This window comes from Pelodiscus sinensis, chromosome 18 (assembly GCF_049634645.1).
Source record: "Pelodiscus sinensis isolate JC-2024 chromosome 18, ASM4963464v1, whole genome shotgun sequence".
In the NCBI taxonomy this organism is placed as follows: domain Eukaryota; kingdom Metazoa; phylum Chordata; order Testudines; family Trionychidae; genus Pelodiscus; species Pelodiscus sinensis.
Window position 1 is genome coordinate 34,054,738 of NC_134728.1, and position 117,530 is coordinate 34,172,267.

Genomic DNA, 117,530 nt, shown 5'->3' on the forward strand with positions numbered 1-117,530 from the left:
GAACAGACTGTCCTGCCTCCTCTCCTCCGGGCATCCATCTGCCGCTGGCGTCGGAGCCAGCCCCAACTGAAAGCTGTCTGCTGTGACGAGCGCCTGCGGGTCCAACCCCAGCAAAGCAGAGTGCGGGTTCCCATGCTCCTCCGCCCCTCGTGCTCCCTGTTCGATCAGTCAGTCCCCCAGCGGGTGTTGTGGGAAGCCGGGAGGGCGGGGGGGGTCTAGTATGTTAGAAAGTGATTTTTACATTTTACCAGGGTTTCTCCCCCACAAAATTCCTCAGCGACTCTACAAGGCACCTCTCTCAGAAAGGCCAGCGACTCAGCGCGAAAATAGTGACTAGCCCGAGCCCTTTAGGAGACTGCGCCCCAAGCCACATTTGAAATGAATTCCAGATACGTTTTTTCCAGACGCTCTAACGTTCAAGTCCTTTCCTGGATTTTCTCCCAGAGAATTCTCCCGGGATGAGCTGTGCTCTGTGGAATCTCAAGCGCCCGCTTACCCTGTGGAAGTTAGTTTCTTTTCTCAAGAGAGGCCGTCACCCAGGGCTCTGCTCATCACTGGGTGGGTGTCTCCTTCTGGCAGTTTTGGGGCGTCGCTCCCCCCAGTTCACGCCCACTCTGCTCTTCCGAAGTGCAGCTCTCCTCCAGCTCACAGTCGCACTGCAGCTTCTTCACGCCAGCTCACCCTGGGATCTGCCCTTTCAAAGTCTCTGTACCAGCAGCACCAGGGAGTCCCCAAGTCACCCCTCCAGTGACTCAGGCCGTCTTCCTGTTCACCGCTCCAGCAATTCCGTTCTGCGGTGGCAGGCAGGGGGACCCAGACCCACCTCTGCTCTGCATTCCCCCGCGGGCCCTACAGCGAGCAGTTACGGCCTGGGCCTCCATTGATCGCACTGCTCTTGCCCCGGACTACTTCCTCAAGCTTTTCCTTCTCCAGCCTTCCCAGGCAGAGCCCGCAAGGCCAAACGGTTTCGGTGGGTGGGTTGGTTCATTCTTCCCCTCCCTCAGGGAGCAAGCCCACAGCCTTCCTCCAGGCAGCCTCTGACTGCTCTTTACCACGCTGATCAATGTTTGAGTTGTCTGGCGTCCTGTCTCTAAGGCCTTGTCTACGCTTCCCTGCACCATCGACCTACTCAGCTACGCAAACAGCAGCGGTGAAGGTCACAGCCTCACTGTGGTCTCTTGGACGCAGTAAGGTTGGTGGGGGCTGCTCTCCCGTCAACGCTGGCTACTCGTCTCACCTGGATGGAGCACAAGCATCAATGGGAATGCTCTCGGAGATCGATTTAGTGCGTCTACTGCAGACGCAAGAAATCAATGGCCGGTGTAGACAAGGGCTGACAGTAGCACGTACCGGATGCCTCAAAGGGTAGTTCAAAACCCCCTGTTACTATGGCATGTGAGATCCATGTAAGTGTCCTTCTACCTTCCCACTCTGCTGGTTGGTTTTCATGTGAGTTTATATCCTCTCTAAATGTTTGTCCTGTCTCCAGGGGCATCATTTCAGATTTTGATGGCAGAGGGCTGACCAGGGACATCCAGTATCCTAGGCAGGGGGAGGCGTTGCCCTTCCCAAACCGCCAGCCTGGCCCCGCCCACACTCCGCCCCCAGAAGGTCTACTCTAGGTGTTCTGGGGGCCGAGTGTTGCTGCCCCCCAGCGCCAGTCCGCCCTGTGTCTTGTGACTCACAGATTTGGACATCAGTTTTCCTGGGTAAAAACGACGTCGTTGGATGCACTGGAGTGGCAATTACAGAAGTTCTTCATGAAGTTGATGGATTTCCACTTCATGTTGGGAACCATGGGTGACCTTTCTCTTATTAGTGCTAGGTCACTATGTAGGAAAGACCTCAGGTTAGATTTTGACTGTGAGTCACATTTCTTCTTTGTTTTTGCAGACACAGACCAACATGGCTACCCCTCTGAATCTTGTCGCCATGCAAGGCACTGAAATCCATCAACTTCATGAAGAACCTCTGTAATTGCTACTCCATGCATCTGACAAAGTGGTTTTTACCCACGAAAGCTTATGCCCCAATAAATCTATTAGTCTTTAAGGTACCACAGGACTCCTTGTTGTGAACCATTAAGTTGTGCACATACCTACATAACTCTTGCTTCTCTCTTGTCCTGCTCTTACTCTGCTTACTACTCCCATGCACAGTGCCATGTCTAAAATGAGATAGGAAAGTCTTCAAGGCACAGACCATGTCCATACCTATACGTTGTGTAAAGCATTTAGTCCATTTCCAGGAGCTGTAATACATTTATAAGGGGGGCAACTCTCTTGAGGAGGGAGGAGGTGAAAAGATTAATACAGGCATACCAGAATGGTGAGGAGCAGATGATAATGCAACAACAAAAATGTAAATATTAAATTCTACGTAAAAAGGCCTCAGGGAAAACTTTATGGCAGTGTGAAAAAGAATAGGCAAGAAAATATCAGAAATATTGCCAACCATACGGATGCTGCTATCATAAAGGCTCAGACCTGATGGCCGGTGGAAATAACAAATCTTGGCAGCATAAATCTAATCCAAAGGCAGAACAAAGTAAGTGGGAAGAAAGAACATGAATCAATTGCATCCAAAGAGGCAGAATTGATGTTTACCAAAGATAATGGAAAATGAAAGAAAAATCACTTAAAAGAGAATGAGACTGCTAAGAAACAGCTCTCGACACGAAAGAAGAACTGGAGCGGGAATCTGAAAAGCTCCATTCTAGGCTCTTTGTGAAGATTCATACCACAGGTCAAGAGATCCATGAGATTCCAAAGGAAGCTAGAGCAAAAGCTGCTTGTCTTGAAGTAATCAGCTGCTACAGAGGTAAAGGAAAAGTGACTCAAGGTCAAAAGCTAGCCTGAGGCCTTTACTATGAGCACTAGTAATAGAAAGCTCATCTGTGTTTCCCAACATGCATATTTTACAGTATGTTCATATATGTGTTTAATGAGACAAAGTGGAGCAGAAAACGTTAAATATATCTAGGCTTGCAAGGATTTATCTTTTATTAGTAAATGTCAGTAAATATCAATTTCACTGCTTGCAAAAACCTCACAAAATAATAGTTCAATTGATTATAATCCAAATTTACATTATTAGAGTTAAAATCCAATTTTCGAATTAAACTTGTTACAAATGGTCTAGTGAATGCATTGTAAAAATGGGTCTGATTTGCTGATGCAAGGATATTTACTTTGTATATTTTGACAATTTGTGTTTTAACACTTTATAGAGCTTTAACTTTTGACTCTCAATGTCCGTTGTCATTAGATAATTGTCGCCGCCCCATAATTTCCTGTAACTGTGAAAATTGAAATAGATAAAAAATAAAAATGTTTAAAAGTAAACTTCAATATTACCTATCCAAATTAATAAAACAACCAACCAAATGCCAAAGATAAAATATATACTGTGGAGTGCTGGCCCATTATTAGGACCATTCTGACCATTTGTTATGGTAATACAAATAATGAATAAAACGGCCATGCAATGTTCCCTCTATTTTTTCCATCCACGTGTGGAATAAATTTTGTTATGTGCACAAAGGCATGTGTAGATGTATACCACAAGTAGAAAGAAGTTGAATTTCTCCTGGGTGGCTGCCCAAGCACTCATCTTACAGGAACACTGATGCCATGTGCCATTTTGCTTTAAAAAATGATAAACTAAAACATGATTTACACAACAGATCTACTCTGCGTAACCACAGTCCTCTCCTCCTGCATTTTGCTACTGTTAACACTGTGGAGTTAAAACAGGTACTGGAAAAAAGTGAACAAGACTCAATTCCCCCTTGTGTCATCTGAACAGAATTAACAACCACAATCCAATCACAATACCAATTTCAGTCCCTCAGCCTCCACTGAAATTGTACCTGGGCATAAGAGCAGAACAGGAGTAACTGAAGATAAATGGAAAGCAACAGGATTATGTAGCTATAACTGGGGGCAGAATTTCATTTCTGCATTGTAATGCATGAGAAATAAAGATGCATGTAACTGCTGGCAGTTCATTTGAAATTACTGATACAATAACCACAAATGGAACCATATCATGGCATTTTTATGGTCACTTTGCAAAGTAGAATTAAACTTTGTTACAAATGGAATCTTAACTACGCATTTTCCTTTTTACATTTTAACCACAGCTCCTTAATGTTGCACTGATTATTGCATCATCCAGTGAGTAGGGATTGGGGCTCCACTGTGTTTACACACTGTGGCTACGTCTAGACTGTCATGATTTTGTGGAAATACTTTTAACGGAAAACGTTTTCCGTTAAAAGTATTGCTGCAAAAGAGCGTCTAGATGGGCAAGGATGCTTTTGCGCAAAAAGTGCTTTAGCGCAAAAGCATCTGTGCCAATCTAGACATGCTTTTGCGCAAGAAAACTCCGATGGCCATTTCAGCCATCGGGCTTTCTTGTGCGAAAAATTAAGGTGCCTGTCTACACTGGCCCTATTGCACAAGTATTCTTGCGCAAGAGGGCTTATCCCTGAGTGGGAGAGTGAAAGTATTTGCTCAAGAAGCCCTGATTTTGTTCATTACAAAGTCAGTGCTCTTGTGCAAATTCAAGTGGCCAGTGTAGACAGCTGGCAAGTTTTTCTCCTAGACATCTTGCCAGTCTAGATGCACCCAACAATTCTAGGTAGTGAAGTAACAGAGAAATAGCCGTGTTAGTGATGTTACAGTCCTGCCCCAAAAGACCTTGGTATTTGATTTTAGATAGATTAACTCTATGCACAATTTAAAATTATTTCTAGAAGGTTATCTAGTTGTTATAGCTGGAGGCCCAGCAGAACTCAGAGTTAAGGTTCTCAAGTAAGGATGTAAAATCCTGTTTAATTGGTTAAACATTTTGTGGTTCCCAACTTTTTTGAGCATACCAATGCTTTTCCATTCCATTAAAATTTCATGGACCCACCCCTCTGGGGGAGAAAAAAAAAGAGAAAATAAAAGTAAAGAAAGAAAAGGAAAATAAGGATCGGGCCCCACCATGGTGGGCCCAATTCTTATTTTGAAACTTTCCGTGGGACCCCTGCAGTACCATCGTGGACCACTAGGGGCCTGCAGACCACAAACTGGGAACTCCTGGATTAACTAATTAAACGGGGTAGGACGGGGGAGAAGGGAGGAGGGGTGGAGAGTAGCCCCCTGCCTGCTATGGATGGGCTGGAGCATGCCTCCTCCCTTCCTGCCGTGATCAAGGGCTGCTGTGGACCACGGGTTGGAGCAGCCCCTGACTGTGGTGGAGGTGAGGGGGGCTGGGCCAGGCCAGCCACATATAGGAGCTGCTCTGGCCAGCTGGTCAGAGCAGCCTGTGGCTGTGATGCGCTGCCTGGGCCAGGCCTGCCACAGATAGGGGCTGCTCCAGCAGTCCGGTCGGACTAGCCCCTGACCGCAGTGGGCCCTGCAGTGCTGAAGCAGCTCCCTGCCCTTGGCCCTAATCCTGCCCCTGCCCGTGGCTCCGGCCTCACCGGAGCTGGTAAGGCTCACCCATTAAGAGCAAGGCTTACAGGTTAACAGGTTAACCGTTCACATCCCTGCTCCCAAGTCTTTGCAGCCTAAGTCCCCATTTTACACTATTCGTGGCTTTCGGATACATTCACCTCCCGAGATGAAACTCCCCAGGCCTGGCTTGTGTACGGGATGAACTTTTAAGGGGCGAGAGTTGGGGTGGGCCGTGTGAGGCCAGGGAAGTGCGTCGCGGAAGGGGCAGAAGGAACTTCTTTTCCATTAGCAAAAGAGCTTTTTTTTGGTTTGTTTTAAAACCACAACTGCAGCCCTGTGCCCTCGGGACGCTCGGGGCCCAGCAGCCCTGGGGACGGGGGAGCCAGGGACCCCAGTGCTGCAGAGAATCTGCTTTCCCTGGCCCCCCACAGGAAGGGGGCACATTGCAGGGGGCTACTGCTGCAGGGGCAGGGCCTGCACGAGCTGGACCCCAGCTACCCCCATGAGTCAAAGGCTGCCACTCAAATCCCAACCCCGCCCCAGCCCCGCCCCCACGCTTCTAGGCCGCGCCCTCCCCTCTGCTCACGCCACTCACAGCCGCCGGCTTCCTCCGTCGGCCAATCAGGGCTGGCGAAGGCGGGACAGTCGCCGGGTTGAGCCCGAGCGCGCTGACGTAAGCGCCCCGCGGGGGGCGGGGCCATCTCGGCGGGGCGGGGCCTGGCTGGCGCGGCGCTGGCAGTAGCCGCCCGTCTGCCGTCCCGTGCCGGTGTCTGGCGCGCGGCCCGCCCCGCCGGAACAAAGCGCGGCCCGGCCGGGCCATGGTGGGGATCCCGGGAGCCTTCCAGTGTAAGCGCCGCCCCCCCCCCCGCCTGTCACCGGCCGGGCCCCCCCCCGCCTGTCACCGGCCCCCCCGCCCCCCCCGCCTGTCACCGGCCGGGCCCCCCCGCCCCCCCGCCTGTCACCGGCCGGGCCCCCCCCCCGCCTGTCACCGGCCCCCCCGCCCCCCCGCCTGTCACCGGCCCCCCCGCCCCCCCGCCTGTCACCGGCCGGGCCCCCCCGCCCCCCCCGCCTGTCACCGGCCGGGCCCCCCCGCCCCCCCCGCCAGCCACCGGCCGGGCCCCGCCAGCCACCGGCCGGGCCCCCCCCGCCTGTCACCGGCCGGGCCCCCCCGCCCCCCCCGCCAGCCACCGGCCGGGCCCCCCCCGCCTGTCACCGCCCGGGCCCCCCCCCGCCTGTCACCGGCCGGGCCCCCCCGCCCCCCCCGCCAGCCACCGGCCGGGCCCCCCCCGCCTGTCACCGCCCGGGCCCCCCCCCGCCTGTCACCGGCCGGGCGCCCCCCGCCCCCCCCGCCTGTCACCGCCCGGGCCCCCCCCGCCTGTCACCGGCCCCTCCCCCGCCTGTCACCGGCCGGGCCCCCCCGCCCCCCCCGCCTGTCATCGCCCGGGCCCCCCCCCGCCTGTCACCGGCCCCCCCCGCCCCCCCCGCCTGTCACCGCCCGGGCCCCCCCCCGCCTGTCACCGGCCCCCCCACCCCCCCCCCCGCCTGTCACCGGCCGGGCGCCCCCTCGCCCCCCCGCCTGTCACCGGCCGGGCGCCCCCCCGCCTGTCACCGGCCGGGCCCCCCCCGCCTGTCACCGGCCGGGCCCCCCCCGCCTGTCACCGGCCGGGCCCCCCCCCCCGTCGTGCTGACTTACTGCCCCCCCCCCCGCGGTGCAGCGGAGCGGAGCCGGCCCCTGAGGGGGCTGATCGCGGCGTAACTCGGGGCGAACTCCGCGGTGCCGCGGTAGCTGCTGCGCCCGGACCCTCCCCCGGTGCCCGCTGAGCGCCTCCAGCGCTGGTTTGGCCGAGGGGCTTGGGGCACGGATGCCATCGCCCTGCTGGGCTAACGCTGCGGCGCGCCGGCCAGTCCCTTACCGCTCCCCCTGCAAAGAACAAAACGAGGACAGTGCTGCTGGGCTGAGACGGGCATGAGGCATAGTCCTCTGCAAAGCAGCGCTTTGAGAGCGAGCTGGGGTTGCAATGGGCCTCGTTGTGTTGTTGCATACCATGACTCTTTGGCTTGGCGAAAAGAAGTCTGTGTTTCAGAGATCTCCGGTTTTTAGGGCCAAATGTTGGACTCATTGAAGTCATTCAAGGTGTCTGTTTACTTCACTGAGAGCAGGACTGGGCCCATGTGGTAAAATTTGCTTCTGGGCAATGAGTAAGTGCAAGGGTTGAACTGTTATGTAGGCTGTGTGCTGGCATTCTGCTTTGGGGTATAGTTCACCTCTTGTGAGGCAGTGATGATCTCAAATGTTGTTAAGATAGCATGGTAGTAAGGCTGGGCTCTCTGTATGCACGTGTCTTCACTAAGAAGGAATAGATACTGTAGTAGGATCGGACCGTTGATGGGGAAAAAGCTTGACTCTCTCTAATTGTGAGCGGACCTTACAAACGCGTGTTCTTAATTTTGAGCAAAACTTTGAAGGTAAATGTTTTGTGGATACCTGAGGATTATACGCTTTTTTCCTCTGGGAAATTGTTTTCATAACAAATGTAAGTTTTTCTGCAACTCAGCTACATTACAAAGCTCAATTAGATTGATTTACTCCAAGAATTAGTTCAGTGTCATGTAACATTTAAGAATTAGGTCTACCAAGCCATTAATTATGATCTCTTCATAAAACAGTAGAATATAATTTATTTAAATTTTTGAATATTTCTACATTTTTATTGCACAAAATACGTGTACAATGCTTACTTTAAATTTTGATGACACAAATTTGCACTGTAGAAAACAAAAGAAATAGTGTTTTTTCAATTCACTAATACAAGTACTGTAGTGTAATCACTTTATCGTGAACACTGAATTTACAAATGTAGCATTATGTAAAAAACCCTGCATTCAATAATAAAACAGTGTAAAACTTTATAGCCTGTAGGTCCACTCAGTCCTACTTCTTTTTCAGCCAATTGCTCAAACAAATTTGGTTACAATTTGCCATAGATAATGCTGCCCACTTGTTTACAATGTCCTCTAAAAGTGAGAATTGGTGTTTGCATGGCACTGTTGTAGTGGCTGTTGCAAGATACTTAAGTGCCAGATATGCTAAAGAGTCATATGTTTCTTCATGCTTCAATCACCATTACAAAAGGACACACATCTATGCTGATGATGGGTTCTGCTCATTAATAATTCAAAGCAGAATGGACCATTTTTATCATCTGAGTCAGATGCCACCAGCAGAAGGTTACTTTTCTTTTTTGGTTGTTTGGGTTCTGTAGTTTCTGCATCATTGTTGCTCTTTTAAGACTGGATGGCACTTCAAATTCTTAAACTGAGATGAGTGGTATAGCTATTTTTAGAAAACTCACATTGGTACCTTCTTTGCGTTTTGTCAACACTGCTGTGAAAACGTTCGTAAAAAGAGTGTGTACTGGGTCATCATTCGAGATTGCTATCACACGAATATATGGCAGAATGCCGGTAAAACTGAAGAGGAAACATACAATTCCCCCCCCCCCCCCAAGAACTTTGGTTACAAATTTAATTATTTTTTTAATGAGCATCAGCATGGAAGCATGTCCTCTGGGATGATGGCTGAAGCATGAAGGGGCAAGCAAATGTTTAGCATATATATTGCATGCAGAGTGCCATGCAAACACCTGTTCTCACTTTCAGGTGACATTGTAAATAAGAAGCAGGCAGCACTATCTCCCATAAATATAAACAAACTTGATTAGCTAAACAAAGAAGTAGGAATGAGTAGACTTGTAGGCGCTAAGCTTTTACATGGTATTGTTTTTGAGCGCAGCTATGTAACCAAAAAAAATTTAAAATTTGTAAACTCAACTTCACTGATGAAGAGATTGCACTGCAGTCCTTGTATGAGGTGAATTGAAAAACTTTTATCACTTTTATAATGCAAATATTTATAATCAAAATTAAGTATAAAGTGAGCCCTGTACACTTTGTGGTGTTATTGAAATCAATATATTTGAAAATGTAGAAAAACATTCAAAATTTCAAAAAATCAATTTAACAGTGCTATTAATCTCAATTTTTTGCATCATCGTGTAAGTCAATGGTGGCTAATTGACAGCTTTATTAAAAATTAATATTACTCCTGTTTGCTTGTGAGTGTAAGCTGTCAAATGCTTAGGGCTGTCCACAGTAAAATAGCAGCTCTGCAATTGTATTGGTTGGGAGAGTGAATTTTTTTGACCATTGTACCAGTATAGTTAAGCTGATAGAGCTATGCTGGAAAGGCTCTCACCTTCAGATATGGTATATTAGTGTAGTAGCTTATTCTGCTTCAGCATGAAAATATGCTAACCTGATATAAACACTTATACAGGTATAACTGTTCACACTATTAGTGTTGTGCTGCTTTACATTGGTATGTATATATAGCGAAATAGCTTCCTGTTCATTCTTTTAATCTTTTCTTATATGTGCACCACTTGTTGATTTGTGGATAAACCTGTGTGTTCAGAATTAATGTCAAGAACCGGGACTGAGTAGTAAAGTGCTGGAAGACAATGTGATGTCTTTGTGTAACTATGGAATAGGATTGCTAGCCTCTAACCTCACTGCTAAACTGTATCCTGAGTGTGAGCGTGTTGACAAGTTAATTATGGTGAAGCAAGGCAACCAGAGAAAGTGCATCCCAAAGCTCATAGAAAATAAGGGCATTTTAAAACGAACTTAGCTGTTCTGAAAGCGAATCAGCCTAAAGACAGTTGCCAGCAATAATGCTGAAACAGCCAGAAAAGCTATACACCTGGTTACTTTGAATGAATTTCCAAATGAAAGAAGGTGCAGATGATGAATGAATCTTTGTTGGGTTGCACAACATATACTGGGATGTACTGGGAGTGAGAATATTGTGCCAGTCTACACCAGTAGAATATTTTTTGTATCAAACTGCACACTCAAAATATGGTATTGCCAAGATGGCTTCTGAGAGAAGTAAACTCCAGTAGAATATAACAGGTTAGATCATGTAATTACATGTCACATATCTGCAGGCTGTGGAAGAGGTCTCTTCAGCTTGGATGTGTCTTGCTCAAAGTCCCATTGTGACTATTGTGCAGAATGACTCTGTAGTCAGTGATGCAGATAAGACACCGTACATTTGGGGCCTTACCAAATTCACAGTCCATTTTGGCCAATTTCATGGTCCTGGGGTTTTAAAAATGGTATGTTTCATGATTTCAGATATTTACCTCTGAAGTTTCATTGTGGTATAATTGTAGGGGCTCTGACCCAAAAAGGACTTGTATGGGGGTCACAAGGTTATTGTTTTGGGGTTGTGGTTTTGCTACCCTTACTTCTGCGCTGCTGCTGGTGGCAGCTCTGCCTTCAGAGCTGAACAGCAGGAGAGTGATAGCTGCTGGCCAGGAATCCAGCGCTGAAGGCAGAGCTACCACCAGTAGCAGCGCAGAAGTAAGAATGGCCTGGCACAGTATTGCCACCACGTTTATTTCTATGCTGCTGCCTGCAGAGCTGGGCTTTTAGTCATCAGCCTCCATTCTCTGGCCACCCATTTCTGAAAACAGCAGTACAGAATCAGGGGGACATGGATATGGTATTATCACCCTTAATTCTGCAGTGCTGCTGGCAAGGTGCTGCCTTCAGAGCTGGGCACCTGGCCAACAGTATAACCATTACTCTCCTGCATTGCCTTCAGAGCTGGGCAACTGAAGTAAGGGGGCAATACCATGACCCCCCGCCCAAATAACCTGTGATCCTCTGCCCCTCCCCTTTGGGTCAGCACCTCCAATATGAGAAATGCAGGAGACCTCTGTGAACTCTGTAGTCTAGGGTAAAAGCACACAAAAAGCTAGCCTTTGCTAGAGAACACAAAATTTCATAGAACATGAGGTGTCTTGCATGGCTGTGAGTAGGTAGGTGGGGCACCAGGCCTCTGGTGTAAAGACAATCTTTTAACACCCTACTCAGAAAAGCCATTCAAGAGGAGAGGAATGAACCGGAACAGTTAGTCACCAAGTGATCCCTGTTGCCAGCCTCTGACAAACAGAGGGTAGGGGCACTATTCTTACTCATCCTGGTTAGTAAGCTTTGATGGACCTAATCTCTGTGAGTTTATCTAGTTCTTTTTTGAGCCCTGTTAAAGTCCTGGTCTTCTCAATATCCTCTGGCAAGGAGTTCCACAGGTTGATTCTGTGCTGCATGAAGAAATACTTCCTTTTTTTGTTTGTTTTTGTTTTAAACCTATTAATTTCATTTGGTGACCCCTAGTTCTTATTTACTTCTTCCCATTACATAACTTTTCCTTATTCACTTTCTCCATACTAGTCATGATTTTATAGACCTCTATCATTTACCCCCTTAGTCATCTCTTTTCCTCGCTGAGAATTCCCAATCTTTTTACTCTCTCTTCAAATGGCAGCCATTTGAAACCCCTAATAATTTTCATTTTCTGAACTTTTTCATATGCTAAGATACCTTTTTTGAGATGAGGCAGTACACTGTGTGCAGTATTTAAGATGTGGACGTACCATGGATTATACAGAAGCAATAAGATATTTCTTAGTAAGGGGAGGAGGGATAGCTCAGTGGTTTGAGTATTGGCCTGCTAAACCCAGGGTTGTGAGTTCAAACCTTGCAGAGGCCATTTGGGGCAAAAATTGTCAGAGATGGTACTTGGTCCTGCTGTGATGGCAGGGGACTGGACTTGATGACCTTCAAGGTCCCTTTCAGTTCTTTATTCTCTATCCGCTTTTTAATGATTCCTGACATTCTGTTTGCTTTTTTGACTGACGCTGCACACTGAGTGGATGTTTTCAGAGAACTGTCTACAATGACTCCAAGATCCTTCACTTGCATATCCCTTTCTTTATGATAGTGAGGACAGTGCTGATGCACAAACTGATCTTTTAGAGTACATCTACACAGCAGTGTGATTTCAGAATAACTGATATTATTCCAAAATAACAGTCCACGCCTCTACTACAAGCAATTATTTTGACATAATATCAAAATAATTTTGAGCAGGAAAACTTCTTCCAACTCCTTTAACCCTCATTTTACAAGGAGTAAGGGAAGTTAGAAGAAGAGTACTCTTCCTCGGACTTCCTGCTGTGTAGACAGCTCCAAATGCCGAAATAAGCTGTTTTGACTTAAGCCATGCGATTGGTGGTGTTGAAGTTGTGTATCTTATTTAGGCTTTAGCCCTGCTGTGTAGATATGCCCCTAGGGACTTGATTTTGCTTTTACACTGGGGTAATTTTATTAGCTTTAGTAGAGTTACTCTTCCTTTTCACAAGAATAGGTAAGATTAGAAGTGGGCCATTGAACCTTTAGAGCTGTCTGAATAGGAGAAGCATTTTCTTGTGTATGGTGTGCAACTCTTCTGAGGATTGGCTGGAAAACAGCAAGTATATGAGGTAGAACTCAGGAACTGATTTACTTCAGTGCAGTGTTAAAATGAAAAATCACCAAACTTGAGACTGTTACTAAGACTTCCATCATATTTTAACCAGGTCTCACAACTAGCTCAGTTTTCACAGAAGCCTTTGAAGTTTTAAAATTAGGGAAAAAAACCAACCAAACAAAAAAAACCCAGGCCTGCTCTGCTTTCACTTCCATTGATGTAAATGAGGAAAAGTCCGTCCATGGAGCTGGCATGGCATAAATCCCGTGTTAGTGAGAAGGGAATGAACAGTCTCAACCTAGATAAGTGATTTGACCAAAACTATTTCTGGAAGTTCTAAACTGTTTTCCGAGGCTTGTGTGGCAGAGAAGTGTCCCTAGATTTGTCTTGTCTTCTTTTCCCCACACCCAAAGCCTAATTCAACAGGGAAGGTACCATCTGATGTCTGTTCTGTTGTCAGAATAAACTTTGGTCTCCAGGGTTATCAAACCTGTGCCTTTTGTTAGTGCAAAAATCCCCCCTCTTTCACCTCCACAAAAGTCCCTCCTTCTGGAAAGCGAAACACTAATTGCTACAAGCAATGAATTATCCTGCAGCTGAGCTTGATTCTATACATCAGCTTTTACATTATAAGCAGACACACAAGATTAGTGGGCAGACAACCCATTGAGAGGGCAGAGTCTTCATGCAACGTTTCCCTACAGCATTCTGGAAAATGTGAGACATCATTTGAAAGTGGCCCTCACCCCTCTGGTTGTAAGGATGCTTTACATCATCTGTGGCTGGCCTGATGGATCTGGACAGTGACACAAGAATGCCTCATTCCACTGAAAAAGCCATTGAACTGGAGTGGAGTGCTGGGTTTCAGAACTTGCTGGTGATAGAAAATCTTAATATTAGACATTTTTTCTGTGGATCATCTCAGAAGGAACTGTTTAAAGCAAGTATCTAGAGGGGTGGGCTGTACGTGATGTTTTGGTAATTTGAAACAGTGCTGTAGATGAATACTGCTGCCACTTTTAAAGACCATATAAACTGGTCTTTGTTACAATAAATTAAAAAAAAAGGATAAAGGGTTGGTTCTACTGTCTCTAATGTCTCTACTTCTAGTGCCAACAAATATATGCATTCTAGATTTGGGGTTCCTGTCCCACTTACTCTTTTTGCTAAAATTCTGCAGAGATATCTGCATCTTAATTATATGCTGTTCTAAATCAGAGATGCTTAAAAGCCATGTGGGGCTGTTCTTTCCCCAAGGCCATACCCTTGAGAGCTAATGAAAGTTGCATGGCCCTTATGCCAATGGCTGTTTCGTGGAATCAAATCTTCAGTGGTCCCTGTGGTTACACTGCAAACTAGGAAAAACAAGGAGTCGTCCTGTGGCAACTTAGACTCCTCATTGTTTTTCAGATACAGACTATCAGGTCTACCGGTCTGAGACTGCAAACTAGAATATCTGACGCACTTATCTAAAACTTCTAAAGCAGCAGTGACTCCAGATACAGGGGGTTTCAGTAAAGGGCTGCCTGGGTAAGTCTGTGGGTGAAGAGCTGAGGAGCCAGGGTGTGGAGTGTTTTAACTGATTCACGGTGCCAAAACACCAGGGAGCCCATACGCGCCCAGGATTTTCACCACAGTCCTGGCTCTTCTGTTCAAGGAGCCCAGCCAGCAGGGTTTCAAGTCTGCAGCCAGGGTCTTCCTTTCCCCTTAGCCTTGTGAGGGACCAAGAGAGACCAATTATCACCTCTAATACTATTAACTCACAGACATTTCCCCTTCCCCACCTCTAATATCATTAACTCACTGGCATTCACCTTCCTTCCCCCCCCCCCACATCCCCCTTCTGTTCTGTAATGTGATTTGTCCTTTTCATATGTGTTCATTTTTTTAAAATTGTATCCTTTGGTATATATGGTTGTGACTGTTTTCTTCCATTATTTGATCTGAGGAAGTGGGTCTGGCCCACGAAAGCTCATCACCTAATAAACCATCTTGTTAGTCTTTAAAGTGCTACATTGTCCTGCATTTTGCGTCAGCTACCCCAGACTAACACGGCTACATCTCTATCACTATTCAAGAGACTGTTGGATATTCTGGACTCTGCTGTATAGGGGTTTTGCTAGGGAGGAGAAAAAGTCTTTAAGATGTTTGGCTCCCTGATGGGCCATACTCAGGCAGTGGCCTGGGTTTGTGTTGTGACATCACACTGATGCCTGACATTTCTAGCTCCCAAACCATAACTTGTGCTAAGCTTGACTTATCTGTGGACATGTTTTTTTAATTAAAGTTAAAGCTCTGTAAATATTTTTTAAATGATTGAATTGCCAAAATATGAAAACCACATGTTGGAAGTCAGACCCACAGAACACCATGTGCAATTTCCCATAGCCCTGCACTTGGGAAAGTTAGTGTGATGCAGATCCTAGAGCTGTGGATGACAGGTTTATCTGGGATGATTGGCAAAGATTTATAAACTAAGAGGGGATTTACTTCACACCCCTCTCTTTCCCTCTCTTTGGTTCCACCCCATCTCAGAAATAGGAAATGGGGATCACATTCAACTCCTAATTGGTTTGGCTCCAGGAAGAGTTTGGCCGCTGCCAAATAGTTAATTTATTGTGTGAGAGTTTGGCCATGTGTTGGGGAGGCAAATTTGCTTTAAGCAAAAGATCTTTTGTAAGTGGAGTCTATTCATTCGGCAGGCTCTGTTTACAAGGGAGCTCTGAGCAGGCCTCAGGAGGAACAGGGGCCTGTTTTACATAACAATCAGAACACACCAGGGCCCATGGATTTCAGTGCAGCACGGGAAGAGCAGAGAGAGGTGGCTTGGGTCTTTCTTAACTGAGCCTTGAGCTCTCTTTGTGAGGAGCTGTATCAATGGCTGGAGGGTTTGTCCTCTCGGCCCCCTTTAGAAAAGCTTTGGAAATACTTGGACAAAACATTTTAAAGGGTTTTCTAGACTGCCATTAATTCTAAATCTCCATAATATTTGTCTTAGCGAAAGCGGGGAAATTTTGAGAAGAAAATTTTGGAAAGACAAGCCCTTGCGCTGTCACCTCTAGCCCAACCAGGTGGGGAGACCCTACAGGGTAGTTAGTTTTCTTTTCCTGTAATGAGGAAGGGCAAATTGGAATGCACTTTTATCTGGCTGACTTCCTGTAGGCTTGGAGGACTCTGCTTTGTTCTTGCCAACACTGTAGTGAGCCTGGTGCTCTGTGAGATCGCGCTTGCTGGTGATAATTTTTCATGTCCGAGGTTTGTTACCTCTGGCTGTTTTCTCTTGGGTCTGGTGGATCTTGTAACGTTTGACTCCTGTGAAATCGCGTGGGAGGCAGTCTCAGACTCTCACAATGGCTTTTACAAAAAACAGAACTTTATTTAGACTGTCAGCTTTGTTTGGTGATACTGAAATGGAATTTGCATGTATTGATAAGGATATTGCAGACTGTGATGCAGTATCTTATTCCTGTCATGGTTTGGGACTTGTATGGTTTGAAGAAGCTGATAGGGACTAAATCATGGCTGCAATATTGTCTTTAATTGATCACTGACAGTTAAATGACTAGCTCTGTGTTAGGGAGCTGCTTCCAGCCATGGAGAAACAGTGGTATTACTGCAGTACCCAGTGGCACCCTTATCGTTAGTTGCATTTCCGTTACAGATTTGATATCCTAAGGGCCAATACTTTCAGCTGTGAAATGTACCAGGCATGCTAACTAAAAGGCAGGAGCTCCAAGGGGGATTTTAGGTACTTAGCTCTGAGAAGGAATTTGTTCTCGTGCCATCAGATATTTCAAAGTGCTGAGTGTTCAGGAGAAATTGGTGAGTGGTTGCACATACTCTCAGCAATACTTTTTCTTTGTAACTTTCATCTGCTCCTCAAGCTACTTCCTGAGCTGTGATTAAATCCATTAAGTCCTATTTATGATATACAGCCAAGTACAATGCATCTGTTGATTTGTTTGTATACATGTAACCTTTCTACTGATTATTGTAATAATTCTGAAGCCCTCTAATAACAGTATAAAATAAAGTCAGTAAAGGTGTATTTTGCATCTGTATCAAATATTCCAGTGGAAGCATTGCTGTTATCACAACTAAATGTTAACTAGTTTGTGGGGAGAGAGTTGCAGAGCCATCAGTTCAACAAACAAAATTAGATCAAGTAGAACCTCTTGGTATCAAAGCTGCTTCTGCCTGAGGCTGACACACATTATTCTGATGCACAGACTAACATTCAGCATGTGCCACCCTCTGTTTGCCAGTTTTTTAGGGTTGCGATGATAGCAGGTTCAGGCAGCATTAACAGATAAGCTGGGTGAGTAATGGAGCAAACAATAATGATTGTTTTATAGAACATCTTTGCATCCAAAAGGTTTCTGAAGTTAAAATTGTGTCCAAGAAACACCTCTTCTGCACCCAGAGCTCAATTGGAAATGTAACAGTTATGCGAAGAAATAGTTGAGTCAGGAGTAAAGAGGAATACTGTATGCAGTTGCAGAGCACAATAGAATGAATATCAGGATTTGCCTCAAATAGAACCAACCATCTTCGTTCCAGCTTTGCCCAAGTTGGAGGAAAGTCTTATCTCTATTATCTTGATTTCAGTGAGATATTCTTTAAATCCTTACATTGAGAAGAATTTTAAAACAAAGTAGCAATTTTAGCCAGAAACACTTGTGAGCTCCTACCACCTTTGTGTTTGCAGTTCAGATTACTTTACCTGTGAGAGCTGTTGACCTTCAAGCTTTGTCTACACTGTACACGGAGTTCTGTCAACCAAATGGAAAGGTCTGGCAGTGTAAACATTTTGCCAACTAAATACAGTAATTCCACCCCTACATGTGGCTCAAACCTTTTGCCCTTTGCAGAGGGGAGGGATTTTTTTAACCCCCTGTGAACAACAATCAGCAGTGTAGACAAAGCCTCAGACTCCAGTGGGTCAATCTTTGCTCATTAAGCAGGTTAACTCTGTAGTATGAGCACGTTGGGATACAAACCAACTCCATCTTCATAAAATTGTTCTATTCTCATTCTCAAAGCTGTGTGGACTTGGAGCCATTACAAAGAAGTTAAACCTAGTTTGGGGTCATGTGCATCAGTGTAAACACCTGCCTCCTGTTCGTAACCGGATACAGCTAAAGCAGCAGTGGCTGGATCTCTCTGTTGTAGGGTAACTTGGGTGAAAGTAAACAGTGCCTGGGTTGGTTAGGATCTGGAACCACCCTGTACACCTTTCCAACTGGTTATATTTACCAGGATTGTGCTATCGACAAGTAGGGGTGCATCAGTGCTTTTTTCACCTGTTTTATAAAACAGCAGCACAATATGCAGCATGTCCAAGTAATTTATACCCAGCAAATACCTCCTGGCATTGGGAATGTGAGTTTCCATCTCATTAAGCTGCTGGCAAAGCCTTGGTAATTCCAGTCAGTGGTACAGCCCAGGAATTATCCCACCAACGCTGCTGGTTATGTCAGTCTAGAAAATCACTGTTTATCTTTACCATTGTGAACTGTTGCTTCAGTGGGGTCTGTGTTAATGTTCTTGTTTTAAGAAAAAGGGTTTTTAAAAAAATACATGTAATTGAGGATTTATGTCCATGGAATTTAGTATTGAGGACTGCACATAGGTTACAATGATAACTTGTTCAAAATCCATGGTTTTACATGTAACAGATTGCTCTGATATTAAAGCATACAGAGGCTAGATTGCTTAGCAGTTTAGCCATGGTGTATGAAGCCTTCCACTTCCAGATCGACTGCAGCCCAGGTTGGCATTGACAAAGTTGTTATTATCAGACAGCTGTTTGTTGGCCTGTGTGAAATGAGTTGTTGGTTTCAGTCCATTTCCTAGCAGACAGGTGTCCATATCACAGTTGGTCCCTTTTTGGCAGCCTCAATAGAGATGCCAGGAATTAAAAAGACCTTGGAGGCAGGCTCTCAGATGCCTAGAAAGGAACCTGCCTGAGTAAGAGGTGAGGCACATTGATGGAAGAGCAATATGCGTGGTGGGGGGTTTTCTTGTGGTGGTGAATGCAAGGGAAGTTTGCAGTGTTTAGGATTTTACAGGTTTTGAAATATTTTGTATACAAAGAGGAGAAAAATGTACCTTTGCCTTGTGTTTCAATACATAACTCATAATACCTTATAGATTAACTGAAGTGTAGGAGCATAAGCTTTTGTGGGCAAAGACCCACTTCGTCAGATGCAAAAGCTTATGCTCCTACACTTCAGTTAGTCTATAAGGTGCCACAGGACTCCTTGTTGCTTTTGCAGATTCAGACTAACACGGCTACCCCTCTGATACATAACTCATAATAGTCTTCTTCAAAAGACCCTTTAGAGGTCTGTATTGCAACCTTAGTGAGAGAGGGCTGTAAAGGAGAGGTCTTACAGGTCTTTCACGAAAATCTCTGCATTTCATAGTGATAGAAATGTAGCCGTGTTAGTCTGGTGTAGCTGAAACAAAAAACAGGACTATGTAGCACTTTAAAGACTAACAAGATGGTTTATTAGATGATGAGCTTTCGTGGGCCAGACCCACTTCCTCCTGGCCCACGAAAGCTCATCATCTAATAAACCATCTTGTTAGTGGAGGAAGTGGGTCTAGCCCACGAAAGCTCATCATCTAATAAACCATCTTGTTAGTCTTTAAAGTGCTACATAGTCCTGTATTGTGTTTCTGCATTTCATGAAACACTTTGCTGTTTCTTCATTAAAACAGGATTATCCAGTTGAGATTATCCATTTCACATGGGTTGGGCAAGCAGTATGCTTCCATTTTTATGTTAAAACCCTCTTGGCTACAGAGCCATTGTAAATTTGCAGACTTTTCAGGATCCAGGAGGCTACGCACTGAAAAGTTTTGAAAATCTGACCAGAGTTGAGAGAAACTTTACCAGCATCAGTTCAGTTGTGTTTGACTTTTGGACACAGGGACAGACTTGTGGGTTGTCTTTGCAAACAGCATCTCTGGTGATTCTTATCATTCAAGAATCCTGTCTTAAAGATTCCTTCCAGCCTTCGCTAATTGCTTTTTAAAAATCCTAACCTTAGGAAAAGAATGCAGAGTTTTCTACGCTTAACACCAAACGAAATTGAGAGACTCCACAGTTTTCATTTGCCTAGAGGTGTTCTCTATGATGACCACTCACGCTTCTTTTGAAACAATTGTCAGATGATTATCATTTCCTTGTTACACCTAAACATAACATTGGCTACTGCAAAAACTTTACCTCATTTCTACGTTTATTGCATTTGATACAGTTTCATACAACTTTAGTAAAATTCATCTCACGTGGGAAATACTCATCTGATCTTTTCCATGTTTGGGTTGGGAAGGCTGAGAGAACTCACTCCCATAGAGATGAGTCCAGTGCTTCTTGTCACTGCCCGTTCTTCACTGCGTCTGCAGTCGCAATGCAGACATCTCATTTGCTTCCATGGAAGCTTGCAGAGAGTGGTTGTGGAGGTAAAGCTAAAAGTAGCAATGTGTGGAGTAATCAGATTTATTAGTAGCTTAGCTGAAATAAGGTTTGGATTCTTTAGGCTCTTTCTGAACTACTTTATCCATGTTGCAAGAGCAGGTTGTACAGAGGTGTAATTAAAAATGGCCAATGTATGAAACAAAGGCTGTACGCATTTGTTACTTGGACATTTTCCTTTGCCATTTTCTCTAGATTTATAAATAGAATGGAGCCTATCCAAGCCTCCAGGTATCCCTACCCTAAATGACAAAAACAAATAAAACACCTCATCAAAACTCCCCTCCTCCACATCTAACCCCAGTCAAGGGTAGGGATGTTAAGGACTAGTCGACTATCCAATAAGTAAATGTTATCAGATAGTCAGTCGACTAGTTGATTCCCTCCTTCCTCCTCCCCCCTTGCTGCCTCTGTCAGATAGAGGCAGCAAAGAGGAGGGGAAGAGGGGGTATTTCAAAGGGGCAGTGCTGCACAGCTGAGCCCAGGATCATCTGTGTGGCTGTCCCTTTGAAACATGAGGCTCGGGCCCTTGTACATTTCAAAGGAGGAATGTGGAAGTGCCTATCAGCTGGTTGAGTAGTGGATGGAAATTCCATTAACTACACGACTAGTAAATTAACCGTTACTTAATATCCTTAGGCAAGACCCACCCTGTTTCAGAGCTTGCTGAAGGCTAGCAGTCCTGGGCTATTTTAGACTTGTGCTGAGCTTATTCCAGAACTGAGGATCCTGTTGGAGAATGCTCCAATGCCAGGCCCATCTCCTACCTGGTGTGCCTCTGCTGATTGAAACCTGCCAATGGGAGCTGCAGGGTTGGTGCTTGCAGGTGCAGGCAGCACAGAGACCCGCTGTCCCCCTCCCCTCAAGGGGTGTGCAGAGACACTCTTGACTGCAGCATTTGGCAGTTTAGAACGGTATCATACAATACTAGGACTGGAAAGGACCTCGAGGGGTCATCGAGTCCAGTTCTCTGCCCTTATGACAGGACCAAATACTGTCTAGACCATGCCTGATAGACATTTATCTAACCTGCTCTTAAATATCTCCAGAGATGGAGATTCTGCAACCTCCCTGGGCAATTTATTCCAGTGTTTGACTACCCTGACAGTTAGGAACTTTTTCCTAATGTCCAACCTAAAACTCCCTTGCTGCAGTTTAAGCCCATTGCTTCTTGATCTATCCTCAGAGGCCAAAATGAACAAGTTTTCTCCCTCCTCCTTATGACACCCTTTTAGATACCTGAAAACTGCTATCATGTCTCCCCTCGGTCTTCTCTCTTCCAAACTAAACAAACCCGATTCTTTCAGCCTTCCTTCATATGTCATGTTCTCTAGACCTTTCATCATTCTTGTTGCTCTTTTTTGGACCCTCTCCAATTTCTCCACATGGGGCCACCATGGCATTCAGGCAGCTTGCCGGCCAGGAGCCACCTATGGTAGCACATCCCAGCTAGCACCAGATCCTGTGCTTGGCACCCCTTCTACAAACTAACCCTCTGCCCCAGGTCAAAACCACCACCTGCACTCACATTCCCTCCCAGATCCCCCACCACGTCCTATACCCCTGTCCCAGGTCAGAACCTCCTCTTGCATCCAAACCTCTCCCCCTCACCCTCTCTCCACTAATATAATAGAAAAGTGCAGCCAAAATTCTTGAAGTGGCTCCCTGCAAAAATTATTGCCCACCCAATAAGAAGGCCTGAAGCCATTTAGGGCTTTATTGCTCAAAATCAACACTTCATCTTCTATCTGAAAGCCAGGCAGCAGGCAGCGCAGCTCATGGAGCACAGGCGTCATGCATGCACCAGGAAGCGTGCTGCTGCTTACTGCACTAGTAAGCTTCTGGATCAATTGACTGTGTAACCCCAGGTCGCAAATCAGAGGTGGAAAAGGCAAAGGTAACTGGCCAAGTCCACATCCAAAAGAAGCATTTATAATCATCTAGCCAGGTAAAGGCTGTAAAACGCCTTCCTGGACAAAGCTGCTGTGTGATCATTTGTGTACCCCCAGATGACAGGCATGGGTCACAAATGAGTCACACTCTTGATCAAAGATAGTCACATTACACGTGCTGTGTCTTCCAGTTGCTTCCAGCATCAACATAGTCTCCTGGGACTAAGTTTCAGCCTGCTTGCTCTCATGCTTATTCTCCCTGGGACACTGGGCCTGACACTGAGTACCTGCCCAGGTGAAGAATATTTGTAAGTCTGACTTTCAAATGTAACATGTCAGCCATTTGAAACTATTTTCTTACGGGTAGTGGGTTTGTTGGTTTGTGTGAAATGTACCTTTAAAAAAAAAATCAAGGTGTCGGGTTGGCAAAAAATAGACCACATGAGACTCAGGGACTTCCATTGTTTATGCTAAACTGTCAATCAAAAGCTAAGCAAATGTTAATGGCCCTTGTCAATATAAGAATCTGTGTGACATTCAGAAATTTCAGATTGGGGTGTTTGAAATGGCCAGCATTTTAAGTGCCCAAGTAGGCTTTACAGTCAAAATGCTTGATACGGCCTTAACGAGGTCAGTACTGTGGGGAGCTGTTGTAACGCTAATCTACTTATAGGCCAGGTGTTTGCCTTTAACTGCAGCTGCACCATCTGTGGTAACAGGTGGAGATACACAGGGCAGTCAACAAAGCACAGCTGGTAAAAGTTAAGAAAAGACCTCTGTGCTATTTTACCTGGTTAAAATGGACCCCAAGGGGAATCACATGCAATTAAACACAGCCTCACCTTAACACAGGTGTCAGCTTGGCACAGGATTTAGAAATTGAACAAAAATGGATGTTTCAGCTGTGTTTGTTCTCTCTGGGAAGCAAAGATGTCAAATCAAACCAGCCATTTCAAAAGCTGTTTGGGGGTCACTGAATATTGGGGAGATTTGCCTGCTTCACAAGATTCTTAATGATGAGCCCTGCATGTTACTGAAATATTGTGTTTTTAGCATTGATTTCTTTTTTGTCATCTTCCTTGAGGTCCGTTCTGTTTTAATTAATGTTTATATTGAAAGGGTTGTATTTTTAAACTATTTGGTGAATTGGCCTGTTGGAATCTGCCATGAAACTATATTGTAGACAAACTGTGATTAATTTGAATCCATGCACAAACTAGGGATGTAAGAGTTTAACCAGTTAACTGATAAGCATAATCTAACCGGTTTCTGTTTTACTTCACCTCTTCTTCCCTGCAGGGTTACTATATCTCCTGGAAAGCCGGCTGCATTGCAGGCTCTGCAGTGCAGTATAAGCTAGAACTGCTAGGATTTTTAGTGGTTACATGGTTATTTTTTTAAAACCTTTTTTAAATTCCTAGTTTAAACTGGATGTGGACTGGTTGTGGCTCATAAACATGAAACCTCTATAAAGTTCTCTGATCTACAGTTGTGTGTGTAATTCAGCAAAACTGTTTAATGTAAATGAAAAGTTCTACTTTTTGAATGGTTTTCTTAAAGCTTGTCCTTGTATTATTGATTTGCACTGCAGGAATACCTGCAGGCTGTGGTCTATGATGACTGGGTGAGGCACTGGGCAAATGCATAGTAGTAAGTCAGTTCCTGTCACAAAGAGTTTATGGTCTGAATATTTGGAATGTAAAGGACTGTTTTCAGTGTGTGAAATTAAGCAAATGTATAATGATAATAAAAACAACCTAAGTTTAAATACAGTGCAACAAAAGAAAGTATATATACAGTACTGTACTACCTAGCACAAATTTAGCTTATAGACATGAAAAATGGCAAAGCACTGTACTGTGCAATTAGTGGTCTTCTGCTTGATTACCTACATATGATGCTAAAATCAAAATAGAAGTTTGAATAAATTAAGGATTTATTTTATGATCTGTTATACATGTACCACACTCTATAATGGTTTGTACATTCAAAAGCTTTAGTAGTAGACTTTGTTTACCCTCATTATGGCGAACACCCATCGTCTGGAAAATTCCATAATCTGGCTTAGCCTGTTTGCCAAGGTTGCCGCATTAAAGTGGTTCAAGTGTATTCTGTCATATTGGCTCACTTGAGTGACGAAAACAGTTTTTTTTCCTTTGCTTTTTCCTCCTGTTCACCATGCTGAGCCTGCTCGGCTAAGGGAGCCAGCTAGAGTTGGTATTTTATGTGTCCTTAACAGAATTGTTTGTTAAATTCTACAGACAAAGATGGGTGCAGTAATATCTTTTATTGACCAACTTCTGTTGGGGTCAGAGACAAGCTTGCCATCTGACCCAGAGCTCTTCTTCAGGTGAACTTTTGTTCAATCATAAGATAATTTGTTTGGGAATTTTGAAAGAGCTTTGCCTGTTTCTGCTCAGCATGGCAATCCAAATTCTCCCCTGGGAGAAGCACTTCTCACCGTGGAGTAGGAAAGCAAACGTTAACCCTGGAAACGTGTAATTATGGGCCCAGTTTGAAATTCTCCATGGTGCTGGAAGAAAGCTTCATTTGTGACAAAAGGTGGTCGAGATTTTCAGACCTGTTGGCCTAGAACTTAAGCTCCTAAATCCATATTTAGGGGTTTACAAATTTAAGTGGCCCAGTTTTCAGAAGTGCTGAGCAAGGGTTGCTGTTGATGCTTCGCACTTTTGAAAACCAGGCTGCCTTTTCTTTAGTTGCTGAAATACGGATTTTGGAGCCTACATTTAGATCCTGAGGTAAGTTCCATCTTGGTCAGTGTCATCCTCTCCATTTTACAAAAGGGGAAGGTGAGGAGCCAAAAGGGAAAGTGTCTTGCCCCAGTTCAGCCAGCAGATCTGTGCCGTAGTTGGAAGTAGAATCAAGGTCTAGCAAGTTTCAGTCCAGGGCTCTCTCCACCTGACCATGTTGTATCCTGTAAGAGGCCAGAGTGAGGAAACAAAGTCTTTAAGAATCTCAGATCTTTAATTCCTCGCAGTTCAGCATAAACTCTGCGTACGGTAATGCAATGCTAAACTGTTATTTTAATGGACACACGTAGCTTGTGCCCAAAACAGAATTTATGTGGAAAAGAAATCTTAATATTTAATAGAAGTATATGAACTTTGAAAGAGTCAAAGGAAGTATTTGCTGGGCTGGATTTAACTGTTCATTGCTCTGTTTGGAGCCCAAACATTGAAGCTCGTAGGTTGTGAGATCTAGACTATACATGCACTGGCAGCCCAGGTTCAAATAAGTGCTCTGAAGATCTCAGTAGGTGCTTATATTCATCTTTGGGTTCCTAAATACGTTTAAAATTGGCCTTTGGTACTTAAAGAGCTGCCTGTGGCTCATGGCCATGTTTACTTCAAGTCATAGTTCAGGGCCATTGCTGCATCACTGGTCCAAGCAGTAGAAGTCCAAAAGCTGTAGACTCTTCGTGGTCCAGCCCTACACCATCTGAGAAGGAGCATCTGGCTATGTCTACACTGCAGCGCTGCTATCCCGCATCTTAACATCAAGCCTGTTATTTTGAAATATAATGGGCTCACTATTCTGACTCCCTGTAAACCTCGTTCCACGAGGAGGAAGGGACATTTTGAAGTACAGGCAGTCCCCGACTTACGTCGGATCCGCACTTACGAACGGGGCTTTCTCGCCCCGAAGGTCGGGGCGAGAAAGCCCCGTTCGTAAGCTGCTCCGGTGCCCCTGGTCTGCTGGAGACCGTCTCCAGCAGACCAGGGGCACCGGGCGGGTTCCCGCGCTTCTGAGGCTTTGCCAGAGCAAAGCCTCAGAGGCGCGGGGAACCGCCGCTGCTGCCGCTTCAGTCTGGGTGCCTGTGGTCTGCTGGGGACGGTCCCCAGCAGACCACAGGCACCCGGACTGAAGCCGCAGCCGCGGGGGGGTCCCGCGCCTCTGAGGCTTTGCCAGAGCAAAGCCTCAGAGGCGCGGCACCCCGCTGCGGCTCTGCTCCCCGTGTCCCTGGTCTGCTGGGGGGGGGGGGCGCAGCTAGTGTGCTCCCCCCCCCCCCCCAGCAGACCAGGCTTTTGTTTTGGACTCTGGGGCAGAGCAGCTGGGGCGCTGCTGATTGGTCCTGCAGCGCCCGCTCTGGGCACTACTGGACCAACCCGGCAGCACCCCAGCTGCTGTGCCCCAGGTCCTGATTCAGCCGCTGCTGGTCAGTTTCAGCAGTGGCTGAATCAGGACGCCTGGGGCAGAGCAGATGGGGTGCTGCTGGGTTGGTCCAGTAGCACCGAGGAACGGAGCTACTGGAGCAACCCAGCAGCACCCCAGCTGCTCTGCCCCAGGCGTCCCCAAGTCAGCTTCTGCTGAAACTGACCAGCGCTGACTACAGGAAGCCCCAGGCAGAGTTGCTCTGCCCCGGGCTTCCTGGAATCAGCTGCTGATCAGTTTCAGCAGCAGCTGACTTGGGGACGCCTGGGGTTCTTAAGTTGATTCTGTATGTAAGTCAGAACTGGCGGTCAGTTTCAGCAGTGTCTGAATCTGGACGCCAGTTCCGACTTACATACAGATTCAACTTAAGAACAAACCTACAGTCCCTATCTTGTATGTAACCCGGGGACTGCCTGTAGCTGGTTATTTAGAAATTTACAAATAAGCTATTTCGAAATAACATCGAAATAAGATACGCAATTTGCATAGCTCAAATTGCGTATCTTATTCTGAGCTACGGTGCAGTGTAGATGTACCCTCTGAGGCCTGCAGTTATCTGTCAGTAGTGATGCCATTTGAACAAGCAAGCAGTCAGCTATACTTTCCTTTTCCGTCAGAGAGATCCTGGCAGGCTGGGCTGTCAGGCAGCAGAGAAACAGCCTCATGGGTCCCGTCCTCCCTCCTTTGGTGTATTGATTGAATGGTATGCTTTTGGATGGAGTGAGCATCTGAGACAGGAATGAAGGGTATGGGGAGGCAGCTGGACTTGATGTAAATGTGGGGGGGAGGGATGAAGGGAGTAGAAGGAGCTTATTTTAGGGCCTAGTGATGTCTGTGTGTCTAAGGAATAGAGGAGGAGTTGAGAGTAGAATTGAAAGAAAGGAAGAACTACACAAAGGACCAAAAGATGCTGAAAATATGCAGGAAACACCCCAAGAAGGAAGGGAAATTAGAAGTGAAGAGCAAATGAAAGGGAGGTACTTGAATTCATAATCTCAAAAGTTACTAGTTGGGGGAGAAGACAAACACTTCCCCCGAGTTGTGCTTTAACTGCTCCTTTGTATTTAGCAGCACCACAGAATGGCTGAGATCTGGCCATTCTTGTCTGATCTCCACTCTCCTCCCCTGAACATGGTGGGTTTGATAGGTTGCTTGGGCTAAGTGAAACCACAACCTTGCAAACTCCTCTAGGCCGAATGAAAGGCACATGGCATCCATGTGAGGAGCCTCTTGCAGTCTAGTGTGCTTGGGTGGGCGTGCTGGTTCTTTCATAAACTAATAGCTCCCAGCAGTGCTGCTAAATCAGACTTCATGGAGCCAAGAGCTGAGAGCTTGGAATGCCACTGCAGGCACAAAAGGTCTGTCTCTCTTCCAACTGCCACCATTTGTTATGAGGCTAATGATCCAGAGGTCCAGTTGACAACAAGAGCAGGCTGGCAAAAATTGCCTCTGGGAGGAAAAAGTTCCCATTTAGATAAAAACAAAACCGAAAGTTAAGTTGCTTTTTTTTGTTTTGTCTTTAATCAGGGAGGGGAGTGAGTATTTCGTTCAGCATTACATCTGCAAAGCTAACAAAAGTTTGGCAGCCATCAGCGTTCTAATTTATATTACTTCACTGGAAAGTGCTACTTCAAATCCATTAGTTGCTGGTTCACAGTACTGTGCTGGACACAACTTTATAGCTTCTGGGTGCACTCTTTTAAGAGAGGCTGTGGTTTGGGCTAGAATCTTTGGTTTGAAACCTCAAGTTATGGGGTTAGTGACCTCTATGAAAGTAAACCTGTGCTGGATGACCTTGTGAGGTCCCTTCTAGCTCTGCGTTTCTTTGATTTCCTTCTGTGCCTCTCCACAGAAGGTAAGGTACACCTGGAAGCAGCCACTTGATAGTAAATATTATTCAGTTAGAATGTGTTGCTTTTTTAGTGCAATTGAAAAGATAACCAACATGATTTTCATGTAGGACTTGTGAATTGCTGAGTGCTGCAGTTTTCTCCAGAGACAAGAAATAAACCCATGTTGAGGTATTTAAAAACCTCTATTAAAATAGAGATGTGATGAGAGAGCAATAAAACAAGCTATGGGCTCGGTTGGGAAAAGTCATCAGCCTTTAAAGAATGAAGTACTGATAGAGGAATGTACAGTACCAGGAAGTAAACTACCTGTTGGGCATTAAGTCCTACAGCATACTTGAGATGTTTGGAATCCATCACAGTAATTTTATTCATATTCTGGGTTGTGCATGTTATTCCTACAACAAGAGACAAATTCAGCAAATCTTAGTATTACAAGTTCTTGTTTCAGAGGTTTTTAACAGTATCGGTTGGCATTGATAGGGGCTAAGGCAGGGGTGGGCCAAAGGGCCTCCGTGGGCTGGATGCGGCCTGCCAAGTGGGTGGATCGGGCCCGTGGCGGCCCTGCTGCTGCCCCGTCCCCAGGCCTTAATTGGCTGGGGGCAGGGGAATGCGCGAAGCCTCCTCCCACCCTGCGAGCAGCACGCGGCGTGAGCAGCGCACAGTGCTTCAAAGCGGGGGGGAGGGAAGGAGAAGAGAGGAGGATGCTTTGCGTGCTTCCCTTCCCCCCAGGCCAATCAGAGTCTGGGGGCGGGGGAGCTATGTAAAGCTTCCTTTGCCCTGCCCTGGCCCTGCGAGTAGCCCGTGGCACTTCAGAGTGCCACGTGCTCCTCGCAAGGCGGGAGGAGGCTTCGTGTGCTCCCTCGCCCCCAGACCGTGCTTGGCCTGAGGGTGGGGAAGCATGCCACGCCTCTTCCAGGGCATGTGTGTCTAGTGGGAAGGGGGGGCAAAGGCGCTCCCCCACTCCTTCCTGTTTAGGCCCTGCCCCTTCCGGGGTGCCACAGTGCTACTTCAAAAAATTTTGCCCACCCCTGGGCTAAGGTTTGACTAATTGGTGGGGAGAGGGGTATCAAAGTGAATTGACAGATGCTGCCAATAAGTGCCTGGGAATCCCAGGGCTGTGTGGAAAACAGAGAGATGTGACTGAACTTGGAAATAGATTTTCAAAACTCTCTAAATACACAGTCCATTTTAACTCCTAAGAAAAAACTTGTGGGCAGAGAGGGATACAAAAGGTTGAAGCCCTTTAAATACCCCAAAATGTCAATGTGTTTAGTTAGAGAGTAATGCTGGGTGTTTTTTGAAGTGATTGAGTTAATTATGCCAGAAAAATACTTCAACCAGTTTGTTCCAAAGCTGGTAAATATCTTTGGTAACTCTGATTAGGAATAAGATGTGTGGATATTGGAGTTATGAGGTATGTGTATATCTTTTAATGAACATCTGAAGTTGAATGAATCCAGAATCTGGTGTCTTTTCTCTCTGCTTTTTGGAAAATGTTGAGTTATTGCACTATTGAACTGTTTAAATGCAATCTTCTACAGGCTGGGTTTTACTCTTTCCTAACAGGATTACTCATATTTTCCATTTTTCAGTATTTCGTTTAAATACCCAGGACAGTTACACGCACTTGGATTTCTGGTCAGGACAAGGAGGGTGTTAGATGTAGAAAAAGTTCCTTTTGTTGGAAAGGATACAGATTTCTCAGGTACTTTTCCTTCACTCCTTATGTTGAGTGGCAACAATGAATAGCTTATTTTTCCTCCTGTTTTTCTCATATGACAAACGTCTGTATCAATTCGGTAGACTGCATTGTACTGTCTGCTTATTCATTGCTCTTGAACTTGTATTCCCAGCCTCTTTCCTAGGCCGCCTTACTGTTAAATGAAATTCCGTGCACCTCTAGTTCAGACTTTGAAATGAGCTGACATCACTTCATTCTGTGTGTGTGTAATTTATTTTACTTTAAGGTGTGGAAATTTATGCATTTTAACTGCATCCGGCTTCAGTATGTAATAAAACCAACTGGTAAAACCTTGACTGCTTAGTCCATGTAAACAATCAGCATTAATTGCACTGGCACCAACAGGAGGCATTCTGGTAAGGCCAGCCTGTTACGATAAATGAGCCTGTTAGCAGAATTTGCCATGTGCTAGTTCAAAGAATGAACTTGTTGAAATGGGGATGTTTGTGAAATGTTCTGAAATTATTACCCACCTAGGGGAATATGGCACCACTGCACAATGCAGAATTTTGCAGAAATTGGCGCACGTGCAGAATTTCCTCGTTTCCCTCCACTGTTGGGGAGCGGTGGAGCCACTGGATCCAGCCTGCGGGCCACTCTGCCAGAACACTCAGGCACAGAGAAGCCCCACTCCACCTTTAAGCGGCTGACTGTTCCTTGTGGCTCTCTGCTCTGGGTGCTGGAAGGGAGTGGGAGGGGACATGGAAACCAGCCAGTGGGAGCTGAGAGATTTTCCTAGGCGTGGGGGGCAGCCCACAAAGCCTCCTTCTCCACCCTGTGCCCGGAGCAGAGAGCCACAGGGAGCAGCTAGTCATTTTGAGCAGCCTGGGGCTGTGGCTCAGGGTTCTGCAGGGGCTGCTGGTCGGGAGCCACCTAGGTAATAGGAATGAGAATGGTTAACCAGCTGATGCTTACCAGACAGTTAACCAGTGGGGGCTGGAGCACCTCCTCGCCAGCCATGGGCAGGGGGCTGCTCCATTCTCACTGGGCCCGCCATGTGCAGGAGGCATGCCAGCTCCAGCCCAGCCAGAGCAGCCCCTGCCCACAGTGAGAGGGCCCCTCCAGCCCAGCCAGGCTGGAGTGTCCCCCTCAGCCACCCCCGTTTTAATGGGGTAACTCATTAAACATTATATTTAACTGGTGTACTAAACAGGATTTTACATCCCTACTAGGTAAGCGCCTCCCAGCCCCAGCCTATCCCTGGCACCCCAGCCCCAACTCCCTGCCTCAGGCCACCATTCAAACCCTCTGCACCCCGCTCTCCCACCTCCACCAGGTCCCAGCTCCCAGTCCCTGAACCCCACGTCCCTGACCCAGGTCACAACCCTCTCCTTCCCCCAAACTCCCTCTCAGACCCCTCATTCTCTCCTGTACCCCAGGCCCCCTAACTTGAGCTCCCTTCTGCACCCAGCCTGCATCCCAGACCTTGCACCTCCTCCATAGAAAAGTGTGGTCCTTGATCTTGGCTTGGCCCCCCATAAAAAATTATTGCCCAGCCCTGGGCTAAGGATTCCTGATAGCTGCAGTTTCTAGCATGAAGGAAGGAGAGGGCTGCAAGCAAGAAACTCCCTGCGAGCCTGGGACTGAACATCAGGTTGTTTCTGCATGCCTGGTCTCTGGGTGGGAGGAGGCGGAGGGTATCTGGGCATGGGGGACCCTGCAACTGGGCTGTGGTGGGAGAGAGTGTGGGTTTCTGGGCTGGGGAATCCCACGATGGGCTTAGGGTTAGGGGGCTTGGATGTACTGTTGTGTGTAGGGCAGGCATGTCCAAAGTCCGGCCCGCGGGCCAATTGTGGCCCGTGTTCCGATTTAATATGGCCCCCGCTTCCTCCCCCTCTCCTGGCTCCCCGGTGCTCTTTTGAACTGGCGCGCCCAGCGCGCCGCTTCCGGCCGCGCCGCCGCCACCGCCGCCTATGGCCTCCGCGGTCCTAGAGCCTGCCCTGTAGGGCACGTCTGCAGCCCCGCTCCCCCGCTCGGCTGCGGGTTCGCCCTGCGCCCGGGCCACCGTGAGGCCGGCATGCCCTGCGCTCTCCGCCCGCCTCCGGCCTTGCGGGCCCTCCGCCTTGGGGCTGAGAGTGCAGGGACGGCCCTCACGCATGTTCATTTCTTCAGATCTGGCCCTCTTTGAAAAAAGTTTGGACACGCCTGGTGTAGGGGGTATGGGTGTCTGACCTCCTGGTTGGGCTGTGTGGAGGGAAAGGGGGCAGAGATATAGAAACTGGTCTGTCCTAGGGGATTCTTTCACTCTCTACTCCTGGGTGAATTTGTGTGTCTATGTGCTGTTACCAGTATACTTGCTGACTGGTATTTGGAAATAAATTACAAACATTATTGAAATGAGTGTGATTATGCAGCGTTGGTTTGGACAACATTTGCAGAATTTTGCAAAATTTTAAAATATTGTGCAGAGAATGTTTAATGTTGTGACCCAGAATGCCCCCAGGAGTAACACACAGAGCTAATCTGCAGATAGCGTACCTGAGAGACCGACTTCCATGCAGCATTCTGGGTAACTTGAATGAGCATTCGCCAGGCTTTCCCAGACAGCGAGACAGGTGAGCCTCGCCTGAACTTTCACATACACCTGAGGCTAGGTCTGCACTTAAACCATTAATGTGCTTCCGCAGCAGTGCTTTGAAATGAATGTATGGCCTTGGCTCCAGCACTATATGTAAACCACCTAACCAAGGAGCGTGGCTTCCAGCATGGGGGGGGGGCGTAATTTACATTGGCATTTTCATAGAATCATAGAATACTAGGACTGGAAGGGATCTCGAGAGATCGAGTCCAGTCCCCTGCCCTCATGGCAGGACCAAATACTGTCTAGACCATCCCTGATAGACATTTATCTAACCTACTCTTCAATATCTCCAGAGATGGGGATTCCACAACTTCCCTGGGCAATTTATTCCAGTGTTTGACCACCCTGACAGTTAGGAACTTTTTCCTAATGTCCAACCTAAACCTCTCTTGCTGCAGTTTAAGCCCATTGCTTCTTGTTCTATCCTCAGAGGCCAAGATGAACAAGTTTTCTCCCTCCTCCTTATGACACCCTTTTAGATACCTGAAAACTGCTCTCATGTCCCCCCTCAGTCTTCTCTTTTCTAAACTAAACAAACCCAATTCCTTCAGTCTTCCCTCATAGGTCATGTTCTCTAGAACTTTAATCATTCTCGTTGCTCTTCTCTGGACCCTCTCCAATTTCTCCACATCTTTCTTGAAATGCGGTACCCGGAACTGGACACAATACTCCAATTGAGGCCTAACCAGCGCAGAGTAGAGTGGAAGAATGACTTCTTGTGTCTTGCTCACAACATACCTGTTAATGCAGCCCAGAATCATGTTTGCTTTCTTTGCAACAGCATCACACTGCTGACTCATATTTAACTTGTGGTCCACTATAACTCCTAGATCCCTTTCTGCTGTACTCCTTCCCAGACCATCGCTTCCCATTTTTTGTGTGTGAAACTGATTGTTCCTTCTTAAGTGGCACACTTTGCATTTGTCTTTATTAAACTTCATCCTATTTACCTCAGACCATTTCTCCAATTTGTCCAGGTCATTTTGAATTGACCCCATTCTCCAGATTAGTCTCAACCCCTCCCAGCTTGGTATCATCTGCAAACTTAATAAGCGGACTTTCTATACCAATATCTAAATCGTTGATGAAGATATTGAACAGAGCCGGTCCCAAAACAGACCCCTGCAGAACCCCACTTGTTATGCCTTTCCATCAGGATTGTAAACCATTAATAACTACTTTCTGAGTACGGTTTTCCAGCCAGTTATGCACCCACCTTATAGTAGCCCCATCTAAGTTGTATTTACCTAGTTTATTGATAAGAATATCATGTGAGACTGTATCAGACGCCTTACTAAAGTCTAGGTATACCACATCCACCGCTTCTCCCTTATCCACAAGACTCGTTATCCTATTAAAGAAAGCTATCAGATTGGTTTGACATGATTTGTTCTTTACAAATCCATGCTGGCTGTTCCCTATCACCTTGCCACTTTCCAAGTGTTTACAGATTTACAAGTCCTTAATTACTTGCTCCATTATCTTCCCTGGCACAGAAGTTAAACTAACTGGTCTGTAGTTTCCTGGGTTGTTCTTATTTCCCTTTTTATAGATGGGCACTAGATTTGCCCTTTTCCAGTCCTTTGGAATCTCTCCTGTCTCCCATGATTTTTCAAAGATGATAGCTAGAGGCTCAGATACCTCCTCTATCAGCTCCTTGAGTATTCTAGGATGCATTTCATCAGGCCGTGGTGACTTGCAGGCATCTAACTTTTTTAGGTGATTTTTAACTTGTTCGTTTTTTTATTTTACCTTCTAAACTTATAAATTTTACAGTGCTGTGACTTGCTGCACTTGGGGGGGGGGGTGTTTTTTCACACCCTGATCCAGAAAGCTGCAGCACAGTGAAGTGGCAGAGTAGACATGGCCTAAGTCTGCTGGCCCCTCCTGCGGCTAGTGACTTTTATGTAAGGAATAAACAAGGCAACCTGATGTTTGACTTTCCTGCCCAGCTTGGAGACTAGAGGAAAAGGATTCCAACTGGTTTCCATTGGATTCTATTTAGCATGAATTTACAGTTTCCATTTACTCTGTTAAATGACTTTGGCTGCCCTGGTATTTGGGTTTATTTTCTGGGCAGTGGAAAGTGAGGAGCGTAAGATGGCAAACATGGTTGCCATGAATAAATGCAAGGCGACTTTCCAAGATAAGAGCACAGAAAGCAAAAATAATGCCTCAGTCCGTCACGAAATATGTGAGGAATCTAATAGAAGTCAAAGCGAGTTCAGATTTTCTTTGCTTGCTGGGGAAATAGGCTGTGATAGGCATAAAAATTCCACTGGAAACAAAAATTTCCAGATTTCTCTGCTTTCCCAGAAACCACAGCTAGCAGCAGGTATCAATAGCCTGCAGTGTTCAAGCTTTGTTTTCATAGTTCTTTCCATGGAACATTCCCATGTGAAGAAAGTAGAACCAGATTAGTGCACAGAGACAGAGAAGCAATTTTCCTAGCTGCTGCAAGTGTAGTCGTTCTTTCCATTGTGGTGTTCATGCACAATATCAACATCTGGGTAGCAGAATCCTTAGGGATGGCTGCTGTCAGAGCAAGCTAGTTTGTTGCCTGTTTTAATGAGGGATCCTGCTTGATGACTGGCAAGTTATATGGTTTATTTTTTCTTGCTGGTGGATCTCACCTTTGTTTTCCCTTCTGTTGGCAAAGGAGCAATTAGTGGAAGCCAAAACTTTCTAGGGAAATCCCATCACAGTAGAAGGAGTTGTGCTTTTTCTCAACTGCTGAGCTTTTGTTGTGAGGAGTCATCAATAACGTGTTTTTGAATGCGTTCCTCTCTGAAGAAAGAGTAAAGGATACAAAAGCCATTCCCTTTTGGTCTAGTCATGAATGGATACTGAGCAGGAGGTTTGGAGACGTTTTTTCAGCAGTTGCATTGGTGGGCTATGGAACCATGGGGAAGGTCACTCTAGGCTTGAGCCAAAGCCCATGGGAGTCAGTGGAAAGACAGCTCTTGGCTTCTGTGGGCTTTGAATGAGGCCCCTAGGCAAAGTGACTCAGTTTCTCCATTTGCAAAATGGGGGTAATGGCACTCGCTGTTGTGAAATGATTGATAGCTGGAGATTAAAGGAACCAAATGAGTGCTGCTTTTATTATGGTGATGCCCCTGTTTGACCAGATCCATCTGTGCAACGTGTCCTCTTTGTATGGCACTGTGTAGAGAGTCTGACTGTTGAGCTGGTGTATTTGGCCCTGGGAGGATCGTCCCAACACCTGAGGGATTTCTTCTGGCATAGAGCAGTCTCTGCCCCCCTCACCCAACTGCCAGCATATGCGGTTGACTAGAGGAAAGAGGGTATGTTTGTGACCAGTGTTTCCCCTAACTTTTGTCCACCCATGTGCAGAATAAATTTAGTTATGTGCACTAAGGCATTTGCAGATGCATCTCACCACTAGAAACCTATATTGCCGGCGGCTGTGAGGGCTCTGCTAGTCATCTGGGTGGCACCTGAATCTCTCTCCTGAGTAGCTGCCCAAGCTGCCCAGCTATTTATCAGGATTCAAAAAACCTAGATAGATTCATAGAGGTTAGGTCCATCAGTGACTGTTAGCCAGGCAGGGCAGGGATGGTGTCCCTAGCGTCTGTTTGTTTGGGGCTGGGAATGGGCAACAAGGGAGGGATCACTGGATGGTTCCCTGTTCTGTTCACTCCCTCTGGGGCACCTGGCATTGGCCTCTGTCGGCCGACAGGACACTGGGCTAGATGGGCCTTTGGTCTGACCCAGTCTGGCACTCCTATGTTCTCTCATCTTACAGGGAACACTGGTTGGGACTCCCTTGTGCTGTCTGTTCCTGACTGTAGCTTTGGCCCCTGGGGGTTGGTTGTAGCTAGAGTTTAAGCAGTCTTCGCCTATTCTATTATATGCTGGAAAACCAGCCGTATGTACAGCTGCATTGGTGGAAAGCAAGAGCAACCTTTATACCTCTTCTCCCCCCCCCCCATGTCCCCTTCCCCTTGCTTCAGCTGTTCCCCCTAACAGTCTGGCTGGTTTCTTTTAATGACATGCCCTGCAAACTCACTTTGAGTTCTGGAAACCAAGGTGGGTTCTTTGGCTTATGTTCCATAACCAATTAAGGGTTGCTGCAGATGGAATCTAGTTGACAAAGGGAAAAATTAGTTTAACTCCTCTTGGCTAGTTGAGTTCTGGATGAAAAGGGAAAAACTTTTGTCACAAAAGAAAGATGAATCTGCACCACACAGCTGGTCTGAGTAAGGTGCCATCTGGATAAGAGGATGGAGAGAGATTTCCAGAGGCTCTGAATTTGGAGAAATACCTTTACGCAGCAACAGTATTAAAACAATACTTAACAGTACTGAACAATCTTTTGTGAAACTGCAGCATTAATATTTGACTAGTTTATCTAATTATGTTGTTTAGTATCTGGACTTAACCAGCTGTCTGCAGCTGCTGCAAATTGGCTTTTCCCTGTTGGTGTTTGGGACTGCAGGCCAATACATAAGGAAAATAATTGTTAAGTTTTGAATAAAGGTCCATTTTTAAACTTTTTAGTCTCTGCATAACTAAGATGCACATTTTATCTTGTTTTGTGAAATATTGAGCCTCAGTATTTTGCACAGGTTTTGGGTGTGTTTACCACTTTTACAAAGCACAACTATTTACAGAACAGATGCATATCTGGATGAGGCTGTTTGCAAATGTACATTCTGGTTCAACTTCTTTGTGGACAGGAAGGCTAAATGTGTCAGCTCTCCAAGTGATGCCCTCCCCAAGCTAGATGAAAGTGTGCACAAGGACAAAGGGAAGCAATTGTAACGGGACCGTTATGTTGAAATTTCAGCTTCCTTGAGGAGATGGGTTCAAATGAAAACGAATAAACCTAAGTTTGTTGTGGCCACCTTTTGTATTGGTGTACCGGACATGGTGGCTGTCATTTCTTGGGACATAGCTATCTGAGAACAGGCTTAATCTAGTGCCCCCTCTGCTGGCTGGTTGGCTGACTGTAAAGCACACAGAAGTGGCTTTTAGGGTGTTTGAATATGTTTTAGTTAGAGCTAGAAAACCAATCCCAAGCAGTTGGAGGTGTGAAACCTTGTGATTGGATGACTTCATAGGCTAGTTAGGAGGAATTCTCCTTTGTGAGCAGACCCCTCGTTGGCATGCTGTGATAGAGGCTGCCTGAAAGGCACCACCTATTGGGATACCTCTGGAGCATTTTCTGGGTCCTTAAATCCTGACTGAGGCTCTGTGGGCTGGAACTCCAAAGCTGAAGACAGAAGATTGTTAGCCCAGGGTGCTGTTGTTATCAGCGATGTTAAGAAGTGGTTAATTAGGTAATGGTGTAATTGCTGAGAAATCTCAGCAGTTACATGCTCCGGACTCTGCAGTATAAAGTTTGTACTGCAGAGCCTGCTGTGTAGCTGGCTCCCTGGGAGCAGAGCCGGCAGGTCCCACTCCCGGGGAGTTGGCTGCACTGCCGGGCTCTGCAGTATAAGCTCTGTACCACAGAGCTTGCAGCGCGAGGCAGCAGCTGACTCCCCAGGAGTGGGTGCACTCCAGAAGCCACCTTTTAAGCCAGCTCCTGGCAAGTACCTGCTCCCTCTGCCAACCCTGCTCCCATGGAGCTGGCTGCCACCCTGCAAAGGAAAGCTATAGTGAAGTGACAGGTTTATTCATTTTCATTTGAACCCTGCCTCCCGCTTGTATTAGAGGCAGCAGCCGGCTCCATGGGAGCCTGCGTGTAGCCATTAACGGTAACCAGTAGGCCCAAGTTTATGGGCTAACCATATAAATGGTTATGCTATTACATCCCTAGTTACTACTGAGTTGGTAGGGGCCTGGCATGCTTGAGCAGCTGGAGTTCTTTCCCTCAGGTGTGCCTTTTACTCCCCCCTTGCTGCTTAGGAAGGACTAGCTCCCTCTCCCACACCTTAATCAGCTCCTCCTCTGCCTAGCCCCCCTTCTGTTCCTCCCTTCCACGGGAAATGAGGGGACCTTAACCTCTCTCGGAATGATGAAAAGGGATGAAAAATGGGGGATGAAAAGGCAGGGGAGACATGGAAGTGACCAATCTGTTGGGAGCCTAGGACTGTGAGTTTCTGAGGACCAATAACCAAGCAAAGCCCTGGGAAGTTAATTGGGAGGCCCATTTCCAACCCCAAATGGGCATCTGCAGCCCTGGGTTCTGATTGGCTGAGGCCATTGAATTTCTGTATAACTTCCTGTTCCTGCAAGTATTTATTGCCATGCATAGTAGTACTCTGTTCAGAGCAGTCAGATTGTATGCTTAGCCCTTACTGTGCTAGAATCATGCTGTACAGTTCTCAGGGAAACTGAACGTGTCGCCCTCAATCTGCCACCTCTGTCCTACTCATGGCAAAGATTTTCAGAAACGCAGTATCTTAGTCGAGATTTCCATTGCTTTAAAGTCTGCAGTGGCAATGCTGAGATTTACATTCTCATTAGGTGCTGGGCATTGTTGAGCTGCCTAGCTTTCAGTGATGCCCACAGGGTTTTCCGAGGGCCAGGAAACATGACTGAGCCTGCACAGCTCAAGGAAGTCCCCAGGAGCAGTGTGATGGTGCTGTCACCTCTCTGCTCTTTCAAGGAGCCAAAGCAGCGCTGAGCTCAAGCAGGGGACCATGGTGTGCGCGGTGTCAGCTGTGAGTGTAAGCCATGCTGCCCTAGTTCCCAGCATCTGCAAAGCCCTGATGCACTGGAGTTGCTGCCAGGTGAGCTCTGTTGTCCAAGGTGTATGCTGTGAGTGGCTACAACCAAGGGGGAGTCCTGACAGAGGTGCTCTCATGTTGCAAAATGATCATGTGTAAGGCTGTGCTTGTTAACCATACAGTGGCCCAGCTGAAGCACTGCAGTGGAGCAGTGTAGACACCTATTACGGTTATGGGAGGGGTTCCCTGTCACTGTACTGACTCCACTCCCTGAGAGGCACTAGCTAGGTAAACAGAAGAAGTCTTCCTTTGAACAAGCGCTAGGTCAGCCTACGGTGTGGATTTTTCACACCCCTGAGCGATGTAGCTAGGTCGATGTAATTGTCTAGTGTGGACCAGCCCCAAATACTTTACAGATTCATGGGAAACACTTTCTTCTGTGAGCTTGCTCGGTGACTGCTAAAAGATTTATCCCACGAATCCTCTCCATGTAGTGTTAACCAACAAGACACGTTTTCCTTTAGCACTTCCCCTCCACTGTGATTCGGATGTTATGTATTTAATAACTCTTCCTCTGAGTTTTCCAGTCCTAATTTGATTTCCCTGCACCATGAGAATAGTATGTTCTTATTGCTTCGAATTGTTAACACATGCCAGTTCTGCAATTTACTTTAAAAAAGGCAGTTTACGTGAAAGATTTACATACACTAGGAAACCTTTGGAAAATTAATTTGTTTTCCAAACAGCATATCCAAATCCAGTTTTTAAAAGAGTTCTACAATTAAGGCTCTCTTCAGCACTACAGGCTGCCTGTGTGAGTGATTTACAACAGACGTTCTGTACAAACAAGAGCTGCACAAGTGTGAAGGCATAATAAAGGATTTTGGAATGGGCAGTCCAATTGAACATCCTTTGAAGCCCCTCTTCACTGGGACCTAGCATGGATCATTGTCCCACAGTGCATTATCAGTGTTCTTGTCAGCCACAAACAAAATATGTGTATTTAACAAGTTAATGTCAAAGTGGTTGCGAGTCACTGGTAGGTGTGTGCTTAGTGACATCAGCTGGCAAGGAGCCCTGGTAACAGAGCAAGCAGGGTGGGGGGGGAGAGAGAAAGAGACAGCGAGGAGGGAGGGAGGGAGGGAGGGAGGATGTGTGTATATCTGGGTATTCTGGCGCGGTAAAGAGCTGGTCTGTTTGGCTGGACCTTCCCATCTGGGTTCCATCTGTGTTTCCCTGGAATCGGACAGGCAGCTCTAGTCAGTGAGAAATCGCAGATGTGAGAGAGCTGACACATGTCCAGCTAATGAAAGGAGGAAGGCTGGTCTGAGGCTGTGCTCGAAGATTAAGAGCAGAAAAAGAAGAGCATTTTATTTATATGTCAAAGAAATTAGGAGTATTCTACAATAGCTGGATTGTTGTAGCCTCCTGGGTATTTTGGGTAAGCAAATTTTTAAATTCGGTTATTTAAAATGTTAATGAGGTTTATTTGGGTTTTTTGTTCAGCTGTTTTGCTGTTTGCTAATTTTTAAGAGTAGAAATGTTTTTCTGTTCTGTGGATCAGTTGAACCTTGAGCTAGATAGTGTGAGAAGGTGTATATCTGTGCGTGGGAACCCTCACATATGTAGTGCTTTGCAATATCGCCTTCCCCTCTCTAACCACCTCATTTTGACTGCAGTGGGTCTGCTGGTAAAAACTTCAATAGATGAGCTGACTTGGTGTGCGGATTATGCAGCTGAAAAAATAGTAAACTGTTTCTCTGAGGAAAGCTGTGATGGAGCTTGCTGTCCTTTCTGTCGCTGTGGAAGGGTTTGGCTTTCCTGAGTAGAAGGCTAGTATTCAGCATTTCCTAGGCAAATGGAAAAGTGGGAGGATATTTGTTTGAATGCAATGTGTTTTTCATTGTGGGAAGCCTTGTTCTCAGTTTTGCAAAATATTTTATTCGGAGTAAATATATAGGGCTAAGTGACCTCCATCACCTCCTAAATGTTCTCAATGTGCTTCATATTTTTTCTGCATTGTGCATGAGTGTTACCTTTTTTTCTTTATACTCAAAAGCAGCTATTGATGCTACCAACATTTAAATCTCTTCCTTCAGTGTTGTGATGCAGTAACCTCTCTCTTTGCTGCTACAATGTTCATTGTAACGCTACTGTACATTGGATTCCATTTTATTGGACTGGAATGTGCAGTCTTTCAGATGTATCTTAAACCTGCTTTGTGTTCCTTTTTTTTTTTTTTTGCAAAGGTTCAGCAGTTTTAAAATGTTCCTGTGATCCCTCGGGGCATGCTACTGTAAAAATTATACCATTATACCTGGTGACCTATTGGCTCCCTTTTTTTGCAGCATTAAACTCCAGAGCTACTGCATTTATAATCCATTGTGTTCCCCTTATGCTGCTCAGTTGCACCAAATATGCCAGAATCCACACTAAAGTTCGGAAGGCTAAGAGCGGGTGGGAAATTTTGCTTCACAATCATAGATGGAAAATGTGTTGGGTTATCTACTCTAGCTCCCTGCCAATGCAGGATTATTCCCTATTGTACGCTTACTAGTGCTTTGTCCAGGCTAGTTTTAAACCTGCCAAGTGACAGGGCTTCCCCTGAGACACTGTTCCACAGCCTGATAGCTCTCACTGGCAGCAAGTTTATCCTGCTGTTCAAGCTAAATGTCCCTGTCTTAGCCTCATTCCATTCTTCCTCCTTATGCACTCTGACCATCCAAATCCCCCTTTTCTCATAGTTTGCAAACTCTCTCTGCGTGCAGACCGTTTCCATGTGCTTTGTAAGCCAGCATCCTGACTGAGGAAAGGGACTTTACACTTGCTCTTTGTTTCTTGATTTCCAACACCTCTGAGGTAGCTGTGAGAGCGTACTGGGCAGCGTGTGCACGTTAGCATCCCCAAACACGCCAGAATGAGGAAAGAAAGTCACAAACCATACAGACGTGCGGTTTCCTAACAGTGAAGTTTTGTCATGTTTTATTTGCATCAGGATGTGCACTATTTCTGGTGCAGTTGAGTAGCTTCAGCTAGGATGGTACTGAAGAACTGCCGAATTTGGCAGCATTAATGCTATTACTTGTTGATGTTACTGTAATAGGGATGTAATAGTGTCGTCAATTAACTGATCAGCAAAAGCATATCGGTTAATGATAGACTATCTGCATTTCCCTCCCACCCCCTTGTCAGTAAATTTTTTTTTTTAGCAGGCTGGCCTGCAGTCCAGCTCAGTCCCAGCTTGCACTGGGTCCGGGACCTACCACTGCTGCAGCTCAGCATTTAAAGCGTATTGGCAGGCAGGCAGCCTGTCTTGTGCTGGGTCCGGGAGCTCAGACTTCCCTCTCCCCGCAGATGGGCTGCTGCCTCTGTATCAGAGGCTGCAGCACAGGGCAACAGGCAGCCAGTCCATGATGGGAGCCAGTTTTTAAACTGGCTCCCCTTGCAGACCAGCTCTCACCTGGCAGGGGGCTTCCCGGGAGTGGGGCAGGAGTGCACTGGTTTCTGGACCCGCCCCCAGGGTCTATAGAATAGTCGACTAACTGATAAGAATTCATGAGGTTAATCAACTATTAAATTAACTGATATTTAACATCCCTATCCTGTAATCCATTTAAGACTTGATCCTGCAGTCACTATGCAAGCAAACCCCTAGTTAAGTAATCAGGAGTTTTGCCCATATTAGGTGTTCAAAATTGGGCTCTTGGTCTTTATTTTAAATAACTAGCCTGCCAAATTCACATTCAAGTTCTGCAGAAGACTGAGTCCCGAGAAGAGGCGATTAGAAGAATACTGCAGGATGTTCAGGGAACATTTGGGGGAAAAGTGCTTAGAACAGAGAGGGAACATCTAGCTATATTTTTTGTTTAACGTTGTTAAGAGTAGGGATGTTAAGGACTAGTCAACTTGTTGACTATCCGATAAGCAATCAACTAGTCGATTTCCCTCCTCCCCCGGCTTCCTCTATCAGATAGAGGCGGGAAAGGGGGTGCTTCAGAGTGGCAGTACCGCACAGCTGAGCTGGGGATTAACTTTGCGGCTGCCCCCTTGAAATCCTGAGGTGGTATTTCCATGGAACTCAGGATCAGCTGGGGAGTCCCCAGCTGCATGTGGCATTTCAAATTGGCAGCGCAGCATGGAGCCCGGGGTCAGCGGGGGACTCTTGTACATTTCAAAGCTAGCACGCCGCGTGTAGCCCGGAGTCAGCAGGACATTCCGCTGGCCCCGGACTGCATGCGTAGTTCCACATTCCTCCATTGAAATGTACAAGTGCCTATCAACTAGTTGAGTACTGTAGTCGATGGAAATTCCATCAACTACTTGACTAGTAAATTAACCGTTACTTAACATCCTTAATTCAGAGTTACATGGGTAATCATTACAGATAGATACATAGGAATGGGAGAATTGTGGATAAACAAGGATCTGGTGGTTCAGCAATTCAAAAGAAGTGGAAGCTTATGACTTTCTAGTAGTCTATTTCGGACCTTATCCTGCCACCCTCAAGAAGAAGCATCACCTCACTATTTCACAATGCAAAGGGTGCATTCTGCTACACTAACACACAGTTAAGTTTGGAAGCAGTGCTGATGTAGCTGTGTTGCTCCCAGGACATTAGAGAGAGAAGGTGGGGGAGGTAGGTGCGTGAGCTGTTTTTGAGCTCCCTGTTGGAGTCCGTGGGAGTAGGTTTGTGTTTTTCTGAGCATCTCTATAATGAAAGACACAAGCAATTGGCAGCGGAAGGAGGTGGGGATTGGAAAAAGATGTGAAATACAGGGGCTTGAAGGGCTGATTTGTGGCTGAGGGTGAAAAGAACAATGCAGGATGTGTAGCAGGATTTATTACTGAGGAAATACAATAACCAACACTGAACCTATGTATGCATTACCGCAGAACGTTGACCTAAGGTACACAACTCCAGCTAAGTGAATAAAGTAACTGGAGTTGACAAACCTGACGTTGATTTATTGTGGGGTGTATACTGCACTGGGTAGGTGGCGGGGGGGAAGGAACTCTCCAGTTGACTTACCCTTCACATTGTAGGGCATGGTAAGGTGAGTACAGGGGGTCGATCGCACAGTGATCTGCCGTTGATTTGGCGGGTCTTCACTACACCCACTAAATTGACTGCTGGTGGTTCAATCTCAGAGCTTTGATCCCCACTGTAGTGTAGATGTAGCCTGAGCATTAGAAGGCTTTAGCCACACAAAGGGAGAAGGAATTGCTCAGAGTAGGCCAGTGAGGCATTGCTAAAAGTAAGACATTTCTCAGAGCACAGAGAAGCTTAAATTGGGATAAATTCCTACTCGAATAATCTTCCTAGGGCAGTGGTCCCCAATCTTTTGAGGTTGTCAGGCGCCAGGGGGCGTGGCCGTTTGCCCGCCAGGGGGCAGGGACACTTGCGCGCCCTGGGGCGGGGCCCCCCCGCCGAGGGCCGCGCGCCCGGGGGCGGGGCCCCCCCCCCGCCGAGGGCCGCGCGCCCGGGGGCGGGGCCCCCCCCGCCGAGGGCCGCGCGCCCGGGGGCGGGGCCCCCCCCCGCCGAGGGCCGCGCGCCTGGGGGCGGCGCGCGCTCCTCCCGCCGAGGGCCGCGCGCCCGGGGGCGGCGCGCTCCCCCCCCTCCCGCCGAGGGCCGCGCGCCCGGCGCTCTCCTCCCGCCGAGTGCCGCGTGCCCGGGGCCGGCGCTCCCCCCCGCCGCATGCCCGGCGCTCCTCCCGCCAAGCGCCCGTGCGCCATGTGCCCAGGGCCAGGCCAGCCCCGAGCACCTGGTGGGCGCATTGAAATGCCCCCGCGGGCGCCATGGCGCCCGCGGGCACCGTGTTGGGGACCACGGTCCTAGGGGAATGATGGACGCACCATCATGTGATTCATTGAAAATTGGAAAAGATCATCACAGTGCAGTTTTACTATGAGTAGTGACTATGGGAAAGTGTTATCTAGTTACTTCGAATACCTGCTTGGTATTTGAATTGTATCCGCGAGTAGCACGTCATCCAGTACCCACAGAAGTCCGGGAAAAAATCCCGTCTATTTCAGCAGGTTTGGGATTGGATTCTAATGTTACAGTTTCACTTCTTGTGTCTCCAGAGCCAGTCGTCAGGGGATGTCTACAGTGAAACTGAAAACCTGCGGCTGGCCTGTGCCTGCTGACTCAGGCTTGCGGGACTGGGGCTGAGGGGCTGTTTAATTGTGGTGTAGATGCTCGGGCTGCAGCCCAAGGCTCTAAGACCCTGCAAGGTGGGAGTGTCCCAGAACTCGGGCTGCAACTTGAACTTAAATGTCTGTACTGCAATTAAACAGCTCCTAGCTCAAGCCCCGGTCATCTGGCATGGGGCAACTGTGGGTGTCTAATTGCAGCATAAGACATACCTAAAGAGACATCTGGGTTCAATTTCTTCCAGTGCTTTGTCAACAATTGTTTATCAAGTATCAGTTGGTTGCACTTTTGCAAATCCACTTGTAGGCAAGGGGTTGCTCACATGTCCTTGAAGGCATCATTTGGCTTGCAGAAATTTTTAGTCCTGATGCTAATGCACAAGGAAGAAAAAAAACTGTCTGGATTCCAGGTTGAGTTTGCAAGACTGGCAGTTCCAGATGCAACATTTGGTAAACATGGAAACTCCCAATGCCATGTTGAGTTACTCTTAGTAGAAAATGCCATGGTTTATAGCCCTGATTTGATATGGGAGGACTAAGGGGCTTGTTGGCTTCTCCATTTCTAGTTTTTGTGATTTGGAGAATCCCTAATTTAATCGTTAATGAGACTCAGGCCCCATTATATTACCAGACATACTCTAGTGCCACAGAATATGAAGAGACTGCAGTAAAATATGTGGAAGCAGATATTTGTTAAAAAACCTCTGGGCAGCAGAGATAATGTGTTTTTAAATATGAACTGGAGAGAGAATCACTTAGTGACACCGACTTTTTTAATACATGCTAGAAGAGATGACTTTTCTGTACCCTTTGGGTTAGCTGGCAAACCTCCTTTTAAACAAACCTAACGGCTGGCTAGTATTTACATACAGTATTGTTTTTCAGAGGTTAGGTATAAAATTATGTTCTAATAAAAACTTGAACAATGGTTATTGGGAAAGCCACCTTGTACCCTTCATAAAGGCTAATTAAACTTTACTTCTGAGATGTGCTTTGATTTACTTCGTTTTTACAAAGTATTGGATACCCCTTCTGAGTGAATCAGAAAATACCTGTATTTCTGCTTACATGTGGTATCTGTGACCTTAAAGTACAGGGTTATGAAGGTTTTTGTAGTTAAAGTACGAAACTAGGAATCAGACTCGGGTTCCATTCCTGGATCTGCTAGAGACTGTGTGTGTCCAGGACGTGTAATTTCTTTGTGCCTCAATTGCATAGACTCTGAGGCTAGACGGAAGTACTATGAAATTCTAGCCTGACCAATATCCATGGGCAATAGACTTTCCCCATAAACTGGATTTCCACCATGTGTAAAACTGGTATCATCCGCACAGTATGAAGAGGCTTAACCCCTTACATTTTTATAGCACTTTACAAAACAAGTAATTAACATTAACAGCTTTGGGCAGTGGCACTTCAAACCTACCCTGAGTTCTTAAAACAATGTTTTATGAGTTTCATTGTCTCAGTTCCCTGCTCAGATGCACCATTTCCTCCTTTCCTGTTCGTGGCAGTGTCCCCGTTGAAGTTCATGATCAGGTTGGTGGGGACAACTTTTGAGCAGAAGAACATTATTAGTGGCTCGAACTCTTAAGTGTCTGCTGATAGTCTTCAGCGCCACACGCGCTCCATGACCAGAAGCCACAAATCTACCAGTTGGCCCACAAATGGGATGATTTTCTTCCAGTCTGACTATGGAACTTAAATAGTCATCTGTGTATTGACAGCTGCCTGTTATTTAACTCAATCTAAATGGGGAGCGAAGGGGAGTGTGCAGAGGGAGAATGCTGCTGCTTTGAAAGAACTCAAACCTGTTGCTGTGCTGCAAGCTGTGAATGTTTAAAGCCCTCGTATTACTTACCATGCTGGAGGAGCAGGGAGGGAGGGTGGGTTATTGTGAGGGTAACAGATGTGCCCTATGCTGTTGACGCGTGCCGGCTCTGTTCCTCTGCTCTTAACACCAGGTGCAGTTATTGTTCTGGCTGGTCTCTATTCATCCAGCCTCGTCTGTTACTCTGCTCTTTCTAGCTCATTGTTTCTGAAGAAAATTAGCATTAAAAACCCATCCGAAACCCCCATGTCCCTCAACTGCAGGTGACTGTTATTGGCCCCAGCTGCCACCCTTGCGCTTGATTACTTCCATATGGGGTTGTGGTAAGAAGTAATATCCACTTACTCATTTCCCTCCCCCCACATGCACTTTATTACTCACAAAGAACAATATACTGAAATCTACTAGACCCCCACCCCATTCCCATAGGCTCCACATCCTATTCAGTGTTAGGAGGGTGATGAACATTTTACAAGCAAAGCTAATTACACACACACACACACACTCTCTCTCTCTCTCTCTCTCATACTTCCTTCCCCTGTAAAAGTGAAATAATCAAGGGCCAATGGGCAGTCAGCTAAATCTTTGAAATATCCAGAGATGAGGCGTCTTGCTAACAGGAAAATTCTGCTAGTCTTTGGATGATATGTAATGGAAACTATTTAGCCATCATTTATATCCTGTGGTGCCACACCTTATAAACTTGGTGAGCAAATTGTAATTCAGGGAGAAGCCATGAGAAAATAGATGCAACTATTTTTACCAGTTGATTAATTACATAAGTTTAGACAGACAAAGGGTGGGGAAGCAGAGACACTTTTTAAAAAACATGGATCGTATAATTCTTCGGAACAGAGCATTCTTTGTTTTTTAATAGAACACCTCTCCAGAATGGCGTGTTTTGAGTTTGTTTTAAATCTAAACCATTTCATGTGTGTGTTTACTATACAAATAGCACATTGGAGCTCCCTGTTTCTCCTTGTGACTGCAGGTTGACACTGCTTAGATGAGGATGGAAGGGGGGGAATGTCAGCTCTGTATCTCAGCTTAGGATCTGAAATTAAGCTGCCTTCTTTCTGGCTTGTGCATCATCAATACCAGCAAAAAATGTTGCTCTATTCCACCCGGAGAGCCCATTTATTATGCTGCTTGACCCAGACAGGAATCAAACTCTCACTTCTCTTATAGCTGTGTGGACCTTGCAGAATTAATATGAATCAAACTAAAAACTTTTGTCACCTAAGTCACCCAGTAGAAGTTTAAGGGAGCGGATGTGTGGAGTAAAAGGCCACTTTTTGGTTTACGTGGTCACTTTTTAGAGTAGAACTGAACCTTGAAAGGCATTAAGGAAACTAGAGCAGCCTCAGTACAGGTAACCAAGGCTGGTGTATAGTTCCATGTGGAACAAAACAACGTTTACATTATGAACAAGGATTCAGAAACTTTCATGGGAAACTGGAGGAAAGGCTAATGCAAGACTTCCAATATACTTGTTGTAGCTTTCCAGGTGGAAATAAATCCACTTGAACTGTGGCATTGTAATGCACTGGGTTCTGAAGAGGTTACTTCTGGGTGACCAGCTAATTTCAGTTGCTGTGTTCTTCAGAGCACTTAGTGGTAGAGTTGTCACACACATGCCCCTGCGCCCTGGGTGGCAAGCTGCTGTTGGGAAGATTGACAACAGTCACTGAATGGCTCCGACACAGATGCACTTCCCATGTGATGCTGACTGAAGGAGGAAGCCTATTAGGCTCATGTAAACCCCAGCAATTATACATTGAGCCCTGTTTTCAGAAGAGCTTGTCTCAATCACACGTAGAAATCCTGCATTTTAGGTGGCCACTTATGAAAACTGGACAATGTATGCGGAGAGCAGACATTCTGCCTCACTCTTAAGGTTCCAGAGTGAGCTAGTGGGTAATAGCTGACTGGGAACTGGGGCTCCTGCCTTCTCTTCCTGGCTCTGCCACTGACTTGCTATGACCTTGGGAAAGCTAACCCGTCCAGTGCTGGCTTTACCTCACTAGAGTGTTGGGATTCCTGGTTGTATTCCCACCGGTGACCAGCTGCATAAACAGCTGGCTAGCCTTCTCCGGAGAACTTGGACGGAGGGAAGACCTTTGAGGTGCAGGGGCTAGAGTGTGCCCCTTCTGGGGAATTACCCAGCATTCTCTGCTTCCAAAGAAGCCCGAGCAGTAGATTCTTTCTTTTTTAACCAGTTTTCCTCTTTTTTTAAAGATAAATTACATTTTTATCCCCAGCTGTGCTCCCTACCAAATTCTGACATCGGAACCAAATTCAGTGGGAACTGAGCTTTCTGGGGCACTGTGGCTATTTTTTCCCTACTCTGCCTTCCAGTCTGAGTGGGCAAAATGGTGAAGCAAGGGAAGAGGGATGGGATTGAGAAACAGCTCTGGTATGCAGGGGCTGGAGCAAGTAGATCTCGATGGTGTTTTCAGAATAACAGGTCCCCCCACAGTTGGTGTTCAGGCCAGACAAAGTTCTAGCTGTAGGAGTAGCCATCCCGTTCAGAGACTTTTCTGTTCCCCGGCTGTTCTCAAGAGACTTAATAGTAACTGCAGGCTGCAGAGATGCTGCTAGTTCAGGAACCTATCCAGCCTACACCTTCTTTCCCAGCAGCAGCTCCCATGGGGGAGGGTTCACTGCCGCGGTCCCTGCTCTCTAGTGGGCTCTGCAGAGGGGCAGCCTTGTGAAATCCACTGTTCTTTTTGAGTTTCAAGTCAGCCAGGGGTAACTGGGCTGCTTCCACCCTTCTACCTTCCTTTACATTCTCTCGCTGTTACAGTCTGCTACACATTCCCCAAGTAATGAAGAAGCTCCTTCTTTCTCTTGGCTGCAGTGTGTGTATCGCTAGCACTCTTCTGCCTTCCCCTGCAGCAGATACTTGTGGATCTCTGTCATACTGCTTACATAGTCACATGTGGGAGGGAACCAGACTGTGCCTACTGGAAACCAGAGAAGGCTAACAGCCTCCAAAGATTGACCTGATTGCCTTCCAGCTCCTAAAATGCTTCTCTCAAGTGAAAGGCCTCTGTTGGAATCAGTGAAGCACCGGTAAAGAGAAACAGGAAGTCAGGCAGGGCTCCCATGAACACAAGTTGAAAAATCCAAATGCTGTTCTAAGGAAGGTCCCGGGGCTTCATACTCCTCCATCTTCTCTCCGCAAGAGTTAGGAAAGCTGTCCAGATCTCATCAGGAGGAGGGAGATCTGAAGAGACTATTCTCCTCACCCCATGTTGTTTGAGGTGAGGCTCAGCAAGTTCCTGCCTGTGCATGGGAAGCAGCCTCCATTGGCACAGGATCCAGAATAGGACAGTCGGGCTGGACAAGTCACCAGAGGTGCCCTTTTCCAAATCCAAGGAGATTTGCATTTGCCTCGGTCACTTGCTGGATGATCTTTCCAAAGCAGAAGGACAATATCCAGGTAAGGAAAAAGGGTTGGATAGAGTAAGGGTCAGTTTGATTAAAAATGAGAATTTGTTACTGCTACAGTATCTGCCCTTAGGATTAGATCTGATCAGCACCACGGTGACCCTGTGGAAGGGGTGCCCAAGGCATCAGCAGATAAGAGAATAGAATCATCTGATGAGATTGAGGCCCTACTCTGTGTCATTCCTTAGGGTACTTGTCTGGTTCTCCATGGCCATTCTAGCATCATCAGAATCGCAGGGAAGGGCAGTTCCCTAAAGGATAAGAAATGGACCTTGAGCCTCCAGAAGACATCGGACAGCTTTATTCATCACCGAGTCTTCCTTGCATTCATCTGAGATCACTCAAAAGGTGTGCAGTGCGGACGTCTCTGGCTCTGGAAGGTGGGGTTCAGGCCAAGCATTTCAGTGCTGTACATAATTGGTTTTGCACTTATGAAGGGGTCATTTCCTTGGAGTTGGAGTAATAGACGCTCTGCATGGGAGAACGGGATACGTGTAGATAAATTGGAGGTTAGAAAATGTGTATGTCACGTTTGAGGCTGGTAAAATGGCCTTTCAGAATAGCCCCAGGAACGTTCTTCAGATTTACAAAGTCACATCCCAAATTTAAGGTTTTTTTTCTTCCCCAATTAAGTGATTAGACCATATGGTGTTTACTGAAAAGTGCCTGTGATATGGAAGGCGCCTACCTACTGTATCCCTCTTTCAAAAGAAGCTGATTTACCTGATGTCTCTGTCCTGAAACCACAGGTTCTTTTCAGCAGCAGATGAGCTGGGGATTATTCCAGTGACCTTCTCTAGGTTGTTGGTTTAACCTTCTGATTCTGCTGCTGTGAGGCTGCTTAGTCTTACATGCGTTTAGCAATCTCCCCGGTCTTTCACCAATCTAACAAATGGGCCATTTTCTCAGCGGGACTCTGCCGAGGTCGTTGCCTTTCACTCCCCTATAAAAAAAAATACTGGTTTAAGGTCCTTGGGATGAGATGGTTGGAGCAGCATGTTTTCCAAAAATTACTAATTACTGTCATTAGTCAAATAGATTGCTGCTTCAGGGGCAAGTGTGTGGATCAGGATATACTAACACCCTGATTTTAAAAACATGAATTGTAAAAACCTGTTATCGAAGACTGCACATGGAAAGAATTCTCACATGACTTCTGAAGAGGGATTAATTAGTAACACGGGGAAGGAGGGAGGAAATCAGGCAGCTGTTCTGCTATTTGAACTTTGCATTTAAGGGAATGGAAAAGTGGCAAAGTAATCCCCAAATCAGCAGGGGGCACAAAGGATTGCGAGAGTCCATTGTCCTTGGCTAGTCCCATTAATGTAAGATTTGGGCTTGAATGTTACCTGATGTGAGTTCTCGCCTGTCTTGCGGGTAAATAAATTAACTAGCAGACTTACCTGGCATTTCCTATGTCCAGACGGGACCACGCAGGCTTCCAGTTGGCACAGCCCAGAGTCGGAGGAAAAGGGACAGTCCAGTGCTTGTTGGGATTGCCTGGAGGTTGGGATGGCAGGGGCAGAGAGGAAGGGGGGGGGAGGGAGGGCTGCACAGGCCTCCCCCGCCAGTGCTCCAAGGGCCTGGCCTGGGGGAGGAAAGGTGGGGGAAGGCTGCACAGCCTGGCCCCCATTGGTCATACTGGGTGGCTCAGCAGTGCAAGGGAGATGGGGGGCACGCCAATGGGTCCTGTGAGGGGTGGCTAGAACTGGTCTGGCTGGCCTTGGTGGTGTGGCAGTGGGGCCAGGAGTCGGGGTTTGAGGCAGGAAAGCTACATACTAGAAGCAGGTAAGATGGCAGAGCCCCATCCCCAACTGGCCACTAGTTAAAGGTATAGATGCCCCCAGTGGTGAGGATAGCTTTCCCCTGCGCTCACTGCCCCCAGTGGTGACTGAAGATTGCATCCCTCCTCTCACCCCTCCCTTTCCATGGCATGGAAAACAATCAAATTCCAGGCACAGCCTACTTTTCTGGCACAACCAAGCCTTTACCTTGCTCTGTTAGGGTAAGAGGAAGCTGCCTACCAAATTTGGTGGTCCTAGTTCTTCTGGTTTAGGAAGAGTTCTGAATAAACAGACTCACAGGCAGATGCACCAATCTCTAAAATATAGATTCTGTGACACCTTGCTGAAGTCTAATTCATTTCAAGTCACTGCATGTGGCCTACTTATGAGACATTACGCCAGCAGTCGGCAACCTTTTCAAACCAAAGAGCCAAACTCATCAAAATTCAGAACAAGTGGTCCACAAAGAGCTGTATCAGAATGCCCATTTGCATGACTGAAAATATACAACTTAATATTGCTGATAATTGGCATGATGATTAATAATAGCATAAAGGAAACATTGTACTCGCAGACTTTAGTAATGGGACTTCTGCTGCTGCATCTTTTTGCACATTTCTTTGAAGTTTACATCATAACTGGTCAAATACAGCTTCATCATGCATTCACGCTACATGAATAAGTATAGATGGCCCATTCATCTCGAGAGACGGTAGTAAGCAGCAGCAGTGACAGTCTGAGTTGTGCCTGGATCTGCAACTTCTTTCATGGCTTATGCATCCAATATTGGATTTGCACAGTCGATTACAATAGCTACATGCCAGTCTACTTCCATTTTCATGAGTCTGAGACTTTTTCCTTCTGAGACGGAGTTCTTTTGAATGACTTGCACAGGTCCTATTGAAAAATTACATGCCCTGTTGTAATAATTGTCGCCGAGTGTTGCGATCTGATGACGTAGATTCCCAAGAGCTTGGATTGACGTTAAATTTTTTCATAGTGTTTTTACAGATATCCTTGAATCTTAACTTTGGCCTTCCTCTTGCCCTTACTCCATTTGCTAGTTCACCAAAGAGGATTTCTTTGAGAAGGTGTTTATCACTCATTCTCCTCACATGGCCAAGCCACTGGAATCTTCTGTTAAGGATCGCTATGAGACTGGGTATGCCAGCTCTTGATAGAACATCTACATTTGAAACTTTGTCTTGCCACTTAATAGTCATGATTCTGTGAAGGCAGCAAAGGTGGAAACTGCTCAATTTTTTCTCTTGGCACGAGTAGGTAGTCCAGTTCTTAGATCCATAAAGCAAGACATGAATAAGTACACATTTTTTAAATTGTGATTTAATTTTTCATTTTAATTTAAAAAGTTGCATGCATTTTGGGAATGGCAAAAGAGCCATATTTGGTTCCATACTGAGCTGAATTTGGCTTGCAAGCCATAGGTTGCAGACTCCTGGATTACACTAATATAATTCTTTCTCCTCTGCTGCCCCCTTTTCCCACTCACACAGTTTGTTCTCCAGCATCAAAGCTCCTAGGTTCAAAATCCATGCTCAGGTTACCAAAAACTGCCATGTGCTTAATATTAGTGGTCAGGGTACTTGAAATATGGTTTTCTGAAGAGCATTGCTGAAAATAGCACCAGGAGGTGCTGTGCTATCTCAGTGGTTTTTAGATCAAGTGTTCTCATTTGTCACAATTTGCAAATGTAGTCTGGGTTTTGAGAGGTGAGCTGGATTATCTCCACTTCGCACACAATCGTCAGTCATGAAACTACTGCAGTCAGTGGTCTTCCAGTTTATACCCTGAGTAACGTTTGTGCAGTCTCTATCCCTTCAGTAAGATTGCGTGGTTGTAGCTCGTTGGACTATATTAAATAAATTTGCTGATGGACACAAGAAGAAACAGAATCGGTGGCTTTTTCAGAGTGAGCTGGGATGGACCTTTGGGTAAAAGGAGTAAAATCAAATGGTTAGAATCCATTCACGTTCGTTTTGAAAAGTAATGCCTTAAGGCTTAAGCCAATATCCAGTGTGTTGTGAGAGACTGATCTTGAAGGCCTTACATAGGTGGGTGGCTGTTATAGCAGAGCTGGGTCAAGTGAAGAAATGCCTGTTAGCAAGGTTTATAATTCTGTACACACGTCCACATGCAGCCCCCACTGAATATCCAGGGGATTCTCCATCTCTAGCCAAAGGGCCCTGCAGTGGCCACCTCAGCTGTCCTGTAGGCAGGTCCCAGAGGGTTACTGGGGGGCCTGGCGTAGGGCTGCAGCCGGGGCCCCCTTCACTCTGCGGCGGCAGCCTACTCTGTTCCATTGCACCGTTGTCGCTCAGCAGGCTGCACTCCACTTCACAGCGCCCCAATCCCCGGGCACCCCACTTACCGCTGCTGCAGCGAAGCTGAGCACAGAGGGCTGGGAGAGGGCAGCAGGCTGCTGGGGTACTCAGGGGGACCACCTCTGCTGCCCTGTGCCAGGCTTCCCCATAATCCCTGGCTACTGGGGAGGGGACAAGAGGGTGGAACGGGCAGGGCAAGGGGCAGGGCCGATGGTAGGGGGGTTTCCCTGGGCCCTGCACTTGGGGAGGGGTTGTCGCATGCCTCTCACTGCCCTCTGTACAACTAGCAGCATAATTCACGTGCATATTGATCGCGTTTTCTTTGTCGATTTCGATATCTCGTGCAAATTTAATTTGCCTAATGGCTTGGTGGGAGTAATTGAAAGGCACTCTGCGCTCGGTTGTGGAAAGTCTCCCTCACACAGATAGGACTCTGCCTCTGCTGAGAGGAAATCTGTAGGCACCGCTTTGTAGACTGTGCTGTGGCTGGAGAAGGAAAATGCCATTGGAAACACACTTGGCTTTTACATTTGTTGCAGGCTTTGAAGGCCCCATTTCTGATGCCAGATTTCTCTAAAGCTGGAATCTTCCTTTGCTGGCTCTTGGGGCTGGTCAGGGCTGGTGTGTTTTAGTGCCTAACACCAATCCAGAGACTCGTGAGATGGAATAGCATCTGTTTGTTATACTGCATTGTAGGGGTAGTCGATTAACCTCATGAATTCTTACCGGTTAGTCGACTGTTCTGTAGTCCAATGCACGCTGGGACCAAAACTGTGCAGTGGGTGCTTCTGGGTACATGTCATCAGTGGCATCACCAATCCTGAGGCGCCCCCTGCCACTCCATGCTGCTGCCTCTGCTACAGAGGCAGTAGCACAGCGTGCCAGGCAAGAGCTGGTCCACAAGGGGAGCCAGTTGAAAAAACCAGCTCCCCTCATGGACTGGCTGCCTGTCACCCCGTGCTGCTGCCTTTGATGCAGCAGCAGCACAGGGTGGCAGCAGCCCCTGTCTAGGGGAGGGGCTGAGCTCCCGCACCTGGCATGAGCCAGAACTGAACCCGGCTGCCTGCTCGCCTGGCTCCTAATACACTTTAAATGCACAGCCACAGCTGGGGTAGGTCCCAGACCTGGCAGGCCAGCCTACTAAAACATGTACTGGCAGATGGGAAGGGGGAGGAGGGGGGAGATGTATGTAGTCTATAGCATTAATCTATAAGCTTTTGCATATCGGTTAATTGGCTACACTATTACATCCCTACTGCATTGTAGACTAGACATGGCTAGTTTTTTAAAAACAAATGAAGTGACCAATGCTGCTCATCATGTTAGCAAACAACATTCATAAAGCTACAGTAGCAGCTGAACATGTGTTAAGATACACTAGATCAGGGTGGCCAACCCATTGAACAAAAAGAGCCAAAACAGTGGCAGAAAAAATGCAAAGAGCCATACCACAATTATTGGGAGGAGAGGGGGGGCTGCCCCTTCAGAAACAAACTTAGGCTTTTTGGTCATATCAGGCTCCCATCAATGGCCACCATCTTGGGCGCCATTTGAATCGCCACCCTGGTGAACACGGGTGCTGGGGGCAGGGGCCGTTGTAGAGGGAGGGGATGATGCAGGAGAAGCTTCGCAAGCTGCACTTTTGGGGAAAAGAGCTGCGGGTTGGCCACCCCTGCACTAGACCAGGCTCATTTTGCGTCACTCACTCAGCTCTAAATGAATTTAAAGTGTCCAATGGCTGCCGCGGGTAACTCCTCCCATCTACCAATGTTAGGTACGAGGCCCAGCGTGTACCAGGCACTTTCTCCAAGGAGAACGAACATGAATGATAACTAGAGTAGTTTGTCTTGGTAGATGAGTAGCAAGTGTTGGGGTTAAAGAAAGTAGCACAAATGGAATGTGACTAATGGCTACAACATCAAAGCCACAGCTGAGCATCGTGATGTGGGGCAACATCCAACCTGCCTCTTAGATGGTGCTGAATTCTGATGTCTTGACATTAAAGGAAATTGTAGATATTGTACATGAGAAAGACCTGTCATTCCATCACTAGAACTAGATCTGTCAGGGCATGACTGACAACGTGCCCACATGTTCTGTCTGTGGGCAGGGAAGACTGAGACCCCTTGCCCACTGCATTGAAATAAGGTGATGGAACTGATGCGTAAAACATGGCATAGGAATCTCTGGTATCTTGCATTAGTATCTTCCAGGCAGGAAAAAATGTTTTACGATCAACAGTCTCAGCAGGTATTTTTCCCGAGACAGCATATGGGAATGAAGTCCCCAGGGCCCAGCTCAGCATTGCCCAGGTTTGGGAATTACCGGAAGCGGACCTCTGTACAACAGCTACAAACACAAAAAAGCTTCCTGTTGTGTTCAAAGGGCGGGTTAGGTCCTAGGACCCCTTCTTGCTCCCTTGGACAGGGCAGCTGTTTTGTGCTTTTGCCCCAGCACCTTTGATCTTCAGAATGATGAACAAAACCAGATGGGACAGGACCAGAATCATTCTGCTGTGAGGTTTCCTTATGGCTTGCACTTCACTCTCTGTCCACCAATAAATCTTCCAGTCACTTCTCGATGTCTTTCTCGGGCTGATGCTCGATTGTTGCATCCTCGATGGTTCCCAGGGCGTCAGTCCTGTTCTGCAGAGCTTGGCACCTGTTATTAAATAGTAGGAAAAGATTCTACCAGAAATAATTACTTTTAGAAGTGGAGATTTAGTCGCTGATGTGAATTCTAGGGCACTGTCCCACAATCTGCCCCAGTTCAGCTCATTCTGGAATACCTGTTGCAGCTAAAGAAAATATGTCTGTCGTAATTCTCTCAAAGTTCCCCTGGCAGCCATAAGAGTATTTCATAGCACTGTTGGCGGTTCTCTGCTGCAACTGCTAGACTCCTGTGGCATTTCTCTCCACCAGTGCAAGTGCACGCTCCTGTTAATCTGGTTCTTAAAAGTTTTTTGAACACTCCCTTTGAACTGATGGTGAGTGCTTCTTATCAGATTTATATTTGAACAATAGCCTGCCTTGAGTTTGCGGGGTCAGAGAGATTAGCACTTTAATAGTGGACCCTTCTTTCAGTTTTCGACAAGAATAAGATTTCCTTAGGTCTGCCTGCCCAGTTCCATTCTGAAGTGTCTTCTAAGTTTTATTTGAATTGGATCATTTACCAACTAGTTTTCTTTCATAAACCACCAGTTCATCATGCAGCCTGCACTCCATACTGTAGATGTCAGAAAGGCATTATATTTTTGTCTACGTAGGATTAAACCATTTTGTAAATCCTCTAGCTGCTTTGTTCATTTGCAAACAGATCAAAAGACTCTGCTCTGTCTACCCAGAGGTTATCAAATTGGATTTCTGGATGTCTTACAACTTGTTACAGTGCGGTCAACAGTCCCTGTTGCTGGCATGTCAACTCGCCTTGTGAGGTCACTGTGTACATCTGTGGCTCCACTTAAAAATGCCCCAGTTGCTGAGATTTGCAGAGCTCTGCTGCATGCTTTCTTCAGAAACGGTGCTTTAGACAAGGGTGCCTCCAAAGCTGATGCTGCAGTTGGCAGTGCAGTTCTTTCCTCTGTAACCGACTCAACTCTGAAGCTCCCTCCTCCTGATAGGGAGTCACATGGAGTGGAACACCCATCAGGCACTACTGAAGAAGAAAGAGGTTACTCACCCTGGGCAGTAATTGTAGTTCTTCAAGATGTGTGCACTCCATTGCCCACCCTCCTGAAAAGGTGGCTGACCCCTGCCCTAGCTGGTCTTGTATGTATTCATCTTCTGTGTTCAGGTTTCAATGCTCCCTGCCCCTCTGTTTAATTATTAAGACTGTGCTTTTAACTGTGCTATTTAGTAATTATTCATGACACTTGGACAGTTGATGGGGGCATTTTCAGGCACACTTCTGGTACAATTTTGTGTGTTGTGCTTGATTTGGTGGTTTGACACTCGGGTTACACGTGTGTCTTGTTTCTGGTTATGTTGGGACCTATCGCTCATAACCTGTGGGGTCTGTACACTCAGATCCGTTCCTTGTCGGTGAAGGTAATCCAGGTTTACTAAGGTCCTGACACTTTTCAACAAGGTTTTAAACTTAATTGATAATGGCTGCTTGGGTTCTACATTTTTTGTTTGAATTTCAGATATCCTTCCCTCGTTTTTTACTGAAGCTAGAGTTCCTTCTTTCAAGACTTGGGGTGGTTTGCTAGAGGGCTTGCATACTGAATTTGCTGCATCATCAGGGAATATCTGTTTCTCTAATTATACTCAGTTTTTTTGTTCATTTTGTTTTACCTTCTTTGGTCTCCAAGGATGATGGTGTCTATTGCTGGGGTCAGACAGTAACATGCTACAGTCTGTTAACCATACATGCAGCTCTGGTTTCTTTCATTCAACCTAAATGGTTCACGGATAAAGGACTTGCCAGGGCTAGGAAATAGGAAGAGCTAGCTATGGCAAAATGAACATGCTGCTAGCAGTTCAGGAAGAATCACCTCAAGGCTGTGATAGGAAGGTGGGGCGCATGGTCCCATTACTAATGGGGTTTTTATCCATCTTTTTGTGAAGGAAGCTTATGATTTGGGTTTCTTCTTGAGCTTTCCACTTGCTCCTGGATTCTCCTGGGGCATCAAGGACCGAACGAGTCTTTATTTCTCATGTGAGAATTTCTCTTGGGTGCAGACCCCTTCAGGTATCCCCACCTTGGTGACTGTGTTACTTTAAAAATGCTTGGGGACTGCCTGAAAGGCCCAGCCTGTGCAGACCTGTGGCCTCCCATGTCCACAGTGGGGACTGCCTCCTGGCTATGCCAACTCCTGTGCCCGTTGAGTGCCATTCAGCACAGGCTGACACACAACACCCTGCGTGGGTGCTGGCTGCCTGAGAATTATCTCCGGGGGACATGGATGCAGCTGCGATCAGATGGAGTATTTCAGGTAACAGTCTGTAGAACTGAATGGGCTAGAAGTGCAGATCAGTCTTCAGGGCGAGCCCCTGAGGATCTTGAAAATCCTCTGAATACCTCAAAATGTTTTATGAACAGGAAAGAATTGGGCCCCTCTCATGCACATCCCTGCTCTAGATACTTCATGAACTCCTCACGCAGCAGTTCTGCACGGCAATGTTGTGACCAGGTGTAGGAGCCAGGTGTTAAACTCCTAGCCACATCTTCAGCCTTCAGTGGCTTCATGTCAAACTTAAAAGTTTTTTTTACAAGTTCTTGAAAGGAAAACGTGGAATGCGTTGAGGCGCACATGCACAGATACAGGGGAACAGCAAGTCTAGCATGGCCTTTCCCTCTCCATGTCAGACATAGGTGCCTCTCATGGGACCGCGACCCCAGGTACCTAGTGCCCAAATTGATCAGCTGCCCAGGTTGGATCATCCTTTGTGCTGGGACTGTCTTGTTCAGCTCCTCTCTCCAGGTTGCTCTCAGCAGCCCCTCTGCTTCCAAGAAGGATGCCCTAGCTTAGCCAGACATCTGGTCCCCCTCCTTGACCTTACCCTGTCCCTGCCCAGGCCCTCTGGTGGAGACAGGCAGGTTATGCAAGGAACGCTCCCTAGTAGCCTCTGTTCCCTGATACCTGCGGATGCCATCCACAGGCGGGGGTGTGGCAGCAATCAGCGGGAATCCTAGGCTGCACAACTGTATGCTGTGAAAGAAACCACAGTGGCCCTGGCGCAAAGGGCTAGGGCGTCTCTGTTCTGAACTGGAACACCTCTGCGGGCGTGGGGCTTTGCCTCCTAGACAAGGGACGTTACCAAGTGTTCAGCTCGGGAACCGTGTACTTGCTAAGAATCTTAGCGATTGCGCACAGTGCGGCCTCTGCAGTATAAAGCTTTATCCTACACACCCTGACGCGAAGCCTCCCTCGGAGCAGGACCGCCAGCCCCAGCCGGCCCGGCTGTTGCAGCAAAGCCACCTTCCTGGGAGCCGGCTGACTTTGAGTTTAACCAGTACACATCAGCTTACCGGTTAAACTCTCAACATCCCTATCAGAGACGCTCTCACACAGGTTCTCTTTCGTCCTCAGAAGCTTTCTGGGGAGGCTGCCTGATTGCATCCTCCCTGGTAGAACACCTGTCCACGTCAAGCCAGCCATGAGTGGTCTGGCAGCATTTGAGCACAAAGCAGTGCAGCATAAGGCCCGGGTTCCTGGCCACATTCAGTCGGCATCCACTCCCTGTCATTCTGTGTGATGCGGAGAAGACGGATTTCTCGCACGGCAGGCTGGATGAAGTGGGGGAAGCTGTTCGCTGATGCCTCTGCAGTAAACCACCATTTGCTCATTCCCCAATGAAGCATGGTAGCTTTCCGGTCTGGGGGCACAGTTTCAGCCTGTAGCTTGCTGAACAGGCAGGAGTTCCTAAAGATGTGCATCATGCATCTTTCCCGACCGTTCCACCTTGATAGGGAAACGGCCCTTGGGATCCACTAGCGCCTGCAGCACCATTGAGAAGTGCCCCTGGTGGTTTATGTCCTCCTTGGCAAGGTGGTGAGGTGTGCAGATAGGGATGTGTGTTCGATCTGTCGCCCCACCACAGTTAGGGGACCCCGGTGCAGCAAAGCTATATCCACTGCTTGCCAGAGTCACTGCCCTCCATAGTAGCAGGGTGTTGAATCACAACAGCACCCTCTGTAGATGTCCCTGCTCTGAATTGATTCCCGACTGACCGGTAGCTGTCTGGCATTGCAAGCTTCCGCAGGGCAATTGCCATTCTCTTCTCCGCTGTCAGAGCAGGTCTCATCCTGGCATTGTCTGCACTTCAGGGTGGGGAAAAAGCAATTTGCAAAATTCCATGAAAGTGACCTTCTGCAGGCAAAAGTTTTGCAACCACTGCTGATGGTCCCGGACCTGCATCACAGTGTGGTCTCTCCAGCCTGTGCTTGTCAGGCAGCACCAGGGTCCCACTGTGCCAATAGGATCAAAGGCCAGCGGCATTTTCATGTCACTCAACTCAAGTGCTTCGCAGAAGAATATGTTCATGGCCCCCCAAGAGTGTTCATTGTTACAGTGGACCCTGGATACGCTCTAGACGTATTCCAGCATTGGGTGCACCAAAGTTATCATTATTATCATCATGCCTTGATGCTCAACGAGATCCGTGCTGGGTTCCATGCTTACACTGCTATGGCATCTGTGCGAATAACTGAATGGGAAAAGGGCCCGAATGGACTATTTGCCATTGGTCTTAAGCAGCAGAGGGAGGGAGGGAGGGAGGGAGGAAACGAGTGCATTATGGGCCACTGATGACATGTACCCAGAAGCACCCACTGCACAGTTTTGGTCCCAGCGTGCATTGGGAACGTAACACAGAATGCAAAGGGGCCCAGGCACTGTGGGATAGCTACTTCATCGCAGGGATGTAAGCAACTGGTTAACCATCCGATAAACAAAAGCTTATTGGGTAGTCGACTAATCCCTCAACTAGTTGCTTCTCCCCCCACACCCTACCCTTGTTGTCTCTAATAAGGGCAGGAAGGGGGGAGCAGGAGGTGGTGCTGGGGGGAGCCAGCTTAAAAGCCAGTTCCCCTCTGCACCATCTCCATGGGAGCCAGGGGAGGGACAGGGGTAGCAGGGACCGGGCGTGAGCCGGGTTGCACCCAGTCCCAGATGCTGCACTGTCCCAGGACAGCTGATTCCTGGCTCGTGCAGGGTCCCCACCACTGCACTAGGAGCAGGCAGGGCCGTACATTTAAAAGGAAGAGTCACAGCAGGGTTAGCTCCTAGGGGCAGGAACTAACCGCACTAAGGCTCCCCCGCTTATTGACTAATCAACTAGTCAATGGAAAATCCATTGACTAGTCAGTTAGGTTGATTAAACGAAATTTAACACCCCTAGTGCATCACTGTCAAAAGCTGGCAGTAGCCACCCTCCTTGGGACGCACTACTTCGAACTGCGTCAGATTTGTACACTCTGGGTAACTATCTTTGCCGTTGCACAATCAGGTATAAAAAGTCTACCGTAATTCGACCTTATCTCGTAGTGTAGACATGGCCTTGGTAACACACAAGCAGGATAATAGTCCACAGTTCAACAAGTGACGTTGAACTTATAGAAAATAAGTTTTAAATTGGTGCCTCCAAAACCCAGAAAATAACCTTGAGGAGCTCCAAGGTACTATGAGCCAGAAAGGTTGTGGCTTGCTCAGGACCACACAGAGCCAAGAGGTTTCCTATTGAAGTCAAGGGGAGTGCTCATGTGCTTAAGCACCTTGCTCAACTGGGGCCTAGTGCGGGGGCAGGGAATCTTTTTGGGGGCTGCTGACCCACAGAAATCAGTCAGGGGCTGCACACAAGTGAGACGCAAAGCGAGAAACCCCTGACTGAGAAGCAGAAAGACAGTCCCCATGTTCCCCTTGCACACCAGAGCCCAGGGGGCCCAGGCTAGTAGATTTTGGGTGCACCAGCCCTGGGGGTGGGTGGCAGGGGGCTGGAAAGCCAGCACGGGCTCCCCAACGCTGAGCCTTGGGGGTCAGATCCAGGCAAGCTAGGGGCTGCATCCAGGCCTGCGGTTCCCCACCTCTGGCCTCAAGGGACAGATCTTTTTTCACCTTACATAGTAGGGCTGGATTTACAAAGGTATTTAAAGCACCTAAAGATGCTGCACATACCTTTGTAAATCTGGCCCTTACTCTTTTAAAAGCCCTTGGCAGAGATTTAAGGAATGCAACAACAGTCCGTGCAGCAGAGACTTGGGTAGTAATATTGTGAAGGAATTCTCTTTCCAAACTGTCTGAATGGCATCACCTGTGCACTGCCTCCATATTTATCACGCCAAGGAACTCAAGGGAGAGAGTTTGTACCTTTGTAACTTTGCAAGTAATAAACCACGTTTTCTGTCTTGTTCAGTGAATAATTTCAGAACATTTGGAAGCTTAACTGCTTAAAGCCAGCTTTTTTTTTTTTTATTAAACAGAGGGATAATCTGGCTTCCTCCATGTATCTCTTAAATTAGCACATACAGGGAAGATGTGCATAGACAAGTAGGGTGATTATCATAATTTAAATATTCATATTCAGTGTTTGCTTCTGTTCACAACTTTTCATGTAAATATTACCACTGGACTGTGTATTCCATGCCCTGTTTTTACGCGCATACACTTCACACAGGCAAGGAAATCACCCTGAAATCATCTTTGATTCAGAGTTGGTGACTGCTCAACTATAGAAACTGCTACTCTCAGTGTTCTTAGGGGTGTATCCCAGCTTTTCTTGTTATGTTTGGGCTCCATTGGACTCAAAGACATTAATCTTTCTCGTGTTCACCAGCAAGGCAAATGTGAGACAGATGTCCACATCTGCAAGTTAGTTCCAGCCATTGTTGTGACATTCAAATAGTTTAAATTACAGTAAGGCTATTTGCAGAGCACTGAAGCAAGAAGATATTTTTTTTAAAACTCTGAATGTTATTTTGGTGTCCATTAAAAATGTTTAGCAGCTGTAAATTTTTCATTCCAAATGCTAGTAATCTAGTAAATAAATATTGCAGAGGATTAAATATCTGTTACATTAGTAATGGATTTTCAACTTGTTTTGTACCCCACGGGCAGTTGTAAACAAATTAAATGTTACCAAAATGTTTATAACCAATTAAGCTTGGTTGGAGAACCTTTTTTTTTTTTTGCTTCTCACTAATGTTGCCCACCCCTCCCCAACTGTTTTTTTGGGGGACAGTAGCCCCCTGACCCAAAAAGGATTCCCACCCCATAATTAAGCTAATTTGCAAGGAACTTTTGCTTCACTTAACCATGGTTGGTCTTCTGAGATCCGGCTGTTTTTATGTTTCTGGTTACAACATGGGACAGCTAGATTGTGATGGTGAATAGGGTTTTGCTTTTCGTGGAAGGAAGCAAATTCTTCTGTGAAGGGGCTTGGAGGTGTTTCATCATTCTGTCACGGCAGAACACCAGGTCCAAAGTCTAGACAGGTTGATTGGCTCCTTTCAACAGTTGAAAAAGGGTAAAGATGGACTCCTGAGGGAACAGCTGCGCTAACTTGATTCTTGTACGGCTCAGTGTAAGTTGTGCGCACAGCGGGTATGGTTTCACGACAGAAGTGTTTTAGGGGGTGCATTGGCTTCCTCTGGGCTCCCACTTCACTCACATTGCATGCCAAGGGCCATAAGCCACGTGCCTACAGCTGAGGGAGAAGTCACTGTGCAGTGCACACTGTCCCTGCAGGCAGTGCTGCTCCCATTTCTCTCCAGAACGCTTGTGGAGTCCCATGCTGGGTGTCCTGCCGCTGTGGAAAATGGTAGCAGAAGAGCAAGAGGAAACGACTTTTTCTGACACTGCCTTTATTTTACAAATGGTCCCTGGGTGTTCTGGAGCCCTTCTCCCCGGCCCTTTTTATCAGAAAGTCTGAATGGTGGATACTGAAGAGCTCTTCCTGCGGCATTTCCAGTACAAAGTGAGGAGAAGGGCTTTGGGATCCTGAACAGCTGCTGCCAGGGCAGTTTGTCATGGGGGGGGGGCAAATTTAATATGCAACTTGGTTTCCCTTCCTTCAGCTGCCTCCTTTCAATTCTTTCACCCCTCCCCCAGCCCACTCTTCATTTCTCCCCCACAGCACATACCTGTCCGTTTAATACAAATTTTGTTCTACACTGATTCCACCCCAGCCATGTCCCATTGAGACCTAGGGCATGGCTGCAGAATGATCAAAAGCCCAACCAGCTTCTCAGTGTTCCCCCATGTCTGTCAGGAACTACACTGAGACTGCTAAAGATATTAGAATCCTAGAACTGGAAGAGACCTCAGAAGGTCAAGTCCAGCCTCCTGCTCTAGGCAGGTCCAATCACAACTAAATCGACCCGGCCAGGGCTTTATCAAGCCAAGACTTAAATACCTCTAGGGATGGAGACTCCACTACTTCCCTAGGGAACCCATTCCAGTGCTTCACCACCCTCCTAGGGAAATAGTTTTTCCTAATATCCAGCCTGGACCTCTCCCACCACAACTTGAGCCCATTGCTCCTTGTTCTGCCATCTGTCACTACTGAGAACAGCCTCTCTCCATCCTCTTTGGAACCTCCCTTCAGGAAGTTGAAGGCTGCTATCAAATCCCCCCTTACTCTTCGCTTCTGCAGACTAAACAGACCCAACTCCCTCCGCCTCTCCTTGTAGGTCATATGCTCCAGCCCCCTAATCATTTTGGTTGCCCTCCGCTGGACCCTCTCCAATGCGGCCACATCCTTTTTGTAGTGGGGGGCCCAGAACTGGACACAATACTCCAGATGCGGCCTCACCAAAGCCGAATAAAGGGGAATGATGACATCTCTGGATCTGCTGGCAATGCTCCTCTTAATGCAACCTAAGATGCCATTAGCCTTCTTGGCTACAAGGGCCCACTGTTGACTCATATCCAGCTTCTCATCCATTGGAATCCCCAGGTCCTTTTCTGCAGAACTACTACTTAACTGGTTGGTCCCCAGCCTGTAACAATGCTTGGGATTCTTCCGTCCCAAGTGCAGGACTCTGCACTTGTCCTTGTTGAACCTCATCAGATTTCTTGTGGTCCAATCCTCCAATTTGTCTAAGTCACTCTGGACCCTATCTCTGCCCTCAAGCGTATCTACCTCTCCCCCTTGGGCCAATATTACCCTTGGGCTGTAGGTGACAGGGAAAGCTGTTAATTGTTTTGCCATCTAACTCCATAAAACCCCGTTGAATGAGCAGAAAGAAACTGTGTACCAAGCAGTGCTCCTCAGACCTTTTTAGAGAATTCATCCTCAGGGATGCAAATCCATCATTAGCAAACTTCTATTGGCAGAGATCATTTGTGTGTGTGAATTAGGAAAATGATTTCCTGCATACTTGGGCTGTGTATTTAGAGATTCTCAATTATCTAGTCACAAGCGATAGCATTCTAAGTGTGCCGTTAGGTTGTGGACCAATTTTTGTGGCACTTTTCTCTCGGGGTGAGCCTGGAAACCAGAATTGAGCACAAATGCTCAGTGGGATCTTGAGCCAGTTCCATGTACTGATTAGTACTGCACTTTTTGATGGAGGCAGGCAAGTTCTAGCTGAAATGAGAATGTAGGTGATAACAAAATAGGAAGAATCAAGATAAACCCCCAGCAAGTGCTCCTAACAACTTTGTATTGCCAGACACACTACTCATTGATGAATAGACAGATAAGAATCAGCAATCAGCCTTAAAAGAAAAATAAATTAACCTTATTTACCTTAACTGCTTTCTTGTCTGGCTGCAAAAGCCATATTCTGCTAGTTCAGTTTCTTATAGCTGAGTTCCACATCAATCAGCTTGGAAGTGAAGCAGCTGTGTGTGGGAGAGGACGAGATGGCAATGGAGCTGCATTCATTTATTTTTTGAGTTGCGAAATGCCTGTCCCAAACTCTGGGGGCTGAGTCCTGCAAGGTGGTAAGCTCTGCTGTAAGGTGCTGAGTCTCCCCCTCTCCACCCCCCAGCATCTTGCAGGATTAAATCCCCCAGTGCTTAGTAAAACTGAAATATACAAATGGATTGGTCACATTCAGTAAAGTACCCAGGCAGGAATCATATAACCACCCATCACAATAGTAACCCCTTAGAAAACTGTCTGGCTACATCTAGACTGGCATGATTTTCCGCAAATGCTTTTAACGGAAATGTTTTCTGTTAAAAGCATTTGCGGAAAAGAGCGTCTAGATTGGCATGGACGCTTTTCCGCAAAAGCACTTTTGCGCAAAAGCATCCGTGGCCAATCTAGACACGCTTTTCCGCAAAAAAGCCCCGATCGCCATTTTTGCCATTTTGCACAAAACAAATCTGAGCTGTCTACACTGGCCCTTCTGTGGAAAAGCTTTTGCGCAAAAGGACTTTTGCCCGAACGGGAGCAGCATAGTATTTCCGCAAGAAGCACTGATTTCTTACATGAGATCGTCAGTGTTCTTGCGGAAATTCAAGCGGCCAGTGTAGACGGCTGGCAAGTTTTGGAAAAACTTGCCAGTCTAGACACAGCCTCTATGTATAAAGGAGGATGTGTTGGGTGTCAGTGAATGTGCACTAACCCAGATTGGCCACTGAATTACTGTGGGACCTTGGGCAAGTCACTCAGCTTCTATGTGCCTCAGTTTCTCTAACTGAATGGAGCAGTAATATTTGCGGTCTTTGCAAAGAAGCTAGACAGATTTAGACCAGAAGGAAAGCTAAGATTTAACAGTGAGAGTAAGTAACCATTGAAACAATTTACAAAGGGTGGGGGTGGATCAAAATCAGGTATTTTTCTGAGAGATCTGCTCTGAGAAATATTTTAGGCAAACTGTGTTGTTGGCGCTAGTCAGCCCGTCCGGTATCACTGTTGACCCTGAGCTATTTGAAGAGGGGGTGGTCTGACTAATAACACAAAAGCTTTATCTTCATATTGTTCCTCTCACCTGAGTCTCAAAGCACTGAGCAGCAGTGGAAACGCTTTACAAGTGACTTGAAGCTTCCGGGGGAGGGGCAAAGACAATCTCCAAGAGCAAAGGAAGGATGTGAACAATAAAATGTCAGTGCAATTCTTCTCATTTCTCAGTTCCTAATGTGAAAGTGATTAGCTTGGTGGAGACTGAAAACAGATGGTGAGCAGTTGGAGCAGATAAGCACCTTATTCAAAATAAACATTTGCTGAAGCTGGGGAGGTGACAAGCTTTATTTCACTCCACCCTATTTACAATTATCAGATCAAGTTACATGGATGCTGCTTTTAAAATTATCAACAGGATCTCCTGGAAAGCAAGGAAATGATAATGTGTCCTTTCAATCACAGAGTCCTTCGGGCTGGAATGGATGTCTGGTAAGCCACCAGCTTCAGGGCACTATACATTTAATTACCCTAACCATTGTCAGCAGGATCTGGTTTTACTGTTGAATGGTCTCCAGAGATGGTAACTCCATCCCCTCCCTTGCTCTCTTGTTCCTTTTCTGAACTGTGTTTCTTCTACTATTCCAACTGAAGGCTTCTCTGCTTGGGGTGTGATGCGCAGCAAGCCAGGGAGTGAATCTGCCGCGTGCTAACTTTCTGTGCTGCAGCATAGCATGTGGACCACTTCCACAGCACACTCGGTTCTGAAATGCACAGCTTTGCGTGATCTTAAATCTCATGTTCTGTCCTGTTAAATGGTGAGATTCCACGCGGCAGTCTGAGGGATGTCTCACATGGGCTGAGCCTCCGCTTTGAAGTGCTGTTACTCTGGGAACCTTTCGGTTCATGACCCTGCAGAATCATCTCAGTCTTTTTTTTCACTTTCATGGCAGATAAATGTGAGTTCCATTTGTTTCCCTTTTTTGGGAGTGGCGGCTCGTTCAGAGGAAATACAGTCCTGCGTGCTATGCGAGGATCTCGACAATCTCTGGCCATTTATTGTATGAGCAGCGTTTTGCGCTGGGGTCCCACCTGAAATGGCCCCTTTCTCTGTTCTGCGAAGTCAAGTGCTACATTCACACTTTCACTTGAGGCTGCATTTCAGTAGGTGCATATGCAGACTCCTTCGCTCCAGAAGGCATCATGTAAAAACAAAATCTGGCTACTGTACAGGCATTGGAATCCAGTCATCTGGTGCAAGCGCCTTGCTGACTCAGTTCAGTTTTGACTCTGATTAGTCCAACTGTGATGTACAGTGGGTAGAGAGGGAACAGGGAATCTTTTGCTATATGGTAGGTCCTACTATACATAAAACTGTGAACGTGGCTTATTTTGCATGCAGATGCTTTCCTGCCTTGCTGCAGCTTACATGTTTGGTTTTAAATACAAAAGGCAAGAAATCAGTTGAATAGCAACGTTGGTTGGACCCAGCCAGCATTCTTTTTGTGTTGCTGGTCAGAAGCTTTGCTTGTTTCCAGCTAGGATCTACAAACGACGGGCTTGTCTACACTTGAAACATTGCAGAGCAGGACGGGGGAGTCTTTCTTCAGTCGGGAGCCACACACCAGTGAGAAGCAAAACACCCCCCCCCCCAACCATAAACTCACACTGACCTGGATCCCAGCAAGCAAAAAAGTAATATAAACACAAACCCCCTCACTGCCGTGGCTGAGGGGCTCCGTCCCGGTGTGACCATGTTCCCTCTAAGCTGCACTGCAGCACAGCCTCACAGCTGATTAATCAGCCCCACCCAGACAGAGCCTCAGGGCTCCCTGCAAGGAGATGACTGGCTGGGCAGGGCTGATTAATCAACTGTGGGGCTGAGCTGCCCCACACCTTCGGGAACGCCAGTGGGGAGGATGCCGAGGAACTGGACTGCTGGCACTCCTGCACCAACACAGGGAGGGAGGTGCATTTCCAGGCCTCATGCTCTCTGGGTGTGTCTAGACTACGGGTTTTTTTCGAAAAAACTTCACCTGTGTCCAGACTGCAGCCACGTTCTGTGGAAAGTAAATCGAAAGAATGTGGCAGTTTTTTTGATCACGGCAAATCTCATTTTATGAGGAATAACGCCTTTTGTTCCAAAGTACTCTATCGAAAAAAGGTGCTATAGAATGCAAACGGTGCTTTTTTGAAAGAGTGTCTAGACTCGCTTTGAAAAAAGTGGCTCGCTTTTTTGAAAAATCTGCTTGTAGTCTAGATGCTCTTTTGAAAGAGGCGTGTAGTCTGGACATAGCCTCTGTCAGGGTTAGGTCGGTTTAACTATGTAACTCAAGAGGGTGGATTTTCCATACTTGAGTGACACAGCTGGGTTGACCTACTGGTTCAGTGTAGACCAGGCCTAACTTCAGATGGAGGCATGTTCTTCCTTAATCAAATTAACTTTTTTCCAGCCCTGAATCAAATCCATGTACAAACAGGAGCAGCCTTGTCTACAAAGCCGTAGCCTTTGTCCAATTCTTCCCTACACGGTAATACTTCCCTGAGAGCTCACAGCTCTGCCTTTTGTGCTAGGATCAGCATTTACTCCTCCACTTTTCCCCAGCCAGCTTAATGCTCACATCCAGCTTTGGCCCTGGGAAACCTTCTGCTCCCTTTTTAGAACTAATACAAGATGGTTCCTCATTGTGCATTGACTGGATGATGGATACTCCGATTCCCTTCATCAGAACGCAGCTGCCCCCAAGCAGCACGGCTCAGCACTGCAAGGTTAGCAGCCAGCATCTTCCCAGCCATTGGCTCTGCTTGGCTTCCGGTTGAATCTTCTCTTCCTTTGGTGACTTTCCATTTCTCCTTCTACTGGGCTGTGCTTTGCTGTCGTTCGTCTCCCTCTAGGAAGGTACAGTCCTCATGTGCCAGGACACCAGCTTTTTAATAGTGGAGTTAAAGGTTGCTATTGAACAGGTTCACACGCAGCTCTGATCCAGTCCGATCTTCCTTCTGGATTCGTCTCGTCCCACCATAGGCCAGGGTTATTCTCTACCGTGTTCTCTTCTCCTCCCCTTGAGTTCTCACGATAGCTGCTTCTCCAGCTTTTGTCCTGCTCCCATTTATTTCTTGGTTTCTTTCTTCATTTCCAAAGACTTCAAGAGAAAAATTAAATTTCTGGAGCCTTTGAGACACTCCCTAGCCACCCAGCTATTCTGATGTTTATTGTGCCTTTTTCAAAATCATATTAACACGGAGGATTAAGACTTTTCTTTGTTGTTTACAGTGTAAGAAATTGGTTATTCTTTTGAGGTCATTTGTCATAGCAACACTCTTTCTTAAGTGCAATTGCAGGAAGGTTTATTTAAAGAAAGTAAATACCATGCAAACCTGTCTTGGCTGGTGTTTAAGCTGTTGAGTTGGAAAAGTGCATCTATTGGGGACAGAGCAGGGTTGTTCTGCTGTTGCAGATGCTGAGGGGAGGAACTTCTCTGATTTGCGAATCAAGGCAGAGTTGGTCTTGACAGCTTCCTCCAGAACCTCTTCGAACCCTTTGTTCATTTTGGGACTTGATCCTCCAGTAGAGCTTAGTCTGTGCTTGTTAAATGAGAAGTTGATCAGCAGTGGTACCTCTTCGTCTGCTGCCTTAAGAGAACAGGGAGCAAAATTAAATACAATGCAAGGAAAATGTAGTCAGACCAGCTACTGGCGTGCCCTGCAGTCTGGTTTTTGGTTGGGGAGGTGTCAAGGGCCCACGTGCTGCCCGTGGTGCCTTCTGGTGGCCATCCTTGATCGTTCTGCAAGGTACTCAGTCGTCCTCCAGCGGGGTTGCTCCTATTGTGTCATGCTCCAGCAACTGCAGCCTCCTTTGTTGTGACTTAGCTCTCTGGCTAGGTCCCGGAGTGTCGCAAAGTCTTCCCCGGTCCAAACCATCCCAGGCAGTCCAGTGTCCTTTGCCTGGTATGTGCCATGTGTCTAGTGGCCGGTAGGAGCACAAGGGCCTGCCCTCTACTTTGGGGTCCTGCTCAGGGAGCCTCCATTTAGCCAAGGCCTGCCCTGCTGTCCCTTGTTGCTTCCTGCCTTCCGGCGTTGCCCCCTTTGGGCTTGCCAGGGAGTAACTGTGGCCTGCCCCCTGTAGCAGGGTGGCCAGACTGGCTTACAAGCCACATGCAGCTCTTTCACCATGTAAGTGCAGTGTGTGGAGCCCTCCACACCCCCCATTCTCCAACTACCGGATGTGGGATGCGGAGAGCCGGGACCTCTGCCTGGCAGCGGGATGGGGCAATAGGAGCTCCTGCCAATGGAAAGGGGGGTTTGGCGATTCAGGTGTTGGAGCTTCAGCAGGGGCGGGGCTGAAGCTCCAAGGCTCGTCTCCCGGCAGGCGACGGCTGATTGTTGTTTGTGGTTCAGATGGCTAGCAAGCTTGGCCATCCCTGCTCTGTGGTCACGATGTGCCTCCCTTTTGCCAGCAAGTGACTGCAGCCTGCCTGTTCCTCTTTCCAGCTCCATTGCTTAGTTAAGGCCTGCCTGTCCAGATAGCTGAGCCTCCTGTCGAATGAATCAGTCCCTGCTCCCTGGCTCCTTCTCCAGGTGCAGCATGGCCGGGGAGTTGGATCTGAATTACCCGCAGGGCCAGTGCGGGGAATATTCCCCGTCCCGGGGGATACAGTATAGCTCTGCGGGCACAAAATCAATCCCAGCTCTTGAGCGCATGCATGAGCATTTGTGTCTCGCTCCCCGTCGGTACCCAGCCCAGGCTGGGGAAGCTAATGATCCAGCCAGCGCACCCGACCTGGTGATGACTTCTGGTCACATGCCATCTGAAGCAACGTTGCACGCATGCTGACAAGGATGAATTGAAATTCCCTGTTTTTCCACAAGGATTCTTTAGTGGGACCCCCAAACCAAATGTCTTCTACCTCCAGGCCATCCAATAGAGAAAAGAAGCTTTGCTGTTACAGATGCTTTATGTGGAAATCATCTGAAATCTGTGTATTAATCATTGTAAAACCTGGTTTTCAAACCCACTGTGTCCTTGTTGCTTTTTTCCTTCAAGTTTGAGAGGATGGGGGCACTAACAATTGTCGAGTAAAGAATAAAACTATCTTGGTGGCCAGGGTTCTTGTAAAAGTGCGTGTTCTACCCTGCTAGAACTCCAGATTGTTTCGGGTCAGATCAGTGTAACTTTCATTCCTTGGCACTGGCAGGGATATTCTCTTGTTCATTCAACACATCTTCATTAGCCAGTCAACATTTGCTTTCTCTGACAGTAAAGTCAGCACCAGGCACATAAAATTGTGATGTTTGGCAGCTTGGTGGCAAAAGCTGTGTGCTATAAACATGTTCAATCTGTGTCCTGCAGGCAGCATTTGGAAAATAGTGACACAAGTTCATAAATGTGGCTAAAATAGATGCGGTCGGCACCATCAGACCAACCATGTCAGCTAGCTTTCCCACAGGAGACATGGAGCAGCAAGTTTGATCGCTTTGTAGAGGAGCAGGAGTTAGCACTTAAGTTTGTCTGGAATTTTGGAAGGAAGCCTGGTTAAAATATAACAGATTAAGATCTCCAATTTAGGAAGTGATGCTAAATTGACATTGAGTAGCCAAGCTATCAAATGCAACTGCTCTTCTTAAAGGGAGGCTGTAGGAACAAATGTTGGTGTGGAAGAAGGAGTGTGGTTTGCCAGGGTTGTCTTATTTGGTGTAGGGATGTAAACACCCATTAAAAACGTTAACCGGTGAAACAATGTAATTTTAATTGTTTAACCAGATAACCAAGGGCTGGTGCAGAACAGTTGGGGTCCCGCAGCAAGGGCTGCTCCATGCAGGAGCCCCCCACAGATGGGGGACTGCTCCAGTTGCACCATGGACAGACAGACAGAGCAGCTCCCCCATGAAGTGTGTGCTTTTACCTATTACACAGGTTTCACAGGGAAACTAGCATTTCTCAAATTGGGAGTCCTGACCCAAAAGGGAGTTTCAGGGAGAGTCACAAGGTTATTTTAGGGAGGTGGTGGAATTACCACCCTTCTGTGCTGATTTCAGAACTGGGCAGCTGGAGATCAGCGGCTGCTGGCCGAGGGCCCAGCTCTGGAGGCAGAAGTGCAGGCGGCAGTACCATACCACGCTCTCCTTACTACTTTGCTGCTGCTGCTGCTAGTGGCAGCTCTGCCTTGGAGCTGGGCTTCTAGCCTGCAGCCACCACTCTCCAGCTGCCAGCGCTGAAGGTAGCGCCACCCCCTCAGCAGTACAGAAATAAGGGGAGCAGTACCTCACCCCCCTCGTTAATCCTTTTTGGGTCAGGACCCCAACAATTACAACACTGTGAACTTTCAGAATTGAACAGCTGACATCATGAAATGTATTATTTTTAAAATCCTATGACCATGACATTGGTAGGGCCCTATTCATCAGTCTGTACTGTCCCATTTTAACTCGTTCTTCTCTGTGTAAGGGTGAGTAAAACCCATGTGATTCCCATTAAAGGGATATATAAAGTCTGAATGTTTAAAAGACACAGTGATGTCCTTATCTGAATTCCAAACACCACAGTCCAATAACCGAAAGCTTGTGAAATCTAACAGTGCTGCTTGCATTTTGTATTTCTCTCCTAGTGAGCCATGAAAACAAGCCACTTGATTTCTTGAGAGTTTTGGCTTTCAGGTTCTCACACAGGGCCACAGAGCAATGCAGTTTTGGCTATGCAGTTATTGGGATGGAGGTGGGAAATCCATCGAACTTTTGTTATAGCTGACAATGGCAATATGCCTATTCAGTCTTGGGCTTTAAGAAAAACACTTTGTTTTTAAAAACAATGTGCCCTTGGTAGTGTTTTGACTAGGGGTGTTAAAAATCATGTAAGAGGGTAACTGTGTAACCTCTGCAAATTGTAGCTGTTACAGCCTTACACATGCTGCAGGCTCTTCAGCTTAGCTTTGTACTGCAGAGCCTGCAGCAGGGAGCGGGGCCGCCAGCTGGTCGCCCCTGCCAGCCTGACTCTGGGGAAGGAGGCTTTGCTGCCCTGCCGCAGCTACCTGGGAGCTGGCTGAGTTTAACCAATCCCATTAACCGATAAGCAGCAGCTTCGGAGTTGAACGGTTAATCGGTTTTACTCTAATGTCCCTAGTTTCGACAGTATGTTTAATGTGTCCTGCACCTGGTCTGGAGAGAGCTCACCAACTCAAGGTTCCAGGCCATGCTCTAGTGAGAAATCGTACGTCTCCTAGCATGTTCCCCATGCGTTTGTGGGAAGGGGTGAAGAAAACAAGCAATGAAGGAGGTACCTTGCATATGTTCATAGGTGAGTTGTCTGGTTGGGGGGAAAGGAAGGAAAGAATACTGAATTTTGTAAACCAGGGCAAGAAGAACAATTTACAGTGAATGACACTTATCAAATGTAGTTTCTTTTCTGTTTGTGAATTCTCTGCCAATGGAGCGTAATGTCCAGGAGTTAGCTCACTGTTTGCATTTATGCAAATGATTTGTGCAAACACATTTCAGTCCTTGAGTAGCTCTCCAGTAGAGTGTAAGTTTGGGATATTTACACTTAGGACTGCTTTGCCTGGCTGCTGTAGATCCCATGGTTTGTTTCTGTTCCATGAACAGATGAGTGCAACTCTAGCATGAAGTTTCTGGTGTGAATCCATTTGATTGCTAATTCAAATTTACGCTCTGTGAATATTCTGGAATGCGTGGCTGATTCCTTGTTGGGGGCATTTCCCAAACTCTTCTGTCAATAAATGTATCTGCTGGAGTATTTGTAGAAAGTGAACACCCAAGAAGGACAGACCCATTCAGTGTGAATCAGTGTAAAATTATCAGAGGGGGAGCTGTGTTAGTCTGAATCTGCAAAAGGGGCGAGGAGTCCTGTGGCACCTTATAGACTAACTGAAGTGTAGGAGCATAAGCTTTCGTGGGCAAAGACCCACTTCGTCAGATGCAAGTGTAAAATTGGGAATGAAAGCTTGCATGTGGAAGTTGGAATAATCTCACTGGTCACTTTCTCGATGGATGAAAGGACAAAACTTAAACAGAAAATTGCTGCTGTGAAATCAGCTTAAATTAGCTACCACACACGCCCGCTGCTGTATGAATACTTTAGGGCTGCAGATTTGATTTGATTTTTAATTTTGAGCAAACGCATTGAAATGGAGCGAGTTAACCTGTCTGAGAACAGGAGTTTCACTGCTCGCGCTCCTGAGTCACCTCTCTGTTCTCACAGCCGGGGATTGGTGCCATGCCACATGCTGACCTGAAGGACGATTTTCCCCAAGGAGAATAACTGAGACATTGGCGGCTGGGGAAGTGCAGGAAGAACGGGCTTGCGACTCACATAGGGGATCCAGGCCATGTGACAGTACCAAGTGTTTAGTGCAGAAGGGCTCTAGTGCCAGGTTGTTCCCTAACCAACCCCTCTCTGGAGGAGAACAGATTGCTGTCGTGAACTGCAAAGCAGCAGGTTTTGTGATTAGAATTCAGTGAAAGTCTCAGTTCAGTCAGTTTCCTTTTTTAAATAGGATTGTTCCACTCAGAGTTTAAACCCTGACATAATTGAGTTCTTTAGTGCTAATTGATAATGGGCAAAAATAACATGGTTCTGTAGTATTTCGGGGTTTAGTCCCTGTCAATGGCTTCCTTCTGCAGGCTGGATACAGTTCAGAGAGCCAGGGATCTACGTCCAAATTCAGATTTGGAAACTGATTCCTTCCAAGGTTTTAGGTCAGTTAGCTTTTTTTCTAGCTTGAAAAATGTGTGTGCTGCTTATCTCTCCTGCTGGGTAATGCTTTGAGGGTGAGGAGGGCTGCTCTAGTGCTAAAAAGCAGCATTTGATGTTGCTAATCAGCCCCAGAGTAGCCATCTAGCTGGGTCTTTTCTGCCTTTTAATTCCTGGCCTATAAGAAAAGATGATGCAACCAGAAGGTTGGTTGCTGACTGTTCTCTTGCTGCGGCGCGTGGCAGACCGGAGTCCAGCTTGCTCTGCAGCGCTGATAGACGTTCTATCTGGGTTTGGCAGTGAAGGAGCTGCGAGGAGCGATTTGCCACTTTTCTCTAGTGCTTCCTAACGCAAGCATGCCCTGAACTCTTGGGTAGGTTTGCTGTACAGGAAAATGCTTCATTATGTATAAAACCACCCCTCCTTCCTGAATGACAATGCCCCGTGTGCCCGGAGTGCTTAGTCCTTTGCCTGTGGCCAATCAGCGTTGAAGGCAATTAGTCAGTTTCAGCTGTTGCAAAAGTATCCGAGCAGCTGAGGCTTTTTGTTTTACACTAGAAAGAATCCAAACTTTCCCGTCAACGCGTCAGCAGGCATTTCGGCGCAGGGCTTGTGGGCTGCGCTGAATTCCAGCTTGTGCCAAGTGCTGAAGGTTGAAACATGTCTCTCTGCTAAGCTCTCCTCCAAGCCTTTGGCAGCCTTGCTGAAAAAGCAGGTGGTCTGCAGCGATGGTTCCCTATGGGTTCTCACACTGCACACAACACGTCGAAGTGAAAGACAACTGTCAGTTCCTTCCTTCCCGTGCTCCCTCTCCCCCACTCCCTGCGGGGGGGCGGGGAACACGCCAGGCCCAGATGGATGTGCTGGAAACCTTTCAAAGTTTTTATGAAGGGCATGTTACAACATAGTCACAAGGCATTAGGAAACTAATCAGATGAGACAGGCACTGATTCCAGGCGCAAAAAGTGGTCACATTGTTGAGGCAAGCTGATACGGATTGCATTGTCTCATGTTGCTCATTTTGGGTCACAGACTTAACGAACTACATGCCAGTGTCCTCAGAGCAGCAGCAGTAAGCATCTGTAGTCTCTGAATATGGGCTTACTGGCTCTTGGTTAAACAGTCACTCTGGAGACTTGTCTCTGCTCCAGGAGAGTGGAGTGCTATCTCCGTGTCAATCCTAGTGGAAACAAGACACAGACAGTCTTTACTGGTGTAATTACAGGTTGAACCTCTCTAGTCCGGCACCCTGAGGAGCTGGCCGGTGCCAAACCGGAGAATGTGCTGGATCCCGGAAGGTTTTCAAACTCCGAGTGGTGACCCAGTAGTGGGTAGTGGAATGCCGGGCCCTGGGGCTCATTGCTGTAGGGGATGAGATGAGCAGCGGAGGAAGGGGGGGGCCAAAGCAGCTCCCTACCTGGCCTGGCACCGCAGTCTGTGCTGGTGCCCCAGAAGCGGCTGGCAGCAGGCCTGGTTCCTGGCGGGGGGAAGAGAGCGCACAGGACTCCCTGCCCTGAGCTCCGCACTCCCACTGGCTGGAGACCTGCTGATGCCTGCGTCTGGAGGCAGAATGGTCTGCGGGGCCAGGAGAGGCAGGAAGCTGCCTGAGGGCCCCCCCCCCCGGCCCCCTGCTGCACTGCCAACCAGGAGCTGCTCAAGATCAGCCCCTCCTGCCCCAGCCCTGCCCCCCAAGCCAGAGCCCCCTCTAACACCCCAAAGCTCTCATTCTCAGGCTTCCCCCCCACCCCCGAAGCCGCACTCTAGTCGCGGGCATCAACAATTTTTTTCAACTGGGTCATGAGAAAAACAGCTTGAAAACCGCTGGCTAGTAGCATGCCAACACTGGCCCTGCTTCCTGGGCTCTGAGAAGAGACTGAGGGGCACATCAGAGCTAAATAACAGCACAGAGCCAGGCCTGGCGGCCGGAAACAAACCGCATGAGACCACAGGAAAACTTGGCCTTCCCCTTGCTAGATAGACACCCAGCTGATGGAACCCTGCCGGACCACGGATTTGCCAGGCAGTAGGTGTGACCTAGAGAGCTAGTGAAGCACCCGCCACTCAGGGTTGACATTAACTGGCTGTATCAAGATTGCAAACTGCTGTGCCACGTCTCCACTAGGAGTTAGTGAGCAGGGCACTGCCCGCCGGTGCAACGAGGGGTTGGTCTTTAAGGTAAAGCGGAATGTTTTGTAAAGACCAATTGTTTTAAGAACCCCAGCCCTTAGGAGAGCACTGCCCGGTGTGCGTGCGTATAGTGCATGGAAGTATTCCCCTGAACGCTTGCACGGCCTTTTCCTGTAGCCCCGTGCTGCTGCCAGGCTGCACAGCCTGTGCACAGACTGGAGGCGGCATTTGACACCTGCTGGGGCCCTGAATATTGAACCCTGAAACAAATGAGCTTTAAAAGTGTCTCCTTTCCTTGCCTGTCAGAGCCTGAGATTGTTCTTTTCACCAGCATGTGATGGCTTCACAGGCACCTCAAGCAGTGTAAAGGATGTAACTGCCTTGCCTGTGGGGGGGATTCCCCAGAGCGATGTGCCTGACCTCAGGCGCTGATGAGAGTAGAGATGTACAAGTCGCTGACTTTCAGATGCCTTTTTAAAAACCCAGTGGGGCCTTCTGGTGATCTCTGGGTAGGATTTTTAAAAAGCATGTCAGGGTAGTACCCTGTGTGGATACTAAATTGGTATCTGCATCTGCAAAAATGGTCCGTGGATATCCCAGGCTACAGCCACGACTAGACAGTGGATACCCGCAGATTTGCAGGGCTCTCGCTAAGGGACTTAGCCACATAAATCATACAGACTTTCAGTGGGACTTTTGCTTTGGAGTCGCTTGTCAGCATCCCACCCACGTACATAGAGTGTGCTGGAGCGGGTAGGCTGGTGCTGCCTGGCAGGTTTAGTACCTGTGGAAAGATTTAACAAACAGCCAGACAAAACCCCTTGGAACAGTGCATGTGCAGACTGGAACAGTGCGCTGCATGCAGAAGTTTGAACCTGTTCTCTTCGGGTTCTCACACCACCCTTCCCACTGCAGAACACCGTGGTTCATGCGTTCTCAGGGCAGCGTTGTGAGTTCAGAGGAGCCATTTGGTTTGGGAAGAGCTGAATCTTCACTGAGCTGTAAACTCTTTTTCCTCTCTTCACAGTTGCTAGCGAGAAGAGGGTGCCAGTGATGCCTGGGTCGCCCGTGGAAGTGAAGATACAGTCAAGATCTTCTCCTCCAAGCATGCCCCCGCTGCCACCAGTGAATCCAGGCGGACCTCGGCCAGTGTCCTTCACCCCTACAGCATGTAAGGCTTGTCTGGACATGGATCTGATCTGATGTTAGGAAACTGCTTTTCAACAGGACTCTTCATCTCGACCTAGAGGAAACGTTCTGTTTTTAAAAGTTGCTGCAGCTGGTTTTGTGCGCTGAGACCCAGAGCAGAGAGTTAATTATGTCCTGTCAGGGTAGTGAGAATTGTGACGGGGGATGAAGCTATCCTACTCCATAGTTTCTCCAGTTCCTCTCCCTACTGGTGCCAAACTGGTCTCTGGATTACATTGACTCTGTGTTTTCCAGAGCACTGGGACTTGCGCTGCTGCCCTCTGAAGGCTAGTCCACAGACAGATGCCTGGAAGATCTCATTGCTCCTGCTTCATTCCTCCTCCTCCGCCCCAAATCATCTCTCTCCGTGTCAGTAGGGATGGTCTATTATTGCCCCTCTCGGCCATAATTCAGTCTTTCCGCATCCCTGCTCCGTTGCTGTTCCTTCGGCTCCCTCTGATTTTTCTTTCTAGTAATGTGATGCCCAGAAATGACAACTAGCACAGTACAGAGAGGGATTTCTGCTCCCTCGCAGTCCAAGGGAACTTGGACTTTTTTGTTCCTATTATGACATTGCAAACGCGTATCCCATTTACTAGCCGCTGTCTCCCCTTAGCATTTCTCTGCATTGCAGCTTTCTAGGTTCCTGCCCTCTGGGCAGTGGCTGTAGTAAAGATTAGCTTTCCTCAGGTGAGCTAGCTGCATTTGTTAAAAAGCTGATTCTCACTGTTTTTTACCCAGACTTCTTATCTCTCTGCAGCTGCCGGTGTAGTGTTGGATTACCCTCACTGATGTGTGCAGCTCCTCACAATTTAGTGTCATCTGTGAGTGTCACTTACTGCATAACCCCTCTAAAATCCTAGAATCATAGAACTGGAAAAGACCTCAGAAGGTCATCAAGTCCAGCCCCCTGCTCTAGGCAGGACCAATTCCAACTAAATCAACCTGGCCAGGGCTTTGTCAAGCCGAGACTTAAACACCTCTAGGGATGGAGACTCCACTACTTCCCTAGGTAACCCATTCCAGTGCTTCACCACCCTCCTAGTGAAATAGTTTTTCCTAATATCCAACCTGGACCTCTCCCACCACAACTTGAGACCATTGCTCCTTGTTCTGCCATCTGTCACTACTGAGAACAGCCTCTCTCCATCCTCTTTGGAACCTCCTTTCAGGAAGTTGAAGGCTGCTATCAAATCCCCCCTCACTCTTCGCTTCTGCAGACTAAACAGACCCAAGTCCCTCAGACTCTCCTCATAAATCATATGCTCCAGCCCCCTAATCATTTTGGTTGCCCTCCGCTGGACCCTCTCCAATGCGTCCGCATCCTTTTTGTAGTGGGGGGCCCGGAACTGGACACAATACTTCAGATGCGGCCTCACCAAAGCCGAATAAAGGGGAATGATGACATCTCTGGATCTGCTGGCAATGCTCCTCTTAATGCAACCTAATATGCCATTAGCCTTCTTGGCTACAAGGGCCCACTGTTGACTCATATCCAGCTTCTCATCCACTGTAACCCCCAGGTCCTTTTCTGCAGAACTACTACTTAACCCAGGGGTGTCCAAACTTTTTTCAAAGAGGGCCAGATTTGATGAAGTGAACATGCGTGAGGGCCGACCATTTTGCCCGACATTCTTTGAACCATTAAAATTAAATGCAAATTAACTATTTTATGCAAAGTTTATTGCAAACGGCATACTTTTCATTTCGTCACATGGATGACAAATCTAAACAGGTGTTAAATCACTCTGCCTTTCATATCTGAAGGCCAGATGAAAAAAAAAATCCAGGAAGCTGAAATATATGTCAGGAACATTGTAAAGTACATTACATATTATTGGTAATAAAGGTTGTCTGTCAACTTTTAAGTTCAAAAAATATGAACAGGAACATAACACCAAGTATATATGTTGTGTCCAAATATATTTATAACTGATTTAGACCAACTGACATTAACTGAGATTTTACAATGTATTCATCTCAATACATATGGATTCGTTGGGGGCCATAAAAGATAGATATTGCCAAATTACCTGTGGGGCCTTATTAAACCGGAACACGGGCCACAATTGGCCCACGGGCCGGACTTTGGACATGCCTGACTTAACCGGTTGGTCCCCAGCTTGTAACTATGCTTGGGATTCTTCCGTCCCAAGTGCAGGACTCTACACTTGTCCTTGTTGAACCTCATCAGATTTCTTGTGGCCCAATCCTCCAATTTGTCTAAGTCATTCTGTACCCTATCTCTGCCCTTAAGCGTATCTACCTCTCCCCCCAGCTTATGTCATCTGCAAACTTGCTGAGGGTGCAATCCATCCCCTCATCCAGGTCATTAATAAAGATATTGAACAAAACCTGTCCTAGAACCGAACCTTGGGGCACTCCGCTAGAAACCGACCGCCATCCTGACATCGAGCCATTGATCTCTACCCGCTCGGCCCGACCTTCTAGCCATCTTTCTATCCATCTTACCGTCCATTTATCCAATCCACAATCCCTTAACTTGCTGGCAAGAATATTGTGGGAGACTGTATCAAAAGCCTTGCTAAAGTCAAGGTATATAACATCCACTGACTTCCCCATGTCCACAGAGCCAGTTACCTCAGCATAGAAGCTAATCAGATTGGTCAGGCATGACTTGCCCTTTGTGAATCCATGCTGACTATTCCTAATCACTTTCCTCTCATCCAAGTGCCTCAATATGGATTCCTTAAGGATCCCTTCCATGATTTTTCCAGGAACCGAGGTAAGACTGACCAGCCTATAGTTCCCTGGATCATCCTTCTTCCCTTTTTTGAAGATGGGCACTACATTTGCCTTTTTCCAGTCATCCGGGATTTCTCCCGATCTCCACGACTTTTCAAAGATAATAGCCAAAGGCTCCACAATGACATTTGCCAACTCCCTCAGTACCCTCTGCTGGAATGCTTCATTAGATAGCGTGTAATACTTATCACTGGGCTACCAGATCAGATCTCTTCCCCTCCCCCTTCATCTTTGATCTGTTGGGTTATTCAGGGCATCCTACTTTATGGTTATTCAGTCTTACCTAAGCCAGTTTGAGTGAACTGTTCAGGGTTCTGTGGAATACTGACTCCAGCGCTTGACTAAAATCCTACTGGGATCTGGTCATTCACTAGCGTAGCTTTTCTAAGCCAAGGCTCCGGAGTGGGGGGGGGGGGGGGTGAACTGTGTGGCCTGGCCCTGACAAGCCCTGGTGGGGTGGGAGCCAGGGCTGTGCAGGCCTGTCCGTGGCAGGCCCTCAAGAAGGCTGCAAACCTTCCCTTTCCCGCTGCCCCCTCCTGGCACTGGGGCTGAGGACCCAGTAGAGAGGAGTTTGGGAGCAGGGTGGCCACTTATCCATGGCCGGCGATATGGATGGAGAGCTCTGGCCCCAGCCGGCCACCATCATCCTGGTGTGATCACTCGACAGTATAACGGTTCCCTGCGGTCGCTGCCCCCTGTGGTCATTGAGAAGCAGAGCTGCTCCTGCTTTCAGTCCCCTCCCTTTTTGTGTTATGGAAAGCAGTCTGATTCCAGGCACATCCCGATTTCCTGGCACAGCCAAACCCTGGCCTTGCTCTAAGTTAGGGTGAAAGGAAGCTGCCTAATGTTACCATTTAGGAGACATTCTTGTACAAACAGACTCAATGGACAGACAGATGCACAAACTAAAATACACGGAGAGCTGGTTGTTTAATGGGAAGTTATACTATGAATCTGTTAATTATGGGAAAGTAATTGCCAGGATCCTCCTCCTTAAAATTTGTTGCATTTGCGTTTAGCCAGTCTTCTGAAACGGTCCCAATATTTCCCTTGGCTACATCATACATGCTAATATCATAGCATGTCCCTCACCCAGTTTGGCATCCTTCAAAGTGTTTCAGTGTTCCATAGCGTCTTTCCTTGCCCATAAAAGCGACACACACAACTTTCAAGACCCTCCCCGCCCCCACATGTTTTTTTCTTTTCAGGTCACCTTTTAAACAAGAGCACAGAAGGTGGCTGTTAGTTTCATTTCCTCTCTCTTCATTAATGGATCTACTGTCTGTCTATCAATATTATCCCTCTGTAGCAGCCTTTTCTCCTCCTTAGTTAACATGGGAAAGCTTTGGTATTTTTTTCTGCCCTTATCTTTCCTGGGAATCTTTAACTGACTCTGGTGGTTCTTTGGTTACCCTCGGCTTCCCCACACCTGCCATGGCAGTGGAGAGCTTTTATAACCTCAGATCTCCGAGCAGCCCTTGAGCGGTTTAACTGCCCTGATCCTTCCCATCATTTGAAAAAAAATCTCACTGTTGTTACCCTTTGAAGTTGAAGGATCTCATTTTAGGAGGACTCAATAATTCTATAATTCTTATTCATCTGTCAGAGTTTGCACAATGCTCAGTTTGTGAACAATTTGTCCATGCTGTTTCCCATTGTCCAGTTCAGGAATCCTTGTAGGAATTCCCTCTTCTTTCAAGGAAGATGAAACAGTTGTGTGTGTGTGTTTCTTGAACAGCCATCTCCGCACACTCTTTCTCTCTCTGTGTCCATGTGTGCGCACGTCAGCATCCCAAAAGACAGCCCAGCCCAGGGAATTGTTTCTGCTCCAATCAGTGCCCCTTAAGAGGAGGTGCAATATTTTATATTCTTTGGGGCTTGATCTGCCAAAACACTCAGGGACTACAGTGGGAGTTAGGGTACAAGAAGCCCAGGATTAGGCCGGGAGTCTTGAAACAGTAGAATGACTTAATGCACATTTAGAATACGATGTGTTTTTTCCACTCTGAAGTTCATAGTTTATATCACATTTGGACCTGGTGGGGGTGGGAGCCAGGGCTGTGCTCACTTTAAACGTTTTCCAGACAGGACCTCTGATTGCACAAAAGCTGTAACGGGATCTCAACAATGTTTCAAATCCCTTCTGAAGCCTCTAAACATCAGCAACTTAGTCTAGTGTAGTCAGAAAGCCTGTTGAAATAATCTTAACAAGGTCACCAATACGATCAGCTCAAAACCAACAGACACTCGCAGCACTGAGCCCAGTGTATGGGAGAGGATCGCACAGAATGGACCTACAGCAAAAGCCTCTTGATGTCAACAGTACTGCACGTGGGGCCGGGATCTGCTGTCAAGTGCTTGGCAGAACTCAGGGCTAAGTGGCAAAATTGATTTACCTTGAATTCATCAGTGTTTAAGGCCAGAGACCTTTGCAGTGATTTAATGCAAGCCAGAGAACATTGCTCAGCAATTCTGGCCTGCAGCCCGTGCTTCCTGGGTGCGAGTTACAGCGTCCCGGAGCTCGCTTGCTCGCGCTCTCTCTCTCTCTCTCTCTCTCTCGATGAGATGAGATGATTCTGCTCACGCCGCTAAACTCTGTGAAGCTCAGCTCCCCCAAGAGCTAGTGCAACCACAGGCATTTAGTTAGAAAACGTGTTTTCCCATCCCTCATTGTTAGTCATTAGTTTGTGTCTCTGGAAGTGAAGCTGGCCCCCTGGAGTCCCTGCTCCTAACTTCAATAGGATTCAGATGAGAAACATTAACAAACCCAGCTGATTGGTAGGTTTAAAAAAGAAGCCAGGGTCTGCTGCTCTGGCCTGCAATTCTTCCAGCTGGTCTGCGAGAGACCGAATGTTGAAACTTGCGTATGGCAACCGAGCCAGAAGCGGCAAGGTTAGAATGCTGAGACGTCATGTGTAGAAATGCCGCTAAGCAAAGCTGCGCCTGGCCTTGCGTTCGAGCACGTCAGCAGGACACGTCCTGCGCTCACATGAGCACTGAGAGAAACGGGTCCCGGGGTTGAGGAAGTAGATTGTGGCCATTTGAACTCCGTAGTGTTGCTTTAACCCCCAGTTCTGGGGGGCTGCGCTTTTCTCTAGTCAGTGGCCTGAGTCTCTCCAGCCAGTGTGGAAGTGTTGGGCATGCCTTTGGGGTATTTCCACAGCATGGTCAGCGGTGCTCACTGATGCTTCTTTTTTGGTTTGGCTCTGCATTACAGTGCCCAATGGGATGAACCATTCTCCCCCCACGCTGAACGGGGCACCCTCTCCACCCCAGCGCTTCAGCAACGGTCCTGCCTCCTCATCTTCGTCCTCACTGACCAATCAGCAACTCCCAGCAACCTGTGGGGCCCGGCAGCTCAGCAAACTCAAGCGCTTCCTTACCACTCTGCAGCAGTTCGGCAACGATATTTCACCAGAGATCGGGGAGAAGGTCCGGACCCTCGTCCTAGCACTAGTGGTAAGCGGTAACAACTGCCCGTCTCCTGGGACCACTCAAATCCAGGGCCTCCCAAATGGCCAGTGGAGCTTTCCTGGGGGCCCAGAGCTCTGCTAGTGCTGGGGAGCCCAGCAGCTGAGCCGCCGCATGTGCATTGTGCTGTGCATTTGTGGGAACGCTGTTTCCCAAGCCACTCTAAACTTGTATTGCCCACTCTCATCACTTTTCTGTTTTTCATGGTCCTCATTTGGCTTCAGTAAGCTCTTGGACTCATCTGGACGCCATTAAGCTCCATGAAATCCAGTGACGTTTGGGCTAAACTTTCCTACCTTACAAATCATAGGCCTTTTGTGTGTGCGTGTGTGTTTGGGGTTTTTAACTGGAAGGAGAGTAGCAGGTCTGATTTTTTTCGAAACCCTAATTTCTTAGGATATAAATATTCTGCTAAAGGGACCCAAATATGCACCCCTCAGCCACCTCTTGCAGACAGAGCTTCCTTGCAACTGAGAAGTGCCTGTTATATCATCTTCGCCTTGAATCCTGTTGTAACCCTCTAGAATAAGAAGAATTCCTCATTTTCCTGATCCTGGCTGCTGATTAATTTCATTCTTATCGGCTTCCAAATGAAGACATGCCAGTTTCACACACCATTTGTTAAATGCTGTCATGGTTTCAGTGTGGTCCACGTCTATTCCTTGCTGCGGGAGGCTGTGTGGGCTAAAGGAATGTGCAGAAATTGCAAGTTCAAACTGGCTCTGCCGCTGACTTGCTGTGTGGCCTCAGGCCTGTGGTGAGGATGGATTGAGGGTTTGCAAAGTGCCATGAGAAGGCGGTGATGGAAGTGCTAGTGCTGAGATATACAGGCCACCAGGATGTTTTCTGTAGCGGTTCAGTAAGGGGCTGACTGCTTGGATGCAGGTTCTCCTGACGATCAGGAGAAAGGTCTCTGGCTACTACTGTGCAGGGGCAGTTTCTGTAAATTCACTGATTCCGTCACTGTTTCAGAAAAAGGTCAATGCTAAGCCTTCAGTGGGCAGAGAGCCTCACGACCTTCAAAATGCTTCTGATGGGATATGGAGCAAAACACGGGCTGTGCATTAATGGCTGTGCGCTCCCAGTGCAAGGTTTGGGCTGCCCTGCATGATTGAATGAGGATACACTCGGAGAGCAGGTGAAAACAGCCTTCACTTGCTAAGGCCAGAACTTTCAGAGGCCTCCCTCTTCATGCCTGTGCCCGTACTATGCAAATCGGTCAGTGCCTGAGCAGACTTTCTGTGGTGGTAACACCTGCGTAAATATGAGACTCCAGGCTGGTTGATACACACCTACATGTGCACTAAGGTTTCTCAGTGCAAGTGCTGGGAATGATTGTAGTGCGAGCAGGCCCTTTGCCTGCAGATTAGAAGGCTGGGATGCACTTAGTGTTTCCAATCAGTTTTTAAAAGCCAAGTGCGAAGCCTCCACAAAACTCAAGCACTTTCTCCAACTGGGAATACAATCTGGTCTGTTTCCTGGCTTGGGGCAGTCTTTTAGTCATCCTCCGTGGCAGTGGACTGGCGGGTCAGTTCAGTTCCTAAGGGGCTGCTGAGACTCTGGTGCACCCCTTGATCCCGGGTGGCACGTGGAAGGGCTGGCTGTAGGGTCCTGTGGTTCCCGTCCTCACAGCATTTATCTGGCGGGTCGAACGGTGCGGAAGGTGGAGTTCAGCTGCGTTTCTTTTCACAGAACTCGACGGTGACGATTGAGGAATTTCACTGCAAGCTCCAAGAGGCCACCAACTTCCCTCTTCGCCCCTTTGTGATTCCATTTCTGAAGGTGATGGTGAAAGTGCAGGGTCTCGCTAATGTGTCACACGCTGAACGGGGCAGCCTGTGTTGTCCGGCAGCACGGCCTCTGGATGAGGCCCAGGGTGGGCCAGGAGATTGCCTGGGGTGGAGGGGGGGGACACCTGGCGCAGGATGGCTGCAGGGGTCGGACCCCGCTGCACTCAGAAGGAGCTGGAGCACCCCAGCAGCCTGCTCTGCCCCTCCCAGCCCACTACACTCAGCTTTGCCGCAGCAGGACCTAGAGCACCCCCGCCCCGAGATGCTTCGCCTCCTGCTACAGAGGGCGGCGGGGCAGGGTGGAGCGGAGCGGGCTGCCGGCTCACTCCAGGCTGAGTGCACAGGGAAGGGGGACGATGACCCCTGCCATTGCCGCCCCCGTGATTCCCCAGCTCACGCTGCTTGGGGGGAGGAGCAGGGCGGAGCAGGGGCGGGGCCTGTGGTAGAAGGGCTTGCCCTGGGCCCTGTGTCTGGAACAGTGTGGGGGAGAGGGAGGGCAGAGTTTGCCCCAGACCCTGCGCCCCTGGGAACCTGTCAACAGGAGGCTCATCAAGTCACAGCCCATACTAGACAGGGGTGACGGCCTAATCTGACCAGCTCCGAGGGAAAGCGTGACTCGTGGAGACGTTAAGGTCCTGTATTGGCCATTTCCCCTGGGCTAAATTGATGGCTGAATTCCCTCATCCCTGTCTTCCATCATCTCCTTTCTCTACGCAGTCCCTTCAGCTCCAGGGGCTATCATTTCAGCAGCCCAGCTGGGCCTGTACTGAGGAGAAGGGAGTTTCAGAGAAGTGGCCCACGTCACCCAGGCACACCAGTATTGTGTGGTGGCGCATGCTGCCATCTTCTCGCTAGATCCACCGAAGGCGGAAAGCGCTGTTGGAAATAGTCTGGTTCCTGTCGTGATCTGGGATAACCCGAACAGCGCGTTCTAGCCAACGGCCCTACCAGAATCTCAGCCCTGAAAAATCCAGGGTCTCTTGTGTGCTCTTGCCCTGTGCTCTCTCCGGGTTTCACAGGAGAGACCAGTATCAGAGGGGTAGCACCTCCAGATCAGCGGCTAGAAGTGGGCCTCATCCTCCTGGATTGGATCCACCTCGTCATCTCCAGCCTGATCCTGGCCTGCATATTTATTCCTGCCTCTGGGAATTTCCACTACATGCATCTGACGAAGTGGGTCCTTGCCCACGAAAGCTCATGCTCCCACACTTCAGTTAGTCTGTAAGGTGCCACAGGGCTCCTCGCCGCGTTTCTGAAGTGGGGTGCTGGCCCCAAGGGGACTTGTGTGGGGAGGACACGCAGTTATTTTAGGGGGTTGTGGTGGTGCCACCCTTACTTCTGCGCTGCCTTCAGAGCCAGGTGGTGAGGGGCCAGCTCTGCAGGCTGCAGTGCAGAAGGGAGGGTGGTGACACTGTACCAGGCCATCCTTGGCTCTGCCGTTAGAGCCGGGCTCCCAGCCAGCAACTGCTGCTCGCCAGCTGCCCCACTCTGAAGGCAGCGCCGCCGCCTGCAGCAGTGCAGAGAGAAGGGGAGAACTTCTGCAACCCCAATTGTGACCCTCCCCTCAAATGCTTTTTGAGCCAGGACCCCTCCAAATCACAGCGCCGTGAGACTTCAGATGTCAGGAGCTGAGATCGTGAAACAGACCGTTTTTAAACCCTTGGGACACTGACCAAGATGGACAGAGACCATCCTGTGGTTTTCTCTGTCGGAAAGAGGAAGCCGAGCTAAATTCAGCATGGCGGTGCTGATCTAATCGGGTCGGTCTTTCAGGTTTGCAAGGCCCTGAAATAGTCAAGCTGCTGGAGTCGCAAGGAAGGCTCTTGTGTACATTTTTGTTTCCTAACACAACTTGTTTCAGGCCCGCTCTAGTTCTTGAGAGAGCAGTTTAGGCGCACACGCACACAGCAGATAGCCCCCTTTGAATGCCCAGCGAGGCTGTGGCACAGGCAACATTGATTTGCAACTGTGAACGCTGCCTGTGCCATTTTGGACAGATGCCGGGGTGCAAACCCGGCCGTCAGCCTTCACAGAGCAAAGCTGCAATGCCGGGCAACCTGTTTTCCAGGCCAACCTTCCTTTGCTGCAGCGGGAGCTGCTGCACTGCGCCCGGGCTGCCAAGCAGACGCCGTCCCAGTACCTCGCCCAGCACGAGCACATCTTGCTGAACACAAACACCGCGTCCCCGGCCGACTCCTCGGAGCTGCTGCTGGAGGGGAACGGGACTGGGAAGAGACAGAGCCCGGACAGGTAAAGGCAGCGGCACATGCGGCTCTGTCCCAGGAGCAGCGACGTCAGAGTGAAGCCGGACGCTGTTGGGGGCCATTGTTCCTGCCCCATGGCCTGTTCCCCTCTAATTCTCTCGCCCCTGCTTCCTTTCCCAATGTGGCTCCATAAAAATTCCCCAGGCTGGCGTGCTTGCAGGGCTGCCGTGCCGGGCTTCCCTCACAGGCTGTCTCCAAGCATCGCCGGGCGCTCCAGCAGCCTGTGCAAGTGTCCCGCTGGCGTCCTCTGTGGCCGGTCCCTGAGGCTTGCCCTGGCGGTGCTGGGACCAGGGAGGGGGTGTTTTGCAGGGGTGTGTTAAGCCTTGGAAAAGTTTTGTGAAGAATTACACAGAAGGTGCCTGGAGTTTGGAGAAGAGCCACGGGGAAATAATATGAATTAGCACCCTTCCCCTGCCCCCCAAAGGCAGTGTCCTGCGCCTGTGGCTTGGTCTTTTCCAAGCGTAATACGTGTTTTTTGGCTTCCTAGCTTGTCCCCACTAAGTGCAGCTGCCCAGACTCCTGCAGCTGGGGGCTGCTCTCTGGCCAGCCGAGGTCCCTCTTTCCCTTTCGGAGTCCGTTCGTAGTGCTGACACCCACCTCTTCGGGCTTGTTTTCAGAAGAGAAGAGACTAGTTTTGAGAGAGACCCCCTCCCGTCGGAGCCGCCGGCCAAGCGAGTGTGCACCATTAGTCCAGCCCCGCGGCACAGCCCTGCCCTGGCTCTACCCCTCATGAATCCCGCGGGGCAGTTCCATCCGACCCCCCCGCCCCTCCAGCACTACACCTTGGAGGACATCACCACGACCCAGCTGTACAGAGACCCCGGCAAGCTCCTGGAGCAGAGGGAGATGCGCGACAGACATCGCAGTCTCAGTAAGAAAGGCCCGGCCCTTCTCTGTCCAGACGTCGCCTTGCGGGATGTCATTCTAGGGCTCCCGTGGGGCGGTCGCATACCCAGCTGGGTGCACAGTGCACTGAGGGGATCCGCCAAGAAAATGCACATTGCCAGAACCGTTTTCTATAGGCAGATGCGGGGGGGAAGCTGCATCTAAATGGCTAGTTGCGGTTCTTTACAATCCAGCGTGAGTGGTGCTGTCTGCTCTCCTCCGCCTGGTCCCTCTTGCTGTGAATGCATTGCAGTGGGGAGCACGGGTGGACAGACTTGTCTTGGCTCTGCTCAAGCTAATGCCCTAACGTAGCACTGCCTCCAGAGCTCCCCCCCGAAGGGCTGCTGGGCTTGGACTCCGTGCAGCCGTGTTCCCAGAGGCCAGTTTCCGGGAACTACTTGGACAAATCCCTGCTCTGCACCATTGCAACCTACATTTTTCAGTGTAACAAGCTGCTGGCTAGAGCGCTCAGGCCACTGTTTGCCAGCCTGCTGAAGCCTAATGGGAAAATCCTCCGGTCTGGTCCTAATTTGGGGTGTTGTTCATTGCAGGTTTGAATGGAGGCTACCAGGATGAGCTGGTGGACCATCGCTTAACAGAGAGGGAGTGGGCTGAGGAGTGGAAGCATCTCGATCACGTAAGGAACCTTTAAAAAAAAAAACCCCAAACAAACCTCTTTGAAGGCCCAGCATTCAAACCACCAGCTGCTCCATTTCCATGGCAGTGCCATAGGCGGTATCAACGCAGCATTTTCCAAGTGGCCCATTTGTAGTGCACACTGAAACGGTGTGAAAACTCCTGCTGCATTTACCCTCGCCAGTCTGACCTGTCTGTCATGTCTGGATTTTGGGGTAAAACAAGGTAAGTGTCTTTGTGGCGGGAAGGCAGTCGGAAGGGCGCAGGGCATCCTGCAGGTAAGGAGGCAGCAGAGGCGATCTCTTTTCATGAGAACTACATTGTAAAATAAGTCCTAGTTAAAGAAGAACACATCCTTCTGTTGTGGCTGGTGATGCAGTGCTAAGTGGAGCTGCAGCAAAGCTAGTTTCTTGGGTCTGTTTGGAAACGGAGGCCTGCCTGCGACATGGACAGGTGGCTTAAATGTGTGTCTCTGCGAGCCCTGTCGCCCTATCTGACAGTGTGGGAATTGAACCCAGGATCTCCAGAGCTATTGCAGCTTTAGCAGAAGTTCTGACCTCTCTGGGTCAGGCCCCGGGGAATCTGTAGCAGGCATTGTGTGGGTTACACCTGCACTTGGCAGGCCTGGACACCTGTGAGGACTTGCACTTGTTTATAACTTTTAAATGAGCTAATGCCTCTGGAAGCTCATTTGGTAAGCGCAGTACCTGCAAAACCACTCAGACCCCCTGCTACCACTTGCATGCACGTACACACGCTAGGCTGTGCTTACAAGTTCTAGCATTGTAACAGATATTTTCATCTGCAAAGTGCTGAGCAAAACACGGGCTAATAGTGTGTGTGCAGAAGTGGGGGCTGGAGAGAGGCCTAGCTGGAAATTTACACCCCCCCCCACCCCCCCCGCAAATGCTGTTCATTCTTCTGACACTAATCCTGGATTCAGGGACTTGGGGAAGTCAATGAAAACTATTAAAGTTTTCTAAAGTGATCCCTGCATATAACGTCATTGTGATAAAATTGTATTGAGAGAGGGGCTGGTAATCAAGGCTACAACATTTCCTAAATCCGGCATGGCTGGGAGACGGCTGGTTCTGCTACGAGTCCTTCCTCGTGTCTCTTCCACATGCACGGGTGCCAGAAGTTTTCCCCCTAGCGGTACTTATAGCACAGCACCTCCATGGCACAGTATAAGTGGCTCTGCATGAACTCCCCACCCTCAGTGCATCGGAACAGCTCAGCTGTTCTCCCGTTCGATAGCTTTTTCTTGGTAGGTAGTTTACACATATTGATAGTTAGAGTAACTGGTCCCCTTCAGGACTTGGACCCTGATCGGGGCATATCCCAGTCTTGTGATTCCCGCAAGGGGAGCTGCCTGGCTGAAGCACACGTCAGCAAAAGGTATAAGATTTGCAAATCCTTTAAACCTAGGATTTACGAAGGAGCAGGGCATTCGGCTTCACGTCCTCCTGATGGAGTCTGCCTTTCCCCCAGCACCAGCACTAGCACACCAATCGGACTCCGCGCTGGCACCGAGGGCTCGGTGTGTGGTGCTCCAGCAGCACCGTCTGCCCGTCGGCACGGCTCCCCCTCCCTGGCCCCAGCAGAGAAGCTGAAGAAGTCAGCAAGGGGCTGCTTGCCCCATCCCAGAAAAGGGGACAAGATGGCATAAGCGCAGATAGATCCGTGACAGGCGGCTGCCAGTCGCTTTCAAGTGCGCAGGGTCCACCTCAAGCAGAGTGGAGCACCCCAGCCCACTCCGTCCACACCAGAGGCTCTGCAGGCCGCAGAAGAGACGCTGTCTCTGCTGGTACCAGCTTCCCAGGCCTCTGCGACTCTGTGCAAGGGGCATTCCTGGACTGGGGGCGTGCCCCTAGCTGGCCTCTTTCCCCTGCCTGGTGATTCTCTCGTCTGGTTTTCTGAGAAGCCATCCCATTGCAGAAACATCCCATGTTCCTGGCACACCCAAACCCTGACCTTGCTTTGACGAGAGGAAGCTGCCTGCCGAGTGCCAGGTCCATTTAGGAGGAGTTCTAGACCAAACGGACAGATTCCCTCAGATACTTAGTAGATTTGAAATGACCAGTGTCCAGAAGCTCTCAAATTGGGGGTACACCCCCTGGGGGGAGTGGAATGTATTCCGGGGCAGGGTGAGAAGCTGCTGGCGGCAGCACTGCCGATAGCACAGAAGTAAATGTGGCGTGGAATGGCATTGCCACCCGTACTTCCCGCTGCTGCTGTGGGCACTGCCTGAGAGCCGGGCAGCAATTCTTGTGTGGTGTTACAATGATGGATGGCACTAGTAGGCTTCAGGTGTGCTTCAAAATGGTAAATCTCTCAATAAAATGTTGTGTTCAACTGCTGTCTATATATAGGGTGGCTAGGGAGGCCAGCGTTTCATTTTAACCATAGAAAAACGTGATTTTTTTTTTTCTGAGAGAACTGGGGGCGGGGGGGGGGGGGGTAAAAACAGAAAACGACTGTCTGTTTCCTAAGGCAAGGTCAGTCTGACTGGCTGAGGGGAATCGCTACATTCCCCGTGTTCTGTGCCGTTCCAGATGCTGGGAGGTGGAGAGACGTTTGGAAGCCAGTGTGCTCTTGAACCTGTTTGGGCAGAGCCGTAGAAGTATTAATCAGATTTCAGTGTTCGTCACAGGGCTGCTGTGAAATGGCCCAAAACTGTTGCCATACGAAATTTCACTTCTGTAAATCAGTGGCTTGGTTAGCTGCCGAGTTGCCGATACAGAGAAATTTCTCACTAATTCTGCCCCACAGTCTTTCAAAGGGAGGTTTTTAATAATAAATGGAAGTTATTTTTGGACAATAATTGTGTGAGTAACTGAAATTGGGTTTTTTCCCGGCTCTGTGTGTGTATCGGTTACCTTACGGTGGCTGAAATCGTGCTGATGGGTTAGCCCAAACAGGGACAGTGCCATGCGCTTGTCTGTAGAATAAAGAAGGGGGAGTCCGAAAGGAGCCAGCTATCACGAATCTGATGATGCTATATCAGAGCCCATTTGAATAATACTTGAAGCAGCAAGAGAAATCTCAGCTGTGGGGAAAGAATGTTCTGCTTTAGTTCCCCAGGGCGCTGAATGTCTCTGGTTTTCCCACCGGTGCCGAGTAACTCGTGTTCTGTGTTCTGCGTGAGCAGACGGTGCTGGTTGCTGGGAGGGAACGCTCTTCATCGGGTGGCATCTGCGAAGAAGCCGTGCTCTGCTCTAGAGAACCCCTAGCCCAGGCCTCGGTAAGAGTTCTGAAACCCCCCCTTTCCCGCCCCCAAGGCCTTAAACTGCATCATGGAAATGGTGGAGAAGACGCGGCGCTCGATGGCTGTCCTGCGGCGCTGTCAGGAGGCCGACCGGGAAGAGCTCAACTACTGGAAGAGGCGGTGCAGCGAGAGCACAGAGGCGAGAAAGGGAGGGAGCGAATTCATCTCGAGGCAGCACAGTCCCGGGAGCTCGGACTCCATTAGTAGCGGTAAGAGGGGGAGCCAACTGCTCGGCGCTCGCTGGAGGCTGTGGTTCCACAGCAGCGGGCTCCAGGCTTGAACCGAGAGGCTTAAAACCAGCCAGGGGGTGAGAGCTAACAGCAGCAGGGGGGAAATGTTGCCAGGCATCATTGGGTTGGGTATAGTGCTCTGGAACCTCCGCGCGTTAGTGAGCGAGTGGAGGGAGCGCACGCTTGTACGCTTGGAGGCTGAAAGGGTTTCTCTTTGCCCTGCTTTGGGAGTGTTTGATGGCTCTAGAACCTGTGAACCAAGTTGTTGTGAGTTTCAACTGCACCCAAAAATAGCGAGTTAAAAAAAATTGGAAGCATTTTTGCTTCCTCATAGCTGCCTGGAATTCTGAAATGGTTGAGCAGCTTTCTCCAAGCTTAGCAAAAATTCAACATTTCTCTACAGAAATAACCTTAAACTATTTAGGGAGGAGGGGGAATAGAGTGTGAAATGGTTGCAGCCATAATTATAAAGCCAATACCAACTGGCCCGCTGGTACCTCTGCAAGTACCAGGGAACTGTAGGCTTTGTTTGAGAAGCAGATTTTCATTAGGAAAAAATCCTTTTCAGCCAGCCAATGTAAAGCCATGAAGAAGTTGTACCTAGGAATGGCTACTCTTAACCAGCTGAGAGGCTCCGAGCCAGCAAGTCTCTCAGCTTGTGCAGCTTCCCAAGCCGCAGGAAGCAACGCAGGTTGAAGGACGTGCTGGCTGTGGGAGGCTCTGTGCGGACCCCCTACAGTACCACCGCGGACCTCAGCGCTCTGTGGACCACAGGTTGGGAATCACCTCCCTACAGCTTCCGATGTCTGATGTGTGTACATTTATCCGGTGTCACAGAGACTGTCCGGTTTGGCCATTGTACTGGCAGAGGGGCGTTGCTGGCACTTGATGGCATCGATCACATTAGTGGATGTGCAGTTGAAGGAGCCCCTGATATGGTGGCTGCTGTGGTTAGGTCCTGTGACGGTGTTGCTTGTGTAGATGTGTGCACAGCATTGGCACCAGGGTTTGTTGCAGGGATGATGGCTTTTACCCACAAAAGCTCATGACCTAATACATTGGTTAGTCCCTAAGGTGCCACAGGACTGCTTGTTTTTAAAGTTACCGACTAACACGGTAGTTCTAGCTGGCTCAGCGAAGTGGAAAAAAGGTGGTACTGAACACAGCCAGGCAGCAGATCTGTTAAGAACAGGGAGTGAGTAACGTTGAATGGTAGTTGTTTCTCAGAGCAGAAAAGCCTTTTAAAGCTGCTCAGGTAGCTACAGCCAGCACCAAGGTGTTAAAAAAGGCTTAAAAGAGCAAGAATCTTGTTGAGTTCTCCCTTAACAGGCGTAAGATCAAGAGCTGGAGTACCAGTGCTTTTAAGCTAGGGGGTGCAATTAGATCAAAAACCTCCAAGTCAGTGAAATAGCTGGTATGTACAGTGCCGAGTTTTGTAGAAACCTATTGAACAACAAACTCCTCATGTCTGCCTCTTCCGTTACCCTTTGACCTCAGTTTAATTTTTCTGATGTCATGTGAACCTTTAGTAAAACATATTTTTTTTAAAATACACCCCAAAGGGTTGTGTGTAAAAGCCGCACTACTACTGGCTTTCGAAAACCTCTCCAGCAGAAATATATCTTGAAAGTGCTGAGATCACGTGAAACCAACTAGAGATACTGTGTAGCAGCACCTCTCGCACTGGGTCCCCCTGGGTGTGTTGTGAGAGCTGTAAGAGAGGCATGGTTTGTACTTGTTTGACTGCGAGTTGCCTGTGAAAAGTGCTGTATTTAATGCAATACATTGTTAGGATAGATTGATGTTCACAATCATTGCACAGGGCAGATGTAAGATGAGGTATATTTATAAATACAGTCTGGGATTATAAAGTATCGGAAGATGAAATGGATTGTGCTGTGCTATAAATCATGCAGGACGCTAATTAAAAGTTCATTTATCATCTTGCCATTTGATGAATGGTCTGAGCTGCAGAAATCACTTGCTTGGGTTTTCACTAGGAAGCCTGGCGTGGTCCCTTGGTGCTGTAGTTAGGTTTCTAGGCCCTGTCTGCGGGTTCTCGTAGTTTTCTCACAGGGCTTGGAGTGCCTGTTTAAGCAGAATCATTCAGCGAGAGGAGACGCTGCTGAGCCACCTGTGTTTCTTGTTTCCGCAGATTCCCAGCGGGACTTCAGCAGCAGGTCAGGGGCAGGCTACGTTACTGAAGAGATATGGAAAAAAGCTGGTACGTACTGATCGCGGGGTCACGTGATGAGTTACCACAAGCTCACGGGGTAAATGCAGCGTGGGGGGGAGGGTGGCGTAGGGCCAGATGCAAAGTCGTGCTCGTAGAAAAGCATCTTGAATGTGGGTGGGCCTGGGGGCTGGGTGTGTGCTGGCCCAGCTTTGCACAGTGGCATGTGCCTGCGCTGACCACATACACAGGTGGGGGGTGCGGTTTGGGAGTTGGCCTGGCACCTTCCAGGCCTGCACGGCCCCACAAGGATCAGTCCCAGGAAAGGTGCTGGGACACCTTTGGGAAAACGTAGGTGTGAACTTGATGCACCCAGTGGCCAAATGTGGAGGTTTGGAGTAATGCCCTGGGGAGACTAATCCCATTGCCATGGAAACCAGCATCATTTCATCCACATTTATCTGGGGCTCCTCCCCCTTTCCTTGGGCCTACAATCTCGAATTTTTCGAGCCCGTTTTTTTCCCTTTCATACTCTTGACCTCCTGCCTGGATTTCCACCACTTTTGGTCTTCAGGGGCTGCTAGCTAATCGCTACTGACCAGAAGCAAGAGGCATCAGGGCTCTCAAAGGGTTGTGTAGAGCCAGGTGATGGATTCAGGCTGTTCCTAGTGTGGAGGCTGATCCTAGGAAGCATCGTGACCATGGGCACTAGGTACTCTTCTCGGCAGAATGGCCATGGCTTGACTTGCCTGTACCACTGAATTTCTCTCTTCCCCCTAGAGAGGTTGCCTCTTCAGCTCCAGGATGAGGTCCCCTGGCATGGGCCAGCATTCTTATCTGCTTATTGTGTGTCTAATGCCTCCACCCTACCGCTGTCATGTTCCCAGTGTCTCTGCCAGCTTGTCCCAGGCTGGCTTTGCCTGCCAGGCCGGTTGATGAGGGTGTTTTCTTCCAGAAGAAGCCGTGAATGAGGTGAAGCGCCAGGCCATGTCTGAGGTGCAGAAAGCTGTGGCGGAGGCAGAGCAGAAGGCATTTGAAATGATTGCGTCGGAGAGGGCCCGCATGGAACAAACCATTGCAGATGCGAAGCGCCAGGCTACCGAGGATGCCTTCCTAGTCATTAATGAGCAGGAGGAGTCTACAGAGGTAAGACGCCAGGGCCATAGCCCTGCAGATTGGGCGGGGTTCCAGGGTGAGAGGCTGGTAGGTGCCGGTTCACGTTGACTGGGAGTGGGCTGCTGTTTCTTGGATAGCAGAGACCGCTTAGAAATGATTCCGTTTGACTGGGCTGGGTTCCCTAGGGAGGGGGTGGAGTCTCCATCCCTAGAGGTGTTTCAGTCCCGGCTTGACAAAGCCCTGGCTGGGTTGATTGAGTTGGGTCGGTCCTGCCTTGGGCAGAGGGCTGGACTCCATGTCTCCTGAGGTCTCTGCCCTCCCTGGGGTTCTATGACATGCAGTGAAGTCTGCAGAAGAGGCTCAGTCCCTCATGAAACTGGTGTTGGAGACTCCTGACTTGGAGCAGCGCCACGATTGCTACCCAGGTTCATCGCCGTATGAAAGGGAAATCCGAGCGGCCGGGCACAGTTCTGCTGCACGTCCCTCTGGCGACGGCCACGCTGCAGTAGCTGATTTGGTTTCATTCCCTCAAGTGGTTTAACAAACGTTGCTCAGTTTTTCGTAATGACTTTAATACTGAGCTCTTCTCTAGTGCGTTCCCTCCCTAGTTCTCCAAGCACTTGGCCAAGGAAATCAAGAGTGGCCTGATATTAGGGGCTTTGTCCTGCATAGGCTGAGATTCCCCCACCTCCTCTGAAAAAGTGTCCCTGATTTGTCATCCTCATTGTCTCGTCACCCTCGCCATTATCCCACATGGGGAGACAAAGGCAGAGAGGGAAAGTGACTTAGCAGACCAAAGAACCCAGCTCTCCTGAGTCCCAGCCCACATACCCTTACCCACTAGGCCGTTCTACTGCCCGAAAGATGCAGCATTCAAGTTTGATTCCTCACTTCATTCCAGATGGGGTTCTGAGACTTAGGTGGCTCAATTATACATCAGTCTGTAAGGATGTGACCACGCGTCCGTCCGTCTGTCTGTGCAGTTAAATCCAGTGAATAACATCTTGGATATTGGGGATTGCTCTTACAAAACACATGCTGCAAAACAGAGTCATTTTGATATGAACACTTACCTGCACTCCACAGAGAGCCCCAGTATTTTTCTCATTGTGAAAACTCGTAAAGCCTAATGGAGTGCATGAAGTAGAAATGACAGTTGGGCAGGTAAATATACACACGGGCAAAGATGGGCGCGTACGTTCCCAACCGGACCCAGTCTGGAGGTGTCAGGTTTGCGTGTGAGTTCCAGCGCTGCAGTTTCTCACTGAAGTCTGGTTTTGAAGTGGTTTTGCTGAAGAATGGCTTTCGTGAGCAGGAGAGTATGAAACTTTCATTTGATTTTTCCGAAACTAAAGAAACACAAAACATACCCAGCAGGGTGTTTGCATGTATTCTAGATGCCTTCCGAGCTAATAGGCACCGACAGAAGTCCTCTCGGCTTCAGCCAAGAAAATAGCTCGGTCCATTCTTTCTCTCACTGTTTCAGTAATAGGCCTGAAGCTGTTGTAGGGGACGGTTCACTGGGCTCTCTCCATCGCTGGCAACATCTCTGCCATGCTCCCCGTCATTCAGCGGCTCAGCTGTGGGTTATCTTGGACTCCTTCCCTTCTGTCCTTGTCACACCCAGGCCCTCGCCAGCTGACACTCCACCACTTCCCCTGATGCTGATTTCAGCGTGCCCCGTGCAGTGCGTTGCGCGTGGGAAGTGATGTCACAGGGTTCTGGGTGGAGCTAATAGAGCAGGGAAACTAGTTTGGCGCTAGAAGTGTCATGTGAGGCACGGTGAGGGCCAGACCGGGAAGGGGGAATCCCAGTGACACTCGTTTTTTTTAAAGAGGACTCTTAAGATTCTCGCCACTAATGGAAGCAGGTAGGGCCAGAGCCACCAGACTGGGTCAGAGCAGTGGGCCATTAGCCCCGTGTCCTGTCTCTGGCAGCAGCCTGTGCCAGACGCTTCAGCGGGAGTGTACAGAACGTGGCAGTCATGAGAGATCCGCTCTTTCTATCCCCTCCCAGCCTCTGATAGAGTTTCGGGTCACTTGGGTGGTGGGTTGTATCGCTGAGCTGGGATTGGATGGCACTGCCTGCCAGGTCCGACACAGCTTGCACCAGCTGGTACACAGGCCCTCTTCGGGCTGAAAGGAGCAATCTGCTTCTTCCATATTATTCTGGAGAGACACAAAGCAAGGAATATAAAAGGTTGGCCCAGAAAGGTCTGTCTGAGGGGAGGGTGTAGCAGTCGCCAAAGCAGTGAAGGATGCGGGTGCCAAGGAGCGGGAGGAGTCGGTTACCATGACACCGAAGTGATGAAAGAAAAGGAAGCGAAGGGATGATTTTTAGGTTAAATATCGGGGCAACCCTGGGCTTGTGAGATCTCTTCAAGTGAGAGTTCTCCCAAGAGAAGTGGTGCAAGCACCAGCACGTGATAGATTCTGGAAAGTGTGCGGGAAAACGCTGGGCTGTCCAGCCAGGGGATCGCTTCGTGGCTAAGCTCGGCAGTCATTCTGTGGAGAGCATCATTCACTCACCCCCACGTTACTCCAGTGTATCCTGTGAGCCGTGAAACGCGCCGCTTTCGGCAGGAGTGTCAGCGGTTTTCAAGCTCTGACCCGTTTCTCAAGCTTTCCTGCAGATGTCAGTGAAGGATTTTTCCAGTCTCCTTCCGGAAGACGGATGGCTCTCCTGCGCGTGTTGACTCTAAAGCCATTCCACTGCCAAGCAGCGGAGTTAGGCTCTTAGCTACCAGCCACGCAATTATTGCTAGGAGCAAACAGTGTTAGGCACAAAACTGCCAAGCTCCTGCTGACAGGCACCTTTGCTGCCAGCCTTGCAGCAAGAGGGACGTGAGATGCCATCTGAGAGATCCCTGAGGCAGCTTCACTTCCTGCTCCCTTAGCAGCTGTTTGTCTCCACAGCGCCAAATCTAATCTCTAAAGGAGAATGTTTGTGTGTTTGTGCGCTAATAACTTGGACACTGTAAGAGCTACCGCAACCAAACTTTGCATGGGGTAACCTTTCCTCCAGGAGAGGGCTTTAAGGGACTGTGGGAGGGAAGAGCCTTCCCCGGGGCTGCACGGAGCTTGGCAGTGCGGGGAGAAGCGGCTTCCCGGCGGGGCCAGTCACTCACTAAGGCCAGCGGAGGGTGGGCTCGGGCACCAGCGGCAAGCGCGTGGCTCCCTTCCCCCTCCCTCTCCTCAGGCTCCTCACCTCAGTTATATCAACTGCCAACTTATATTTCAACAATGTATCCTGCCAAAGCGCCAGGACAGTCACTTCAAGGAGCTGGAATGGATCTGGAGACATGGCCTTTCACATGGACAGCTCTGTGTTGCGTGTTCAAGAGTGGGAAGTGGAAAATATTTGTACATATTTGTTAAGAATAATGAACCAAAAAATATAATTTACAATAAAGCTTTTGGTGATAACATGTAAAATTGGTTGTTTTGTACTTTTTTTTAATATATTTTAATCCCTATAAAACTCAGTGCAACTTTTCTACCATTCAAAAAACGATGCTGGGCGACTGTTTTTCTACGTTTTGTTCCTCCACTTTCCCAAGCAGTGCCAGGTAACGCCCGCGCCCGCTAGTTTTGAATTAAAGCGCCGTGCCAACAAGTCCCCGACCCTTGTGGAGGGAGGCCGGCAGCGGCGCTGGAGTGGCGCAATCTACTCCAAAATAACGGGGGTGTTTAAAGATGCGGAATGGCTATTTCAAGATACTTCTGGTGTCCAGACATAGCCTTCCAGCCCACCAGGCCCTTTCCTTGCAGTACTGCCTGTGGCAGTGCCCTGCACTCTGGGCTCCTTCCCTCCCAGGGAGCCCCAATCCCCTCTACCCTCCCTGCTTGGTGACCAGCTCCTGCCCCGGGGCAAACCGTATCTGAAATGGCCACTCCTCATTGGCAAGGGCGTGTGGACCTGCTGCCCTGGCTGCCTCCTTGCAGCCCTAGTACCGCTCAGGCCTCTGTATCAGGCACAGCCTGGGAGTGGGGTCAGGTCAGGGCACCCCAGCTCCTGCCTTTCCGTAGCCGTTCTCTGTAGCTTCCCAGGTGGCCAGGTTTCTCCTGCTGCACAGCTGTGCTCCTCTCCACCCTTGCAGCCTTTTTCTAGGGCCCAGCCTGGCCCGAAGAGGCTGACTGCTCCCTGCCCTTGTTGGCCAGGGTAGTGCAAGCCTCCTCTGGCTCGTCTGTAACTCTCCCCCACTACCGCACCACTACAGCGATGGTTCCTACGTGTGGGCTGAGATGTCAGGGGCTACCAGCTGGGCACAGTCTGGCAAGTTATTCTCGGTCGAGCACAGAGGCGTGGGCTGTTGGTGGGCTGCGAGGTGAGGGAAATGGCTAGAAGGGGGGATTTTTTAATCTGTTTCGTCTGGGAGAGCAGTGCCTGCAACCCCTGCAGGTGTCTAGCAGCCCTCCAACTAGAGCACCGTCCTTTGAAATAGATTTCAGTGCCGGTGTGTTCTCTCTTGCAGAGCTGCTGGAACTGCGGTCGCAAAGCCAGTGAGACGTGCAGTGGGTGCAACATTGCCCGCTACTGTGGCTCTTTCTGCCAGCACAAAGACTGGGAGAGGCATCATCGGATCTGCGGACAGGGAATACACAGCCAAGCCAAGCCAACCGGGCGATTGGCAGCAGCCACTGCCAAGCCAGCTGATGGGGTTCCAAGTCCTGCCCTAGAGAAGACCTCTGCAACGACCTCCCGATCCTCTACCCCAGCTTCCGTGGCAGCAATAGACACTAATGGACTCTAAATCTTCCATTCCCTTCAGTCTGTTTTATACCTTGTCCTGTTTTCACACCTAAAAGACACTTCTGCTCCACGGAGTGTTGTCAAGACGCCACTGGCCACGCCAGAGCCCTAATGCTTCAGCTGCTGTCTGTGGGGCTTGGTCTGTTTTGTTATAATCCATCAGCAGTGCTTAGGAACCAAGGCCAGCCTAGCCAGTGGGACCGCAACGCCCCTCATTGTGAAGTCTTGGCACCTGAAAGCACATCACTTCGACCGAGAGGACTGTGGCCGCCTCCTCTTGGTCTTAACTGAACTTCCTTGGGAAGGCACTCCCATGTCCTGCCTTGGCATGCAGGAGCACCCGGACAACCAGCACGCCGTATCCAGGGATGAAGTGTGGTGATCTCCTTTCTGCTGGCTGGCTGGGCCACCGGCGCAGCCTCCCCATGCAACTTGCTGCCCCTCCTCTTTCACCAGATGCATACTTTGCATCTGCCCAGATGGCTTTACACCTGCTAACTCTGCAAGGAACTGCCCGCCTGAGCAAATCTTCCACCCAGGGAGAACTTCTCACAATAGGAAATCCAGGTTTTTGGTCACAGATTTCTGCTTTTCCCCAGGCCTGAGCTCGCATGGACTGGAGGGGATGGGCATTCCCTGGAGAGGAGAATTCTGCACTGTAGAGGAGGGAAGCCAGACACGTCTCCGGGCCGAGAGGAAACAGCTGATCTTTGTTATATGGCCCATTTGTTCATCCTGTTCTCTAACCGGACAGTCCGTTGTTCATCAGTCAGCTCAGTTTGGAGCCCCCGTTCTCCGTGTTTGCTGATTATTTCAGACCAAATCTTGACTTGTCATTGTGCCTCCTGGCTGGATTGGGTTACTTTCCTGTGCAGAAAAGATCTTCCCACTGCATGGAAGCTGCTAGTTTTAGACTTGGCTTAATTTCCACTCTGAGTATCCACGCGATTACAGGGGATCGTTCGCAGCCGATTCAAAGGAAAGTCTCCGCGGTTTGCAGCGTGTTAATTTATGCCTAACTGGGATGACTAGAGCTCTGGCATGGGCTTTGCTCTCGGCTGCAGTCCAGGCAGAGATGTGCAGCCCAAGGAATACCCCTGCTTGCACTGCACTAGAGTGTTTTAAACCGGCGAACGTCGTCCTGCCCGTCACTCAAAGCCTGCTCTCGAGAGGGCTGCCCAGTAGGGTGCCATCTCAGGATCTGGTCCGGAGGGAAGGTTGGCTCGGTGCACACAGTTTACCTAGAACTCCTGAGCCCTGTGAGAGCTTGTTACGTGTGCAGCTACCGCAACAGGAATCGGAGCATGTTCATGAGTAAGGCCTAGCGTATCCATCTCCTTTGGGGTTTTATTTCGCAGAGGCGGCTGCTGCTGTTCTGTGACTTATGGGTTGGCGCCAAGCAAGGCAAACGATTCCCAGATTGTTTGGTCCCTTTGTAGAAGGGAAGCTGGCAATGGAGATGGAATTCAGTGTCTCTTAGGCTCGCAACAGCGACGGGCTTGCAGATGGCTGGTGGTGATCTAGCAGGTAGCGAGCAGGCTGGCCGCTGTGCTCCCTAGGGAGTGTCGTTTGGAGCCTGCAGCCTCCAGGAATGAAGTGCTTAATTCACGTCTCAAATCTCTCAGCTCGCAGGCGCAAAACTCCCCATGGCTGAAATTCCATAGTAAGAGCCTCTTGTTTTTATCCCGGGAGAGATGGTCAGTGCCACAGTTCACAGCATGGATTCGGATACGGCGTGCAGGTAGATGATACGGATGTTAAATTTTAGTTAATCAGCTAATTGAGTAGTTGATGGAATTTCCATCGACTACTCGATCAGTCGATTGGAGGGGGCACTTGCTATCCCGGCTGCGCCTCTGCCCTTTAAATGTAATAAGAGTCCCACACCTCTGCTCATGCCATTTCCCCCACTGTGCCTCTGTTTCCCCTATCCCCCACAGAGACAGTATTGGGGGAAACTGGCTTTTAAGCCTACTCCCACCAGCTCCTGCTCCCTCCCCCCCATTGCTGCCTCTGATACAAGGGGGGAGCAACTAGTCGAGTAGTGACTCGACTACCTGATAAGGCTCATCAGGTAGTCAACTGGTCGCTTACATCTCTTGTAGATGAAAGAGCTACTTCTCCAGTACAAACTCTGCTGCTTCTTAGCTGTACACAAATCCGGATTGCAGGGTGCAGGGATAATTGCTGGCGATGTTCCTTCCTCGTCTGAAGTCCTTCCCTATGGATGTGGGCATACCTACCTGAAGCACAAGCTGGGGCCGTGTCTGGGGAGGAGGCTGTTCAGTAGCCGTCTGTATCCACCTCCGAGAACAGCTGATGCCTCCCAGACAACGGAAACCTATTTGCAAACAGTTCTTATTCTAAGGAAGGTTCTCATCTCTGTTTCCTTCATCTCCTGTGGCTGTTCAGTGTATTTCTGCTGAAACCGCACCTCTAGTGTGAAATCCCTACAAAGTCCCTTTCTGCTTTTAACCGATCGGACCTTTCCAGTGATGATCCAGTATTCCTCAACGTTGAGCTGGGTTCATAAAGAACAGAGAAGCTGCAGAGTATGTAGTTTTCATGAAACTACCCTGCATAACAGAGGGCTGGATTCTGCGCTCCTTGTTCAGTCAGCGCACCCAATGAGAGGGTTGATTAAGGACCCTTTTGCTACAGTGCTAATCCTGAAAACTTTTACCATGGCCTCCAGTAACTACATAACATTGCCTCAGAAGTTTGGCGAGTCCACTGTATTTTGCTACAAGTACTGATGCGTTAGTTGACTAAGGCCAGTCACTGTAAGATCAGACCCCAAAAAAGACAAGAACAATACCGTGCTATAAGGAATTGTTTGTAAATAGTCTTCCATCGTTTTCATGCAGCTTTGATGGCTCCTTATGTATTAAAGTAAAAATTAACCCCAGTGTAAATAAATCAAATACTAACAGTCATGATTAGAATGATTTTTTTTAAACATGGAATGATAAATGTGAAATTCTGGTATGGGAAGACTTGTTGGATTGAGTTTTCTATATTTTGTCATTTAATTCTGTAATAGGAATTTGTTAATTCCTGGGCATAACTTATTTAATGTACTGTATAAAGGAACCCGAACTGTTACAGATGTATTTAGTTTGTTCTACTCAAAGTAGTCAATAAAAAGACTATATTCATCTTACAGCGCCGCCTCCATCTCTCTTTCAGAATTTTATCATGATCCATGCAATAGGCTTAGGTTCCTTGAAATGTCTGTAGGAACAGTGCAACCGTGTTGTCAGGTTATGGCTAATAAGGATTGTGGGAAGTGAAAGCAATTGTCCACTTCAAAGCAGAGAAACCAGTCTTCTTGACACATGCCTGGAGCACAAAGTGAGTCCCCAAAGTCAAGTACAAATGCAGAGTTCCAGCCTGAGTCATGCATAGAGGTTTTTCTAAAGAGAGGTTTGATTTTTGGTACCAAAGCCAAGCTGTTTATTACAAAGGGTATTCTCTAGCCCCCAAACTGCAGTGATTTTTATACACACACGGACACGCAAGAACTCAAAATTCCCCCTACATTTGCTGGCATTTTCAACTTGCAGAGGTCTCATTGTAGACGGGAAGCAACTATAATTTAGCAACAATTTGCTGCTTAAAGCTTGGCATGCATTGGGATGGGTTTCTCTGGGACAAAGCGCATGTTCAGTCACTTTATAGTATCATGGTCTGATGTTTCTCTTGCAAGTAAAGAGCAGAAATGAAAGAGAATGGTGGATTTCTGCTGGGCTGGAGGTCCGTTTTTCCACAAAAGGGAACGGCAAGTCACTTCATCTTGCTGCTCCTCAGCTCCTGACCTGTGACTGCAGCGAGATGCTGCCGAATGCTTTGCAAAGGGGTGCTTTGGTGGTATGAGTCTTGCATTGGCTAGAACACAGGTTCAAATCCCAGATGAGCCCAATTAACCAGTGGGTTGTGGTAGATTTTCAATCCAGATTGGCTGTTTTGCTGTTAGCTCTAGGAATTATTTTGGGGAAGTTCTCTGAGTCTGTGCTATTCAGAAGGTCCAACTAAATGGTCCCAACAGTCCTTTCTGACCCCAAAATGTGTGGCCGCCTCCTTCCTCCCCCGGTTTGAGCGCCGTGTCTGTTTCAGTTATAAACTCGTGAGGCCAGCAGATGTGCCGGGCACGTACAGAACTGTGCAGGGGATCGCTGAGGCGGGCCGAGGTGTCTAGAAAATACTGTAAATGATTATAATAAATGCCTGCGTTTCACAACGGGATGTGATTGCCAAGCGATGGGATGTCAGGTAAACAAACTCTCCCATTCCAGTCATTTGCAGCCAGTGCACCTGGTCCCAGTGGCCTCTCTGCTGCCTGTGGAGAAGATCGCCCCTGAAATGTCACTGTCTCTGGGGTGGAACACACGTATCGGTGCACAGCTCATGATGGGATGCTGCTGTTCGGGACAGGAAGTGAACAATAACGTCCCTATCTGACACGACAGGCAAGGATTTGGGAGGCCACATGCTTTGTCTTGGCATATGTTCCAGCCATGGCCAAGGTCCAATCTGGAGGAGATTTGGAGAGCTCTTCCTACTCTTCTGACATGCTGTATAATCCCAGGATTTCAGCCATTAGGGCTCTCAGGCAATTTTTACAAACACTTAATTCGTTTGTTTAAACGAAATTCGAACCAGAAGGGAAAACATGCATTTGTATGTGGCAGCCGGTGTTTTACCCTGCTGGGCGGATGGCATTATTCACCAGGGTAATATCTTAAGCCATAATTTGCTCTAATCAGAGATTTTTCTCAATGTGAATTTGCATCTGTTCTTGGCTCAAGTCTGAATGTGAAGCTGCTGCGTTCTCTCGAGTGAGAGCCGTGCTCCTGCCTGCTGCCGGCTCACGCTCGAATTGCAAAGCAGCCCAAAACGTCGGAACAGCGAAACCGCCCACTCTGCAGCAAGATGCCTCTGGCCACGCTTGGAGCCTGTCACCGTGGCGCGTTCTCTGGGATCCACATTGCTCCGTATTAGCAGAAAGGCACCGGCTACTGCTCCAAGTGCTTCCTCTGCAAGTTTGCTCCTGTCCTTTGTGTGCAAGGAGTGTGCTGCATGAACCATTGCCAGAGAGATTCCCCTTCAGTAGCATCCACTGGGCCGGCGTCAGCGCCCTCGAGTTGGGCACTTACGTCCTGATAGGAGGTGTCGCCAGCCCCACAGCGTTTCAGTCACTACTTGCTTCCCGTGGCGGTTGCAGGAACAATTCTTGCTGCAGAAAAGTTTTTCCTCGCGGCCTTTGGGGTTTTTCTTCTCTCCTAGCGATCATAGTGGAGTGTACTTAGTTCCCATCCTAGCCCGACATGCCCCAGTCCACGGGCTTCAGGCCTTGTGTCTCCTGTGGCAAGCCTATGCCCAAGAGAAACCTGCTTACAGGGCCTGGGCAAAACTAGGAGTGACAAGTGCCAGATGCGATGGGACTTCACGCCCCGAGGATAGACGGCTCTCCTCGCAGAAGCTGCTCTCTGGCCTGTCTGGGAGCCAAGCCGTTCGGATTTGACACCACGCACCGTCCTGGGTGCCGTTCTCTGCCACCAGGGCCGAGGAGGAAGCTTTAGAGGCAGTTCGTGTGCTGCCGGCTGTGGGTGTGGTGGACCCATCGCTAATCAGCGGGGCGGCCGCCCAAGCGCTCAGCTTGCCGGAAACACCGGTCGTGTTAGCTAGCCCTGCAGTTGTGCACAGCTCTGAAAGGATGGCCCGAAATTGCTCCTGCGCTGCAGCTGCTCAGACCAGCACCCTCCTCTTAATCCCTGGCTCTAGCCGGCATTGTCAAGGCTTCCTAGGCAATTGTTCCCAGACCGGTAACCGCCTTTTCTCGGCCTTGCACCCTGCCTCCTGACTGGGCTATAGAAATCCCTCTGCAGGCTGGTGAGGGCCTGTGGTTTGGGCACAGGACTTCTGGGTTCTGCTCCTGGTGACCAAGGGCAACTCGCTTCCCCTCTCTGTGCCTCCGTGTCCCCCTACACAGAATGGGGAGAATATTGGGTCTTTGGTTTGTCTTGACTGCTTGGACTGTGAGCTCTCTGGAGCAGGCGGGGGTGTGCGCTGTACAGTGCAGTGCTTCAAGGCAGTCAGTAACGATTGCTCAGTGGTTGGGATGGGAGGCCTGTGTTCAGGTCCGTGCTCTCTCAGGGTGTGTCTACACAGCAGGGCTAACGTCGAATTAAGCTACGTCAGTTGCGTCGCTGAAGTCGAAATAGCTGAATTTGGCTTTTGGCACTGACTGCACAGCAGGAAGTGGAGGGAAGAGCACTCTTCCCCCGACTGAAGGGAGGGTTGCAGGCGTCGGAGTAAGAAGTCCTGCAGTCGACATTGTTGTGAATACAGGCTTGTTGTGTAGACGTGCACAATGTTATTTCAGAATAATACTGCTGTGCAGATGACCCCTCACAGACTTTGCGTCTGGCTTTGGGCAAATCTCAGTCCTATGCCTCAGTTCTCCAGTTGCACCCTGGAGGGAGGGCATGCCCAATAGAAGCTGAGGGATTTTGCTAGGAGCCAGGGACAGCGTATGAAGCTTTCTGCTTCCTGCTCAGACTGCAGAGCGGCTCTAGCTGCTCTGTAGTAAGGGTGCCGGTGAGGCGGAGTCCGCTAGCCGCCTCCTGCCCACCCTTGATCTAGACAGTGCTTGGTCCTGCCGTGAGAGCAGGGGACTGGACGCGATGATCTCTCGAGGTCCCTTCCAGTCCTAGCGTTCTGGGATAGTAAGAGAACCAAAAGTGCCACTGTGGCTTGACAACCAAGCCGTGAGAAATAAAAAGGCATTGTTTAAAAAGTGGACTTTAAATCCTAATGAGGAAAATAGAAAGGAGCCTACTCTCTGTCCAATGAAGTGGCAAAATATAATGAGGAAGGCCAAAAATAGATTTCGAAGAACAGCAAGCCAAACATTCCAAAAGTAATAGCAAAACCTTTTTTTTAAATACATCAGAAGCAGGATGCCTGCTAGACAACCGGTGGGGGCCTGCTGGATGGTCTAGATGCTACAGAAGCACTCGAGGCTGATGAGGTCATGAATTCTGTGCATCGGTACTAACGGCTGAGGAAGTGAAGGAGATTCCCAAGTCTGAGCTTTCTTTTTGTTTGGGTGACAAATCTGAGGTGGTCACAGGTGGTTTTGGAACAAATTGATAAACTAAACAGTAACAAGTCACCAGGATCAGATGGCATTCACACGAGTTCTGAAAAAACTCAACTGTGGAATTGCGGAACTACAAACATTGGTTTTCAAATCAGCTTTGAAACAAAGGAAGTACTTCACACAACACCGTCAACCTGTGGAACTCCTTGTCATAGGATGTTGTGAAAGTCAAGACACTGTAACAGGGTTCAAAAAAGTGCTAGATACATTCATGGAGGTTAGGTCCGTCAATGGCTATTAGCCGGGATGAGCAGGGAGGGTGTCCCTACCCTCTGTCAGAAGTTGAGAGTGAACAACGCAAAATGGATCACTTGATGATTCCCTGTTCTGTTCACTCCCTCTGGGGCACCTGGCATTGGCCACTGTGGGTAGATAGGACACTGGGCGAGATGGACCCTTGGTCTGATCCAGTGTGTCTATTTTTGAGGTTCTTACATAGAACCCAGATATATCTGCCCCTGCTGTAACCCCCTAGATCCAGTCCCCTCCCAGAGCTGAGCAAGAATTCAGGAGGAGCGGGAGGGTGGGGTGTGGGTATGGGGGGGGGGGGTGTGTGTGTGTGTGTGTCTGTCTGTCTGTCTCTCTCTCTCTGCAGAGTTAGTAACCAATATAGATGAACATTTTAAATCCAGCAGGGCCCTTTTCAGATACCTAAAAGGAGGAGGGAGAAAACTTGTTCATCTTGGCCTCTGAGTATAGAACAAGAAGCAATGGGCTTAAACTGCAGCAAGGGAGGTTTAGGTTGGACATTAGGAAAAAGTTCCTAACAGTCAGAGTGGTCAAACACTGGAATAAATTGCCCAGGGAGGTTGTGGAATCTCTGTCTCTGGAGATATTGAAGAGCAGGTTAGATAAATGTCTATCAGGGATGGTCTAGACAGTATTTAGTCCTGCCATGAGGGCAGGGGACTGGACTCGATGACCTCTCGAGATCCCTTCCAGTCCTAGTTTTCTGAGTCTATGACTTGCCACAAAATGTCAGAACATGTTGTTAGAGCTGAGTGGGGCTAATATTTGTCTCTTTCTATAGGAATTAGATAGGGGGCTCCTGTCAGCTAACTGCTAAATTATCTGCCAGAAAACTAGAGTTGTCAGGTGCCTACGTAGCCCCTGGAATAATGGTTGAAGAATCTGAAACGGGCCCCTGCTGAGGCGGGTTCCCACAACTCTATTTTCTTATGCTACTTCTGGGCCCCCAGGTAACTGTGTAGAGTCTGGACAAGCCGTATACTGCTCCTCCCGTGCTCTGCCCCTCGGCGAGTCACATGCTGGCGGGGGGGGTGCAGGAGTGGGGCGAGGGGACAGGGAGGCAGGGTGGGGTCTGGATGGGAAGGTGCAGGGGAGTGGGGCGCTTATCTGGCACAACTCCCAGGAGGTACAGGTGGCGCTATGTGGCCCTGCACTTTCAGGCACTGCCCCCTGCTGCTCCCATTGGCCACGATTCCCAGCCAATGGAAGCGGTGGGGGTGGAGCCTGCAGGTGAGTGGCACTAGCAGCAATGCACATGGCTCCAGCTGGAGGGGAAAGGGGGCAGTGTGCAGAGCCTCCCCCCACCCTCCGCCAGAGCTGCAGCTAAGGGCCCTGGGCTGACGCCCCTGCTGGGGGCACAAATGGCTCAGCCTGAGCTCGGCGGGGCGGCAATTCCAGGTGCCTCCGTTCCTGCGGGCGATGGCACTTCAACAGCCCGTGTCCAAGCCAAGTGTTGTGTGAAAGCTGCGGCCAGCGCCCCGTCCCGCGGCCAGCTGGAGCAGCTCAGCTTGGCTTGTCTGCCAGTCCCCTTCCTTAGCCCTGCCAACCTCCCACATGCTGGTGTCTGGTTCCAGGGCCCACCCCGCCTCAGGGGGGCTTGGCGGAGGCTAAAGGAGACTCACCCCACGTGTAGCACAGCCACCTCCTCTGTGAAACAGTCTCACAGCAACAGCCGCTTAGCGCAGCACAGTAGTGTAGCCCATGGAAGCACAAGGGCCATTTAGCTCGGGGGCTTGTGCTAATCCCCCAGGCATCTGGCTAGAATGGTGACTACGCGAGGGCAGGGCCGTGGCGTCCCGGTTCGGCTGCAGGGTGCTGGAGCCGGGGTTTACTGCTGACTCCAAGGGACACCACCCAGGCAGGGCAAAGCCCTTGGGCACATCACAAATCGGCTGCACAGTGTAGTCGAGAGGCGGCAGCGCTTGTCCTCTGCCCAGGGGGGATTCAGCCAGTGGCCCCAGCTGAGAACCCCTGAAAAAAGCCCTGGGAAAACCTTCAGGAGGAAACGTTCTGGCTTCCCATTTCCAGGGGCGCTTTGCTTGAAAACTAGGCTAATTTTTAACAACAGAAAGTGTAAACCACCAGGCAAGACCCCACCCTGACTGGGAAAGCAGCACGGGCCTGCGCGCCAGTCTGCCGGAGCCCAATGTCAGTCTGACTTGAACCGCAATGAATCGGGGGGGGATTTTCAGTTTGGCTCCTCCCCTGACAACCCGCCTGTTTGCTCAGATTTGGCCTGCACCCTGGGGGCCCCGCCTCACTGCCCTCCCTGGCCCCACGCTGCTGGGTGGGTCTGGGACCGGCCCCAGAATGACTCCAGGCTGCCGCCCAGACTGGAAACACAGCCGAGGGCGCGGTGGGGAGCAGCCTGGCTTGCGGGGGCGGGCGAGACGCCCAGACTGCCCCGGGCCCAGCTGACAGTTGATACAAGGCTCCGGGTGAGCTGCCCCCGGGGACTTTTGTCCTTCGCGTCTGCAGGAGGCGGGCGGGGCGGAGGGTTCCCAGGCTCCGGGAGCTCGCAGCCCGCGGACGTGACAGGAGACCAGGCTCTGCTGCAGGGCCGCTCGCGAGGGGAGGTTCGCCCCAGCCCCGCCTGGCACGGAGCAGGGCCTGTCCGCTCGGTTCATTAACCAGCTGCCTTGGGAGCCTTGTGCAACCCCCGTCTGCCCTGCGCCCCCAGGCCTTCCCGCGGGGTTAGCGCGAGGTCAGCTGTGCCTGTAACCAGCCTCCCTCCCTCGTAGGGCAGGGCTGCAGCTGCCTGGCTTCCCCCACCCCGCTTCGGTCCCATTGCCCCTGCTCCGAAGGCAACTGGCCAGCTGCAGAGACTCATCCGGGCACCCCCAGCCTGGGACTGCTTCCCCCGCGGCCGGGCAGGCCGGCTGTGGGTCAGTGAGACCGGCCCCACCTGGGCCAGCCGCTGGCCCTGCCCCTCCAAGCGCCACACCTTGAACCCAGGCACCAGCCCGGGCACTGCGTGGTGACACAGCCCCACGGGGGCGGGGCACGTGCCCCCATGTGGTGCCCTGTCCTGCTGGGCCGGGTGCTGGGCAGTAGCTCAGCTCCTTGGCAGGCCCTAGCAGCCGCCCTCCCCCCTCACTGCACCTGAGCCTAGAAGGGCAGACGGGAGCTTGGCCTGGATCCAAGAGGCTTCCATGTTGGGGTGTGGGGGAGCTGGGAGCCCTCCTACCGCCTCTCACAAGCCACCCATGTGGCTGCAGGGGCACCCGGGGGGCTGCAAACTTGCCTCTGCTCCATGTTTCCTGGCTCCAGATGGGATCTGTTTAGGCCGGGGCCTCTCCGCCTTCCCCTGCGCAGGGGCCAGGAGGTTTGGTACCTGTGGCCGACGGTCATTGGCCGGGAAGGGGAAGAACGAGGAGGCTCTTTGCTGGGGCGAGCTCCCTCAGGCTGGGGGTCTCCGGGGGGGAAGCTCTGGGAACGTCCCCAGGGACCGGCCCTCACCTGCCCCCGGGGGCGGAACAACAGACATGGCTGCGCCAGTGGAGAGCTGGGCTGTCTGCATGCGCTCGCCCGGGGGCCTGCTCGGCCGCGTTGCCATACGTTCTGTTGGGTGTCATGGTGGCTCTAGCCAGGGGCCAGGTGCCTGGGGCCAGCGTTTCAGTCCAAAGCACGTGCACTAACTTCTCTGCCCTGTTCTCTGGGCACAGGCAACTCGCCCGCCAGGCTCATAGTGCAACCCCCGGGCCTGGCTGGCCCAGCAAACGGCAGCAAGGTGGGGTGAAGCAGGGGCTTGGCAGGTGCTGGCACGGCGGCAGGGTGTGAAGGTGTGGAAGGGAGGGCATGGAGGCGTGGAAGGGAGGGCGTGGAGGCGTGGAAGGGAGGGCGTGGAAGGGAGGGTGTGGAGGCGTGGAGGGGAGGGTGTGGAAGGGAGGGTGTGGAGGCGTGGAAGGGAGGGTGTGGAAGGGAGGGTGTGGAGGCGTGGAAGGGAGGGCGTGGAAGGGAGGGTGTGGAGGTGTGGAAGGGAGGGTGTGGAAGGGAGGGCGTGGAAGGGAGGGTGTGGAGGCGTGGAAGGGAGGGTGTGGAAGGGAGGGTGTGGAGGCGTGGAAGGGAGGGTGTGGAGGCGTGGAAGGGAGGGTGTGGAAGGGAGGGTGTGGAGGCGTGGAAGGGAGGGTGTGGAAGGGAGGGTGTGGAGGCGTGGAAGGGAGGGCGTGGAAGGGAGGGTGTGGAGGTGTGGAAGGGAGGGCGTGGAAGGGAGGGTGTGGAGGCGTGGAAGGGAGGGTGTGGAAGGGAGGGTGTGGAGGCGTGGAAGGGAGGGTGTGGAGGCGTGGAAGGGAGGGCGTGGAAGGGAGGGTGTGGAGGCGTGGAAGGGAGGGTGTGGAGGTGTGGAAGGGAGGGCGTGGAAGGGAGGGTGTGGGGGTGTGGAAGGGAGGGCGTGGAAGGGAGGGTGTGGAGGCGTGGAAGGGAGGGTGTGGAAGGGAGGGTGTGGAGGCGTGGAAGGGAGGGCGTGGAAGGGAGGGCGTGGAGGCGTGGAAGGGAGGGCGTGGAGGCGTGGAAGGAAGGGCGTGGAAGGGAGGGCGTGGAAGGGAGGGTGTGGAGGCGTGGAAGGGAGGGCGTGGAAGGGAGGGTGTGGAGGCGTGGAAGGGAGGGTGTGGAAGGGAGGGCGTGGAAGGGAGGGTGTGGAGGCGTGGAAGGGAGGGCGTGGAAGGGAGGGTGTGGGGGCGTAGAAGGGAGGGTGTGGAGGCGTGGAAGGGAGGGCGTGGAAGGGAGGGTGTGGAGGCGTGGAAGGGAGGGTGTGGAGGCGTGGAAGGGAGGGTGTGGAAGGGAGGGTGTGGAGGCATGGAAGGGAGGGCGTGGAAGGGAGGGTGTGGAGGCGTGGAAGGGAGGGTGTGGAGGCGTGGAAGGGAGGGCGTGGAGGCGAGGGTGTGGAGGCGTGAAAGGGAGGGCATGGAGGCGTGGAAGGGAGGGCGTGGAAGGGAGGGCGTGGAGGCGAGGGTGTGGAGGCGTGGAAGGGAGGGCGTGGAAGGGAGGGTGTGGAGGCGAGGGTGTGGAGGCGTGGAAGGGAGGGCGTGGAAGGGAGGGTGTGGAGGCGTGGAAGGGAGGGCGTGGAAGGGAGGGCGTGGAGGCGTGGAAGGGAGGGTGTGGAAGGGAGGGCGTGGAGGCGTGGAAGGGAGGGCGTGGAGGCGTGGAAGGGAGGGTGTGGAAGGGAGGGGGTGGAGGGTGTGGAAGGGAGGTTGTGGAGGCGTGGAAGGGAGGGTGTGGAAGGGAGGGTGTGGAGGCGTGGAAGGGAGGGTGTGGAAGGGAGGGTGTGGAGGCGTGGAAGGGAGGGCGTGGAGGCGTGGAAGGGAGGGTGTGGAAGGGAGGGGGTGGAGGGTGTGGAAGGGAGGTTGTGGAGGCGTGGAAGGGAGGGTGTGGAAGGGAGGGTGTGGAGGCGTGGAAGGGAGGGTGTGGAGGCGTGGAAGGGAGGGTGTGGAAGGGAGGGTGTGGAGGCGTGGAAGGGAGGGTGTGGAAGGGAGGGTGTGGAGGCGTGGAAGGGAGGGCGTGGAAGGGAGGGTGTGGAGGCGTCCCCCGGCCAAGCCAGAAAGCAGAGTGCACTGTTGGGGGAAGGGTTTCTGGAGCCCTCCGCAGCAGACTGGCGTGTGAAGGTGGGGAGGGAAGGTCTCGCACTCGGTACAGGCAGGTGGCCTTACCTGTGAGCCATGCCGTGGGCGAGGGGCTGCTCGGCTCCCATGCCGGCTGCCTGCTCCTTCACCGCGCCCGGGGGAGCGAGGCTGCGGCGGGGGGGGGGGTCTGTGAGGGAGGGATGAGGCTGCAAGCTCAGTGCTGTTTTGGGGGGATACCGCTGCTTCCTCCTCATGGCCCTTCCCAGCCACAGCTCCGGGAGTCTCCCTGTGGAGACGGAGGCTCCCCCCGGTTTCCCCAAGCGCTGGGGGTGCCAGGTGGTCGGTTTGGAGCCGCACAGTCCGGGATTTGAGGGGTCTGTCCAGGAAACCAAGAGACACCACCAGGCATAGAAATGTCTGGAATTTTCTAGTTACGTTTTTATATCCGCAGTATCCGCGCGAGGGTGCAAACTGCCCGGCCGGCCGACACGGTCATGCTGCGGGAGTCACACTGGGATCTGCATGCGCCCGGGCCAGCCCCACTCCCTGCCGGCCGGTCCCCCCTCTGCAGGACGAGGTCTGTTCTTCGGGATGGCGGGATTCCCGCCCCCGTCCCTGGCTAGCCCTGTGGGAAGCCTCCCTCGCTCCGGGGCTGGGCGTCCCCTGGTCTTTCACCCCTTCTGCCCCGGCATGCGAGACCCAGCCTGGCACCAGCGGGCACCAGGCCCCGCCTGCCCCTACTGTGACTGGTTTTTACCCAGTTCTCTCCGAGCTGGGCCCAGCTGGAAGGGCCAAGGTCTGTACCGTGCCCCGGGCTGCTGAGTCCCTCCCCTCCCCCCCATGGGATGCTGGAGTCCACGTGCACCAGGGCGTTGTGGGCACGAGCCAGGCCCGCTAAGCGCCAGGAGGCCCGGGCTGCACAGCAAAGGGAGGGGGTGGCCTGGTCCCAGCCTGCAGCCCCCTTGGCCTCTGGTGGGGGGAGCCGCAGACACAGCAGCTGGACGCTGAGCAGGTGGCCTGGGAGCAGCTGCTGAGGGTCCCTGCCCACCACTAGCGGGGCTCGGGGGCAAGGCGCGCAACGTTTATTAGTGCAGCGGGCTAGCAGTACGGTCGCCTGGGCAGCTGTGGGGGGGGGCCCGGAGGT

The 117,530-nt window shown here is 49.2% G+C and overlaps 1 protein-coding gene across 5 annotated transcripts; it reads left to right on the top strand.

The window, feature by feature from the left end:
• Positions 1–6,134: 6,134 nt before the first annotated feature.
• CBFA2T2 (CBFA2/RUNX1 partner transcriptional co-repressor 2) lies at positions 6,135–106,577 on the top strand. 5 transcript variants are annotated; one of them, XM_075901503.1, is made up of 11 exons: positions 6,135–6,293; positions 79,903–80,046; positions 86,047–86,288; positions 87,993–88,082; positions 90,159–90,340; positions 90,972–91,225; positions 91,791–91,876; positions 95,157–95,352; positions 97,529–97,597; positions 98,502–98,692; positions 103,137–106,577. In XM_075901503.1, the coding sequence occupies exons 1-11, from the start codon at positions 6,266–6,268 to the stop codon at positions 103,413–103,415; spliced, it is 1,761 nt and encodes a 586-aa protein (XP_075757618.1). In that variant the 5' UTR covers positions 6,135–6,265; the 3' UTR covers positions 103,416–106,577. The 5 variants fall into 5 exon arrangements, with proteins under 5 accessions (XP_075757618.1, XP_075757620.1, XP_075757619.1 ...); XM_075901505.1 differs by having other exon boundaries at positions 98,505–98,692; XM_075901504.1 differs by having other exon boundaries at positions 90,975–91,225.
• The last annotated feature ends 10,953 nt before the right edge of the window (positions 106,578–117,530 follow it).

Coding starts and splice junctions, on each gene's coding strand:
- CBFA2T2 (XM_075901503.1), top strand. CDS start 6,266: ATGGTGGGGATCCCGGGAGCCTTCCAGT. Junction 86,289..87,992: donor CCCTCGTCCTAGCACTAGTG/GTAAGCGGTAAC, acceptor TTCTTTTCACAG/AACTCGACGGTGACGATTGA. Junction 90,341..90,971: donor AAGAGACAGAGCCCGGACAG/GTAAAGGCAGCG, acceptor GCTTGTTTTCAG/AAGAGAAGAGACTAGTTTTG.